At 36.4% G+C, this 121,896-nt stretch overlaps 2 protein-coding genes across 5 annotated transcripts; one reads left to right on the top strand and one right to left on the bottom strand.

Annotated features, from left to right (window-relative positions):
• Positions 1-514: 514 nt before the first annotated feature.
• Positions 515-60,436, bottom strand: ZMYND8 (zinc finger MYND-type containing 8). Of its 4 annotated transcripts, XM_009817306.2 has the most exons (22): positions 60,395-60,436; positions 50,487-50,557; positions 43,633-43,644; positions 35,885-36,033; positions 31,019-31,237; positions 30,017-30,130; positions 28,189-28,281; positions 26,921-27,008; positions 26,232-26,287; positions 25,067-25,144; positions 24,062-24,177; positions 22,475-22,956; positions 20,055-20,195; positions 16,534-16,686; positions 15,174-15,677; positions 13,117-13,491; positions 10,836-11,026; positions 9,691-9,771; positions 8,509-8,587; positions 6,919-7,158; positions 6,592-6,749; positions 515-1,885 (listed from the first exon to the last, which is right to left on the bottom strand). In XM_009817306.2, exons 1-22 carry the CDS (start codon positions 60,406-60,408, stop codon positions 1,784-1,786), a joined length of 3,516 nt encoding a protein of 1,171 aa, XP_009815608.1. In that variant the 5' UTR covers positions 60,409-60,436; the 3' UTR covers positions 515-1,783. The 4 variants fall into 4 exon arrangements, with proteins under 4 accessions (XP_009815608.1, XP_059683343.1, XP_059683344.1 ...); XM_059827360.1 differs by lacking the exon at positions 43,633-43,644; XM_059827361.1 differs by lacking the exons at positions 515-1,885; positions 43,633-43,644 and adding an exon at positions 5,850-6,298.
• A 19,979-nt stretch (positions 60,437-80,415) lies between these two features.
• On the top strand, positions 80,416-105,769 carry LOC104261945 (translocating chain-associated membrane protein 1). Its single transcript, XM_059827419.1, has 12 exons — positions 80,416-80,535; positions 85,501-85,561; positions 88,001-88,119; positions 89,083-89,199; positions 89,290-89,348; positions 90,196-90,280; positions 90,605-90,675; positions 90,760-90,864; positions 92,979-93,122; positions 93,964-94,124; positions 104,316-104,428; positions 105,419-105,769. Exons 1-12 carry the CDS (start codon positions 80,416-80,418, stop codon positions 105,767-105,769), a joined length of 1,506 nt encoding a protein of 501 aa, XP_059683402.1.
• Positions 105,770-121,896: the final 16,127 nt, after the last annotated feature.

Below are 121,896 nucleotides of genomic sequence, written 5' to 3'. Positions count from 1 at the left end.
TCCCCATTTCTAACCCACAAATACACCTAACAAGACTACACATACCTGTCCAACCCCAATCCAACCAACGCATAAATGTTACACAACAAGCAATGGACCTTTGCTGCTGTTAAAATAGAGACAGAATGGATGCTCCTGAGTTTTATACATAAATGGCTTCTTATTTACAGACTGCCAACATGGCTTTGTTTTTTCTCAAATTTGACAGGCTTGGATTCAAAGGTCCCACACTTCTGAGATAGGAGATCCCAAAGTAAGGGAAATTATCTACGATCTGGAGACTGTGCAGAAATGAACATTCATCCAGACTGAAATGAAACTGGAAATCCAGGAACACAGAACATTTTTCTAAAACAGTTTAATAAAAAATTTGTGAAGTTTCTTGAAAAATTGGAGAAACCCAAAGCATATCGTGTGTGTCACCTGTCTTAGTCACAAAGAAACACAATTGTCAAAAAAGATATTTAAGTTTAATACAAATTTTATACAAAGAAAATGTGAAAAAATACTTCCATATGCTAAAAGCAATTATGCTTCACAAATAAGGCCAGCTAGGCTATTTTTGACACAACTGCAATTCACGAATATTCTGTTCTCGCTTTCTTCTAATACTTTTTTCCCGCTAATATGGGTACTAGCTGGAGACTGTACAAACCGCATTCTTTTATAAACAATGGGAGAAATCAACATGACTAAAATGTACAACAGAATGTACTGGAATGATATCATACAATTAATTTTCTCATATACATACATCACCTTTGCTTTGTTCAATGCTTTCGTTTTACACAACATACAAAATGGTACTACAGTATAAGTGTAACAGACAGCATTTTCATGGGTTACTTTCTCTCATACTGTACTGTTTCATGCTTACATAAAAACATAAATTCCATCATATAAATAATACATGCTCTGGCCCAGCGCCAAAAGTCCTTTGCCCATGTTTCCTGATCCATGTTTTTCTCCACACCTAGTTCTTGTTCAAAGTCCTTTTGGAGGATTTCAGAAAAAAAAAAGAAAACTGAACTGTGAAGCATAGGAACAAACTTTACTTTTCTCAATCTTTGATATCATGATCAGAGATCATGCTACAACCAGCTCGTATTACACTTTCCAGCTTTCCTGATATTGGACTGAATGAAATTTTAACTTAATTTTAACCTGTAAACAATATAAATGTTAACAGTCTGGTCATTGTAAAAACAATGTAAATCTTTAAGTACTTCAGGTCCACAGATTGGAAATGTCACAATGTGCCTAATACAATTAACTGGAAAAAGATACCCTTCATTATTTGGTTGCTCAAAGAAATTCTACAAGAGTTTCAAAGTGCAGAAATTTTTTTCAATCCAAATGCAAATCAAGTTGATCAGAGTCTCATGATTATATTATTTGATGCGTTAACTGCAGTTTCCCAAGACCAGTTTTCAGTGTTAGCTTGTGATAAGGCTGTTTTAAACCTTCCTTTTCCAACTTCAAACGCTCTTTATAAGTTAAAGTCAATACAAATATAAAAAGGAGATGGTACTCTAACTTTAATGACATCCACAAATTGTACATTATTTACAAAAGAAGCATAGATTTAATATGGATCTTACCTGTCCTCAGCTTTTCTAAGCCAGCGCTAATGCTTTACATTAATGTAGTGTAGTTAATGCTTTGTACACATATACAAAGCGAAAGTCTGAACCTTTGAGGTTAATCCAAAGAACTGTGTTTATTTTTCACATTTCTATTAGATTTATTTATTCCAACAATTGTATGGACTTCTTGTTAGCAGTTAGACTCTTCGTACTTGGACTGGCATTGTGGTCTGAACATACTGAACTCCAGTTCTCATTGCCACTGTCCCAGCAGAAGGACTTACCACTACAGGAATGGTCTGTGGATTAAAACCAAGAGAAACATATTGTTATGTTAAAGGTCACATAAACATGACCACAGAAATAGAGATTTATTTTCCAGGGAAAATCCAGAACAAGTTCGAATTTTGTGTAAGAATTAATACCTTTATTACCGCAATATTACCTCATTCCAGGGTAGAAAGTAGTGTATTACTTTCCTATAGCCAAGAGTTTTTCTGTACTGTTATTACTACTATATAATTACAGGGACAGGTGGTCCTACAGGTACTGTACACACTCTGTCTGTGCTTGGAGAATTAGGTTTCATAGTTACTACATCCAGTTACATATTTTCCCCAAACTAATACATGGGAAGAGGAAAAAGGGCTAAGAAAATCCTTTGTCATTTGGAAAAGTTTTGACACATCAAACTGGAGTACAAAAATACCCTTGTTTATAAGTATATTCTTGTTACACATTACTTAAATCTTTTTCCCCAAAAGGAACTCCCCCATGCATTCAGTCTACACAGAAGAGAACAAAGAACATCCATTTGAACAAAAAAGTACTTAAGTTAACTTTTGCACAAATCAATAACAAAAACATCAGCATTACTGGGAACTGTCTTATACACCCTGTAAAAATATTACTATAGAATAAACTTTTCACTTCCATGATACAGATCATGATTTATAAATCTTGACAAATGAAGTTTCAGGACATCTCTATAGGTGGTAACTGATTCTACAGATGCAGAGACAAAGGCACAAGAATGTTAAACAACCTGGTCAAGGTCACATCACTCTGGAAGATCTGGAAAAGGATTTATTGAATCTTAAGTCTGTATCTTAACCTTCCTTCAAAAATGTGAGAAGTCTAGAAATGTCTATACCATACAAACTGCAAGTATGTTTTGATACAATTCCAGTGATGCACAACTGGTGATCAAACAAATGCATCCATTTCAGTTCACAATATTTTGTGGAAGAAACAGGAAGAGAGATTTTGAGGAATCTGAAAGGGATGCACAGATCTTCCCCCCAACAGTAGTGTGACATTCCAAAGAGAACATGGAAGAAGAAATACAAGTTCAGTGAAGCCCAGTGTCTCCCCACACTGTTTTAAGAGACCACATTAGTGTCTTCATGGCATTCGACAAAGATTGTGAGTATCCCTACTGAGATGGATTACAGCCTAGAGTGTTTATCAGCTCCTTTGTGACAAAGTCTGTGCCTTCCAGAAGCCTACTCATTCCATTCCCTGGAATGCAAAGATGATGAATTCATATTTTTACATTATTTTAACTGCAGAAAGAATAAAAAACAAACATGGAACCAATTTGCTAAATAAATTCAAGATTACTGCCATTTTGTAATGATTTCAGATGTGTATAGAGGGTTCAATGGAAATGGTACCCAGAAGATACACTGGAAGTTGTTCAGAGGAAGAAACTCCTAGTTGGAAACAAAGTGCAAATTGAACCCTAGAGAAGCCATTATGTACGTCACTGTTAGTACTACAGGTGGGGAAATTAAGGTCGCCACAGTCGCCTTTTACATGTACACACTTACACAAATGAAAAAATTAAGTTTCAGTTCTTACAGTCATCGGGATATGGAATGTGCGAGACTCCTTAAATGTGTTAAGATCATTCCCTGAGAGGTAAATTTTCCACCTCTGCCAGTTTTACACATATGTACATTTTGCATACATATTAAACATGCACTAAGGTTTAAAATTATTTAAATCGCACGTGCAGTAATTAGAATACAGAGGTGTCTGTAGCTGTGCAAGACTAATGCAAATGTGTACAAAATTTTAAACATGCACAAATAAAGGGTGAAACCTTTCAGACGTTCCAATTATGCTTTACATAACTCAATACACTTTGTATTACAGAAAACCAATGAAGGTAACTGCCATTTTTCTGAGTATTACACAAAACCACCTTATGATCTTAACAACCTCTCAGCTATTCACAGAAGAGCCTAACATCTTTGATGTTTGCTATTTGATTTTAAAACACATATAAAACCTTGTTGTTATGGTAATTCAGTCCAAGCAACTTAGGGCCAGTGTTGCAAAGGTGCACAGTGCTCTCAGCTGAGACAAAATGAGTTGAGTCACAATGCTGCTAGGAATGTGAAAAGTCATGATCCCCACTAAGAGCAAGAACATTTGTGTGGAATATAATGGCTATGGCATACTGTATGTACGTGTGCACGTGCCTGTATTTGTAGACATACACACACAGAGGCATGTGTCCTGCAGCGGGGCGGGGGGGGCAGAGGGGGGTGCACACGTGGGTGTGTGTACACAAGGAGACAGACAGAGTAACTTCTATAGCAAATTAGGCCTCACAATCACAGTGTGATTAAGGTACACTGTTAAATTACTATATAGTTACTATTAGAAATTATCTAACTTCAGTCAGAAAATGGACTGAAGTTATCCACACATGGGCGTCTCTGTTGAACCCACCACTGAGACAGAGCATGCCGGTCAGTTACCAGTGCAGTACCAGCATATTTCCTTTTGGTAAGAAGAATGTCAGCTCAGACACCATGCTGACGCTGAAGTGAGCACTGCAGAACACGACCAGCTGAAAGAATGGGATATTATGGTGCATAAAATACAAAAATCCAACTCGCTTCTGTCCCATCTCCTGTGACTGACACTAGGGAATTCAAGTGTCCTTGGTTAAGTCTTTGATAGAAAAAAACAGGTCTGATTCCAATGCTATTTCTCACAATTTCATAATGCTAATGTGCAAGACTGCATGGGAGATACACTACTGATGAATGCATATTTTCTTTCATAGTTAGTGAGATGTCACAGGAATATCAAGCATAGCTCAGAATTAATTAAATCTCTTTAGGATACCATAGACAAAAAGATATTTTAAAGATATTTAAAATGAATTCTATATATTTACATTGATGTTGTGGTCAAGTATATACATGAAACAGACAAATAACTAACATCATAATGTAAAATGCAAGTCTGACTGTCCTCAGTGCCGTTGCTATACTTAATGACAGTTTCTGAATCCTTGTAATAATGAATGATGAAATGAAAGGGTGGAATGTTGCACAGCAAAATAAGACATTTTGCACTGCAAGTTGAGACTATACCAGTGAATTCATATTTTGATAGAACAGCAGACGGAGACAACCCCCCAGAAATACTGAGCAATTTTAATGCCAGGAACAGTACTACTGCAGACTTTAAATGACGATATTGTACTTACAATTGTGGGTTGAGTAGTTGGAATATAGGTGGTGGTCTGCGGTACCTGGACCAGTTTTATAGGCTGGTTGCTTGTCACACCTGTTGCTATCTGCAGAGACAGCACAGGCAACCTCAGTAGAAGTCTCAGCTTTTACAGAAATTCCACCTAGTTGTTATTATAATATGAAATTTATGTTGGATGTTTTGTTTGTGTTAAAAATTTGCATCTTAATGAATTCACAGGTTACTTCTTTGTTAATAGAACAAAATTCAAATTATGAACGTGATCAATGTAAACAGCATGATGTTTCAGGTAGAACATCTATGTGAAAGCAATTCCAGATTTGTATAACTGGAATATTCCCTGGCAAAAGTTTTAGGTAATTGATTTTCTCCCATCCCCTATTTCCCCAGTAATACAAAGGTTGTGCTGCCACAAACAATGCATATGAATGTCAACTGAGCCAGAGTTTAACTAACTTCACCAAAGCATTCAGGTGGAACAGCACATCCTTTTTCCCTCTTCCAATCTGTTTCCCAAGTTACTCCCTTAGATGACATGTCAAGCCCAGAGATCTAAGACCAGACAGTAGCAAAAGTGTCAAGAAATGAACACAGCTCTCTAGTTTACTATGCTTCCCAATTCTATAGGACTATCTCAATGAGACATCATGCTGGAATCACAATACTACAAAATTAGTTTGCTTTTAATATTTTAAAATACAACAAGGCTTCTACTGATGTGGGGGATCATGTGTAAGGGTTTGAAGGATCAGCCCCCCCCCCCCTAAAATTTTTCATTTCATAAATCTTGCAAGGGCAGAAGAAAAACGATGCTGAAATTGCTAATATTCAAGCCCTACCTATAAAGCAGAATCTTCTCTATAAACATTTTCTATATATGCAAAGTCCCTTTTATTAGAGCATTTGCTCATCCTTGCCTACTGAATACTATATCAGAGTAGATGCTATGGAGGATTTCGTAACTGCACACTGCTCCGTTAACTGTAGATCCAGGTGAATTGTTGTATCAGTGTTATGGAACATTGTGGTACCCTAGTGGCAGTCTGTTGTGATAAAGTAAGTTGATTTGAATGCAGGTCTTGAGCTTGGCCTCTGAACCCCCAGGCAAGAAGGGCTTGGAAGTGCTGCAGTCTGTATTGCTTATCAGAAGGCAACTTGTATCGAAAGATCCAGACCAGAAGCTACACTGATGGGTCCTGGAGAGAGAGAGAGAAAGAGGTCCAGTCCCCTTTGGCTGGAAGGATGAGTCAAGCCAACACAAGGTTTTATTGGGAATGAGTGAAGGGGAAAGGGTGTTCCCAGAGGACAGAAGGAGATTTTTTTTTGCCAAGATGAAGGAAAAAAAAACACAACTCCCTATCTCCCCAAATCACACTCTTTGAAATACGCAAATGGTCATAAATTCCTGGCTGATCCAGGGAATTATTTAGGGGTGGGTTTCAGAGGAATCGTACATATTTTTGTTTGAAGTGACCACAAGGATACTCACTGTAACACTCTCTTTGCTTTTATCAGCTGAACCTTCCTTTTCCTTAGGGGTGCTGGCTGTTTCTGTGGGTGTAGGTTGCACACTTGAACTGGGCTGGGATGATTTATTTAATGTTTCTGTGCTAATTTCAGTGTCTGTTTCTTGCTGTGTTGCAGTAGCTAAAATAAAGGAATAAAGAAAAAGTAGCCACTACTCGTGTGTACCAGTCCACAGTCACTCTTCACAGGCACATCTGCACCCATGCAAATGAAGAATATTGAGTCACTGCGTATTCCACCCACCCCAACCTCCTCCCAGCTGTGAACAGGCAACCCAGAGCAAGATTACCTGACTGTGTGCAAGATTTCATATGCTCAGGCCAGTGAGCTTGTTGGCAGGGATAGTCACAGTAGCTAGTATTCCAACAGCAATAAAAAATGGCCTCTTTCTTGCAGTTAGCACACCACTGCTTCTTTTTAGTTTCATCCACTGCTTGCTGCTTTTCCAATTCCAGCTGCTTCTTCACCTCAGCAATCAAACGATCTCGTTCTTGTTCTAGACTCTGCCGCATTTCAGCCATTGTCAGTTCTACTCAAAATGCAAAGGAAGATGAGTTTTGCATTTTCCACCCCCAACACCAAGGTGTGAAACAATAATTTTCATTACTTTAAAGACAACATGAAATTAAAACTAACAATCAAAATATTCCCCGAGTTTGGGCATCTGTTTCATACCTACTCAATAAATTAAAGTCTTCCATCTTCTTTTCTTATTCTGGTACTATGATTTTTACCCTTAACCATTACCTTCCGTTTGTTTAACACCTTAGTTCTAAATGGCCCACAAAGGATCAGAATCCAGGTATACTAGGTACAGCATAAACACAAAAAGGATATATGCAGCTGCATAAGATTGGTGGACAAAGGGTTTAAAGGATTTTTCTTTTATTTCTGAGCACACCTAAACATTCAGTTCTGTGAGTTACAGACGAGTTGTTGCCATACTCATGTAATTCTGAAGAATGCTATAACTGGACTGCAGCAGTGGAAAAAGTGGTCTGACCTGATTTGAAAGGGCAAAATGTTACTAACAAACCAAAGATGTAAGTCTGAATATGGAGTTACTCAGCACTTAATTCACTTCCATTCCAGATGTGCTCTGCAAAGAGAGAGTCAAAAAGTGGACTAGGACATTGTATTACACAGTCCTAAGGCTGTTTGGACTGCATGTAGCTTAAAGGAGACTTGATCACTCAGTTGCAACCTTCTTCCCACAGTCAGTGCATTAAAAAAGATAATTTAAGAAGAATCACATTTCAATCACGGTGCCATTTTCTGCCCATATGGTTTAGTGAATGTAGAGATGAAAATTCCCCTCCTAGGAGGAATATACTTTTATCTGTTTAAGGTAGTATTTTGACTTTATTTCACTGACAGTCTGGCACCAAGATTGAGTCAAGGTTGTCTATTCACTTTAAATAAATAAATGCAGTATATACACCAACAGCTGATCTGAACCAAAATGTCAGCTACAATCTCCAAAGATACCAGAGAAAGCAGGTTCCCCCAGCGGCTATATTAACAGAACCTGGTTCATATGAGAATTAGTACAAAATAATCAGCATAAAATATCTCATGAAGAGGGATTATCCAGTGATGCATAAAATAAAGAGTTATTCTGTCCTATCAAAAGCTCTCTTCAGCCTGAATTTGTCTGAGGGCTGAACACCTGTTGTTTAATATGCACAGATAAAGCAACTTTGTGTACATACTCAAAAGGTCTCCACTAAGATGAGCACAGCACATTTTACAAGGCTTTCTGTCCTTCACTTGAACAATTTGTAGTATCATATGATGAAGGTAATACCTACTACAAGCATTTGGATTTTCTATTTCAGACAAAAAACTGACACACTATTTTGGACTACCATTTTCATACCTAGATTATGCTTCATTTCTGAGAGTTCCTGTTGATGTAACCATTGAAGTTTTTCTATCTCGATCCTCAAACGCCGAATCTAAATATTAAAAATTTTATAGTTAGTAATAATAAACAGGGTGCACTGTATAATACATAATTATTAGACAGAAAAACATGCCCAAAGCAAAGAGCCTGATCACTTACATCAAGGCTCCTTCATATTAACATGTGGACAAGACCATAGTAAACCCCAAACCAAAGTCTGAAGTATTCTAAATATTTGTTTGCTAGATTTGCTTACCATAAAAATGTACAGGATTGTTTGGAAAAAAAAAAGCACTTCTATTCAACTTGCTTTTGCTTGCTCTGAAATCAGTTGAGTCTCAAATTTCTCTGACTGGAATCAAAAACCTATTCCTCAGTTTTGCTTGCATTTATTAGTATGATATTTATTTATTTATCTATTTTAAACTAGATGAGGCTTAGGAAAGCAAGTTTTTCATTCACTCTGGATTGGGAATACAAATATCATTTCTCAAAATGGTGACTTCCTTATTCTGGTTAAGAAAAGCAAACAAACCATCACACTTTCAACACTGAGGTTTATTTGTTCACATCCATATGTAGTTTACACTGCTTAATCTGCCTTTTCCAAGTTTAAAGAAAACACTTAAAAGATACCAAGTACTACCTTTGTAGACAATTAAAAGCAACGTATAGCATTTTTGTAAAAAATGCTAAAATTATTTAAGTATTTTTTAAAAGTATTAAAAACTGCGGTCAAAATCACATAACTGGAATAAGCTACTGCACTACAAGTAAATTCAAATCTTCTTCCTTTGGTGGACAAATACACGCTTTAAAAAAAATGATGCTTTCAAAAAAAGGACTTCATTTCTTTTTAAACAAGGTGACACAAAATTAAATCCTTAACAGAAGCTTTAAGGATTTGGGCTTGATGGCTTACTGTTCTTGCTGCTTATCTCATAGAGCCCATCTGACATTTTTTCAGTGTTTTTCTCTACCATTCTAATCATTACTTCTGAAACAGGATAGAAATTAGGATCTCTACACAGTGTTAATTTATAATATTTTGTAGGTAGAGTTATATGGTACTTCTGTATATAAAACCACTATTTTGCAACTTTCAAAATTAAAATGCAAGCAATATTATTTTATTATTTTTAATCTTACACTAACCTCAGCTATTGTACTTCCAGTAGTATTTTTTGAAAGATCGTTATATATTTCAGTCATTGTTCCTTTGATGGCATCCATCATCTGAAAGACAAAACAAAAGAAAAAAAAATTCTTTCATATATATTTTTCATAGATACCCACTTTCACTTCCTTTCAACCACTCTAATGTGAACTTGTATTACTATCAACAATGCCCCATATCTCTCTATGTATTTATCTGGGTCTACTGTTAGAGGACTATTTAGAAGGTAGAACACAACACTTTTGATCAGGACTGATTTTTGTGTGTCCTAAACTGATGAACTGCTTGACCTTCTACTTTTCCAAGAAATTGCCACTGATATAATTTACTCACAGAAAAATACAACCGTGAGTTTGGGGAAGAAACTCAATGCAAAATAAATAAATAAATAAATAACATTGCTGACCACAACAATCCCACCAAGACCATATGGTTGAGTGAGAACACTGAAAGCTGACAGTCAAGATTAATTCTGGTGCTTTTAATGCCTGGGTACTCAACTTTATTTCCTTATGCAGCATTCAGCTTGATTTTTTAATTTAAAGATCTAAGAGAGTATATGAAAAGCTAATGTCCCATCCCTCACTGTCACTCTTATGATAGAAGTATTACACCACATCTTGTCTTGAACAATGTAGCTTCTGTTTTAATACATGAATATACACTTATGACAAGTTACCATCTGATGAAGCTATACAGTGTTTTAAAACAAAACTACATTTTTGTATATGTATTACTGAACACAAATGAAGAAATATTAATGTTTACTGTAAATATGATGCTGAGGGGATATCTACACCCTTAGGAGAAAACTCAGAAAATGGTCAAAACCACAATACAATGTAGATAAGAAGCAGCAATAGGGGAACATGAGAAGGAAAGGGTCTAAAGTGTCTGAGCAGCTGAAGCCTAGTATATACACACTTGGGCTTGGAATGCCAGAATTCAGACAGCTCTAAAAAGATGGTTCAGCACTTCCATCAAAATCTAGCTGCTCCTACCTAGTAGAATGAATTTGCCACATATGACAACCTGAAAATAAAGTTTTCAGAATTTGAAATGTCCAAAATGTGAAAGTTCACTTCAAAATCAAATTTCAGGAAGACCTTGCTCAAGAACTTACTTTGCTAGTATATTTAGCAATATCTGCAGCCACATCAGCTGAAGCTGTTGCAATTGGCAGGTCTGTATTAACTGAGGAAGAAAGTGTACTTGCAGATCCAGAACTGGTAACCATAGAAATAGGTTGAGTACTTGTAACCAAGGTTATAGTGGATGTAGAAGTGCTCTGGGTGATCTCTTTTTGCTGCACAGCTAAGAAAAGAGAACATACAGCAGATCAATCACATAAAAAATTATTAAAATAAATAGGCAAACTTGTAACTTGAATGTCTAATGTAAATGCATGCACCTAACCATTTCAAAGACTTACATTATTTATACAATGGTGCCATTTAATCAATTAATTATACAGTGCCCAGCCACTGAACTTGTACATAATTTGAAGGCTTAAAGTTAATCAAGCACACGTATCTTTGAAACTTCTTATTTTAAACTGGCCAATGCAAAGGTCTCCCTCAGATCTGTATTCCTCCCATTTTTTCATCCCACTTCCTAGGAATTCACATCCTAACCTATTAATTTGGAGAACTCCCAACTAATACCATATGTATGAGCATAAATTAGACTTTGACATTTTAATTTGCCATAATTTTCAAACATATTATTGAATTTCTTTTCTTTTTGCTTTGAAACAAGGTTTAGTGAGCCACTGTTGAAGAAAGCCTACTTCAGTAGTACTTCCTGGTGTAATTCCTATTCTTTTGTTATTAATGCTACTAATTATTATTAGTGTTGCGACATGTTTAATATACATATATCCACATCAACATTCGCCTTTGGTTGGCTGCAGAGCAAGGAATGCAACACTAGGTTAACTCACTAAAGCAAAGATGTTATTCATAGTGTTAACTCAAACAGGATAAGAAAAGTTCTCTCATTTTTGGTCAATATTTCAAATAATCTTAAACAGTGGGTAATTAGAAAAGTGAGAGTATAAATCAAAATGCAAAACGCCTCACCTTTTCATCCCTAATGACTTATCTGTCCTAAATATTTTTTAAAAAATATTTTTTTAGGACAATACTTTTTGATCTATTTTTAATGATTCATATTATAAAATATGTCTTCATTGTTAATATCCTCAAAACAGGAATTACTGAAATGAAAAAGTTATTCAATTTATCTCTATGTACTATATTTTTGTTTATGCCAATTCAGTATATAAAAAATCTATAGATTTTATAGTGTTCATTTAATATATTTCTGTAATATAATATTTAAGATGGAACATTGCTATGATGTGCTCAATAATGAACATATTGATAAAACAAACTCATAGGCTGAACATTTAAAGTTCAGCCCATATTATTAAGATCTTCTATTAAAGTATGATTCTATTAAAAGTATGACTTCACCAAGTTTCACATTTATTTTTCTCACTGAATATCAAATTTGTGCAGTCTACAAGTAGAAAGATACCACTTCTTCAACACTTCTTAAATTAGTCACAAAAGCAGTTTGGGAAAAGAGAAATATGCCTCTGGTAAATGTCTGTATGTGTCCCATTACCTAAACCTCTCTTCCATATGAAATTACTGGCTTGCCAGCAGTGTTAGCAGAATGGAGAATATCTGTTCACCAGGCAGACCAGTAAACAGTTCAGTTTATTAACTTGAAATTACAAATGAAGCTAGATTTACATAAAGTTGCTGTTCTGTGAAGTGAAGCAATAGAAGCATAGGCTTATATTACCATGTGCCTACTACTAGTGAAACCTCCGGCAAAGGGATGGTAAGAAAACAGTTGTGAAAACATTCTAAAGTGCCATGGCTGTTTGCTCAGTAAACTAGCATCAAAGTCTTGTCAAGAGTTAAGCAACAGGGATTTCAAAGACAAATGTAGCCTGGGTAATTTCATTGTTGTCAAATTATACTCTATGAAAAACTGTACAGATCAGTTTCTTGTCAGATAAAACTGTATCCAATTTGTAGATATTGAGGTGATAGTAGTAATTATGCAAGTGGAATAATTAATGGGTTTAGCATATAATCCAGAAAATCCGTTCACTCTCCCAAATCTGCGATGGCTAAGAATGGCAAAATATTTCCAGATACACGCTCAAACTTTTTGTCATTAAAATAAGGAGACATGACTCTAAATACACACCACAAAGAGGAGGTATGGTGAGTAAGTTGTTGTGTTTTAAAGTCACTTATCAGAGTAGAACCACACTTTGAGATTTGGTTTATATGGAAGAACTCCTGGTTAGGCAGCCTTGGAGCACTGAGATCACTACTGGGGAATTATGGCATCACAGGCACATTGAGTTAGAAAGTGTATACCTTTAACTGCTTGTCTTGTCTGATATCTTGTCCCTTGAGAGGACTGAGGTTGCTGTGACTGAGACTGCTGGCTCTGCTGCTGTTGCTGCTGTCTCTGCACCTTCTGCATGTGCCATTTCTGAGAAGACGTCTGAAATTTATTTGAAGAATTCCACACTACACGCTGCACAGCAGGGGCAGTTTCCTTAGGCAGCAGAGGCCTCTGCTTTTTCACAGGGCTTCCAGTGGCTGCAGATGGAGCACTAACAGTAGAAGAAGCACTAGTAGTTGCTGTCACACCAGCTGGTGGAGTCTGGGCTGCAGAGCGGGTAAGTACTGGAGTTTCTGGTAGAGGCTGGGTGCTTGCACTGGAGGAAGGTGGAGTTTTACCTATAACTAAACAAACAAAAAATGTAATGCCAGCTTTTCAGCAACACATCTGATTCATAATTTTCCATCTAATTTTTGTAAGAGCCATATGCCCCTTCCAGGCTACTTTGAATTATTTTCTTCAACAGGTAATTGATATTCTACAAGTAAACTCATTTCAGTCTAGTTAAAGTTGGTGGTAATTCAGAAGCACTAGCCATTAAGCAAAACTAAACAGAAAGTACAAAACCCAGAAAATCAGCCTGACCTCATTTGGAAGATATGTAAGAAGTTAGCATTTGTTAGGATGTTTCTGGGTTACCACTTACACCTGTCATTCCAATTTCTTTCAGGAAAAAAATACATTCGAAAGGAACAATGACTGAACAGTAACTGAAGGAACAGCATACTAAAAACTTTCTAAACAAAGGTGAACTGGCACTGACAACCAAATACACAGTGTATTTAAGATATCTATGTTTACTCGAAAATCTTCTGAAGTTTATAGTTGACTCTTCCACATATCAGATCAATTTAGGAACTGGATAATTCTTCCAAAGCTGTGGCCAGAAAAAACATATCTGAAAGAGAAGGCTGCTGTATTGACAGGTTTCTGGAAAGGGGGCAAAGATCTTCAGATCTGCATGCACCAGATCTCTTTTCTGGACTAAGGCATTTTAATATCTGATAGCCACAAGTAAAGGGAGGGGCCTTGAAATCATGGACAGGATGCAAATTATGTCTAGAATATATTCATACAGGTCTATATATATGAATATTTAAGTCCACTTTTAATTTCACTCAGAATATGTATTATTCTTTTGCCTCTATATCAAAGTAAAATTTTAGGACTACGTATTATTTCAACAATCACTGGTTTAGGCCACTAGTAATACATGAATCAGTGGTTTTGAAATTCGTAAATCTGCCTTGCTTACTAAATTTTTAAATAAAACTAGAATCAGTCAACATAAACTCCGCAAAATTACAATTCTGTTTTTAGTTTATAAGCCTATTTTCTTGATTAACTCATGGTAACATTTATCCATTAAATTCCACCTTAAGATTCAAAATTCAGAAGCAATAAGTTGTCTTCTAAAGTATGCTTAGTTAAGTGATTGAAAACATTGTTTTAAATAAAATGATTGAGCCAACATGCTATAAAATATAGACAAGAGAAAGTTTATGAAGAAAAAAATACTTGTCAATCCAACCATTTCAATCTGGTTTTCTATTTTGTTTTGTCTAAAGGCTAATATGCAGAACAAGCTTAGCAAAAGCACTTTACTCATTAATTGAGATTGCTTTCCTCTTTTAGCAACACATAGAAACAAGGGACAATACAATTGATTTAGCTGTTCCTTTGATTATTACTGAGAGCATTTACATTGATTTCAATGGGACCTTTTGCAATTTGTATGTTTGATAAGTTCCAACTTCTTCAATACCTGCAATTTTGGGAGGTCTATGGAAATGTAAAGATTCAACTGAAAGTCATAATAGCTGCAAAATAAATTCTCCATTTGTCACAGAACAAATATTATGGATATTCATAGTTCTATGCTGCTGGAAGGAAACTCAATGAAACATATTTTCTTTAAACCAGAAACTGTAATAGGGACTGAAAACTTTTTTCATAGTCACAAAGAATGAAAAATCATTCCTAAAAATTGTTTTAGGAAAGAAGGAAGGAAAGAATTTCATCCTACCATCTTGTTTAGGAGGAGGGTCTTTAGATTCTTTTTTGGATTTCCTTCCTTCACGGCCACAATGATCGTCTCCTAGATCGATGACAAGTTCACTCTCAGAATCAGAGTCCAGTCCTAGATGCACAGTTGGAGAGTCTGTTTCATCTTTACCTTTCAGTTTTTCTTTTGCAGGATGCTGTAAACTTTTTCCCTTTTCAGAAAATTCTTTTTCAGTGTCTGTAATTGCCTTTTCTTTGACTGGGTCATCTGTTTTCTCCACTTCTGGACTTGTGCTTTTAAGTTCCTCTTTGTCTTCATTCTGTGCTGAGGGCTTAGCTTTTTTTTTCAAGCTCAATGATTCTTTGTCACTTCTTGTACCTTCCTTGTCCTCTCCATCTTCTTGATCATTCTTTGATTTCTGATCCTCATCACTATATTCACTGTCACTGGTGTCAGATTTTTCAGAATCTTCAGAGTCACTGTGTTCTACTGCAGTATAAACAGCTTCAGATATTTCATTTATTCCTAATTGTGGGGAGGAAAGTACATTCCACGCTGACATCAGACTGACTGACATTACCAAAAAAAATACTCTAGATACTTGAACAAAGTGTATACATACCATTATCTTAACTGTCAGTCCTTAAGCTATAAACACTTTGCTTAGTGCCCTGTCTCAATACCAAAATGTATAAGAATTACCTTCCACATATTCCAATTCATATTTTTATTTCATTCAGTGGCCCTCTTTTCACTGCTTTTTCCCACTACCTGCAAGCTGTTTTGTTCAGCTTAGGACCAATGCTGGCAAATACAAAGAGGAGTTATTTTTATACACAAGAAACCACCTTAAAATCAGTAACACTATTCACCTGATTAAAGTTACTTACATTCATGTTTGCAGAATCAGTTTTAGACTGTGTAAGTTTGGTGAGCAGAATCTCTTAATTGTTTCAGTGCCTAGAAAGTCTTTAATTAAGTGCTAGACAACACTAATGTTTCTAACATTATTCAGCTCCTGGGTGACTGCATATACTAATTTGTGCAACTGACATAAGTTAGGTAGAATTCTTGAGTTTTTCAATTTACAAAGCAAATATTAATACTATAATTCTGTCAATACTATCTACACCAGAATGGTACAAAACCAGATTAAAAGACGAAACCTTTTTGACAAAAATCATCAGGTCTCACTGTATTTTAAATTAAACTAGTTCAGTGCATTCTACTTGGCTCAAAGAGTTCAAATATCCTCTACTCTTGCTTTAATGCATAAAGTATTTAAGGTTTTACTATTCAACAAACTTCTTTTAAACTCCAATTCAAAATTTCCTCACGCGTATCCTTCAGATGCCCATTGTATTACTTGAGATATACTTACCAAGTTGCGCTTTACAACTCTCTATTGTCTTGTCAAGATTAAGCTGGAACCTACTACGTATCTGTCGTTTTGGTGAAATGAGTTGCACAGGAGTGGTCTGCTGTTGGACTGACTCACTCAACTCTTTCAGATCCATTTCAGCTTTGCTACGATCTAGAAAAACAAAAAGGAACGAAGAAAAATGTTTTACAAAAAGAAAAGAGATCACTATCCAGATAAGACAAATTTTACTAAGGAACAATGCAGACAATCTGAAACATATTTCACTTCTTTTATAATTATGGGCTACATAATAATTCTAAAATTACTTTACTACAAAAAATGGCTACTTCCTCTCTGATACTACATATTTCACATGCAAAACGCATCATCACTTACGTGGATGTTTTCTCCGTCAATGTGAAATTATGAAGAAATCATCATTCAGGTCTGTAAGCTGTCTGACAGCACTTCTAGTAAGCTACTGCTATTATTTACTAGTAATATTCTCACAGAGAAAATTAAACAGGAATAAAAATCCTTATAGTCACCATTTAAAATTCGAAAGTCATACAAATAGAAATAAAAATGTGTATTGTTACACTAGATTTAAATTTAAGATAAAATAATAAATTTTTCAACGTATGTCAGCAAAATCTTGAGTTCTGCTATACACGTAGAGAATTTTCAGTCTGAAACATACAGATCTGTCTGCAAAGAGTACAGACTAAAGTGCTAAAGCTAAAACTGTCTTAGTTGCTAAGTTTCACATTTTTGCTTCAATTTTTCAATTTCTGAGGTTATGTTTCTGTACCATAGTCCTATCTTTACTGTTTGCAAACAGTGCTGACACTTCATTAGTGGTCAGGGCACTAAACCAGTCTGGAGTTAGTTGCTTTTTGGGGGGAGGAGGATGGGGACATGAAGAAGGGGGAAGAAATGGAGAGAAGAATTAGGTTTGGCCAGTTTACCTCCTTGAACTGGCTCATGGTAGGCTCGAAAGAGCCAATGCCATATGCTGAAAAAGGACAGAGGCCATGGAGAAAACAAAAGGCAACACTGGCACAATGTGCATTTGTGCTTCATTTAGAGTTTCATTCCACAGCAGTTAAAGATGTCACAGTATTGCCTTATTTTACTTAAAAAAAAAAAAAAACAACCAAAACCCACATATATTTACAAGATGTTTTTTGTTGATGCACAACTCAGAGAAAAGTGAAATAAATATGAAGGGCTAAGACAATGATTCCTCTGACCAGGCATACTTTACAAGTTTGAACTTAATATCAAGGTACATTCCACATTTAAAATTTAAGAGCCATAGTACATAATGACTCAACTTCAGCAATACACTTGTCTCAGTCAGGCTTGGCCACTCTGTCTCCTATCAGGTTGCAAATAGTCAATATTACAGATAGAGCACATACAGAAGGAACCATTCAAGTATTCATGCAGTTTTTGTTTACTGCTAAAATAGCAGTTCCTCAACTCTTCCTAGAGAGAGGCAGCAACTTGTGTGGTGCAATACCACAAGCCAAATATATCGGCTATTTGGATCATCCTGGCTTCTAATATATATGCATTATAGCATACACAAATTCAGGCTAAGTAACTCTCAATCGTTCTTTCTAGTCCCAGTGTCACCCAATCCACACTAATTCCACAGCAGTAATGGTTATATCAACCTTAGTGCAGAATTTTATTCAAAGCTTTCATAGCCTTAGTTAACTACATGGAAGGACACAAACAGAAGAAAAAAATGGAGAATGGGTAAAGATGAAGTCGAGATGCCGTAACACCTCCCCTACATCTTAATACATGAAAGAAGTCTTGCAGTCTAAATTTCTCTATCTAACCTACAAGGAGGTCTCACTGAAATCTGGATTTCCAATCTGTCTCATTAATGTCAAAATATTAGTAAAAAGAAAACAGAGCCAAAGGTCAGAAAAGCCCATTGTGGAGAAATCTTCAAGTCCTCATTTCCAAAGTTTTTACTTTTTCTCATTACCAATCTGAAAATTTTCACTCCTTACTTGGTCAAACTTGGTCTATCTTTTCTGCCTCTGTTATAGAAGGACAGGTCCCATACTATCTGGAATATGTATTTTTTCCTGGCAATTTGTGTATAGTTTGGTCATTCACACCTTCATTCTTCAATTCAGTCTGCCAATAACAACAGATGGCTCATTTTCGTTATTTTTCCTTCCTTATTGCTTAACTGGAGGACAATCATAGAGTCCTCCTAGTACTCTGCTCAAGGTACATAAGTGTCTTTGTTTTCTGGAGTTTCACTTTTTTTTTTCCTGAGAGAAACCCTGTTCACATTATGTAGGACCATGAGACACAATAAGTCACATCTGAAAAACATAGGATTCACAAATGAATCTATGTCTGGCACAGCTGAGACTATTAAATGAAGAAGCTTTGCCATTTTCATTCCTAGCACCAGAGTATCTTTAGCAAAGGAAACTTCCCTAAAGCTGAAAAAATAACTGATATTCTACTTGAAAGCATACTAGCTGTTCTTCTATGGTATTGCTCATGGACCATAACATCAGATTTTCCAATCCACACTATTTATTCAAAATATTCTATGCTCCAGCTGATATCCCCCATCTGTGGCTCAAACTACTTGCAGCACTACATATTTCTTAACATTTTTCCAAATGCATGGTTCACCTCAGATAAGATGACGAAAAGCTGCAGTGCAGCGGAAGAAATTGTCCACACAGATAGATCAACACACTGAAAAATGTACTTGTGAGCTTGTATCTAGAATCGGAATATCTGCAACTCACTGAAAACACAAATTCAGCATTTGAGCTCAAGACTTCCTGAAGTCTTTGGCTAACACCAAGGGGCAGAATCCTGTTTCTCCATGTAATATCATACGGAAGTAAAAAGTAGTGAGAACTGAATCAGAATACTCACAGGAACAAAGCATGACTGAGGAAACTGATTTACATCCATTTGACCTTCAGAACTATTTTACCAACTTAGTACTTATCTACTCTATCTTTCAAAATTTCAGAACCCCAAACTTTACTTCTAGGGATTTTCAAGACATCTGCTAACTCCCTTCATCTATCTATCTCCCTATAGCGGGATGGTCAGTGAGAAGGTGATATGAAGGTAGCAAGAGAGAAGAAGCCCTAGTAAATCCTAAAGACCACAAGAAAACCTTGCCAGCAATTCACTTGAGAGACTGAAGGGTGAAGAGCAGCAATGTTCTTGTAATTACAACCTTTAGAAACTTACCTACTGTTTAGAAACTTTCATTTGTACAGTTCAGTTAAAAAAAAAAAATCATCCTTTAATTACTTCTTTTCATCAACAAGAACAGCCAGCCACAGGAACTTTCATTTATAAAACAAAAGAAGAACAGCGTATTTGATGAAACAGTAAGTACACACGTGCCTCATTTAAAGCCCTTTGTTCATTTAAAGCCATATACAAGCAAGTTTGTTCATATTATGTTGCATTGACACCACTGTAGTTTATTCAGCTGTAACAGTATTAGATTTTCAAAGGTTAAGACTAACCAAGATTAAGATTCAGAATGCTTCCTGGAGTGGAAGTTCTTTCTTGCTTAGCAGAAATTGGCGTTGATGCTTGAGGAGAGAAAGGTTTGGGGCTGCCTGACAAGCTCCCTGCTTGACCCGTTCTTGTTGGTGCTGGAGAAGCTGAAAAAGTACAAAATTAATAAAGACAGATTTAAAAATAATCACAATAAAGTCATATTCACTGGGACAAAACAGCTTTTAAACCTACACAAGCAGGGAAAGGATTTTTGTTTAATAATTTCAACACTGTGTTATACCTCCATTGTAAGTTACAACTATCCCCTTAATTTTAGTTTAACAAAGAAAAAAATTGTAAGGAAAATAATTTTATTGCAGCTGTATAGTTGGGCCATACGTGTGCTTACCCTCAAAACCACTCTGTTTGCAGTGACAGAAAGTTTCTAGCTTTCAACATTTGGTTATTTTAGATGTTAGCAAATTCTGACACTCTAAATTGCTGTCTATTTTAATTCATGCATGTAAGTAAACATTGAAAACCCCACCTACCCCATTTTCTAGCTACATTAACAGAGAATTAAAAGTACAAATCATAGTAAGTTTAATCAGTGCAGCTGGAGATCAGTAAACAAATGTCTCTGATATTCTCATTTATACAGGGTTTAAGCAAAATCCTATGCTCTGAGCCTTTGAAACATTATTTCATGGAGATTTTAAAAACAAACTTCTGGAAACAGCCAAACAGTCTAGAAAGAGAAGCATTGCGGGCCATTACCTAAAAAAAATAATAAATAAATAAATAAAAAGACTAATTGTTATCAGTAAGAGACTAATTTCTGTCTGTTAAATCTCTGCTTAATGCTCTGAAAACGTCATCCTAAACTCACTACCGGACACTGTTTCTTCCCCAGTGCATCCAGGATCGTCTACATATTTTCAGATTCCTTAATGGTAGCAAAATCTGCTGTTTCAGTAACTGTTTCCAAGTTATTTTCTACACTTCAGTCAAAATACACAACAGAGGCATCCAAATAAAACCATTCTTGTCTAAGGATAGTGCATTCATACTACTTGAATTACTTGTTACAGCAAAGAAGTAATTTAATTTACACTTGAATTGAAACACACAGATTCCAGTAATAGGACAGCTAAGTTTATGTATAAAGTAAATATTACAAAAGTTAGCATTGGTAACAATATACAGGTAGAAATGCCAGGTGGAAAACTGAATATTCTGGTTTAACTGCTGTTAACTAGTCCAATCCAGCATTTCTATGTACTAGGATAGAGGATAGTAAGGCCTGAGGAAGAATTAGAAAAATTCCCCAGAATTGCTATGATAATCAATAATCCAGAGTACCAGGATAACATCTGTCATCTTCTTTCATCTGCCAAAATACCTTTAATGTGACTTTCCACTAATATCTCCACTACTATAAAGAAATAATAACGTTGTATAACAAAAGCTTTATATTTTAAGACATAAACCAGTACCTGTTAGCTACACATTATGTGTAAGAGCTGTACACACATATATACATGATAATTTATGTATAAAATGAATTATGCCTTTTGACATGTTACTCTACTGAAAAATCCAAATATTTTCTTATATTTAAATTCATACAGTTAGTTTGTCATTGCTTTCTTAAGATGGACAAGATCATACCACAAGACACTTTTGTACCCAAAGGTAGTTTCACAGCCTAGCCTTTACTCGCTAAAAAGGGTAAGATTATAATAAATAAATAAATAAATAAATAAATAACAGCATTTTACCTAAAAATTGTAACGGAACATATTGATTTCGTTTTCTACACAAAGACATCCTTTCACCAAAACCAAAGTTTTAAAAGACTCACATTAATTAATATACTGCATCATTTCTTTCAGATAGTGATGAAAAAGCCTGAGATAAAGTAGTTTGCCGGAGTGCCACAAAATTAGCTAGCATTTGGTCTTTGACTATATTATAAGTCTGAGAAGTCCAAATTCAGTATTCTACACTCCTTTTTCTCTATATCCTCTGCCTATAGAACTGTAGTTTTATCATATTTTAGCTACTCAGTTGGGAACACTATAAATTAAGCTCACTGCCTTGAAAAAGAGCTATCAAATTTTAAATAGAATACCTTGTAATCATGACAATTCTAACTCTTTTTGTATTTACTTCCACTCTCCATTCATTTTGATAGTTAGAATTATTTCCTGCTATTTAAACTGAAGGGTTTTGGTCACTTTTCAAGATTATTTATTGCTTCTCAATGTGACAGAAAGGACTGCTATTTCTTATCTGTGATACTGAAAGTTAAACACATCTTTTTTTCTAAAATTTCTTCATAAAAGGAGTCATAATATGGTCCATCTTTAAAAAGTGCATGGAATAAAACTAGTGCATTAACCAAATGCAAAGTCCTGTACCCTCTTCTTTTTGTTTTTACCTGTATTTTTCTCAATAAAGTCCATGGATTCTTCACTGGCACTAAAATGACTGGAAGTTGCTTTTTTCTCTGCATCCTGTTCAACATCAGATCCAGTGTGAACTGATGAGTTTGTACTCATCGGTGACCGTGGCATATCTGTCAATGAAATCCTACGACCAGTACTACTGCTCAGCATAGACTTGCTCATTAGAATCTTGGGCGATGCTGTCATATCAAAGTTCAGTTTGATTTTCTCTTGTTTGTCTGTCTTTGCAGTTCCAGCAGTTGGGTTTGCAGGGTCTAGTAACATTTGGTATTGATTGTTGGGAGTATATGGTGTCCGGAAAGGTGCGTAATTAAATACTCCAAATTTTCTACGGATGTTATCAACATAAACCTCCATTTCTTGCATTGCACTATTGAAGATGCTTTTAGTCTTTTTCACAGAAAAAGGAATTTCTTTAGACATGAGGTAGCAATTATTTATTGGAACCCAGGCCCTATATATAAAACAGAAAAATAAAAGATAATATAACTACATTTCACACTGTGGATTGACATTGGCAACTTTTGTGCACATACTAATTTATTTTAGCCTAATCATAAATGTATGCACACCTCAGATCATTTCAAAGGACCATCTCTACCTTCTTCTTTTAATAGTTCAGTGCCTAATTTGGCAAGTAAATTGCATGTCTTAGATTATCACTCTTATTTTACTCTACCCAGTAACACATAAAACATGAATAAACACTGGTAAAATATGACAAAATATTCCTAATTAAAATAGTCTATGTAACTGTAAGATGACCATAACTAAACAGTCTTTTCATCTGTCATAGTTAGCAGAAAAAAAGAAAAAGCAGGTCAGGAAAAAAAGACTTCACAAGCACATTCTTAAAAACATAATATTCTATTTTACACCCCATGTCAGGGTGCTCAAACTCCTCAATGCCAGGAAAAATTCTATCAACAAGTATTGGACAGATTTTATTTATCACGAGATGAGACTGACTCTAAACCCATGCCTTCCAAGATACCTAAATACCAGGAACTTTGACCTAATTATTTCATAGCCCTATACGTTTTTTTTTTATACAGTACATGTTTTTATAACGGTATAGATTTATATTTTCATGACAAATCAATTCGTATTCATCATGGCTTTTTTCATGCAGAGAGTTCACAAGTACAGAAAACTTAATTCCTTTCAGAGCAAAACTGGCGTTTTCGACATAGATTGTATTTTCTATATTTTTTCTGTATTTTTTTAAATCTACAATTGTGTGTTTATTCCCATAGTGTTTAGACAACAAACAACTTTATTGCCCTCTTCCACCTTTAAGAACTACAGTTCTCTGCAGCACAAAACCGAACACAGGAATGAACTTGCATACTCATTGAGATTATATACGTATTATTCTTACAAACATATGACTTAAAGTCTACAGACATCATGTAAGAAACTAAAACTGTATATGCTACAGTATTACATAGCTTATTAGGCCAAGATTCAAAAGACAGGATCCAAACACTCTAAAAGCACAAAATTACAAGAAGAATTTTGTAAGTACAGCCAAAGGCATCCTTTGGTTAAATTCCCACCTGTCGTGTTGGCCAAAGAAACGGGCATCAACTTGCCCATCTTTATCCCTCAGTGCTTTAGCAGGCCAGAATGGAAAGCCTTTGAGTTTAGCCCAGACCAAAGGGTGGGGATTGCTCTAGAGAAAGAGGCAAAATGCACAGTAAGAAAACACAAGCAGCATTACTGTCAAATCTGATAAACAACATGATTTTTTTTTTTTTAATCATATTACTTAGATTCAATAAAGATCCAACATGCACAAGGCACTTGCCAAATACAGGATTCCATTTTACTATGTACATGATATATACATAATAAATCCTGAGAGGACAAAATAGTAAAATTTAAAAAAACCACAAACCATAAAACCTTAATTATCTCAAACACATCGTAATTGCACTTTTTTATTCATCTATTTTTGATGAGTCCTCTCCAAATATAGCATAAGGTAAGTTAGGCTAGGGCCAATCTTTCATATTCTCTGATTTTCACTGAAGTTCAAGACAGAACTTGATGGATGATACACTTCTACTTAAGAATCTTAAGGAGTCTTCCCAAGTTTGGTGTAGTATTAAACAAAAACAGAAAAATGACAACAGATTAATAGGTCATGAAAGGAAAAATAAAGTTTAAATTCTCAAATCCACACCTGCAGAAAGAGACATTCACATTTCAGAAATCTTACCCTGAGTGCAAGTACCACATGCAAGCACAGATGACCCAGGAGCAGATATCTTTTATTTGAAGATAGAGAAGTTGCAAATTGGTTGCTGACACCCTTTACAGTTATTTCTGACTGAAACAACCCTTTTGTGAAAGCATGCAATCTTACAGCTAAACATCTTGAGATAGCCTGACTCCACAAAGAGCATGATGCGCAAGCACAAGCTACTTGGTAAACTACAGCAGCCTTCCTTGACTCAGTAACCACCACAGGTTTAAAACAATGGGGAGATAACAAGCAACAGTCAAATGAGAACCGCTAGTTTAATGTATTAGCTAGACTACCATGATCCTTAACTTACACAAGGCTCACAAAACCAATTTTCTCGTTTTTGGCAAGCAGCTAAATAACATTCCGGACATACTTCAATTTCATTCATCTGAAAAGAAAAAGCCAACAGTTATCAAAGAGCTTAAACAGAGTCCAAAGTGTCATCACTATTATTATGTTAGCCTGTCTAGTTTGCTAGCATCATTTTTCCACAAACTTGTGGTCATATATCAACATTTAATTGCTGTGAATTCAACACTGTTTTGACAGACACCCATCTTTTTGTACCCATGTAACGTATGCATTCCAGTTAATAAATCAGTCACATTTTTACATCCCTCTTCAGATTGTATGCCACTGTCATTTCCTCCAGTAAAAATAAAATACATCCTTTGTTTGATGTTGTATTTGTTGAGTGATAAAGAATTATTTACCATAATTTCTTCCAATGGCAAAAATATAACCTCAATTTGGCATTTAATTTCATAATTTATGCAGAACCAAAAATAAAATATTTTACTCCTTATGCTCATAAGGAGTAAACATAAACTAGTTTTGTTCTAGTAAGAATTGAAAATTCTCTGAATTTATGTGAATCATGGATACCACTGTGTCAACCCAGGGATAGAGAAAGCACTTCTATAAATATGAAGGATCATATCATCAGATAATTTGTATCAATGAAATATTGTTCAAATAGATTACATGTAGAATAGCAAGTTTTTGTAATACGTAACATTATGGATTGCCACTGAAATAAAATCAGTGCAAATGATCAGTTAAAAAAGCACGCAGTCATTTTTGCATTTATTCAGAGGAATTTCATATTGTTACAGCTAAAGAACCACGAAAAATGCATCTATGAATCAGAAGATGTGGGTCTCTTTCCAACTCCAAATATTCATTTAGAAGATAGGTGTCTTTGCGCAGAATCCATACGTCCACTTTCTTCTCTTCCCTCCCCCCCCAGGTCTTAATTATAGATAGTCTATAACCTAATGGAAGGCACATTGGCAACGCCCTTGCCAAAAATCATTCTGTAGGCCATGGATATGCATATCTAAACATAAGAAAGCCTACAAAAATTATAGTTATGCAATACACACATTAGAAAACACATATTGTTTCACTCACGAATACATTAAACAGAACACTTTAGAAATACAGAACAATTAAGTTAATTGGGGCACACATACCTCATGCTCACAGATTTTGATGATGACTTTTGCTGTTTGTGTCAATTTGTGATTTCCTAAGGAAACAATAAATTTTGCTTTAACCAAGAAAATTGTTATGCTTGAATTATGATAAAATCAACAGTTTTTAGTTTTAAGAGTTAACACTAAAACCAAAAGAGAACATCTAAAGAGACGATGTAAAACACGTATGTATAAACTACATGCTTGCAAAAGCAGAAGGTAGGCATGTTTCTTCTCAACGTAACTTGTAACAATCTTTAAATGTTCCTTTTTGAAGCCTATTGCAGCCTGCCCACCACTGATACACTCTTTCAGCGAGGGACTATCTCCTCAATTAGGTCTCCCATAAAGCGCTGCACAACGCAAACTTGGGGTTGGAGTCAGATCATGGGGGCTGGAATCAGATGATCTTTATGTTCCCTTCCAACCCAAAACATTCTATGATTCTAACTTATTTGAAATTCTTTTAAGGTAGAATGAGCAAGTGACAGCACGAGCTGTATTTGGTCCTACAGTTTTATGTATGCCAGTTGTTACAAAAAAAAAAATCTGTTGTGTTTAGGCACTATGGTCATTAACAGGAAGATACTGTCAGCATTTGCCAACTAGAAGCCTACAAATTGCTCTATGACTTTAACTATTTCAAGGTTTCATATTTGAGGACGTAAGTACATATTAATACTCACCCCCATTGTAAATAATGCAGTTGTGCAAAATCCATTTGGCATCAGCCAAAAATGCTTCAGTGCAACCGTACATTTTCTTCTTAACATTCTTTAAAGAAAAAATTAAGAATTAATCAGGAAACATAAATGAGTAAAGTGACAGCTTCTTCCAGAACGTTGTTTCCTATCAGTCCTACAATTAACAAAACTGACTACTTATTTACTGTAAGACTTATGATTCTAAATACACAAGAATACATCAAATTCAGGGTGTCTTTTGACTGCCCTGAAAATGTATGAACTGCCTAAATTAACTCTAAATAATGAATTATTTAGATCAGCATCTTTAACATTTCCAAAAAAATTGTTCATTTCCTGAAACAGTGTTCCATTCGACGTCTCTTCAGAAAACTGAGTCCTTGATTTCTTCAGCTTACATATTATTACTCCGCAGCATTTTTATTTTTTCATTTTTACAAAACCCAGAAAAAATTATTGGTCATAGTAGATAAGGCAGTATGTTTGGTATTTCACAGTCTACCCACTGGGTAAAGTAATTCGATTAGATAAAATCAGTCACATGGATTTGTTACACCTTTATACCATAAAGACATCAACCTCCACTGTAAGGACATGGAGAATGAAAACTTGCTGTCTCTTCACCAGATCCTAGCAGAACAAAACTCTGCAATGCTTCACTCTTCAGTAAGCAGTGAAGAATGGAGAGCTTCTTCATGATTTGAAACTTTTAAATTATTATTGAACTGAGAATGAAAGTCCCATTATCCACCTCTTGACTGTTTCTTTTTTCTTCCACACCTCAGGTGCAGTGGAGATTACAGTATTTGTTGAATGATCAGTAAAATGAGTCTGGAATGACCCCTGGGTATGCACTCAAATGGTCCAAATTAATGGACCAGTGATCCATGAATAGCTTACAAGCATGATGATCAAATGCAAACTCTGGTTAATGAAGTCTCCCCACAGGATCATTCCTGGAATTAGATGAATTTATACAGGAGGAATTTGCCAAAGTAAGCTCGTCTTTTTCATACCGTTTTTCCTGAGCATTTGTTACTGGTTCAGACAAAATAGTGGACTTGTTCAGTTGACATATGTTTGTTTTTAAGCTGTTACTGAACTGGCATTTATAATAACAAATAAGAAAAAAAGAAAAAAGCATCAAAATAATTTCAAGCAACCTCTCTCCTCCTCCCATGAAACACTCCAGAAATCTTAATGACAGCAGTCAGACGCAAGGAACCTTCCTCCCTTAGCTTCATACAAACCTTCTCTAATGTACAAAGGTCCATTGGATGAAAGATATATTCTGCATAATCTGGGTGTTGATCCAGTGAAACTGGCTTTTGAAATGGCTCTGTCTGTTACAAAAAAAAAAAAAAATTTAAAAAAATCACACTGCTTATTAATACTGAACAGTTTCATCAGTGACACAACACTCATTCTTTTTCTAATACTACTTCCAACTGTGGTGTCACAGAAAATTCTTTAAAGGTAGTTATAAAATTTTGTGAAGTAATAAAGTATTGGCAGAACAAGAGGAACTAAAAGGTCTCATTTAACTTATTTTTCATGTGCTGGAAGTAATGAATTGTAAAAGTTAAGGGGTTTGTAAAATGTACCGGTTTTATTTACAGTAGGAGTTTTTTGTGAGAAGTATCAGATGAGGCTCAACAGATAGTTTTTAGCAGAATAAAGACACTAAATTTCCAATTCATTAGACTCACAAATACTTCTTTTTCAGACTTCCATTAGAATCATAACTTTCAAAACAATGATGGCTTGGTAATGCAAACACATTCAAACTTTTATCAGTGGGACTCTACATTTTATCTGCTAATGCAATTCTTCAAAACAGAACCAATTAAAGTACTCATGTACCAAAACAACAGGTTATTGGTAAAATGCTTAAAGGGCAAAATATCTCAACAGCATTCATTAAACATTAGCTTTCTAACCACATTTTCAAAACATTTTGTGAATTCATTATATAAACACACACTGAGACTTCGCTTCTGAAAAGCAGCACTTCAAGCTTCTAATGGCTCCACCTAATAGGATAGTATTTACCACTCCAGAGTAAAAAAAATTCCAAGACCCAAAATCTGTCAGTACTTAAGAGTAACTTTCCCAGAAATTGTCACTATTGTTTTGTTAAAATACTTATCATAGAGAGATCAGAGTTGCAGAGAGCCCATGATTCTGCACATCTGGTTTTCCCAATGTATTTTACTATAACAATTCAGGCACCGAGACACTCTCCCTGCTCCTCTAACTTACATACAGGGACAAGAAGGCAACAGGAGTTAAGACAACCCTTGGTAATTCATCACATCATATTTTGATTTACTGTTTTCTTCACACATGGGAAAACTAGGCAACGCTTGCAGGTAAAGAACAACTGACTAGAATTGTTGAAACTTAGAAGTAAGAATGAGTGACTGCAATAGCTGAAACTTTGAGGCGTGGCAATTTTGATAATTGAGTCTAATACGACACATGGAGATAGCTACAAGTTGGGAGGAAAACCAATTTTACCTCCGTGATAAAAATTCATAGAACAGCAGCCTCATATTGCATGAAAGTTAATGGCACAGGTTTTCACACACTGAGGAGAATTTCTTCAGCGTTTTAGAAGTATGATACAACTAACTTTTCTGGTAGGAACAATTTCTACTAACAGATAGAAGCTAGGCTTTCAATGGGTATAATGAATAATATAACAGTGTCTGTGCCAAAGGTTCCTGCCCATATATATATACCAATAACTGCATTGTTAAGAGATCATGTCTCCTCACTCCCCTTTTATCTCACTGTCCACTTTTGGTGAGTGAGAAACCACTTCACTACACCTACTGAAACTACGTCCAGAAGTTACATCAAGAAACTACATTTTAAATGCACTCCAAAACAGTATATACAACCTAAACTAATCTGTCTGTACTAGACAGGTGGCAGACAGCACAGAAACTGTCACATACAATCTGATAAAATAAGCTAGGTTCATAATCCACAAAAGGAAGCAAAACCCAGGATTATGACAAACACACGATCCAAGCATTTTTAAAAAAAAAAAAAAAAAAAAATCTTCCTTACCCCTGGCTGTTTCATTTTCTGTAGTGCAAACTTCAGTAAATATGATAGCTGTTCAATGGTGAGCATTGTCATAGCTTTACTCTGTGTTTCTATGCATTCTGCGACTGTGATTTTCTAAAAGTTAAGATTAAAAAATACTTTGTCAGCAAACATTTCTAGGCAAATTCTTCTCCACTGAAACATTCTAGCATTCAAAAGGAAAATAATAACTATCTTATAAGAAACAAACCATATCTGATGATGCAGTGTAAGTAGTTCAGATGCTTGGTTTTGCTTGGTTTTTGTTCTGGGTATGTTAATTAAAGGAAAAAAAAAAAGACAGAAAAAAAAGTGAAAACACCAGAAAATTATCCATCATCTTCCAGATCACGCAAAGTGAATGAGCAAATACATGAAATTCCCAAATACAATGCAGGTTCACAGCAACGTGAATGACTGAGGTGGTCACCTGGGCTCCAATACAATAAGTGATCAAAGAAAAACATGTAATAAACCAATTTGCTTTCATTAAAGAAACTTTGATGCTAAGTATTCTCCTCCCAGGAATCATGGGAGAGGAATGATTAAATTCTTCCTCAGCCCTGCAGAAAAAATAGTAATAAAATACCCACTTGTTTATGTAGACCCTACAGTGCAATTTTTTTCTGCACTGCTGCAGAGCTGATCAGCCCGCTAGAAGAAGCACAAGTTAAACTAGTCAAAACTGCAGAATGATTTCAGAATTAGAGGTGCCTGATGAAGAGATCACTCTTGGAAATGGTGCCTTCTCTAAAGATGGAAACACAAAGGAAGTTGAAGACTCATGGTAAGGCGGTAAACACAATCCAGGTACACAGACAGAAAAAGTGGTGAAGCAGCAATGGATGCCTCCTCTTCTGTACAAATTTTTCTAGTACCTTTACAAGAGGCAATATAGGAATAAACCAGAAACATTTCAGAATGCAAAAAAGCTGCTTATATCTCACAAACAAGAAAGATATCCACTCCTTATATCAAACTAACCTCACATTCTGGACAAAACCAATCCCCCTCTGGTTCCGCTGTCAGTTTCAGACACTTAGCATGATAAACCCGAGGACAGAGCTCACAGCAGAGGACTTGGCCTTCCCGATGACAAACCCAGCAATAGAAATCATTCCGTCCATCCTGTGGTACAACATCAACAGGGTCTGTGGTGAGTGGCTGCTTCATATAGTAAAACGGACCATGTCTTAGTTCTGACTGAAATGTAGGCAAGAAAAACAGGTTTGGTTTCAAAACAAATTTGCATTTTTCAAATAATAATATTCATAATATATAAGCAAACAGCAGTTTACAGAGTTTCATTAACATTTATGCAAGCACAGTATCTTATTCATTGCACAAAGCCTTTCATAAAGAGGTTTACTTCTTATTCAGATGTCAAATGCCAGTTTACACTCAAGACTGAAAATAAATTTTTGTGGCAAGTGAGGGCATCAAGTGCAAGACATGCAATCCAACAAAAGGCAGTAAACACTTATCTTCAAGAAAGAAGTACTGCTATATAGCTTGAATAGCTATGCTATTGCAAGACATGCAATCCAACAAAAGTCAGTAAACACTTTTATCTTCAAGAAAGAAGTATTGCTATAGAAGCTATTAGGTCCTCTAAATTCAAAATTCCATGGGGCTTGCAAGCTAAATATCGAGATATTTAGTGCTGGCTAAACCTCGGAGAACTGAAGAAGTTAGTCCTGGAACAAGAATTTAAACACCATGCAAATCTGTCCTAAGTTGCAGCAGTTCACAACTTTGTACAATGGAGCAAGCCAGTGCTGATGTCGATTAATAAGGCAAACTGTAGAGTAGGACGACAAAGGAGCAAATTCGCATCCTGAACAGCCACCTCTGCTACAGGAGCAGGAACACTGGGAGAGATTTAATCCACCATTTAAATCCATATCAGAATTTAAGACTCACAATCTCCACTGGTTTGACTGCACTAGAAAACAGTGATAACTTTGTAAACTGCATGAATTAATCTTCCACTTGAGCCCCAGACAGCTGAAAGATGACACAGCTGATGCCAAAACACAAGAAGCGAAGAGCCTGGGATGGCTAAAATGGGTCCCCAGATACATAAAGTTGGTTAGAATAGCTTTGAAGAGCCGCTAGCATTTATTGAAAAACTACATTCTGTTTATTAATGACAAGGGAACTTAAGTTTTCTATTTGATATTAATTATATGGGTGGTTTGCTGAGGAGGGCATGGAGGGAAACAATCTTGAGTTTTAAGCAGTTTATTTACTGTGATTTTTTTGTTTGATGTAAAACCATTTGCTCATGACATTACTTATAACTATCCAAATGCTTGTAGTTTGCAGAAACATTCTGTTTGGTTCTCAGGTAAATTTGCATGCATCCTACATCATTTACACATCTGCAAGTTCTTAGAGCTGTCACATGCCCATGTGACTCACAGAACAATGCAAGCATATGCATGTTCCATACCTTTGCAGCATCTTGTACAAAATTAGTCACACAGGGCATAAGTTAATGTCACCTGAAACCACCAACATGCCAGCTTGGATCATGATATTTCTAGATCTCTAAAGTTACAAAAGGACAAGGTCTAATTATTTACATGAATAGAGGACCTTATGGTCAAATTAGATGACGCAGAGGTGACAATCCAGCTGAAGATATTATATCTCAAAAGATACACCAGAAGAGATATCATTTGCAATTATCTAACACTGTATAATATTTTAGGCAAAGACAGGATGTTACCCATAAACATTCCCAAAGCATTCTGCTACCTAAAATTTCACTCGAATTTCTATCAGTTTTGGTGTTTTTCATTTTCTATTCTACAGATGATACAGCTACTAAAAAGATACTTTGTTCCCACCACGAAAATGGGCAAAGTGTTATTTTCTGTACTTTCTCTGTATGTATATTTAATCATAACATGACAAGACTTTCAGAAGGAAGGTTCTATGAGATCCTGTGGAATAAGAGGGACAGCATAAGGCTTTAACTATATTTCAAACATATTACTACTACAATCATTCAAACAGATACAAAGGCATATGGAAACACAGAGTGAAGAAGAAAAAGTTGCAATTTACAATGCAGAAACATGTTTTGTTTGCAGATACATGCACCACAGCTGTGTGACCAAAATCTCAGTAGTGTATACATGGAGATGCAGCTATGGGGCATTTCCTCAACTGAAGATAAAGGAAATTACCAAAGTCAGAATATGTATTAAATTCTTCTGAAGTGAGTAAAATCAGTATATCCACACTAAATTCTTAAGAATCAAAGATACTGCTTTAAGACAAATATAAAACCTATGAAAGTATTCCACAGAAATAAGCTCATAGCATCCAAACTGAACAGAGGTCCATTTTTGCTAGAGCATGAGAGGAATTATTTTCTGTTCAAGGATGCTTATATCTTTTAGACATCTAGACATGATTTTGTCTAAGCCAAGTTTAAGAACAAAAAAAAAAAAGTTCTGAGACTCAAAAAAGACCCAAAATACAAAACTAAAGGACTAAAAAGGAATGATCCAGCTGCAAAGGGCCTTTTCCCTTGTTCTAATCAAAGTAAAATGTTTTAAGAGTTTAAATTTTAACAGTGATGAAAGAAAAGCTTTGTTTTCTCAACTGTTTCACAACTAGCCAATTCAAGATAAAATAGGTGATAGCTTGTTTTAAAGTCTTTATTAAAGTTATTAAGACCCGCAGAATGACACAGAAAACTGAAGAATAAACAACAGAATTGTAGTGCTGTTCTGGGGAGAGAAAGATCACTATTTATATTCAGTTTAAAGTAATATTGAAGCTAGTAGTAAAACAAGCTGACAACTTCCATTACATTATAACTGACCAATTAAGTGTCAGAAGTTCCTGATTTTTAACCTGTTGTAGCTACGTTCTACAATACCATAATTCTTTGCTTGTATTTCAACACTTTAAATACCTGTTGACACAATTCTGAAGATCTGTTACTGCATCCACAACATGCAATACGAAGCTTCATGCAACTATAACTTCAGTAACGGTATCTTGAAATACCCAAATATTACAAAACACTTTGTAATGTAGAATATTAAGTTGGAAGTTTCCAGTGATGTTGTCATACCTCAAAATGTATTTATCAGCCAATCAGAACCACAGCTATCAGCTACATTGTAATGGAAACTTAACCTGAGAGCAAAACGAGTAACTGTATGCTTAGCTCACATCTGTTTAGCAGTAAAAGAAATCTTTAACAACTCCTGCTACCATATAGAGCAACTTTACACCTGATTTAGAAGCAATCATCTTCAGGCATGCCCATTTAAAATTTGACAAGCAAGACAATATTAAATTAAAAACAACTTGTAAAAGCTAAACAAAACCAAACAGATTATATTTTCTTGCTAACTTGCAACAAATACAGTAAAATAAGAAAGTCTGATTGCTTTTCTTCATTAGATATACAACTTTATTCTATCCTGTAATATTTCAGGTCTGAGATACCTGGAAAACAGAAAAGGATTTACCAAGGGGAATGTATCAAGTTCAACAACTGCAATTGTTTTTTCACACAGATTTTTAAACGCATGAATAATAAGTGGAAATTAATACCCTAAGATTCAATTCCACTGTTCGTAAAATTATCTCTACACTGCACAGTTAGAAGCTCAGACTTCAGAGGGGCAACATCTCCCCAGTAAACACCCAGGATGTAGAAGAATTTATACAGCCTGCAGTGAAGCTCAATAAAAGCAAAACTGGCCACATTAAACTAGTGCAAGCATGCCTACACATGCTATTACTAGACCTCCCAATTATCCTTAAATAAAATATGCTTGACACCGTAACACTGTTTTGTAGCAAGGCCTGATTTATTCACAGTCTTTGTTCCAGGACAACTGCAGGGATCAGGAATCTCGTTTTCTTTCTTAACCAGTGCAATTGTACCAGGATAATATTTAATATGGATGCTATTACACCAGGAAAAAGTGCTTTAAACCCTCAGAACTTAGTCCTGTGTTTATATGATCCTGGCAAAAAACACTGGCACAAAAAAGCACTTTCAAAAATACACAAAATTAGATGAGAAATAATTTCAGTACGGCTGAACACTGCTTTCATGTAATCTCTTCCAAGATGATGCAGGTGTTTTACAGCATTTGCTATTCAATACACTTCATATAATTCTTTCACTTGCATCATACAATGAATCAGAAATTGTCAAGGTCTTCTGGAGTCAAATTCTTCTACGAACTACAACAAATGCTATAAATTCAGTATTCAGAAGACACTGAAAATAAGGTTTCAAGCATGAAGACTGTAAAGTATGTGAGTGTGACCCTTTGATTTAACTAGTTTGGTAGGAGTGTACACAGCCCAGCAGTTTAAAGGAAGGGGAAGGAATCTGCAAAGTACCACGGAACAAGCTGGACTTTTGTTACTAATCGGCAGTAGGACTGAAAGCAGATGAGGGACTTCCACTGACATTATGAGATCTTTCTTAATCTAGGGTATCATGCCACTGAAATTTCCTTTTAATGGTTTTAATTAATAACAGCTATTACTGTTGTTGTTATTATATTCCTTCATAATCCTTTTGTTCAAAACTGCATGTATTGGTTATACATCTTACTAGCTTTATGAAATAAAAAAACAGGACACAGGTGGTCTTTCTCATACAGATGTAAAACAAAAATAAAATAACATCCAAATGCAACTTATAATGTAAACTCCTACACCCACTGCATTCAAAAATGAATATCCACTTCTTATGAGTACAAAAAATGGAGCTTCCTAAAGAGGAGAGAGCTCCTGATCAGCTGTCTACATCCTTCATTGTTTCATATTCTAGCATAACAAGACCATGACTTCTCTTACCTGCTCTTTATTATTACTGTTCAATAGACCAGGTTTCTTTTTCTTTTTTATGGGACTTGTTGATGCATCTTGTGGTGAGTGGCCATTAGAAGAATGTGGAGGGCTGGGAAATTTCCTTTTTTGTGCTGTGCGTTCGGCAGAGCCAGGATCTATAACAGATACAAACAATATGGTTGAAGAGTGCATATTTATGAAAAACTTTCAAACAAGGTTATGGTTTGTCATTTACACTCCTTCACTGAACAGAATAAAAATTCCCAATCGACTTTCACCCAGTCACTGACAAAACTGGAAGCACAGACTTGCTAAGCAATGCCACTATTAAGTGAATTCTCAATATAGTAATTTAGATTAACATTAAATATTTTTTTCTTTTCCCACAGCATTCTGGCCATTCATCTCATTTCAGATTTTAGTATCTTTTAAAGTATAACAACAATTATTTCTGTAGTTTAGCAGACTGCTATGCTAATTTATGTCATACACTTCAAAAGCAGAGAAACAACATTAACAGTTCCTGACAGCTTTGCTCATGTAATTCAGGAACGTAAGCAACAGAAGTTAAAACATGGTAAGAAGAGTCAGGCCTCATCATTTATTTCACATATTTAAATATTCTTATTGAAATATATCAATAGAAAAAATGAAATTGTCCTATAGTCTGAAAATAAATATGCTACGTCAAATATTCAGTCATTTGTAGTACCTGCCAAATTGGATTGTAAAAAGATAAAATTAAGATAAGTATCCCAGTCAAGTAGTAACTTTTGACAGCAAGATAGAGCAACAAACAGAAAGTGACATAACTTTTCAGTGCCTCTCACAGTCAGAGCTTTCACATTCAACCAAGCAAATTACAAGAGCAGTTTAGTTAAGTCACAGCTTCCATCTATGCCTGAAGTTACTATCCCAAGTAACAAAGCTGGCAGAAGGGAGCATGTGCTTGTGTCTCAGTTGCTCATGGATTGTCATCTCAGTGTTAACTCATCACGCTAGCAACTCAAGTAGCCCTGGTGGCTCTGAACTGCATTTTTTGAAACAGGCGCAAAATTCTTTAAAAAATTAGAAGGAAATTGAGACATAGCTCTATCAAATGAATATCTGTTACGATGATCTTCATGTCTGCTTCACTCCTCCCATTATGCTAAATTATTTGAATCCCTCAAAGACTTTTAATTCATCTTTTTTTTACTTGGTCACTGGTTTGTGATCATTAGAATATTCAGAGGGATTTATTTACAGCCTTAAAAGAGTTAATACACTTTAAAAAAAAAAAAATCACTGACAAGCTCATCAGAAATATCCTAGGTAAAAATAAGAGAATTTACAACTTCATTTTCTCAGAACAAAATTCAAACTATTCCTAATGAATATGGAATGCTCAGCTCAATTACAAAGAACTTACTGACATTTTTCAAAAGAAACAAGTATGCAATCAGCTGTAATAGACAACCATAGAACAATGAAACGATCTTGACAAAACACAAGTGAAAGTTCAACAGAGTTGGTTCAACATGTTTCACTTTTCCCTTAAGCTTTTAAAGCATGCAACAAAACAAAATGATAGATAAAACCATAGAGATCAAAAGTCATCAATATCATAGAGAAACAACTGAACCCGCCCCAAAGTCATTCCCGTATTTTCAATCCCCTACTCACATATGCTAGTGCAAATGTTTTGTGGCTGCATACTAAACAATTGGGGAATAAAACCTGCCTAAAAAAATAACTTTTTTCTGAGTAATTTTTTTCTATGACCCCATTCACTGCACAGCCACACTAATGCTTGTAATGCATTGAGAGAAGCAGTTATACTAGACAGGAACATGTAGCAAGAAGGAGAAATGCTGCTTTTGGTATTAATGCCACCTTAAAGTTGTTTTTTCAAACAACAGTTTTTGGCAGCCATTTGACAGAAGCCAAACTGCTGCTTGCCATGATCCTATATCCTTTCCCTCCTGGATCTTATTCTTGCCTTTCAGGCCTCAATGGGTGATGGGCTGAGCTGTCTCAGGTTGCCAAGTCACCAAAACCTCACTGAAACACTTCACCTGAAGTCTCCAATGAAAACCAGAGGTACCAGAACAGCAACTGGTAACTGGATCAACTTATCAGAGCGTGTCTGTTGTCAATATATTTACATTAACTATAAAAAGGCTCACGAAAAATACTGGAAGTTCCCCAAATAGAAAAATGCTGAAAACCACAGCACTAGACCATTTCACATAGGCAGCGAAGAAACACCTTTCTCCCACAAATGCCTCCCAATCTGACTTTTAACTATTTATTGAATGAGACAATTTTGCTGAGCTACAACAAAATCATTCCCTGCTCTCAGGGAATGATTTTAACACATTTAAGGAGTCTCGCACACAATATGGCCACTGACACTTTCACATTAGACAGTCTTTCAAGTGAGCTAGTAAAACATGGTTTAACTTAAAACTGTATTCAGAGTAACGCCCTGCCAAATTGAAAAATTACACTGAACCACATTCAAAAGTAAGGTAATTGTCACACGGCACAAATCTTAGAGGGTCTATGGCACAATAAAGAACTGGATTAGATTTCTAAATTATTTCTGTATTTTGTGCAAATGTGGAGGGGAAACAGTAAATAAGGAGAAATAAAAATTGACTGCAATAATGACTTGCACAAATGGAGATAAGATTAACAACCTGTGCACTTTTCTCTAAATAGAAAAAAAGTATTTGGAACAATAGTTAAGCATGGCCTGACTACGAACAAATGACTTTTTTCCGTTGTGAAAAAGGACATACGATACTGATAGAAAAATAGGAGTGATACATAAGATGTCATCTTGATGTTAACCTTGGAATGCTTGCATATCCACTTAAGTTTATTGAAAATAATACATTATTTAGTAGAAAAAGTGAAACAATGTCAAGAAGCCATACAATTATTAACATAGCAAAACATTTTGAAAAAATATGCTCAAAAAACCCATGATGCCCCTAAAACTTACTCATGATGCAAGCTCAAGAAGTGATCTGAAAATATCTTTCTAGACGAAATTGCATTTCAAGAGCATATGCTATTTACATGTATGGAAGAAAATATAAAGATGGAAAAAGTGCAGTGGAAGAACTTTTCTGTGCAAGAAAAGTTGTACTGGTCTACATTAATTTGTGAAAATACCAATCACACTTTTTTCAGACACATGGAAGATGTTATTGTTACCTCATCAGCTGTGAACATTACCATTTTTTTCAGTTCCTGAAGCTTTTAATTTTTTTTCCCCAAATATATAACTGCACAGAAAAAAGACATGGTTTTGACTTCTTTCTATACAATTCTGTGGAAAACGTGGTGCTACATGGTGACTTCTGATTGGCCAAAAGCTTGGTAATATGTTAAGATAACGATTAAGAATCAAGAAAACTATAAATAAATATGAAAAACATATGAAAAAATAGATTGAAGAAGATATAACTGAGGAAAGAGAAATGTAGGAGCATTTGCCCGTTCCGAGTTTTATTTATCTAGAATAGCTGCACCAGGCTAACAACACATGTAATTTCAACAATTCTAGGAAAAGTGACTGCCACTAGAGTTCTGCGGGTGCAGCTATTTCAGCAGTGCTGCCTAGCAGAAATGTAGTGTTGGCTCTCAGAGAAATTTTTCTGTTGACATAAGTTACAAAATTTTGGCAGAATGTAGTTAAGCTGGTTTAAACAAACAGACAAACAAAAACATTTCATGTTTTGAGTTTTCTTTGACACTAAGAAATGGTGGGTTTTTTTCCTTTCCACCCCTCCCCTTTTATACTTGTAGGCAGCATTTAGGACCAGTTATATTCTGACATGCCTAGGCTGGCTTAAACCAAAACAATATGTCTGAGACCATTATTGTTACTCGACTTGTTTCAATTCAAGCAAATCTGCCTCCCACTCCATTTAGGCCAAAATTTAGATTAATTTGACAATACAAAGAATTGCCAGGTAAGGTGTGTCACCTAAATGTGTAGAAAATAAAATGTCTGCCTCCTCCCCTCCTTAAGCAACTGCGACAATAAAAATCCTAATACAGGTACAACTACGCCGACAGAAGACTAGGGATTTTTTTCAGTTTAGCTAATTATGCACAGAAGGTGGCAGAAGAACTCCTTTGGCTGGCATATGCTTCCTATATCCCAGAGAGCCGAGCAAATATAGCTATCCTGGAAGAAACACTGCAGCATCAGTGTCAGCTAAACCAAAACCCACAACTTAACCAAAGTGATCAAACCTAAAACAAAAACAAGGTCTGAATTCTATTTTTTTCATTGAAGTAGAATGGAGCTTATTCAGCATGGGAACTGTTTGCATTCAGAGCAAAACCAGCATCCTACCATATCTTTTCTCATCTTTCTGTCACCACATGGGTCAGAACAGCATGTACAATATAAGTCTTTGTTTCTTTATTATAATTTGCAGTTCTCAACAGAGACTTTCCATACATTTCTAAAGGCAGTCATAAGTAAACTACTCTTCCTGGGGAGTGCTGACCATGCCTCAATCCTTGTTTTCCCAATGCAGAGAGATCTGCAGAATTGTCTCTCCCTACAGCAAACAACATCCTCAAAGTACTTGCAAGGATCTCTGAGCCTGAGTTTCTCTCCAGCAAATAAAGCCCTCACCATAAATCACTGAAGAGACTTAGGCTTTTATTTCCAGACTGTACATATGGAGGCACAGCTTAAACCAGGAGGGTAACAAAAGAGTATAGTTTTCTGCCCTTTGGCTTCCATTTCTTACTCCCAGGCACAAAACTGCGACCACTGGAGCACACCAGTTTCCTTTCAGCTTTTCAGCCTCAGATTGTGGGGGCTTACAAAGAAGCTGCCTGTGACACTGCATATTGCACCTCAGCTCTAAGTATGAAAAAAAGTCAGGTGTAAGGTTCATCACCATTGGCCTGCCCCCATAATGTGATGCTTCTCACTTTCAAATGCTGTTTTTTCATAAACCAACTAATTCAGGGTCAGGAAAAGGGTTAAAACTGTTATGAGCTAAACCAGAACTGAATTACAATTCAGTCACAGCCAAATCCAAACTATACTTCAACAGAAGAGGTACTGATTCAATACCGATTTAACCAAATGATCACACAGACTTATATGCTTAGTGAAGTGCTTTTAAAAAACTACTTACCTAGTGTAATTTTCTTCTGTGGTTCAAGCCTGAGCATACTAGGGATTTTCAAATACACTAGTCAAGACTCATAGACAACATATAAAAACTGACCTGAAATACACCTTTTTTTTTTTTTTTCAATTGGTGAGTTACTGAAATGCACAGAGATTTTCTTGAGGCAATATGAGATGTAACTGGAAAAATTAAGGAATAGACAGGAAAACAGCAATGCACAGGCATTTTCTTTCAGATTTATTTGTGCTAGTGGAATAAGCTGATCTCTTTAACTGTTACTACATGTTGTGAACTTACCAATCTGTGAGGGACCTAATAATATGAAAAATCTTTTAATTTAGTTCAAGTAAAATAAGAATGGTAGCACCTACTTAAATTGTTTGAGTTATAGTTTTCAATTCTAATTGAGATAAAAAATGCTCAAGTTGCATTTTGTGCGAATTTCTTTCAACAGCAGTGACCTCTTTAGCGCACACTGCCTCTTCTTCCTACTTGGCTCTTCCAGCTGTGTTTGTGTAGCTGTGCTGTGAACCAGATCAAGAAATTTATCCCTGTTAAACTAACCTGTCAGAAGGAAAGTTAATTTTTAACCTGGATTGCTTCCCCAATGTAGTTTAACTTAGTATTTATTACTTGAACAAAGTGAAAAAAATCCAAGATGAAAGAACAAAAAAGACCAAATTTAAACTATGCAATAACTTGGTGACTAAGACAGTTACTTAGGAGGTGGATTCAAGTTTCTGTTCCAAAAAAGGAACAGCAAGAATTTGTGTGACCTCTTCTATGTCAAATATTTTCAAAAAGGTGTTTAATGAGCAAGAACGGTCTCACTTTGGAGAGTATTTCACCATACCAGTTCGTCGCCAGTTTGCACATATCCCTGCAATCTCCCTGCTGCTTCTACAAAACTCCTATCACATCCCGAGCAAGTCAACCTGAACCAAACTTTTCAGATAGGCATCAAGTTGTGCACCCACCTTTTCTAACTGAAAAGACTGAGATCACTTGCAGTTAACTCAGTGCTCAGAAGGTTAATAGGAAATTAAATGTTCTATGTACTAAATGAAGGGCATTACAGTAAAATAATAAACAAACATTTCATTGATAAACAAATTGTACTAATGAATTACTTTGTCAAGCAACCTTACTCCACTTATTTCTTGATTCTTGAGTGTGTGATTTTGCTTTCTTAGCATTATTTCAAAATCGTGTTTCCAGTGCAAGTGAAAAAATAGACACCTGAAATAACTTCTTAAATTCTCATTAAGAGCTACCTGGTTTTACAACACTAGGTTATTATTAATTGCTCTGTAATGTTGCCAAGGTTGACATAAGCACCTATGAGTGCTCTCACAAACCATCCACTGGGGAACAACAAGCTAACCTGAGCTTCACCTAAAGTTTAAAATCTTTGTTTCAGTATGCTATCATGTGACTGAAGAATTAGTAACTACTGCTCCCAGGAGACAGACTAAAGCATACTTAAACCCTAAAGCAACTTTATTTCACGCTTTATGACTATTTTAGAAGTCCAGTTCTGTGTGATGGTAATGCAGTTTTTAAGCAGATGAACTATGATAGTGACTTAATACAATTTACCTTATAAAAAAATATAAAAACAAACAAAGAAAAGTATGTTATTATTGTACATCAGGGATCTTATCTTGCTGCAGCATATAGAGCATAGACCACAATCATATTTTCTATGTTCTATACATTGCCAAGTGCTGTACTGTAAGCATTCAATAGCAATGATCCTGTTTTTCTCAATGGAAGCAAGTGCCAACTCAGAAAATGTGTAAAAGATAGATGTTTTTTTCCTTGCTTCTCCCATGATACCCAAATGTAATTCTTCCTGTAAACAAGTAACATCAACCTGCCTTACTGTAAGAACACAGCATAAACTGCTCAGTACTAAAGACTTATTGACAGTGACACCTTACACTTCCTTATGCCCTCCTTTCCATATGTTTTTTTAATTTAAAAACTTGCTAAGCTAAATGCAATCAAAGTAATTCCAGACTAAAACAAAAATGAAATGGCGTATACACGTGTATTTCTAAGTATCTATTATACTTGCATTAGTTTCTCTACCAATAAGGCCTTAATGAGAGCTGAAATCCACAGCAAGTTACACAGATCTAAGTTAAGGCTTCACAGTACCCTTCCACAGATACACTTTCTTCCCTTTTCCTTTCTATAGCACTGTTATTTGTTCACCCAGGAAGCAAGACAGTTTAGATAACTGATACGGCCAAACCCAACAAAAACCTCAAAAATTAACTTCAGCTGAATTGGCATACCAACAAGTCCCGAAGTTGACAGTACCAGTATAAAGGAAAAGGATGGAAATTTGGCATGAAGGAGCATGCGAGCGTGGCAGGTCTGACTTAGATCAGAATATATTGCGTTAGTGTTGCATCCTCAGTGCAATGGACAGCAAGCCAATTAAGAAAAGCCTGAGTACATCAGTCTTACTATACATCATGATTTTCAAATTCAACCTCACAAAAAAGTTAGGCAAACAAAACAAAAGCCTTCCCAAAAAAAGCACAGAAATTACAGGATAAAAGCTTTTTACCATCAGCAAAGAATTACCCTTTTTTTGAGCTGGTGTGGAAGGGAAGAAAAGTTTTACATTTCAAAATAAAGCACAATCAAAAAATTTATCTTTATCTTAACTACATCAAGTTTACCAAACTTTCATGAAGAGTGTTAGTTATTCAAATTCTGTACCTAATTTTCTTATATTTTAAATACATGTTCTATGAAAAATGAGCTGTTATAAAGTGGTAATATCTACTGCTTGTAGAACAAACCTTTTGTGCTCTGGAAATTTTCAGAAAGTGAAAAGAGGGAAACTCAAACACATTTATTTAAATAATAAATAAATTAAAAAAAAAATCAAAAAAGCTTTTCAACATGAGCTGTGATAAAGATGGTAAAATTAGCAGTCATCTTGGTTTTCCAGGAACCAGAAACAGCAATGCATTTTTTCAGTGAAAGCATTATTTTAGTCTTCCAGCAACAGTATTAACTATCAGTAAACTGAGACTTAGTTACACCAATAAAAGTTTTCCGCAATGGAAGCAGGTTCTTGGTATCTCAATGCAAGTGGGTCAAATATGCAAAGTTCTGCATGTTTCCAATTAGAAACCTAGTCAATTGTTCTATGTAAGTTAGACACTCAGCAGAAGTGTTACTTAAACAGAGCCAGCCCAAGGCTACTTCTGTTAACATTAATTCCCAATCCCACGCTATCCTTTCTATTATAACACAAATAGTTCTGACAACATTTGGTGAGCCAGATCAAGGAATTAAATTAGATGAAATGTAACAGAACAAAAGAATAAAAGTTTCTTGAAAGCGGTTTCATGAAGAATTCATTTGATGTCTGTAAGAAACAGCTAGGCTAGCTTAAAAAAGAAGGCAGAATGACAGAAGGTACAAGAATACAAAGGTGACTGAAGACTGCTTAAGCTGTCATTACCCCACAGAAATGTGTAACTATGCCTTTAGAAGGAACAAGAACAAAACCAGAAAACTGATTTCCACCTAGGCTGTCACTTCTGTCTTCTTTCCTCCTCCTCAAAAGTTCTGAATGCATGTACTTTAAATGGTGTTGTGGGAAATCAATGAAGAATTCTGAGAGAAAAAGGAGCAACACTAACTCCACTGTCAGCACCATTACAGTTCGATTTGATAGAACAGGCTTCAAGTAATAATTTATTTGGATTCCAGAAGTGTGAAGTCTCCCAGTTATATTTATTATCCTGGATGGTTGCTAAAAGATTTATGATTTCCCAAATCCCTTACCTGTAATACTATAGAAAGCTTAATTATCTTCAAAACACTTAACAAAATCATGGATAAATCTGTTAGAACTGATACTCAACTCTGAGGCATTTTAATCTTATGCCAGAATTTTGAAATATGATGCAGCTGCAATCAACCACTAAAGCCCTGTTTACATTCCAGAAACTTCAACAGATGCAATTAACTCAATCCAGTTGCTTGATGTAATAAATAACAGAGGTTAGCCATGGTTGTGTAAATCCTGATGAACTCCTATTACATTACAATTTTACACAAGTACAAAAAGACACTGTTACTTTTTTCTCCATTGTAGGACTTCGGAAGATAAAGAAAAAGAAACACTTCCCAACAACTTGCAATATAAGAGATGCAAGCTGTTTATAAGCTAGAGCGTGGCTGTAGGGGGACTTGCTGCCCCAAGGCACTCCCAAAGACCCCCTGTTGATTAAAAAGTAACAAGGGCTCTGCACTACAGGTAGAAGCCTCAGGCTGTACTGCTATTCACTGGAGGATTCTCAAATTACATTTCGCATTGGAGTGAGAATCTCACCGCCATGTGATTAGATACTTGGTATCACTGCACAGAAAGTTGATACACAAGGTATTATTATGAAACTGTTACAAAATATATAATGTATTCTGGAAATTCCATTTTACTAGTCATTTTGCATTTATATTCAAAATATCCAAACCTTTTACCACTGAGAGAAGCCCCTAAGACCAAAGCCTTCAACACAAATCTGCAGCAACGCAAAAGCTGTAAAAGTCAGAATTCTCACTGTTAAGCAGTAGTGTCTCAGTATGTAATTTTATGACAAGCTAAAACCATCTAATGACTAGCTGTCACTGAGGGGGGCAAGTCTACTCCTAGGAATGAAATCTGTCCAACTGCCTAGTAATCTGGTTCAGGGACATAAGCAGGTAGAAAACTACTTCTATACCCAAGTTCTTAACTGACTCAGAAGAGGACTGGCTAAGAGCAAGCACAGATGCAAAGGAAATATAAGGGATGTATGACTGATGGGAAGAAGAGAGTTAAAGAGCTCCTTTTGACTAGTCACTAAACAGGCAATAGTTACAGTACTAGCTGAAACATATGAAACCTACATGGAAGTCCATCTGCCACCACAGCTAACTATTGTTGGCAGGTACGATACACTAGCAGAAAACTAACCTGAGAATTAAAAAAAAAAAATAAAAATTAAATTATTCCAGGTTAATAGGATGAAAATGCCAAGTGGAGAGTTCACTGCTGTCCAAAGAGAACATGTGCAAGTGAGGACAGAACTGCACCAAACAATTAAGTTGGTTATGCTGCTCTGGAACCACAGCCTGGAAATGCTCAAAAATTCCCCAGAAAGCCTTGCAAGCCCTATCTTGAAATAATTAATAAACAAGGTTAAAAAGTAGGCCATAGAGTTGGAACAGTAACATAACAAGATGTTTCTCTCAGACACGTTACTGTATCATATGCAGAGGACAAAATATCATAATAACCTAATCCATGGCCTTTTTCCTTTGCTAAACAGCAATCCTCTGCGACTCCATTTTGTGTTTTTTGACTCCTTTTATTCTCTTTAAGCTCTCATTTCTTATTTCCAGTTCTCAGATGCCTTATGCCTTCTTGTTCTGATCAAGAGTAGTGTATTTTAAAACCTTGTCTTTAGTAAAGCTGCACATGCACAGCTTATAAGCAGATCTAAATTATAACTGCTACAGTAACTCAGGCCTCCTCTTCCCTTCCCCACCTCACCAGATGTCTGTCCCCACAACTTTTTGCAGACAGGCACTTGTGCGTAATAGCAGGGTTAATCAGTTCATGATTCGGGCAAAAACTGATACTACAAAAAATGAGCAATTTTCAGCTAGATCAGCTGCTTGATACAGCTTACTATGCAACAGCATAAGCATCAGTGCCAGCCTATAGAAAAATATAGAAAAATGCAGCTGAAGATGAGCGTGTAGGGCTACATAGCTCTGATCACAGCTATAGACTCATTCTTGCATATCACATTATAAAGCGTAAGTAAGATGTGTCAGCTATGATTTTAAGCTCTAGTTTCATTACAGCCTAACTCTATCTAAATGCTGGCTACCAAAGCTCTATACTTCCTCACCCAATTGGTATATCCCTACCCTCTCTCTTAACACCAGTTCTGGCAGTCTACCAAGGCATTTCAGCACACTAAGCCAGTAGAAAACTATTCATGTTTTATGGTTCAGTTAGTTTCCTGCCAGCTTAGGTATGGAAGGAAGTGGATAAAACTGCTGCATCGAGCAGTTTGACCAGCTTAGGCTGCTTTGAAACCACCACCTTACTTAAACCAATTCAAAGGCTACGTTAACACCCTTGTTGCAGATTAAACAATGCATCTTTCAGCTTAGCTTAAACTGAACTGGAATTGATTTATAGCAATTAAAATTAAACTGCTTATACCAAAACAAAAATGTTCATTAAGAGGTCTGCATCAGGCTAATTGGTTTTAAAGCAATTTACTTTACTTTCCTACAACTTTCTTTAGACACGGCCTCACATGAGCTGTACAAACAAACTGTAGCAGAGAAAGTTAGGTTACAAGCTGGCAGCATATCAGTTTCTCACATGAGCTGTACAAACAAAACTGTAGCAGAGAAAGTTAGGTTACAAACTTGCAGCATATCAGCTTCTCCAGGACAAATGTGAAGCTATGCAATAACACTGATAGAACTCCCACACCGGCTTCTCAGACCATGAAAAAAACCAAACAAGCCAAGAGCAGATGTATGCTTCCCTTAAGGGTTTGTCTATACGGGGTCAATTTCCTCATCTACATCCCTTCTAAAACACACAAAGTAAAATTCTGAACAAGATTAATGTTACAAGAGGAAACATTGTTACCACTATCCTACCAGTTTAGACCCTTACGGAAATATAACAACAGTTTTAAAATTCTGGTTTGACTTTTCTGCTGCAGAAACACTGTACTGAACTAACAGAGAAACTTGTCTCAATCCAAATAACAGAAGTCCAGAAAGATTAATTTTAAGTAGGCCTATAATATGGCCAGCTCTTGTACTAAGCAGAAGACATTTACGATCCTTTTACTTCCTATGCAAAACTACATACTCAACTAGTATAAAGTTCTACCACTAATTCATAGATTAGGTTGGGAATACAACAAAGCAAGATGGCTTATAGGCAAGTCTCAAGAGTTCCTCACAACCCACATCACTTCTTCACTGAAAAAAATATATACCTGTAAGGCTCTGTGGGTGGTTGTTATTCTTGCCCTTAGAATGGTGCTGGCATAGGTTTCATCAACAGACATGTCAAATTTAACAAACCAATTAAAGTATATCAGTATCTAGTTAAATAAATATCAATTCCATTACTATTATTCAATTAATTCAACCTCTTAAGTTTTATCTTTACTATGGTGATATACAAAGGGTGTTCAGATCACTCTCACTGGTGTTTAAAACACTAAGAGTCCTACTGTGTCCAGACCAGTGACTTCCACACAATGACAACTTGGGCCAGTGTAAACTAGCACTGTGGTGACCCTGCCTTTGTTTTCCAAACCACTCTCCTTTCAATCACTACCAAAGCTTGCCTACGAGCTCGTTCAGGGAGTTGTATCAACAGTAAACTCACTCAGTATAAAAACACGAGTCTTTCTGCCAGGTTAGCTCCCTTTGAATTGACCTATTTGAATTGATCAGAGCCCACAAAGCAAAAGGAGCTGCAAGATCACATGGCTGAAAAGGTTGGGAGATGAAAGACTGACCCTTTCAATAACTGTGAGTATTAAATCAGCTCACTGTCCTGGGAAATGTCATCTTAACTCTACAAAAAAAAAGTAAAAAGTTTCCTGTGAGCTTAATCCCTTAAACAGTACACCTTGAGGTCAGACCACTACTAGAACTAACGTAAGGAAATTGCAACTTTTTGTATGGACCATACACCTGTTTCTGGGCTGAGTAAAGCAACAGCACTAAAATGCAGACTTCTACATAAATAGGTATCAGACTCATAAACGACTTTTAGACATTGGTTATGTCAGAGTGACATGACTAATAGTTTAGCCCACTTGATACAAGTGAAATTCTTGTTAGTACTAATATGTGGGCCAAAGTCTTTCCAAGGAGAAATGAAAGTGAGATTTCATAGGCAGCTAAATGCATCTAATAACCCCTTCGTCTCTTATATCAAGTTCTCATGCTCATCAAACTCTTTTACAAACAAACTGGTCACTACAACAGCAGAAAAATGTTGCAGTTTTTAAGTTAGAAAGTTCAAGTGGCTGGGATCTGACAAGCACCGTAAAGGAAGTAAGCAGTGGGAGTGCAAAGCTGGGAGCTTACCCCATTCAGTAGCAATCATTAAAGCAACAAAAAATAGTTTACTTTCTGCTGGCTTAGAAAACCGAAATACAGAGATAAGTAAACATCGAAAACAGTCCAGTGGTACAGACTGACATGCAAGACCAGAAGCAGAGAAGGGAGAAAAGGACAGGGAGAAGGAGCAAAAGGAGCAAGTGAATCTCTTCTGAGCTGTCAGATCATATGTACTACCTCATCTAACCATACCATGATAACCGAAACAAGAAATTTACTGTCCATTAGTACAAATAAGACCTAAATGCAATTTTATAACCATGTTATCTACCCAAGCTACCTTATCAAAAGACAAAGGAATGCAGATGATCTGTGCCACACTTGCAAGACAATTACATCTGCACATTCGGAGTTAACTAGACTTATGACCCCTGTAGTAGAAATGTGAAGACTAAGTGGATATGTGCCAAAATTTAAAAAGGATGGTAGTAACCATTGCTGCCATTTTACAGAAATGGCTTTCAAGTAAACTGAGCTGCAAAGTCCACTGCAAGTACAAAAGGAGATGGACAGGCAGCTGGCAGTCAATTACAATGAACTGGAGTAAACCATTACGTGAAAGTATTCTGATTGAAGGGCATTTCTGTCCCCCCACTCCAAATGACAGTGGGAATATTTACATTGATATACAGGTGGTTACATATTTGGCTTGCTTTATACTGAGAAATAACATCATTTGCCTGTAGTAACTCACTCATAGGGAAAACTCCAGAAACCAAAATGACAGAAATTCTCAGTCACATGAAATTCCACCACCAAGTTTAATTCATGTCAGGGATAGATAAGTAAATGTCCATGAAATACATACTGCTCAGGGGACCAATTTTTGTGGAAACAGAAATGTTACTCCTCTTCTTTATTCTTAGGAAAATTAGGATTCGTTACTGGAGGAAATACTACCTTATTATTATTACTACTACTACTTCTACTATATTTTCCTACATTGCAAATCTAAAAGTACTTTAAAGGAAGCCATGATAAGTGAGATGATAAAGAGGCTGATGATTTTTCATCATTTAACTTAAGTTAGTTATTCATAAACCAGCAATAACAAGGGGGGGGGGGGGGGGGGGTGTTTGACATGAAAACCAAGCAAAAATGAAAACACTTTCTAACATACAATAGTTATTGTAAAAAATACAATGAGTCTTGAGTCTTCACTCAAGAGCCGCTTCATGTTAGATTACACAGTTTCACTATCCTGGTTTACAAATATTGGTATGTCATAGAACATGGATGAAATATTCCTTCTTACTCACCTTTGGATCGAGTGGAGATATCCATCCCCTCCACCACCTCCTGCTCTGCCTTTATTTCCTCTTCAGCCAAGCTGCAGGATTCAAAAAAGTAAATTAGAATAGTATAGATTTTATTATTCCCATGTCTAACTTCATGTATAAAAGTTCAACGTAACACTGTCAAATACAACTATATTAGAATTTTTGATTAAATGAAAGGTTTGCTGTTTGCCAGCGTATACATTGACCAAAACATGTAGAGAAACAATCCAGGTACACATGTATGCTGCATGTTAGCAATTACAAAGGTAACATTTTCATACTAATGAAAGCCTTGTAACATGTACTGAAAATTATGTCACTGTATCTATAAATTGTATGTGACAGACAAACAGGAATTCTGTTCCTTGTAAGCTCCTAATCTAAGGCCTCTATAAACTGTGCGGACAGATGCCTGCTAACATTTAAACACTCACCAGCATCAGTGAACAGATTAGCTGAAGTAACAGATTTAGCAACACAGAACAGCTTGCAAAATTAGAAGGTAACATGCAATTGTAAAAAATATTAAATAAATAATTTCAAGGATTGTGAAACTAGACTATATAACAGAAAACTGAGTATTTATAATTTATTTGCAATACAATTCCACCAATTATTAAGTATAATAAAGACTAAATGGAACAGACTTGTTACTACTATTCAATCTTACACAGACAGTTTTAATTCACTCCAGGCAGGATTAAATGATTAAGTAGATGACAAACTGTATCTGACTTGCTGATACTCTACTTTTTTATAGTGATGCCATTCAAGAAAATAACTCAATGAATTTGGCTAGTTAAGTCACTTTGGGGAAGGAAGGTGGAAAGGAGAGGAAAAAAGAACTAGAATTAATATTAAGTTACACACCATTTTTGGAGATATGACTATCGTAGATGAAAGAGAAAACAAAACATATGATGTTGAAGCAAACCCAAATTCAAAATGATAGACAAATGAGATTATGGTGTCTGAAGCAGGTATCAGAGTTGTCCGTTAATATCACCAGAGTACAACAGCCAAGTAGGATGTAGATCTTTTCCTCTGTAGTGACAACTTACTATCTAGTCTGTTAATGTAAGTTGTTGCTGATACCAGTTTACACTGATATGGCAGACTGTGAACTACTGCTGCTATGGAGTGGACTGAGATTCCATTCAGCCATCCCAGCTCTAGGGACAGCTATTTCTACCACAGAGGCTAAGAGGACAGCTAGAGACCTTTGCTTTAGCCACTGTGGTTAAATCTGCCTCAGACAGCTAATCAGAACTCAGAAACAACACTGAGGACTTGGTTACATTTATATCAGAGAAACTCTTCAGCCTGACAAACAGTTTGTATTAGCAGGAGTTTTGTTACTGGTATAAGTTAAAACAGCTTCCTAAACAAATTAAAACTTACCAGCAGAAGGACTTTAGTCTGGTATTTGTCAAAACTACGTTTAATCAACTATCAGTTACCAGGGGGTTGGGTTGCAATTCCTTTCACACTTCTAAACAGGACAGTTACGTCAGCAAAAATTTTAAATACAAATTAACCAAGCTCAATGTATGGAAGACCCAAAGCTGAGAAGATCCATGAACTCCAGAAATCATTATTCTTTACTTGTCATTTGTATATAGCAATAATTTACAAATTAAGCTCTTTAAAGTCATAAAACACTGAAGAGAAGTTCTATTCTACCAGCATCCAATCTCCCAGCTCATGGACTATGCTGTTAATTTCAGTAGCAAGGAAAGGCACCCATGTGACCAGAATTATGGTAAATGTGTAGCACAGTTGACTGTAGCACAATGCTTCTCAGATTTATTTTGCATGGGCAGATTAAATGCATAACATGGTTGACCGTACTACAGTGCTCACCAATTTACTATGCATGGGCAGATCAATTATACTGCACATTTTTTATACCCTTTCCCAGAGGGCCTCCAGCAAAGAGGAGCTGGCAGTGTGTTGCAGACACCAAAACATTTCATGCACCACTTGCCTCTACCCATTCTCTTTCCTAAGCAATGGGAAGGGATGGGCTCACGGGATGGGGTCGTTGTTCTCTTCCCATGTTGCATTGTTTTTTTCTTCCCCTCCCCCCTTATAAAATCCTATTTCAATATCACCAAATCGTAACAAAAAAACGTATTTTTAAAACTTCATGTATATATGATTACTAACGCACACAGGTAAATATGTAATAATACACACTAATTCTGTCAAGAATGAAGTAATCTGGCAGCACACATTACCTGATTTTAAAATACAGATCCAGTTTCAGCCACAGACTAGGACATACAAGTCTTTACGACACTCAGGTTGAAGTCTTAAGATCATTTTACGAAGGTTGCTACTAAAAGTAATGGTTTCCCCAATCCCTAACCTCATGTTCCAGAAATCATGTTCATTTTAAGTGAATCAGTTCTGTGATCCAGCTCACTGTGCAGCTGGATCTGCAGAAAAGAGGAAATGGGAGTGTACCATATGTGGGGAAGGGGGGGGAAGAGTAATATCTTTTTAGCAGCGGCTCACATTTAAGTTACATTAAGGCAATCATAACATTCCAAACTCATTCAAACCTATCGGCTGCCATTTTGCTTAAATCACAACCTCAGGGGAACATGATACAACAAGAAAGATAGGGTAGTTGCTACAAGTCAGTATCAAAAAGACACAGAGTTGAGAAAGGGGTGTGACAGATCCACACAGCAACACTAGCAGGAACTAGTAGTAGTAGCAGCACGAACTCTTCCAACATCCCTGACCAAAGTAGCAGGGGAAGTTACAGAGCTGACTGAAGATGCTCTGCACCTGTGGGCCCAAACCTAGCACTGCAGGGGTGTTACAGGTCAGGACTCCTACGTATTAGTTACAGCGTAACTTCAGCTAATGAGTTTAATTTGGGAAATTCAGCCAGTTCCCTCCATCACCTTTTTAAGTGTTCTTTCAATAGATACATAGAGACAAGAAATACATTCTTCATAAGCAGTTCATAAGCAGTTCCAAGACGAACAAAGTATCTTGACTTGACACATCTCTGATAAATCACACAAAAGATGCCTGAAGACAGCCTTCCCAAAGATTTGAAGTGTAAATGAACAGTCAAAAATGCATTCACCACTTGACAGAAAGGTTCTTCATTTTTCTTAGCAATGGAGGTGCATATATCTTATACACACATACGTGCACTGTGCATCACCCACAACTAAAACAAAATTCAGAAATTATCTACTATACTATGAAAACTGAGCCTTAGAGGAACAGATTGCATCTCCATATTCTTTACTATAATTAATCTCGCTCCATCTTTTAAGGGCACAAACATTTAAGTATGTAAGAAAATCACCGAGATTGTTCTGAAAAAAATCAAAACGTTGGGGGGGAGCAGTTAAATAAGCGTATTAGACATAGCTATAAAAGACACTTAAAATTCACAGCTCTTCAGAAGCATCTCCCATTGGGTTTTTTGCTGTAATGTATTATGACTTGCACAACATGACATTCTTTGAATGGTGGCAGTGATGATTGTAGTGGTAATCTTTAAGACTCAAGTTTGTAAATACATGCTAGCAATTCACAGCAAGTTTACAGCAACTTTTCTAAAGCTGACAGATCTTTTCACCTTTGCACCTTCTAGCAATATAAGCAATAGTCTGAAAATGCTTTATAAAGCACAGACTTGCAAATGCAGAAATTTCATTAGCAAAAGATTTCAAACTAAATAATTCAAGAAAAACAGGTCCTTAATGACAGGTACCTTACTATTACCCACAACAAAATAAAAAGAAAATTACAACCAGCAGCAAAATAATTATAAACAAGCATCTAGTTCTATGGAAACAGTAACTGTGTGATCAAGTAGACTATTCTAGACAATTTTATTTTGAGAATTCACTTTTGCAGGGCTTAGAGTTGTTATTTCAGATAGCATGCATTACTATCATGCATGTGTACTATGAATGTGATGCACTGAGGTTGCGGATCAGAAATGATACTGGTGTATACTCAATTAAGTACCCAGATGAATACAATAAATACCTTCTGTCATTCTGAAAGGTACTCTTATTTCTTCATTAAGATGAATGAACACAGAGGAACATATTTTAAGAACACAACTGAAATTTAAGCTTTGCCAGTTTCACTGTCAATTGACTAGAACACCAATTAATCATTTAAAACTTCTCTAGTCTCATTGACAAAACTTACAAAAAAAAAGAAAGAAGAAATTGTTTTCTAAAATGTTAAACTAATTTGTTTCACACAAATTATTTCAACGTGTCTGAATGAGGGGAGAAGGGGTGGAGGTTACTCCTTTGGGGATAATTGGGGACAGAAAGAAAAAAAAATAAGGATTGCAAACACAAGATTTACTGATACTTGGGTAAAAATGCAAAAAGAACTTAGCTGCCTAATTTTTAAATATGTTCTCTATTAAACTGAAAAGAGGGTGGGGTTTTTTTATATGAAATTCAGTTTTTCAAATTTCAGATCAGTAAATAAAATACTGAATTTTCTGTTTAGGAAAATCATTCCTGTACTAGTAGTAGTACTTACCTGAAAAAATGTACATATGCAAAAATATTTAAAGCTGCTCTAACCTATATTAACTACAAAGAGCAATTAAAAGTTGCAGATGAACTACTGCACCTTGACATTTAACCAAGAAAAACTGACAGATATGGAAAACCACTCAAAACAGCTAATGCCCACATACACAATCTAGATCTACATTAGGGAATAAACACATTAATTTAAAATCAAGAACTATATATTTATGGAATTCATTTTTCCTTCTAATTAACAGAAAATAAAACAAAAAAGCCCTGATTTAAGTCTATAAGCACTAAAACTGAATTTCATCCTGAAGATAATTCCTGCCTTTCCTATATCACATTTGTGAGTAGCAATTCTAAATAATGATTTCAAAAAACTGCATTCAATAAAAACTTGAAAAAAATATTTGCATGCCATTGCTGAATAAATAGCAGCTTTGTATAAGCACTCACCTATAACAGTCTCTTACTCATCGGTAGCTATGCTATTTATGCAGGATTCTTAAAATGGCGTCTGACAGCACTGCACTGCCTCATTCCTGTACTGTAGCTAAAATGGTAGCAGTTTATTCAATAACAGTATCTCTTATTTAAACAGCAGTGCTATATTTGAAGCAAGCATCTAAATATCAGAAATGGTAAAGTATGACAAAAGGACACCTGACATCCAAATGTTTAACTACAAAGGCACAAGATAGGGAGTTTTGTGAAGTCACAGGTTACTAAGGAAATCACTCAGTTTTAGATTCACTCTCCAGTTTTAGCGCCTCATATTTTACGTTTCCTTTTGCAGAATTCCCTGCAAAATGCTTAATTTGTATTAAGCAATTAACATACACAAAATGCTTGTTCAGGTATCTATATACAGCAATGTTTAAGCTAGTTACCTCTGATAACAAGCAAAGTAAATATATATATTTAATTTAAAGAACATTTAGGTTCTTTTTAAAACCTTATTCTTATTCAGTGTGCGTTCAAAATAGCTTTATGAAAAAGAAAAATCAGGGGAGGGAGGGAGATCCTTGGTGTCATATCGTCGTCTTTAAGACAATAAACTATAGAGCTGAGGCCCAAGCAAGGCAACCAGAATAGCTATAAATTTCAGATGCTAAAAACATAATTTGAGAACAATCATGTTTGAAAGTAAAGGTTTATACTGGCTAAATTATGGATGTTAACATCCTGCTACAGCATGGGTTTAATCTCACAGTATGAAACACAGATGCTATGACAATTGGCAATAAAGGGTTAACATAAGAATGACAGACAACTTCTATCAAATAAATAGAACTCAGTTCCTATGTAGCTATTTCTAAATTAGACTTTAACCCATGAATACATGACATGTTTATTAATAAATATATTTAAAATACTTTCTAACTACAATTTAAAGGGCCAAGCTTGATGGCCTACTATGACAGTTTCCAGTCTCTGGATTGCAGACCCCTCAAAGCCAGTGTACTACTACTAAGGGGTTTGCAGACAATAACTAAGTAAATCAAACCTAGTCTAACAGGCTTAAATTCACTATAATGAATGGGATTCATGTGCCCACGGGAAAAATATTAGGGATCCACAAACAAGCAAATTTGAAAATTGCTGTCTACTACATTCTACATGGGCAAAGGTTATGTTCAACTTCCAAGATATTTAGGAGATCCAAATTAATATCCTGAATTCCAGACAGAGGAGAGCTTTTACTGAGATTTATCACCCTTCAACCAATTATGCTGGAGTGGCACCATTACTATGGAAAACTGACCATTACCTATCACTTTTCAGCTACTGGATCCACATGGCCAATACACTTGAAAACAAAGCAAAAAAAAAAACAAAACCCCAAAAACAAACAAAAAACCCCCAAACAAACAAAACTGATATCACAAAATGGAAGACAGCTCAGGAAGACGAGCCAATCGAAGTTTGTGGACACTGATATAAAGGGCTAAATTTGTAACATAATCTACCTATTTACGATTTTTGAGCATGAAGTTCCTTTTATTACATGCTTCCTTAGTAGCAAGGTAGGTTTTCCCCTACATTTCAATACTCCTGCCTGATGTGAGGGGGGGAATGTCACATTTGGATTGGTTTATACTCTGCATTTTTTTCATTCTCAGTATGTTAAGTAGTGTCATTTGTTTAAAGAAATCACTCAGTTTTTCCCAAGAACTATTTAGCTTCCAACTAAAACAGTTTACCTGCAAAGAATGAGACAGGCATGTAGCTTTTAAAAAGCTACTGTTTTCATCATAATTTATAATCCAGATCGCTCCTTTGTTTTTCCCCCACTGCATTCTTTGTCCAGCTAATTACAAAAGTAACTGGATGTTGGCACTAAATAATAATGGCTAATCATATTCATCCTGGGCAATTCAAATTACCCTCTAGTAGCCAGAAAACTTAAAGTGCAATTATACGATTAACTGCTAGTTACATTAGAATAATGGCCATTTGCTACAAGCTGAATAAACCTCAGCTGCGTTGCTTCATACATGTCCTGTCTAATTGTGATATTAACAAGATCCCGTCCTGTAAAATCTTGGGTAGAAAGAATACGTGCTTTTTCCCCGCGTCTATCACTTAAACAAAACCCCACATTCCATCTGTCCTGAACAGTAGAAAAAACGGCACAGAGTGCTTCTTATGCAATCTATGAAAGTGAGTGATAACATCATACCTTGACAAAGCACCAAAAATATATGAAATTCTTCAGCTTGGCTGAATTTGCTTTACTTAGATGGAACAAAGATGGTAGAAATTTCCAGAAGGCCTTTCTCAGTCTTGCCACTGCAATTGTCAATCTTTAACCTACCCTTTGCTTCTATTGGCTCAAGTACTCCATGGAGCAGTGCGATTGGGCTGATCTGTAAAACAACACTGCTGTCTCTACCTTGCCTCAGACATCTTGCTGCAATGCAGACATTTATTTTTTGTGAACTATAAAAGAATTATATTTGAGTGATTAAAAATAGTGAACTTTAACAGACTCACGATGCTATGTTTCATTACATGTACAAGGGCAGCTTATACAAATATGCTTCACTGTCAGCAGTGTGTCTGGAGGTGCAGATTTGAAACAGATCCTAGTTTAACAAAACCTGTGGGAGCCATTTTAATACAAGCTTTCTGATTGCAGATCACTTACTCCTGCTTCCTCATATTAAGCAAATATTATGTTGTGCACTATTTAAGACTGAAAGTAAACTGCTAATGTGTATAAACTACTGCTAGGAAAATTATGTCCAAATGTAATTTCTGGTTTTAGCAACTGAAGAACAAAAACCAGAATAACTTCTTAGCTGTGTTAGCACTTTTATATATGCTGAAAAATATATTAAAATTGCATACAAAAATGCTATCACATGAAACTCAGTGGCATAACCCAGCAGTGTTTCAGGTTGCAAACTGAACTAGACATTCTTATAATCTAATCCTTGGGGGGGGGGGGGAGCTGTTAAGCACAGCGAGATATTCGAAGTAAGATACTCATACTGGCAAACAAATAACCAGAGGTAAATTGCTGTTACAGAATGTTATCAAACAGATGACAACCTTCTATAAAAGTTAGCATGTAACTGTGCCTCGGTGCAGTCGTTTGCAAAGCTAGCTTAGCTCTAAGTTCTCTCCTAAACTCATGAATGTGTGTGGACTGTTAAGTGCAAAAATTATATTAAAAGCACAAAAGAGCATCCTTCCTCTGCTTTTGTAACAATACTGGTGATCACTGAAAGAGAGCTTGTTAAAACAAGCATGCAAGCGCTACAATTAAAATCTTAATAAAGGGCACAAAATGTTCTAAATTAGTTATAAATCAAGCAAGTTTATCTGAGATTATAGTTTGTATAGTATCAGAAACATAGGCTCATTAAGCATAAGTTACTTTACTTCATAAGGTCACTTCATTGCTGAGTACTAACGCTTTCATCACACCTCAAAAGCCTAAGGAACAACGAAAATGCGCTTTACCCTACATGGTAATTAATGATCTATGAACAAACAGCAAGCAGAATATTTTTCACTGGCCTCAGGTAAACAGGAAGTATAAGCTTCAAACTTTAGAGGCAAATTATCAAAAAAATAGTGCATTCAAATTGGAACAGTTTACACGTACAAGTCCCTTAAAATGGACGCTAAGCAAATCTGATTTTTCATATGACTAACCACTAACATTACTTCATCTACTGGACTAACTGACCCAGTAAAAACAAAATGTTTGGTAAACTATTAAAAATGTTCAGAGAGTAACATGCTGCTTACTTACCAACTGTTCAAGCACCCATCTCATTTTTCCAGTTAAGAAGATACAACAGGCTGGCAGATTTGGGAATTGATCAAAAAGGAATTTCTTGAAATAATTGCGTAGCATTAAACCAAAAGTTTTAAAAAAAAAAAAAAAGAAAAAAACAAGAACGAACAACCTGTACTACTGTCATGAACCACACATGATTTTATATCCTCTGGACTCCACAACACAGAACTGTGGCTGATACAGTGTAAAACAAAAAGGCACAGATAAAAGGTACATTAGTTTATTTGAACTATGTAAAACAAGAAAGCTAACAGTTCAAAAACATTTTCCACAAAGAATCAGATTTGTAAACAGATGTACTGCTGCATTTTATTGAGCAGCAACCAATTTCCAAAATCTGCAGCATAAAAACTCCCTTTTAAAGGAACAAAATATTAACCATACATTGTCCCTCAGAAAGAGAAACACGTTGTATTAATTACTCCTGCAAGAAAAAAGGTTCAATAATCATTTTAAGTTAAGATAAGCTGCATAAAAAACATGATGCAACAGCACACCACCACCTAGGCCCAATATCTACAATCTGCCATTAGCACTTTTTGCTGATGTCTAGGTTTTTAAAAATCCCATATTTTCTCAGAGATAACTTATCTTAGCTATTCCATTCACTGTTTAGAAAGGTAAACTTGCCTGTTCTTCTGTCTGCCATTATCCCTGCTTGACTCCCTGTAGGGCAGTTAAATGCATCTGCTCCCTAGCTTCCATTTTCTCTTCAGCAGGCATGTGACACAACAGACAATAGTGCTGGCAAACTGCTCAGAGAGAGAAAGCTTCTTTGGAATACCAGGATCTTGATAAACTCTAAAAACACCATCCTCCTGTGAAGAAGTAGGTATGCCAAGGTTTTGCCAGTCTGCAAAATAAAGCTGTGGCTAATGGCTACTAACCATGTGACCCAAGAAAGCAAATTTAAACAGTTCCAACTTAATAAAGTGCTGTGGTGTGAGTTTTGCACAACAAAACACAGAGAATCACACTCTCAACCCACAACTCATAGGTCTTAGAGAAAAAAAAATGTAAAAAGTAAGGCTTACCTCTGTGGATGCATTGTTAACACAGTGTTATGTCAATACTTATAAAACATGGAGGACAGGCTCTCAGTACTCAGGCAGAAAGGGCTTGGCACTTCAGCTTGATGATCTGTCTTCCTAATAAAAGCTAATCCCGGATTGGCTACTTTGGTAAATCTGAATGTAAAGCTTCAGGGGATTGGCTGAAACACTTCCTGAGCGATTATCTTTGTGCAGCTCTGGCAAGCAGGAGCCATCCTGTGCATAGAGAAGACAGGCTAAGCTAGGCCCGTTTCAGCAAAAGAAACTTGAAAAGAAGCCCCAAATGTGCCCTCCCCGTATGAAATACACAGATTTCCAAGCAGAGGGAAGCGATCGCAGACTGCCTGCCTGAGCAAATGTGTCTCAACATGCCACTACTGAAGGCATTTGGGTATTTTAAACCTGCAGGAGGAAGAGTTCACCCAGGTCACAAAAGCTATTCTTTAGAAACAAAAAGCTAAATTCACTTTGCTGCTGGTTCTGTAATGTGTTGCACGGAGAAAGGAAGGCCACGGGAAGAGAGCAAAACATACCGAAAGTGAACGTGCACAGGAGGGACTGAAATTAATAACTGAAAATTCTGACAGAATTCTCCTATTCCAGAATTTAAGTGTATCAACACCTACCGTAGCAACCATATACTGACAGTGTGATTTCTTTAGCTACTATGATAAGCCGAGCCTTAAATAGGAAAAACTTCATGTCTCATTTCCACAAAAACTATTATACAACTGAAATTGCATTGTCACAGAGGGTTGCTGCCATTCAGTGCATGCCCTCCCTGTTTATAAAAATGCTTCAGAGCATAACCAGAAATACCAGTATCACCCCAGATACTGTACTCTCCAACTCCCCCCCCCCCCCCCCCGCCCCCCACCTTTCGGCCTGCTCAGGCTGTCTGTTACACAAAAATCTGACTTCCGTATTAGTCGGCTGCAGCTGCAGTTTCCTGTCTATTAACCCTGTAGGACTTGGTACTTTTTAAGATACAATAAAGGCCCTGAACAGACGTAGATTTCTCTACGTGGCAGGTTATCTGTCTGCTTTCACAAAAACATTACGATAGCTTTTCAGATGTTTTTGCTTCACCTTTTATCTTTTACTAAAATTCTGCAAATGAAACAAAATGAGAAAATGGCAGGTAAGCAAGCAGTTTGATCTTGGGCCAATTCCCAAGCATTCGATTCAAAAATGTGATTCAGTTCTCTTCCCTAATGCAGTGAAAGTGGGAGGATTTATCACCATGCCAGGAAGGAAGAAAGTCTTAACTCCAGATGAAGATTTTAAAGGCCAAATCTTTAGAAAGGCCCCAACAAGCCTTTACATTTTTGTTCAAAATTTTGCATCTCTATTAGGTAGCTCAGCATTATCATTCTGTAGCCACCAACAAATTACAATGGAAACCATACATGAAAAGGTGATTCTGAAGCATATCACATATTATCAAAGGATTATTTATTTAAAAAAAAAAAGAAAACAAATGGAGTGTTAAAGGGAGAGGCTTAGTATTAAAACAGTAATTATTAAATAATGAGCTAAAATAACAAAAGCAAAACAAACATTCTTCCAATACAGCATGCAAGATCTAGGATTGTGCAAAACCCGTTATAGAAAACCCTCTCCCATAAATCAAGGCCAACTGCAAACAGAATATGCACTTCACTCTACCTTTCCTGAAGTGGTAATGATCCCAGAAACAATCACCACAAATAAAACTAATGCCCTCCCTTAGCTCCAACCAGCACCTTTCGTGATATAGCTACTTTACCACACAAACCTCTTTGCTTGAGAGCCGACATGACTCATAACTATGCAACTCAGTAAAATTAATAATCCTACTCTGCATCGTCCCATACTGCATTCAGATTATTTCTTGAGATAGCATTATCACAGGAAAACTGCCAAACCATCCTATCACTGTGCTTACATTTTTGTGTTCCTGGGTTTTAGGCTGCAACAGCGGATTAACAGCCCAGAGTATAAATTCTCATCTCATAAGTAATTCTGGAGTCCCTGCTGGAAGCATTTTCCCTTTTTAGCTTTGGCAACGTTTTTCAGGGCAGGGAGCAGGAAGGCTCATGGATTACACTGGCAGTTTGTTCTGTTTCAGGAATGTAGCAGAAACTAGAGAGAGTGCTGCTATAAAGGGAACTGTACAGCCCACTACAGCAGCAAGAACACACTGGACATTCAAGTGCATGTTTGCATCCGTTTTAACAGTTCAAACCATTCAAGATAAGTTTCTCTTTAATTACATACCTAAAGGCCTGTCCCACTCAGAGATATCACCCCCAACAAAAAAAAAATCCAAATTTTGATTCTCCATGCAGTACATGGGAGGATTGTCAGTCATTAACATTTATGCTCATTGTTTGACTGCTCTGCTCTAATATTATTCTATTTAAAAAAAAAAAAAAATCTAATCCCTATGAAGTACAGCAAAGGAACAAAACTAAATACACTGAATTTGTCAATGCTTTGTGCTAACCAAGACCCGACTCTGGGAATGCAGTAATGGTGATGGTGACTCGGAACACTGCCAAACTGACACACTTGGACTTCTCAGAGACAATCAACATGCACCAGATAGATGGAAGCAGAAGCAGCCTTAGAAAAGGCCTAAGGTCCTATTCTCTTGATTCAAGGAAATGGTGGCCCAAATGCAAAAGAAAAATTTACAAACCTTCAGTCATTAGCAAGAACAAAAACCTAGAAAGCATAACAGACAGAACATAACATTTGTATTCAGCTGAATACTCTGCTAAAATAGACAAAAGAATTCTGTGAGGAATCAGAAAGGAAAAACTTGAAATACCTTTCTCTTTATTTTCTTGTCCATAGACATATTTTGCAACAGGAAGTACAAGTCTGGTATAACGACACACAGGTACATCTGGAAAATTCAGAAGATTTTGTCTGTAAAATCACAATGATTGCATGTCCTACTGCAGCTTGACCAATTCTTTTATATAGGAGCGGTGAATTTTTTGGAGGGGGAAGGGAAAGAAAGGTAAAGAAAACAAAGAAGGGAGACAGGGGAAGTTAAAAGCTTTGTTACAGCAGAAGAGAGGGCGGAGAGATTAGATTAGCTAGTATTTGTCCTTTTCAAGGCTTTGGAGATGTTTACGGGAAAACAGGGCTGTAAAGCAGGAAAAAAAAAGGCTAAAGAGAGAAACCAAAGGAAAGATGGAAAGCACGAATTCACTCAAAAGGAAATTAAAAGACAACAGTGTTAGAAGTGCAACCTACTGTAGCTAGAGTTCTTTGCAAAGAACTGTGCCCATTGTGCAGAACCTCCAGAAAGCGCACACTTCAAGAACCACAGTGTTGTAAGGGACTATAATTCTTAATATATATTGAAAGCCTCAAAATTGAGGAAATACCAGTAAGGAAGAGATTTGTCTGTATGACAGGAACAGAGGTTTTGATACGTACCCCTATAGGGGGTGCATCATCACTGACAGAGAGGGAACAGTAGGTGTTGGACAAAAGATGGGGCTTTAAAAATAACAGTTTGAACAGATACACAAAAGGAAAGGGGGAATGTCATATTTCCAATGGTAATAATAAATTAAAAAAAAAAAAAAAACGGGGAAAGAAGTTCAATTAAGGTCTTGTAGCTTGGTCTTGGATTTCCAAATCATTGACTCACAACCCTAATTCCAGGAATAAGAACATGAAACATTGTAATTCAGTGTCTTCCCTTTTAAGAGTTTTTTCCACCTTTTCCCCTTTATCCTGAATCTGCCAAAGTATCAGTAACTGCTTAAGGACGAGAAGATAAGACTGCCATCTGATACAGAATCCAACAATAAATGTCTGTAAAGGTAGTTCCTGAATTTTTAAAAGCAGGCTGGATGCTAAAATTAGTGACCTGCCTAAGAAGGTTGGTAATTTTGTAAATTATCAGAAACTACTGGAGAATGTGTTGATGCCCAGTAGGTAGATGATTTGCCCATAAGCTTAAAAGGCTTTGTGGCCTGATACATGCATGCATCTGCCCTTCTGAGCAATCTTTTGGTTTACATTACTTGTTCTGGATCACAATGGTCACTCACTGTCTGCAAATTAAAAAGCTGGGTTTGTTTGTAACATACACTGAATATCTGGTGCGTTATGAAAGTTTCTCTTGACAGCCATTTTTAGTATGCTGTGCAACTGCCTCATGTGCATTTCCTTCTAAAGGAAATCTCTATTCGTGTTCAATCATCTGCCAAAAATACCTGGGGAAAACAAGAGCACCCTTGAGCCCTTTCCTTTAGCAGCTGTAGCTTTTTAAAAAAGGTGCTACAGCCTATGTTATCTTAAGGCATAAGCCCATATATTTCATCCCTTTCACCCCCAGTTTGAACCAGTCTCTCCAAGATTTAACAGCTGGGAGCTGGGCTGTTGGATATCCTGTATAAAACAGGATTTTCATTATTATAGATTTAAATTATATGTTCTATATTAAAAGCCTAACAGATATAATTTATTTCATGTTTCATATTCAGCCAAATACTTTTTCAGTTACCCAGAAAGCAGCTGTGAGACATATGCAGATATACTGCATGTCAGACCTAAAGCATATCCAACATGCAGTTGAACTGCACCTGTGTAGCAAGTGGATTTATCATGCCTACTCTGTGATAACACAGTAATGAGTCCAACTCACTGCACGTGCAAGGTCTGTGGCTATGGGAATGTAGATACCCTGCATGAGAACTAGGCACAAAATACTGAGTGTGTGTTTCACCAAGGGATTCTAATGCCCAAGTGTGAGACACCCTGCATATAGCAGTTGTTCTGACATCAAGGTCCTTCCCAAGAAAATGGAAGAAAGTCACTACTGTTAAGGAAGAATTATTTAGGACCAGGTCTGGATGATGCTAAACTTTAGTCCTATTACTGTGGTTTCTTTCTCTCTTCAGATTTTTTCACATTCAGGAATCACTTGGTTAACAGTAATGAGATACATGACTTTTTTTGTTGTTTTGTTTGTTTGGTATTTTTAATAAAAGCTGGTTATCTCACAGAAGACTCCACCAGCTAAACCTCATACCAAATATGTAAAGTGATGGAATTACAAACATACTGTTACTACAGTGATTCTTCCTCTCTCCTAAGCTTATATCTTATCACAACCCACTGCAGATTTAGACTATATCACATTTAGACTATATCCTGCCCCTCCACACACTGAATTTGCAGTTTTAAAGCTTCAGCTTTAAGGCTCTGCATATTCACACCTTTCTTCTCCCTACCTGCTATTCCAATTGCTATATTAATCTCATCTTTGTGGTTTGCCTCTCACCAGCAAAAAGTCATTCTTTCTTTTTCCACCACAAATGTGCAGTAAAATAAATTTCACAAAGGCTTAACCCATAGTTTTACCAACTTTTTTTTTTAACCAGGCATACTATCTTACTCATCTCACCATTCCTTCCAGCTACAGCACTCAGCTCAGTCACACTTCTAGCAGAACTGTCTGTATGGTTACACAGAGAACAGGATCAGGGAATGAAATATTTACTATGTTAACTTTAACCCAGGAAAGGACTACAATTCACAATAGTTCACAACACTGCTGCAATAACAATTATAGTGGCATGACTGAGAGAGCAGGAGTGAGCAGCTCAAGATAATGTAAACAATCGCTACCACTAAAAGAAATTTTTATGAAACTACATGATCAAGTACTGCATCCATATTTTCACTGGATTTGTGTTATTAACTAAGTTTTCTTCATGCCCAAATGACACTGTAGATCTATCCTTGTCTCTTCAACCTTATGAAAAGGCAGGAAGAAAGCAAGCCTTTGAAATATAATCATGTGTCTGAAAAAAGCAACACATTTTCCAGCTGTGGCTTTGTCTTCTGAAGACAGGTGAAAGACTTGCCCATAATTAGCACATATTTCACTCACACTAACTAACATCTGCATAAACTGCTGAATTCATTTTAGCACCTTTAGAGATTATTATTTTACATGCACTGTTGGACTTCCAGACAATGTTTACTAAGCCCTCCTTATCAGGTGACAGAAATGAGGACACTCCTGAGCTAATGCCACTGTAAAGTTGTTTCCAAAAGGGAGGCTTACTGTAAAGAAATCTAGACCCACATCAAAAAACATAGTTCTGTAAGGGCTGAAAAAGTCATGCTGTATTTATTCTACTTCCCAATAACATAATAAAATCCAAGTGTGTGTTAATTAGGTACACAAATAAGTCTTAACTATGTGACTAGTCTGCAAGCTTTTTTTATTAAATGAACTTCAATACTTTTTTTAAAAACCACAATATCCTCATATGACATTAGAGTGGACAGATGTCAGAATTTAGGGGTTTAAATAGTGAAGTTGTATGCAACATTTCAACCACTTAAGGAGCAAGAGAACAAAAGTATAGGGGAAATAAACATATTTCTGTGTTGAAGCTACTATAGGTCCAAAAAGAACTCAAGCTCAAATGGCAATCTACCCTTTTATAAAGCATTACTTTGATTTCTTGGGTAATAGTCCTGCTTAAACATATGTTGGAATATAACATTTCAGGCACTACAATGCATACTGAAAATAAGTTGTGATGTTGCTCTGCATTTCAGAGTGTCATTAGTAATTCAGGAAATACCAAGGTATTTTGCAGAGGAGGAGAAAGAATTCTGCAAATGTTTCTTAAGCAACTCTATGCAACATCCATTCACAGGCTGAGGATAAAATTAGCACTATGACCCTTGTTTTACTATCTTTCTCTCAATCTCTCAGCTGTATTTCTCTTAAAATCACTCAGATTTCAGTGCTGCAATTTGCACATGCTTAATCTCTTCTGTGCATTCAGATAACTGCTTGTTCTTTCAAGGGGGGTAAGAATGTTTTGGGAAAACAATCAATCCTGGACATTAGCACTGTGCAAACATTTTAACACAGCAGAAGAACCTGATTCAGGAAAAAAAAAAAGATTTGCGAGTTGTTATAATTCTAATTTGCAGTGCATTTTTCTTCATCTTTATATGATGGCAGAAAAATACTTAAAATACAAAAGGAAAAACTATACCAACAATTCCAACTTTATGATGCAAATCATGACCTAACTAAAGCCTCACAAAAGAGATACTTGCAACTTACCCCACCAAAATAATCTAAAGTGCAGGGCGATCAGCAGAAAACTTGAAATACAGTTGTCTGTATAATTTAAAATACAAAAAAACGGTCCTATGTAACTCATGTATAATAATTAAAAATTCTCTTTAACATTGCTTCTATTAGCAAAGATTTGTAAAGCAAATGCTCTAACAGGGAATTTCTAAATAAGAATTTCTTTGAAAGGTAAGGTTGTCATTCCTGCTTGTTCTTCAGAATTTTTTTTTTAATTAAAAAAGTCATCTACATACATTTTTGCATGATTTTTTTCTTCATGTTAAAATATGATGAAAGTTTCCGTAATTATCCAACGTTTAAATATTTCTATTTTGTATAGTTTTTATAAGCACTTGAAAGCAATGTAAATTATTTACAGGAAAAACAAGTTCTGGTGCAGAAAAAACAGGCATGTCCTGTAACAAATTTCAAACCTGCAAGCTGTTCCGTATTTGTTGTCAAAGGACAGTTTCTAAGACTGAAGCCCTAGATTAAACAACTCTGTAGCTTTGTATATAGTGTATATGAACTGTTCTTCACCTACTTTTGCATGTTATCTATTGAAATGAGATCCTGATCTTGATTTGGATGTTTCTGTAGGATAGATACTTAAAAATACATACATAATAAGGACATTTTCCCCAGACGTTTAGTAAAGAATTAAAAAATTATCTATTTCTACTCACTTGGAAACGTTCCAATAAAATACCCCTACTACATCAAATGACCAAAAGCTGTTTTTTTTACTTTCTATGTGGAAAGGAATGGTAATAATGTCACAGATTTGGCGGTTTTTTCCTGACGCAGTTCTCTACCTTCGGTAGAAGCGCAGCATCCCCTAGCGTTCAGTTATACCATTACACGGGGAAAAAATGCCGGCAAATGATCGATCACTCCTATCTAGAAAATGCTCTTCAGAACAGGTTTTGCCATAGGATTCAATATTCATTTTCACGTCGAGATTTCAGCAGAGAGAATTCACTGATCTGCCTGATAACCATCAAAAAAATCTGACGGTGAAGTTTTCCTCGAGGGACACAGATATCTCTCCACTGCAGCAGCATGAAGAGAAGCCATCAAAGAGCGTGTTTAAAGCTATATACCGGTTCGTGTCAACACCAAGACTATGGATGAGCCATCCTATACTGACGTGCATGGCTCTTATATCAGCAGTCACCATTCTGGGCCTCCAGAAGAACCCTAGATGCTTTCATAGTGAGGTAACCATGTCACAATCTGTCCTGCGCTTTGAGGGAAAAGAAGAGCTCCCATGCCTCTCATTATGCTAGGGCATAATCTTCCTCTAGCCAAATCAAATGCCTAAAGTATAAACTGAATTCTAGGAAGAGAAACGAGCAAATGCAAAGCATTTGAAATCACTGCTAAGTCTTAGTCCAGACACGGTTTTGCTATATAACTTACAGTTAAGTATCTAGTACTATGTAAACAAACATTCGTCAACATGGATAAAAAGACAAAGGCTGGAAGTAAAGCGGTTCTTGCACGGTGCAGCAGCAACAGAAAATATTGAGGCAATTGGGACTCCTCTGCTAGAGCGCATAAGGCAACCACCACCAGAGGACACTCACATAACCCCAAGAAATAGACATTCAAAAGAGCTCATACCCATGACAACACTTTCTGGAGAAAAGGCAGGCATATGGGCCCTCAGAACACACCTCTAATTTCATAACAAATTATGACCAGATTTTTTTAAAGTTCTGTCAACACTCGATGACATTCAGAACTAGTAGTCTTGCACAAAGCACATGTGATTTTTTGAGCTTTGATATGTCAGATTTAAATTCAGTTTTGCTATAAAGCTAACTGAAAATCAGGCAGATGTGTCTGAGCTTTTGGATCTACACTTTTATTTACGTTAAAAGTGAGCAGTTGCAACCAGAATGTCATTCATTCTGAACAGAATATATTCCCATATATCTTAGAAAATTGAAAAAAAAAATATTTCTTTCAAGTGGTATGACAATCACACTATTACAGTCTTACAAGTTAGTCAAGAAGGGACATAATGGCCTAGTTCAGAGTATCGTGTTCTCTGCAGTAACCCAACAGACTTAGAGATCTAATTTACCTAAAAATGCCATGCACAGTGTGCCTTGAGCTTAGAGATGGGACAATTTCCAGTCACAAACACATTTTTCTTTACCTCTGGCTGGTTTTCTTGACATCTTTTTAAGATTTTTTTTTTTTTTCCTGATGGTGGGAGGAAGCCATCTCACCTTGATAACATTGAGCATATAAACCAAATATAAAATTCATCCTCCTCTGGATGGTATGATGACACTGTTTTGCCAGCTAAACTGATAGAAAAGAACTGTACTACAGTTTTAATCAACCTTTCTAAGAAAGATGTAGTGCTTTATGAATAAACCTCTCCACCTGTCAGCAACGTAAGAGAGCTGCTAAGTTTTGAAATTAAAAAGCCAAAGGACTTTACTTAGTCCTGTTCCCCCAAATCTTCCTATGTCAACAGAATAATTCAGACAACTAGAGAGACATCTAGCAATATTGTAGATGTCCTAGAATATCCCATGTGGTCTCTAGCTTCTACCTCCCAAGGCCAAGAGTCTCTCATAAGTCCCGTGTCATATGTGTCAGCCCCATGAAGACATCTCAGATCCCAGACGGCACTTAAAATTACACTAGACGCCTCTATTTAGGAAGCTAAATCCCACCCTTTGAAAAATTCTTGGACAATATAACATAGTTGGGGTGCTGGTTAATAGCTACCTGGAACATCAAGGAATCAAGTCTTTCACTCGCTCTGAAGAGATGCTATGCTTTTATCACACAGGCTATAGAGAACAGTCAGAATTAATATATCCAGGCAGACAGACAAAAATTTACGGGATTCATTACTATCTCACCTGGCTTAAACTACTACAGCTGGTTTGTGAAGTTCTATACAATGCTGCTTCTTACAGAGAGATGTCTTTATTGATGCCTCATTAATCTCATTAGTAAAATAGTTTGATGTGGTACCATATAACAGGAAGGAACAGTATTTTTCAGAACAGACTAATCCTATGAACATAAGCAAAGGAAAAAAGAAAGATAAAGCAGATGTGGAGCATTTCTCCATGACTAAAACCCTTATAAAATTCCTCACAAAATTCTAACATATATACAGTGGAAGCCATGATGAACACATCTTGTACCATACTCCACTAATTAATACATTTAAAAATACACACATCACTAAATCACAGAAACATAAAATAAAGTCACCTAGCAGTACATACAATAATTTTTCCTCTTATGATCCCAAGCATGCACCCTACATTATTCCAGCCACTAAAACATGGTAAGCTACACCTTTCACTGTTTCGTACATGCACATGGTCAGGAAACATTTCTTCCCAACGTTAGTACCTCACTGGCTGTTTGACAGAGTAAGCGATTAAGCTGGGAGAAGCGACTCTGGTAATAGACTTTGTGGGAAAAAAGAAAGCAACAGAACAGAAATAAGGTTAACTTTACACTGTTCAGTCTTGCTCTCTGATATTGCTACAGTGGCAAGAGATCTGGTTTTGGACAGAAAAGTGAAGAACATAGACGCTTTGGTATTTTTTCCATATTTGCTTTTGTGAGTTTAGGCTATACAAGTTCTAAATATAAGAACACTAATTCTCTATAGTTTCTACTTACTAATTTTCAATTTTTCTTTAATGCTTAATTGGTGTAACCGTTGCACAGAAGAGAGATGATGCTATTATTTATGGAAAGTAAGAACAGATGCTTATACAGAATATATTACTGGTCAACAGCTGTGACGGAATATTCCCTGTTATAGGATAAAAGCTAACAAGGGGAAAAAAGAAAAGAAAAAAAAAGTTCCTGAAAGGATATCAGGGTTTCTGTGCATCTGGCACTTAGCTATTAATATCTGTGCTGCCCAGGCTCGACTGGCAAATTGTGTATGTGTGACCTCAGCCTCATAGTTTGCAATAGTCTCACAGAAACTTTCAATTTGCAATATGAATAGTAGTAAGTCATGACAATAAATCCAGGCTAAAAAAAATTTCTCCTCTCAATTCCCTTCTAAAGTTTGTGGTTTATTGCACTTTTAGGAATGATAAAGGTCAACAATGGATTAAATTTTTTTTTTATTGTTTTATCCCATTTTAGGAGACTTGCTACTAGGTGATTCAACATCTAAGCAATACCAGTGTAATATGTTGACACACTACTACAGAGACACTAGCTCAGCAGATTTCCAAGAAAGTATAATATATATTTATAAATATTGACTTAGGTAGAACAATCCTTAGAATGCTAAAAAAATTAAGGGAGTTTATCCACCCAGATAAAAGATAAAGAAACATCAGATTAAAAAAAAAAAATGTTTATTTTCAGTTTCAATTATTTCTAGTCATTAGTTTTTCCTTGACAGACTACTTAACGTATTAATGCATGAATGAAATATTAGTCTTTGCATTGCAGGGTCATCTATTTAAATGTCACTTTAATAGCTTATTACATAAAACCCTAGGGTGAAATCCAGGCCCTATTATCTCTGTGAGTCCAGAGGACATTCATCTGTTTTTTCAATATGGAAATTATAGTCTTTCAAGGACAATAAAATTTTTTCGAGGCAAATTAAAATTATTTATATATCTAAGCCCTTCTGGTGTCTATTGAGTAAGTTGTGAACAATAACAGTTAATAGAAATGTTGACAGGAATATTGAAAGGAACTGGAAGAGTTTTTCTAACTGCAGTCTCATTTTATTTTTCATTAGTCTGTTTTCTTGTATTACTGTTACTACTTTGCAACTATCAATACTTTGTTTTTTATGCAAAACACTTTACAAAAGCATTACTCTGCCCATTTAATAAATGGTAAAAACATGGAAGGAAGAATATATTACTTTCCCCCCTGTAAACAACAAGGTGAATTCAGTATTATGACCTGAGTGATCGGCTTGGAATATAAAAGAAGGGAATATTGGGTTGAAGAAAAAGGTGTGCATTCTCTCTTCCTTTTGAGTGTAAACACCCAAAAGCCTCTGGAAATTGTCCAGTATTTCTTCAGCTGATTTCTGTTTTCATGATTCCTTGGTGAATCATAAGATGCAGGAAAAAGGCCTTAAAAACCAAGCCTTTTCACTCTTTAGTTAAACTATACGCTACCTTCAAGCCAAAATAAAAAAGTTAGACTATATCAGTTATTAGAAGTTAATGGGCTTGAGAGGGATCTGGGATAGAACCAGGACTTCAGTTTCAAGGTGTGTACTGTAACAAGTAATGTATGTTGCTTCTGCATAGTGCTATTAGCACTGGAGCAAGCAGACATGTACTTTATAGGCACAAAAATAATACTGCACCAAGATGGGACAAGGGCTTCTTTGGAAATAAGGCTAATAGTAGGGAGTTCAGCAGCCTAAATCATTCTAGAAACCCTGTCCATTAGCTTGCCTGTGATTTGTAACAACATAGCTTGACAAACCAGGTTGGATGGTGCTTATTTGTGATACACACATATTTTGCTGCCAAAGTTTTAATTTAGGTCTTAATACAAACTAACACATGTTTTTTTGTTCTGTTAAAAACCCCACAGGCTCTCATAGTCTTCAGTGTGGCAAAGGTAAACAGAGATGACTACTAATAAATGGTAACGTCTCATTGTTCTCATTATAGTAGATTTATAAAGGCCTGGCTGAACATCATTACTGGCTTTCCTTCTTTTTTTGTGTGGATCGGATTGCACTGGAGTTTTTTAAAGACCAGAATGGATAAAGTCATGAGCAACCTGGTCTAACCTCATAACTTGATCATGCTTTGGGAAGGAGGTTGACCTAGAGACTTCCTGAGGCCCCTTTCAGCCTGAATGTGTCTATGATTTGCAAAATAGTATATATTTTTATTTCTCTACTAATGCAGTCTAAAACTTTCTTAAAGCTCAGGTAAAGTAAGCCTGGAACACAGGTGTTTTTTTTCTAGCTATGAAGCAAAAGAATAGTTCTAACCCGTGCTTTCATTCCTACTTATGTTTTGGTGGCACTTTTTAGTTATTCAGAAAGAATGTGATACAATAAAGAATTCACTTTATCTGGGGAGGGAAAACATATATAGGAAAAAAGTTATTCACAAATGAATACCAATTATTGGATCACTGTGCAATCTCCATATATCGTATTGGTATTTATTCCAGACTCTCAACCTGCCTCTAGTACAGATGTATATACTGCATTTGAAGATATTATGCTTATTCTTCCTTTATTAACCAGTTATTTAAAAATTAGCAAAATAAGTATAAAGTGCAACTTTTTGTTTGGTTGGTTTACTGCTATATTATTGACCCATCAGTGAGGAAAAGCAAATGGTTATTATGAGGATAGACTCACACCAATGATAATAAATACTTTTACAAAATAAAATGCAGATGTGAAGTGTTTTCTGGAAACATTTTATGAATTTTTTAGCTAAAATTTTCCCTAAAATAGTTTTGTTTGAAATTAAATCTGCCCCAGACATGGCCAAAAACGTAAAAGCCTAAAAAACTAAGTCATCGATTTATTATCATTATCCAAGCTGTAGAAAAAGCACGTATTACTCTGACAATATAATAGAAGTGTTATATAGACAATATAAATAGAAGTGTTTATATTTGCTAGTTTCTGGAATGTAATTTCTGAGATAACACTTTTAAATATAAATGTTAAATATAATGGTTTTAATCAGTTGGTGATCTTGAAAGCTGTTCTTTGAAGAACTGCGTATCCAGAGATACAAACTCCATTCCAAAAGGGAAATATACGTTACAATAGAAACAACACATAAATGCACAAAGATGTATGTGGAAATAGGTGATTAAAGATTTATATTGTATATATCAGTCGATCAAATGATTACCATTTAAACAAGGTAAATATAAATGTTGTAAAACAATGTAGGTTTAGTGCCAAGCAGACATATATGAAATGCACAAGACATGAAAACAGGGGTTTACAAGCAATATAAACCAACATACAGGTTTGTGGGGTTTTTTTTAATGTATGTTAAAGTGGATTCTAGTCAGACAAGAATTTGTCAGTGTCTGGAGAATCTACTTACTACATTAAATAGCAAAATCCTTTCAATCTCTCCATTATTGTTCAACTTATGTGGACCTCTAAAATACCTTAGAAAGAACAGCCCACCTAATACCAACAAACAGAGGCTTTCAGCATAAATATGAAAAATTCAAGCATTTAGACATCAAAAACGTCTTCATGCCATGCTACAATAGTAAGATAACATTTTACTGGATTTATAAATAGCAATTTTTAACTCAAAGCTTTTACTGAAACACGTTTTTCTTGTGATCTGAAAGCTAATTCCAACACTACCTCTTTTTAACTGTACAGTCAATGCAGTACTAGAAAATAAACCAGAAAATAATTTTATATTAAAACTATAATCTGGCTCTTCTAAATAACCATTCCCCAAACCAGTCATTCTACTTCTAATTCATGACCCCTCCTTCCCTTCTAGAAAACATTTCATGCCATGACAAAAAAAAATGAGCTGCATTTGATTTTCTAAATACAGTCTTACAAACTAGTTTGCAATCACTTCATCACCTAACAGACACCCTTCAAAACAAAGAAGTGGTACTAGACTGCAACTGGATTTTCAGCCTGAAAGGAGGAACCAGTCTCAGAATGAAACAAAAGGTTTCATAAAACTGTAGAGATGTAGGAGATTGCATTCAATGGGTGATCTCTTAAGAATGCACTACTGCTTTAATGTATGCAGCAGTTGTTCCACCTGCTCTGCAAGTAGAATATTTATTTGCTTAATAGTTTCTAAATAAGAACTGCAATCAGTCACCACAGAAATTGCACATCATTACATAACAGCCAGTAATTGCTTACCAGATGCAGACATTGAACTGGATTTCTACTTTTGTTTTTCACAAAACAGCAAGATAGTTTTTCACTCTTACATGCTACACATGCTACCTAAAATCTAGTACCTGTTTCTTGCCTGCCTTAAGGCTCTACAATTATCATTCAATTACATATTATAGTAAAATTACTTCAACTGATGTTTAATTGTAAAAGGTTTTTTGATGTATGGTTCCCATTGAGAATTTTAATTATAGGGCAGAGGCACAAATCCATATCTGCTTCACTTCCCCTGTCCCAATTATATGACCTACCCTGTATGTTCTTAACAGTTTTCTTTTTTTTCAGAGATAGTAAAGTGTCAAGAAATAGGTAGATTGTTCTCAAACTGTAACACAGAATCTTCAGAATTCACTATTGTACATTTGATGCTACAAATGTTATCCCCTTTTTGCACAGTTCCATTTTTGTAAAACTTTTGAAACGCTTTTACACAAAGACTAAATCCCGAGTTTTAATTCTTACAAAATAGAAGCCTGCTTTGCAGTGGTTTGTGAAGAGGAAAGAGATGCAAGAAATACCATATAGAAACATATCAATCATTCATCTAGAGTCCTGTCTGCACAAATGACTGGACCATATACTTTAGAGGAAGGCCTAAAACTATTTCTTGGTATGAAAAATTCTAGTATGACAGAAAAACTCCCTTCTTAGCTCATCTGATAATTCCTTTATTCCCAAACGGACAATGATTAATAGGCTCTTGCAATTTTAATCTCAGTTACTATTGTTTAACAAGAAGTTGTTGTTGGGGGGGTTGTTTTGTTTGGGTTTTTTATACATATATTTTATTGCTACTGGATCTTACTTTGCTTGTCATTAAATGCCAGTTGTTTAATCTGTTGCATTTAAGTTTTGCCTTTAGGTAAAGAATAAATGAAAATATCTGATGTATGTACCTTGCACTTTGTTTTACTTCATATCTGTCATTATCCTTCTCAAATTAAAGTAGAACCGTTTATGCCCCATAAACTGGAATTCCATTAGCTTTAGGAAGATTATGCTAGGCATTTTGCCTGTGCAGAAAGAGAATATTTTACAAACGTAAACACTGGAAATCCCAATCTTTTTGTACTTTGCCTTGTAAAACCTGTATCTTAAGAACAGACAGACAGCAAAACAGGCCCAAACACCTCAATCCCTTACCCTCAAGTATTCCTGGGCCCAGAACAAATCAAGGAAGATCATCCTCACTTTGGTCACACCCAGATGATACTTCCTTCACTGCTGCCATATGACTGTAGCCAAAGACTGCAGAGAGAAATCACCTATACATTCTAACCTGTAAGTGAAGCAGAATGCAAAGCAAGAACCTCTGGCAGTTCAAAATTTGCCTACAGGTTTGCCTGACAGTCCATCATTCCCATGGCTGTTTGCCCCAATCTGACTTTTATAATGCTTTACTGTATGCATGTCCCTCTTCTCTTCTGTTTTTCCCAGTTTATTCTTTCCTAAGTAATCTCTCTTCCCCATCCCGAAGTCCCAAAAGAACACAATGAACGTGTTTTGATGCCATGGCACTGCTTAGGGAGTATCGCTCTTCCTCACAGTGAACCTATCTTTTCCACTTGATCCTAAATTGTTAGATAGAGTCTCTATATTATTCTGTGTTTAAACAATGCCCAATAAAAGAATAAATAAATAGATAATCCCCATCTTGGATGTCTTTTAACACACAAATCATATAGCCAATTTGGATGTATTTGCCTTGTGATTTTTAAACTGGGTTTACTTACCCCATGACAATGACTGGATCTTTTTTTTCTCTGATTTTACTTGAATTCTGAATTAGCTCATCTTGTTTAACTGAAGCACAAAATAAAGGAGTCATTCTTAGCTACTTCTGTGTGGTCAAGCAGATCTCCAGTTGATTTCTACCATTCTGCAAAAGACATAAATTTCATTTTGCTTTCTAGATAGTAGAACAACAAATCAACAAAATTTAATAGCAGACTAAGTATTAAATCCTATGCAGTTGTTTTCAACCTAGATTGCTGGTGGGTCATAACTTTTCTGTTTAATTCTTTGACTAAATACTTAAAATGATAAACCAACAGAAAACTGGAAATCTTTTCTTAACTGGAGAATATGTTTTTTTGTTTAATTTACTTTTTTACCAGAAAAAGCAACTATGAAAATAAGAATAGCTATGTTTGCTAAGCTTGTTTGTTTAATAGGACAACGGAAATGACACAGGGGGTTCTATGTGAAATGGGCCCACATATAACACAAATACTGTGGAATCAAAGAGATAAAAAAACCCCTTGGGTCTTTAATACTGGGAGTGAGAGCTTAAATAACATAAAAAAGCTTAAATAACATAGACACAGAATTGTAAACCAGGCAGGAAAGTAGGTGGCCAGAAAAATAAGTGGGTTTTTCCTATATAGGTCCATCCAGTTATCTTAGTTTTTAAACATCAGATAATCTAAATTCTGAAGAGAAACATGAGAAAACTAAGTAAGTATAAGTAATAGAAGTATAGGGTTTCACTGATCTCTTTTTATACACATGAATACTGCTTTAAGAAAGAAGTTTACTTACTTTCCAAAGAGAGAGTTCAGCACACTAGAGATTGATGAAAAAAATTATACACATAGTAAGCAAAAGGGGATGCTTCAGTTCACTACCTTAACATGATGCTGTCATCAACTGCCAGAGGAGGAAAAACAGAACCTGACCACTGGGTTCTGAAGAGTAAAACTGTGGTCTGCAACATCATACCTTTTTTTTTTCCCCCTTGTCTCCTACACACAATGTTTTACTGCAAAAATAGGTTCAAGCCTTTTGTCAATTGAAATAATCAGTTTAGACAACTGTGATCTCCTCTTGAGCATACAGTGTATGTCTATACTAAAAATTTAAGCAAGTATATATAGAAGAGCAGAAGTCCCTGAATATCTCTTGAAGCATGCACTTAAACACTAGTTTACTCTTCCTATAAATCATCATATTTGATTGTCTCATTGTATCTCATGGTCTAAATCTTCAAGTCTTATAGCTAGCAAATCTGGCTCAAGATTAATTTTGCTAAGATAGTGCAATGACTAGATTAATTATGAATCTTAAATCTAAGTAATGTATTAAATCTTACCTTGTCCTAAAGAAAACATGCATCTATGTAAGCGAGTAACAAATCATAGAAGTTATCTGCTCCTAAATTGCTTAAGTTTTGTTTCAAAATAAAAACTCAATGTTATTTGTTTGGAACTTAAGCAAGTATAAGAGCTGAAGTTTACACTGAAAGTAAAATTATTTACAAAGCTACAAATGTAGAAGATATACAGACATAGAACAATTCTTAAAGCCCTACACTACGGATCTTCTAGAGAACCATATTCCCAGCCAATAAAAAATCTAAACGAGCTTGTTCACTCTCATATGGTACAGAAAGAATGGTATAAATTGTATCAGATTAGTATATTTTGGATTACAAAATGACATTCCAGTTCCTGTTTCTTGGTTTCCATTTCTATTCAGCATTAGTTGCCCCTTTCTTTAACGTTTTCCAAGAAGAAACAAAACTGTTTTGAATCACAATTAATTCTCAGGCAGGATTATTTTTGTAACTTCAAAAAAAGAGAAGAGAAACAGTAATTATGCTAAACAATTATGAAATTCTTTCAATTGTATTGTTTCTTTTTCACAAAAAAACCCAGACATGATTTGTAAACAACTTACTATAAGTATTTTATTTTTAATTCCTCTTTTCAGCTGAGAAAAAGAACATGCATAGCAGTTGCTTCCCAAATTAATGTCCCAAATAGCACCTGTGCTCTGCAGCAAGTCTTAATTTCAAATGTAAAATACAGTTCCTGAATATATTAGCTTGAAACTCAAAATAAGGGTGGGAAAAGGAGTACGAGCATAGCCAAACTCAACAACTAAGCAAAATGTTTAACAGAAAGCAAATACAGTCATATTAAAAAATAGCTTCAGTGAGCATTAAATATTTAATAATCAACAGGCAACAAAACTAGTTCGCAGCTGAACTGGATTTTAGGTCCTGTTTGACAGCTGGACGCAGGCAGATCCTCTCCTCACTGGAATCAGCTGAGGCCAGGCCCAGCACAGCAGGGGAGACACTCGGTTGCCAGATGGAGCCCAATTTTTATTTTCTCTTCCAAACCTGCTCTCTGCGATGCCATGCCACCCTCTGGCCTTCACCCTTTCCTTCATTGACCTTTTTTTGATAAATTGGTATGGTTTTCCCCCTGAATTCCAGCTAGAGCCAGCAGATAGCTAAATGTCCACATTTTTAGGACTTTAAAGCACTCTAAATCCCCTTTCTCTCCATTTTAAAGGGAAAAAAAGAAAACGGGAGTTCCTCAACAACTTTTCCGCTTTTGTCTAGCTGTAGGTGAGGGAGCACGACTCAACTCTAGAAGGGGATGATGAGGAGCCACTTCCCACCACCTAGACGGGCCGCAGTCCTGGGACTCCTCAGGGGAGCAGACCAACGTGCCTCGTAGGCTTTAGGAGAACAGAGCTACCTGGCCGCCACCGGAGCTGCGGCGAGCACAACCTCCACAGCGGCCGGGTCGGGCCAGACCGAACCAAGAGTGCCCGCTCCACTGAGCCTGTGCCGGCGGGAACCCCCTCAGCACCCAGCCCGCCTCCAGCACGAACCAAACCCCACCCACTAAGGTCCACGGCGGCCTTCTGAGTAAGCCCCACCCACCCGCATATGGGATTGGCAGGGGCCCATGTCACTCATATCGGACTCAGTCTCCCGCCGCAAGGGCTCAATTGCCTCCGAAGCACCGCCTCCTTAGAAACCGCTCTTCCAGGCCGTCTAACGATTAGTTAACCAGGACTGCCAATCGTAAAGCCTCTTAAGTTTGATTGGCCGAAACTCGGGAGGGGGTGAGCCTTTTGGGCCGGCGGTGTTTTCTGTGAGTGAGGTGAAGGCTGTTGAGGAGCAGGTAGAGGTGTCACTCTCCTCAGTGGGGCTGCCCAGGAACTGTCACCGCTATGGGGCTCCGCAGGAAAAATAAGAGGCCGGCGGTGCTAAGCCACGAGTTCGTCATTCAGAACCATGCGGATACCGCGTCCTGCCTGGTGGTGGGCCTCTTGCTGGTGCTTATGTTTGAGGTACTGGGTGGGGCGAGGGCGCGGGTGGTTGCCGAGCCCAGCAGCACCTGGTCCTGCTGTGGGCAGCCGCGGCGCCCTTGGCTTCCCGCTCTGGAGCTTCCCCAGTACATCCCTCCTGTTCGTTTTAACCTCGCTGCCAAGCGGCTCTGCCCCATCCGCTCCGGCTCTGTCTGCCTTTTCCCTTCTTCCCTGCAGGGTTATGTCCCTGTTTCTTCTCTACCCTGAGGCCTAACTCCGTGACACCCTGCCTGGACACCCACCGCTCCATGTCTCGGTTTCCTTCGAGTGCAGCAAGTTTTATTTCTCCCTGTCATGCCGCAGCTCACATACTCCTCAGTGCCTTCTCCACTGAGTTGTCTTTGCCAGCTCCTGCTCTCACTATGCAACATTCTCTCTTATCCTCTTGTCAGATTGCTGCTCTCTTCTCGTCTCATCTGGTTTTCTTTCATTTCTGCATATGTTTCATTCCTAGCACCCTCCCGTAAGCTCCCTTTTACTCAGTTCCGCTCTCCTGAGCTATAAATCTCCTCAAGCCCCCCTGTTTAAAGCAGAGTCGTTTTACGTTTCTTTGTTGTGTCTGTTTACTTTTCTCCCCCCCCCCCCCCCCCCCTTCAAAAGTCCACGTGTTAAAGCAGTTAGGAACGCTGTTATAAAGAGGATTTCAGTCTCTGTTGTTTTAAACATGCTTAACCAGATGGTAGCTAAAAACTGCTAGTTACCCTTTTGCGCCACTGCTCAGTCTATTGCTGTCGTTGGCTCAGCTTCCTAGTGATAGATAATATGAAGAAAAATGTGAGATTAGACAGTCTCAGCCTAACTTCTGAATTCCTCTTTGCCTTTGTACTTGAAAGTTATCATAAAGTTTATTTCCATGTGCAAGCTGCTTATTAGTTTCTGAGGTGATGGATTAGGCACCTCTCTTAGGCATCTTTTTCCCACTTTTGGGACAAAAGCCTGGTGTGTGTGTGTTGTTACATGAATATTTTATGTTGGTGTTGAGTATGGGATAAGGCTTGGTAAATAAGAGTTTAAATTCTGGATAGACAACTTAAATACTTTACTGAAATATTTCAACATTTTCCATCAGTTGGATAAGATTAAAAATCAGATAATTTACAATTAAAAGTACTGTTAAATTCTGGGATAAAATACTTACGTGTAGATATTCTGTCCTTTTTTTCATATATATCTTGACCCACTTCTGAAAACATTGAGGATATGGGACAAAAATAAAGTAGAGAAAGCAATTGTGATGGTCGGATAATTGCCTTCTAAATGGTGGACACATGCAGTGTTGAGGTATAGTAAGTTGTGTCATCTATGGAGGAATATATCCTAAAAGTTAATACATCAAATGCAGAACTCAATCTTGGGGTAAAAAAATACCCAGGGGCTTCACAACTCAGGTGGTAAAAGCTTTAAGAAAGAAAGTAAATGTCTGCACCTGGGATAAAGTAAACCCAGTTTGGGATCCCAAATGGAACTTTTTATGTATCTTCATACGTGGTACTTTTAAACAGATATCATTCTGTGTCTTTTTGCTGTTTAAAAAAAAAAGTATGTTTTCTGGAGTTCCATCTAGTTACACCCAAGAATAATTAGCAAATTATCTCATTCCTAGTCAGCATAATTCTAAAAGTTCAAATGCAGACTAGACTCTAGTGTAGCTTGTGATATGCTTTTATTGTGCCTCTTTGAATATATACTATTATACTTATTGTATAATTTAAATATCCACATCTCCTTTTTAATGTAAAAATTACTTTTTTGATTGAGACACCTTTCATTTATTATGCAGAGGAACAGTGGTGCTATGTAACAGGTAAACCTCTGTATTACACCTCTGCCTTATTCACTGCAGAAAAGTATATTGGAGTTATTTGAATGAGATTTCTATTTCTGTTGTTTACTGTCTAGGTGTTATACCATCTTGATAATGGACAATCCAGTCTGCCAAACAGACAGAACTACTGATGTGTTTCCAGTAAATTTTGGTGACATTTATCATGATTCTATATTGAGTGCTTTGTAAGTGTTACTGAACTTGCCTACACAGCTGTTATGTCTATTTTCTTTTGGTCTTGATTTCCTCTCTGTATTAAAGTGAAATTATTTTTAGGTTTTAAGTTTGAAGCACTGAAGGGCAACTTTTTTTTTAATCAGTGCTTTTCACAGCTTTTTATGCTTACTGTGATTTCAGATGCATCTGTTAATGACAGATTTTCAAATCTATCCCATGGTACCATAAGTTATACAGTAATAAAATAAAGAATGTGTAAATGAAACTTTCCACAGTTGACTATTTATTGAATTATTTGCTTGGGCTTACATAGTACTATAGCGAATACAGGGTTTTCTTTTCTAGGTGGCATTCAATTGCCCGTATCAGTGAGACCATCTGAAAACCAATAAGTATGTTAAAATTACAAATGAGCATTAGAATATCATAAATTCAATTGTGAGAATTTCTTTAAGGGGAATTCTTACATGCAAGGTTGTTTATCCACCTTAATTGTACTTTTCCATACCTTAACTTTGCTGCTTATTGTGAGGTCTATAGATGTGTGTAGGGAGATTCACTCTGATTATCACATACTGAAAAGTGGCAGCTAAATTTTGGTGTGTTAACTGTTATTTTTTTTTTCTTCTTCCTTCTCCAAGAATATTTACAGTCTTTTATGTGCCCAATCCTACTCCATTTCTTGACAACAAAGTGGGTCTTGTCTTCTAAAGAAACCTTTCTTTTAGTATTTATGGTTCTTTTTAAGCTTTTAGTATCATCTCAGAGTTTCATACAATTTCTTTCTTCCTAGAACAATTTACATCATCTTTGTATCTGTGGCTATCTTGCCACAGAATACCACTTAAACAGGGCTCCCATACTTCCAGCAAAGTGAAACACTTGTAGTATTATGTTGTGTGTTTCATGGACAAACAGAAAAGCTAACTTGCTGGGCTCTAGCAAAGATTCTTACCACTCTTTTCTCTCAAAGAGCGTAAAAAAAAAGCTTATTGTCAGGAAAGCTCCCTACTGAAGGGGTCTGCTTGAAGTTATATGGTGCTGTCTGAATGCCCTTCTACAAGGGAGACTGTTGCTGTGGGTCCTGAGTGATGACTTGCTGAAAGCAAGCATGTTTGGTTTAGTTAGGTGCTGATGACATTGATACCTATGTAAAAATCTGTATTTTCCCTGTCTTTCCAGGAGCAGTTGGCAATGAATTCTTCACCCTCTCATACCATGAACATTTTAAGTTGGTATTGATGCTCTGGCTGCTTATTCACCTCATCAAGCACTCAAAAGAACTTCTATAGCTGAGAAGTGCAGTATATCAGGAAATTCATCTGTGTTAAAATTAATAGGGTGTTCTCCTCCCTCCTGTTTTGCTGGGTCAGTTTTAAATTGTATAATTTTCCTGTCCAATTCACCGCATCACTACTTCTGATGGCACAAGTGTGGGACAGAGACAAGAAGCAACTGGTAGTGAAGAGAAAGGATTGCTCCTTTTGATGGTAGTGCTGGCTTACAAAAAGTTAAATTGTTCATAGAACTGCAGCGTCTGAAAGTCAATTTTGTACGCCAGAAAAATGGGCACTTTCATTTTCCTTAATGAGACTTCCTCTTAAAAGCACTCTTCAGTATTATGACTCCTCTACTGCTTAATTTCACAGGTGCACTCTCGGTGTACTGAAGCAATCTGCCTTCCCCTCCTTTTTCTTGTTGCAGAGGAACTTCTTTTGCATTGTTGTGCCTCTTGCTTACTTTGTAGCTGGGTAAATTAATGCTTGTTTCATATGCTCCTGAATGTTTTTAGTTACACTTTCACAAATTAAATGGTGTAACATCTGAGGAAAATAGCTTTCTTTTTTTAGTTTGTATTTCTTTGTTTTAAGTCATAGCTATGAAGATCAGTTTAAGAGAAAGCATGAAAGATACAAGAATGGTTTTTTTTTTACATCCGCTTTCAGATTATGCCTGTTGTACTTCTCTGATTTATGAACTAGATAACCGAGTGCTTGCAAACATAATACATGTACTTGCTATTGGCAGTGTTATAATTCCATATTTCCATAATTCCATATTGCTTTTTTCTTTTTTTTGCTGCAAAGGAACCAGGTTTGGGGTTTCTTTCCCACTTATATCACTGTTATAGCTTACCACTCTTTCAGTTACATCAGGACAACTGTTTGTTTTTGAAGTTGTGCAAATCAGATAATAAAATGTTTTCAGCTTAAACTAAGCAAACATATTTACCTCTTACTGTTTGGTTGTAGGGTCATACAGTAATCCACATCATAAACAGTTCCATTGTTACAGTTAAGGGCTGAATATACTGCAGCATGGGAATGGGAAGACATTTTGAAGAGGTAGGGATGGCTGAAAGTGAGATGTTTTTGTTTGTTTGTTTTTAAAAAAAAACAAACTAGTTTTGCTACTGGAGAGAAAGTAACATAAAAGTATACCATTGGTTACTTTGATTGTACTGTAATTTTTAGAAAATGCTTCATTTATCATACAAGAAATTGATGAATCTTATAATTCTACTAAGATGTTTTGAATACTCTGTATGGACACTTAGCCAGAACATTGCTTTTTCACTATCTTGCAAAGTTAGGTGAAACTTTCCATCTGATTTAATTCAGGGCGTCTTTTAACTTTTGAAATAAATGAAAGCCATTTACACTTCTAAACACTTTAAAATGTTATTTAGTAGAACAGTGAGTAATTTGATCCTTAGCTAAAAGGACATAATTCAAGTCCTGACCCTATACAGCAAATGTAAAAGGATTTGCAACAAGGTGAGCCTCCACATTTGTGGGAGATGAATAACACTTTTGGGACCTCTTTGATTTAAATCATGTGTGGGAGAGTGTTTGTTGATGGCATAATCTTCTAGTTTTGGGTGTTTATAGTCCAGCTTGTTTGAAAAATCTGATACTTTTTTCTTGTTTCTTTTTGAATTTCAGGTCCCAGCCAAGTACGCCATCATCTTTATTGCTGTGCAGTACAATGTCACCTATACCACTGGTGAGATTAAATCAAATCTATTTTTTTTCTTGTAATGTAAGAGCTCAGCTATTAAAAATTACTCTTTTTTCCCCTCAAGACTTCAATTCACTTTTATAATATAGTAGAACTCTCATATTTGTCTGTCTGCTTTGGATTTGCTAATACTATATTCACTAAAACATTCTAGTGTTTCCTCTGTTGCTTGTGAATAATACTGGGTTATTTTTCCCATAGTTAACACTGCTACTGATTTGCATTTTAATGTGAAAAGCATGCATTCTTTCCAGTTTTTGATAGAATCAACAGGAGTTATCAAGTAACAGAATATTTTGGTAAACTTATATATGTTGCTTATTAATGTTTTCTTATGTCATTACCAATGGATTTGTTGTTTATATTTAAAAAATATCACATTATTATTCTCAAGTAACTGATGTTGCTGATTCAATCAGGCTTTTAAATAACACAGGGAGAAAGTACTGATTCTTTTTTTCCCAAAAAATATTTTGTTTTTTAAATCTTTTGTGCCTGCTGTACTATATACAAGAGTGGTAAGCAGCTAGTGGAATTTCCTTATTTGGTAACTTAATCTTTCTTAATAGTATTGATAACTTCGAATTCTTTCCAGGAATTAATTTGCACAATGTCTTGGAAAAAATGGGTACTGTGGTAGAATTATTCCAGATTGGGAACTAAGATCCAGAGAAATTAGCAAAACCTACGACTTTTGTTCTAATCTCGACTTCCAAACTTGAGACCTCTGTGCTGCAACTGTTTCAAATAATGTAGCACTCTGACTGCATTTAATGTGTTCAAAATAATGCATTGATCAACCTTGCTGGCAGTAATGAATATATATAATTTTTTGCAGATGATTCCTGAGATGTTTAATGTTGAACACTTGATGTGTACAGAGTCAGTGGACTTTTACTGATATTTGAGCAGCATCAAGTATAAATCTCCTATAGCGGAGACAAAAGGAAAATCTATGTGTCAGTTACCAAGATGCCTGTCATGTGACTTCTTCATAGTGTTTGGTGCATGCATGTGTGTGTATGTATATATACATACATACAGTGGCATGAACAAGGTATAGCTTCCTTTAGTTTTAATAGGAGGTGTGGGTCAGTTCTGCACAAGCAATTTTGAGGTCTCAACTCTGGCCCTCTGAAAACAATGAATATATTACTAGTGAAGGCCCATTTTGAAAAACAGTGCTAGGGACCAGGCAGAAAGAGCATTTGCTATGCAATTACTTGTTCATTGATTATATGACCAGCTGCTTTCAAACACAGAAATAGGACATCTTAGTTATATGAATGTCCTGTGCATTAGGACCTTAATGTACTATTCATATTAAAGGAAGCAGTAATCGCTTTCTTGACACCTTCTAGCCTAGTTTCTTCTAGGAAAAAAAAGCTGTTTGTCTGTGTTTCTGTTGTTTTGCATTTGGACAACACAAACAGACTTTGACAAAGGCTAGAAGTCTTAAAGATAACAAAATTCTTTGATGTTTATGAAAAGTGGTGGCTATATATATGAGACATCCAAATTAATGCCCTCTCAAGTGAAAGCAGAGAAATGTAAATGTTAGGCATGCTAGCCTGTAAATCAGGATAAGCATGGCTCTTGATTAGTTGTAGTACAAGTTCTTTCTTTTCCATTGCAGTGTCTCAGATGCATGAAGAAAAGTGAGGTTGTTGTAATGGGTGTTTGTGGGCCAAAGGAGAGACATCCCTACAAAATAAGGCTTCCTTAGGTCTACAAGCTTTTAAAAATTTCATTTGTAAGTTCTCCCATGCTTAAACATGGTAAATACAAACATTTGAAGTATTTTTGTAACAGTGAGAATGTTAGGGGTTGGGGGTTTTTTGTTTCTGTTTTTGTTTGGGTTTTTTTGTCCTCAATTTTGTTTTTTGATTTATAGGAACACATTACTAATTCTGGGGAAGTTGTTACTTACCAATGTGTTGAACCACTAGGGATACTATCCTCACTATATAGTTTCTTTTTTCCTACATATAGTCATGCTTCTTAAGATGGAATCTCATTTGGTGTCTACCAAAGTATAGAGGATAGAGTGTTGGTGTGTTGTGGGTTTATGTTTGGGGGTTTTTTTCCTTTTTCTCTTTTTCTTTCTTTCTTTTTTTTCTTTTTTGATGGCCCAGGTAGAAGAAATGGATTGAAGCTACAGCTCAGTGTATACTGCTCTCAATAGTGCATTCTAGGCTTATAATTATATCATTGTATTGAAAGAAAAGAAGATCCAAGTTATCTAATTGGGCATAAAAAGTAATTTTCAAAAACATAAAACTTATAACTAGTATCCTGTATCAATTTAACATAACTTCCGAAAACAATGGTCACTTTGTTGTTGAAAGGGCAATGCTGCCCTTTCTCAGTTGCACAAAGTAGTCCTTCATGGGAATGTAATAATACACCTTTTCTTTTTTTTAGGTGACAACAGTGAGCAATTTCATTTTTATGACTATGGTCCAAAAGACATTGCCACAATCTTCTTCTACATGCTTGTAGCTATTAATCTGCATGCTGTAATCCAGCAGTACATATTAGATGTAAGTTTATTACTGGGATATAATTTACTTTAATAAACATGTTATTTTTAGCCATCAGTTGCTTACAGTTTTTCTTCAAGGTAAGTGTAAGCCATCGTACAAGGAACAGTTTAGCATTTAGAAGCTGTATTATGATCAATCCTTTTGTTCTTTGACTAAAATGCAAATAGACTTTGGTTTAGTGGTGGACTTGGTAGTGTTATGGTAAGGGTTGGACTTGATCTTAAGGGTCTTTTCCAACCTAAATGAATCTGTGATATTTTTATAGTGATATTTCCTCAATTTATTAATGGTATAAACTGCTAAATCTTTATTTCAATCAATATAACTTATATTGTTCTGTAAAAACAGACATTAAATGTTCATGCCCTACTCAAAATATCTTTGAATGAGGTCTGCTGCGTTAGATTCATAAGATACATTCAGAAGATCAAAAATGAAAATTACTGCCGTGGTAGATTTCTGTTTGTCAGTTGAGCTTTGCCTCAAAGAAGGAGCTTAAACTTCATTGTGTGCTCTTTTACACCAACTCAGCTGCAAAGTAAAATGAATTTGTTAAAGCCATTGTGAAGACCATCTATTATTGAATGGTCTTGGAATGTGTTCACAAATAGGTCATCTGAGCCACAGAAGCTCAAATGGTTTTTAAGTGTGCAAAGAGATTTGAAAAATTTAGCAATATGACTGTGATTATGGGGGGGAAAAAAAAGTTGTATGAATACATCTGCTGAATATTTTCCATGTGAACTTTACCATAGCGGCAAATCTTATTGAAGCTAATTGTTATACGAAGTGCTGATCGAGGTCTTAAATGGTGGGAGCTACGTATTTTGACTTAGGAATGGGAGATTTGGGAAGGGGAAAAAAAAAATTGGAAAAAAAAAACCTCAGGAGTGAACACCAACTCCCAAATAGCTATCTTGTTTTAGAAATTACATTTATTGATCTGCTTTTTGTTTCTAGAAAATTAATAGACGTCTGCATTTGTCAAAAACAAAGCACAGCAAATTCAATGAATCGGGACAGCTGGCATTTTTCTACTTGTTTTCATTTGTATGGGGAGCAAGTATTTTGAATGCAGTAAGTAAGTCACTCTATTTGCTGTTTTTAATTAAAAAATAGACTTAAAGTATTAAGAAGGTCCTTAAATCAATGGCCTTTTTTCTTTAGGAAGAATTCATGATGAACCCAACCTTACTCTGGAATGATTATCCCCATTCTCGTATGCTGTAAGTGTTCTATTTTCAATTTGAAAAAATCTGGTACTTCTAATCACTGAATATTTAACCACCACAAATTTTAGGGAACCACTGATAAGGTAGTGACATTGGTACCTTATAAGAGTGACAACTAGATGAAAATACTTTCTTCTGTTTGAAAACTGCCAGCTGTTTTATCCAAAGGTAGTTTTTGATTAATTGAACATCTATCCAAGAGACACTTAGATGTGTTCTTACCTTTCTTTAACTTAATCATGGTAGCTGAGTTAAAGTGTTTGCAAGATAGGATGTATAATAGGACTGCTGAACTCTTTCACACTAAAGAAACATGTTTTTTGGAGACTGAATTTTCAAATTAGAGGGGATTTATAGCTTGATTTTTTTCTTTTTCTTTTGTTTAATTAAGATGACTTATAAAATTGTGTTGTTTGTCTGGTCCCCTCCCCCCATTTTTTTTTTTTCCCCAGCGTGTGTGATAGAGGGAAGGGGGATAATACACTTTTTTTAGGAAGGGAGTTCCACTGCTCACAGGATAAACTGTTTCTGTGTGTTGGGTTTATTGGTGTTTTTTCTTTCCTACTGTCTCAAAAGGTGATTCAGAACTTGCTATCAAGAAGATTATGGATGCTAATTCAAAAAACTGACACCACAGAGTTGTTTTGTATTTGCAGTTCTTGTGATTTAGGAATCATAAACTATAATGAGTAAGAATGAATTACTTTAAGGTAACATGAGATACAAGATTTTATTTCATAAGAATGAATTAATTTAAGGTAACATGAGATACAAGATTTTATTCCATTGAAAGCTTGAAAACTCATCATCTTGTGTTTTCTTAACCTGAATTATTGTTTAGTTTTCAGGTAAAATTCTTCTATATTTGCCAGATAGCCTATTGGCTTCATGCACTGCCGAAGCTATACTTCCAAAAGATCCGAAAGGTATGGAGAGAAGTTGTCAGTACAGTTAATTAAATATTAATATGAATAGTTGGAAAGAATAGGTATTTTTGTTTATATTAACTCTATAAATATCTACATAGTCATACTTGTATATTCAGTTATTTATATACTATTTATGTATGTTAATTGCTTGCATTTCCTATCTAATTTAGTCTAGGTGGTCTGTAGTTTTTGATTCAGATAGTCTTTCCAGAAATTCATACAGAAGTGTGAAAAATAATCAAACCTAATGAATGATACGATTTTTCTTTGGGCAATCTAGTTAAGCTGTAACAGCATGTATTATAATTTCTCTAATTTTAGGAAGATATTCCAAGGCAACTATGTTATATTTGCCTTTACATTGCTCATATCTCTGGTGCCTATATATTAAAGTAAGTATTTGCATGTCCATTTTGAATAGATAGATTTATTTTCTTCATAATTTCATTAAAATTTCTAACTTTTCTGTTTTATAGTTTGCAGCATTTGGGGCTAATTCTGATGGTACCTCACTATCTAGTGGAACTCATTTTTCATGCCTCTCGTCTTTTCTACTTCAGTGATGAAAACAAGCAAAAAGGGTAAATCTTGCGTGTATTAATTAAAATTCAGAACGTTGCTTAGTAATTGCATATAAATGAATTTGCATGTATGTAAAAGTACTCAGGTAGCAAACATCACTTGTTCAATGTCCACCATTACCTGCTTTGAATTCACAAGCAAGTTATTGTCATTAAATAGAGTCAAGGAAGCAAATACACCACTTCATGACCATCATAAGGTTTTGCTGACGCTTTTGCTAAAGTCCCATCTCGGATAGCTATGTATTGGCTTCTGATTCTGTAAGTTGCCTGTTTGCTTAAATGTTCATAAATGTTTGTATGGAGGGACACTTGTTTTCAAAAACAGATAGTTGAAGAAGTAATAAAAGCAGCATTCCCTGTAAGTTCTTGCAGGTCTCTCTCCTTTTGGTAAGGTGAGAAAGAAAATACAACAGAGAAGGTAATGTCTCAAAACGTGTAGTTGATAAGATGTCTTCGATTACACATATCTTGAGTAAGATTCTCAACTATTCTGAGAATTAATGGGTATAAAAGTAATGCATTTGAGAGTGGAAGGAGATGAGGAACTGAGATACTAACTGTAAGGCATGCTAGGAAGGATTGGATACATTTCACTATTTGAATGCGAAGGCTTTTGGAGGTTCCAGTTTAATAAAGCAGCCTTGTCCCGTTCATGTGTTCTTGTCTCTTTTTTCTTACTTTTCTGAGTGACTGCCCAGCTGGAAGAGAACACCTTGCTTTCTTTCGTGCAATCCCTTGTATATAGGCAGTGTCCCTTGAGGCAGTGTAATGCTGTTGCTCTTTCTGGTCTTTCCACAAGATTCATTTGTGTTGCTCCATAAAGCTAACATTTTAAATAGGTATGCTGAATGTTCTTTGCAAAAAATCAGTGTTTACTGATGCATATAGGGAAAGTTAGCTTATCTTTCACTTGTATATCATATTTAATTGTGAGGCTTTTGGAGCTATGAGCTTACCTGCTTTTCATTATATGTCATCCAAAAGCATGAAGGCTAAATATACTGATTAGGAGAACATATTTTCCTGACTCTAATGGTCAGATAAGCAACTATGTCTTTCTTTGGCTGGAAAACAGTTATCCCATGTGCAATATTACCACAGTTTAAATAACTGGAAAGGAAAATTGGTTTTCATAGCTGATGAATTGCAGAAGTATTTGGGGAATTTTATTTCTATTGTATGTAGGACTTATAATGTAAACTGTAGAAACAACACAATGTCAAATACTAGGTGTTTTTCCTAGCTCAGAACTTACTGTTTCTTCATACAGTTCTACATCCAGACATTGTAGCTTTTCTCAAAATCTTTTTTTGGAGGATGGTGTGAAGAGAGTTGCTTTTTAAGCAGTCTTGCTTGTACTGTGAGAGATCTGAAGTCCGTTGTCTTTAAGTTTGAAATCAATTAAGTTTGATTTTTATTTTTTTTAATAATGGAAATTTTGGGAAGATACTTTTTTCCACAGTGGTAGTGTCTTTTTTTATCCATTCATCAGTCACATGATAGGAAGTCTTTTTCTTTTAGAAATCTTTATGTAATGGCAGTAATAATACCAATTTTCTAAATTAATTGTTGTCAGCTTAATAAAACTGTTCTTCAGGGGGTTTTTTTGCCACATCCTATAGCAAAAACTTCAAGATGCTGAAAATCTGCAGGATGGCATCTTTATCTGTTAGCTATAAAGTGAAATAACTGTCATTTGTTACTTATTAGCTATCTGATTACCTTCCCTTCTTGTCCTATAAACGTCTGGCTGTTAGAAATTACATATATTGTCTTGATCTTCAAACTGTTTAATAGATTTATATTATACCTTTAGCATCAGTTTTCTGGCTTTATAGCATCACCATTACTTATAAATGGCTTGCAGCATGAATGCCAACTTGAGATGTATCTTTTTACTTCATTGTGCTTTCTAGTCAAAAGATTGTGTAATGAGGCAGGACTGAATGGTTGCAGATGACCAAGTTTTTCTGTAATTATTGGTCCCCTCCATGGACATTTCCCTATTATTGCTGAGAGAATTTTAATGAAAAGTTCCTTGTACATTGGACTTGTTGAAAAGAAATGGGCTAAAAGGAGAAAGCACATTAATTTCATTATTTTGTTTTCAGATTTACCATTTGGGCTTTACTTTTCGTAATGGTGCGTCTTTTGACCCTAACTTTATCAGTCCTCACATTTGGATTTGGTCTGGCAAGAGTAGAGAATCCAGGTTTTGCCATAGCAGATGGAAACTTCAATGTACTCCCTGTGAGGTATAACAAGGCTAGTAGACATTCATGCTTGTATAATGTGGCATTTCAAAATATCTTTTAATAAAACAATCCAGGATGATAATGTGTTTTGAAGAATTTCCCTGGGTGATGTTTTCCTCTTGAGTATTTAAGGAAAGGGAGATTTTGTTCTCTTTTCTATCTTCTTTTCACAAAAGTAGTAGAACAGAATTTATGGGGAAGGTGTGTGGGGGGGGAATAAACACTTTTTTTTAATTAATTGTTGATAATTATCCAAAAAGCCTGGGATAATCATCTCTTTAAGCTTTTTTTTTCCCTATGTATATACTGGACATAGTATCATTTGGCAATATTAATAATAAAATTTTTTAAAATAATTATGTTTGGTGCCTTTCTAAATTTGTTTTGTATATCTTTTTATTCTTTCTTATTAATTTTCAAATTTTATTACTTTTTCAGCATAAGCTCATCGCTCTAACATTTACCCTTATAACTTAATGCCTGTAATCAAGTGTGTGGGAGGGATTTTGAATCTACATGATTTCTCATTCATAGATTGCTTAGCAGAAGGGACTCAATGGCACAATTTCCTATCAGCTATTGAAAGCTGTGGTTGTAACTCCTTGATAAACATGATTGCTTCTAGAAATATACTTACATACTATTTTCGTTCACTTCTTGTGTGACACATCTTGTCTTGGGTAAAGCCTTCTGATACATCTGGTTTCCCATGGTATGAAGATTTTAATTGTTTCGATAGTAGACTTTTGGAGAAAAAATAAAATGGGTACAGATTTGCAGTCTGTTAATGGTTAACTGAAACTTTTTATCTAACTGTCTCCAAAATCTCAAATCTTATTAGGATTGGCTGCCTGGGTGCTGTTTGTCTAACACAGGCCTGGATGATGTGGAAATTTATAATTTTTCAGCTGAAGAAATGGAGAGAACATGTTAAGAACCAGATTCCAAAGAAAAAAATAACTAACACAAAGAACAAACGAACAAAAAGGGAACCAAACAGAGGTCAGTGGTGTAATTTTTTAACTTGTTTCTAGGCCAAATGTTTTTATACGAGATGTATCATCTTGTATCTTTCCTTTCTGTAAAAGAGCAAAACCATCTATCTTTTGACATGCAGAGAGTATAGATAATACTATAGCTTCTTCAAACCTTAGAACATGTTCTTCTCTAATTCCATAGTGCTAACAGGACAGCACATGGAGTGCTAACTGTATTAAGTGTTAGCCCTGGGTAATCTTCAGGATTATTCACTGAACTCTATGTTAATCTAAATGCAAGGAATATTTAATGAAACTGGGCTTAATGACTCCAGGGTATTCTTCCCATTTTAAATCATTGTTTTACAATGCTGCTAATTTTTTTTTATTTAATATCAGAAAAAAAAAGTATCATCCAAAATCCCTACTGTATTTCATAAATCCTGCTTCTGTTATGTTTCAGGCCATTAAAATTAAGTTTGTTCTTCTGTGTAAAAACACATCATGTATAGCATGTCAAACCCACTGAAAAAGGACTCCAAAGGAGCATCATAGTAGCTGGCAAAGGACAACTAATGGAGAAAGGCTTTTAATTAAATGACGTTGTATAATTTCCCAATTCCAATGTTATATCAATAAAATGAGTTAAATGGGAGTTATGAAGATTCGGTAGAGTGAAATTTCATATTCCTGTTAGCATATATCTAAAACACTGGGTAGAGTTATGGATGAAAGATTGGGGATCACTTCTGAGATTTAGGTAGAGCTTTGAAAAATGCAGTTTCTTGGCAATTTTACCACAGGCTGGTGCTCTTTCTGAAGTTGGCCTTTATGTATTAGTTTCTACTAAGAGGGGTTGAAGCTCTTCATATTCAGAGATTACTAGCTGAGTCAGCATTAGTTGAAACCAATTGGAAGATTCTAGACCATGATGGTGCTCATAACAACATTGTATTTCTTTATCATTCCAGAGCAGCCTTTCTGCTCTGAATGTAGTTGCAGATGCTTTTTTCTTTTTCCTTTCTCCAGTCTTGCAGATCCTTCTCTACTTTCCAGATAAATAACTTCATTGTTTTTCTTTATTGTTTTATGAAATTAGTGCAATTCTTAAGTTCCCAAGGTGATTACAGTTTGGAATAGCAGAAGTGATACTGTAGTTTGACTTCATGTTTGCTTCAATTGGGTAAAACAGAGAATAGCACAGGCATTATACCTCTCTGATTGCATATGTGGAAAGATGTTGCACCTTGTTTATCTTATTTCTAATTACAAAAGTATTCACACTTGTAGACATATTCTGAAGGAGAGCTTGGGTTCTGCTGAAGCCAGTAGTTTAGTTGCAGGCAGTAGCCATCAGTAATTTCTTTAGTCTTGAAGGTAAATAGATTCCTCTTATCTTCCAGCTCTTAAGATGAGAATTCAGACTCGCTTGCAGTTAATATGTCTGTACAGTGGTTAGGCATGATTTGCATAGGATCCCAACAGTATAGGAAAAGAATATATATTTGAGCTTGTTAGGTGTGGAGAGTTACGTAGCCAAAATGATAAAGTTCAGATTTAATAGGTAAAAGAAGGACTAGAAGTTAAGTGTACCATAAATCCTTCATATACTGCTTTGTTCCATCTGTCCTGTTGCAGCTTCTCTTCATGCTGTGGCCTGATCTTCTTAAGATAATGACAGATGAAGCTAGTAAGCGTGAAATGGCAAACTGTCTAGGATAGCACATACCTTACTGGTGCAATACTAAGAATGCTGTATAATAGGAAAAAAAAAAAATCCTAAGGAATCAGTAAACATTTTAAGAAATAAGGGAGAACTACTAAACTGAGATCCTGGTTAAACTAAGATGTCACAGAAGAAGGGACATTGATTAATACTTATATTTTGCGTAATTACTGATTAACTAAGAATGGTCAATTGGCACTCTGAAGAGAGCTTACCAACAGGGCCCAACAAGTTTCTGTGCTGACATATTCATAAATAAACAAAATCTATGAATAAAACAAAATTATTCTGAATTTTACAACAGAGTTACAGAAAGATCTTGCAAACATGGAATAAGCAAAAAATGGCAAATTCCTAATTTGCAATACAATTCCTAAATTTCTAAACTACTCAAAATAACACATATTATGGAGGGAGGGAAAAGGAAACATAGTTTATACATATGCAACAATGGACTTCAAACTAGCATTTGTCTCATGAAAGACTTGAAATCAATGTTTTTTTCCCTGCAAACATCAGGTCAATTCCTTGTTGCAATAAAAACAAAAACCCCAAAACTCCTCAGCTAGAATGTACTATCCATTGTATAAATCTGTGTCTGTATCTACATCCCAAGAATTGTATGCCATGTTGATGACCCCATCTGAAAAGACTTAGACTATTGCCAGAAAGATACAGAAAAAGATGATGGTAAGGGGAGACACTAAATACCAGCTGGCTCAAAAAATGTCTGATAGGAGACACTATAGAGTTCTAAGTGATTTTGTGCAGGTAAATAGCAAATTACTGTTTGCTAGTTCTCATAACATAAGAATAGACAATTTTAATGTAGTAGCATGTTTGAAACAAACACAAGAAGGATATAAAATACAGAGAATTTGTAGAAGTAATTTCTGCAAAAGTATGGATTGAGACTTAATTCCTGGGGTTCAGTCTGTCAGTGGCTAATAAAACAATGGTGTAAATGCAAGTTAGACCTCAGGAAGAAATTGTGTTGGTAGGTTGCCCTATTTCTAATGCTCCTCATGAAGCATCTGTCACTCTTGGAGACAGGACACTAGACTTAGAAGCAACTTTTGTCTGATTCCTGTTCATATCAACTTTGTACAGTCAAAGTTCTTAAATGTTTTATGTACCTGAGTCCAAGTTAATTTCAACTGAAGCAAATACTTAAGCTTTTTGGATTTTTTTTTTTTTATTTTCCTGGTCTAGTTTCTATATTTTTTCATGTGAAGCAAAATTGTATTTGTTTACTGTACTTGAATTTAAAATTAATGCTAACTTTGTCAATGGAGCAGCAAAATTAGAAGATGGAGCATTGCCAAGAACAAGATCAAAACTAGTATGAGAATACAAGCTAGTATCAGAAGACAACATTTGACAGAAGACTGATTTAAAAAAATTGACACTGCAGAGCTATTATTTGGATGTCTTACTATTTGAATGGACACTATCAGGTTATATTTTTAAAATATTTTTGTTAATAACCTTACATTTATTACAAGATAGTCTTTGATCTACCTTAATCCAGTAGTCATCTCCAAATTTCACTTAGCTTTAACAATGAAAACAGATGAATCTCTTTGAACTTCTGGTTCTGTGATCAGAAGTTACTACATTTCTGTAATATTTCCATTACAGATACTTCGGAAGGCTGTCTAAATCTAAGTTATCTGTCTATTCATTTGTTTTTACAAAATCAAAATTCTGTACCAAAAAGATCTTACCATGTCTGTCTAGTTCCTCACCCTCTTCCCTCCCCAAAAATTTTTTTATCCATCTTACATGGGGTAAGAAGTATATCTGAAGTAGCCTGGTAAAAAAGCAAAAGTGTTCTATACCTGATTTCTCCTTAAAAATTACGGATTTAGAGAGAGGGCAAATTCAGACAGGACATCACTAACCTTTCAGTATAAAGGTGAGACTAATCTTTACTAAAGATGCAAGTTATGTGCCTTGGGAAAAATGCTAGATTGCCTGTTGGATTGTGCAGTGGATTGTACTGTCTTGTATGGATGGGGCAGTGGGAAGAAAAGTAGCCGATTAATCTGTAGTATAATCTTAGTTCTTTAGAAATAAAAGACAAAACTTCCAAATATTTCTAAAGAGCCAGTATTTCATGCTTGCAATCACGTGCCGGATTTTTTTTTCCTCAACTGTTTTTTTTTTTTTCCTTTAATTTATAACTGACATGTCTTAAACTTCTGAGTCTACTCAGATGTTCAAGGGAGGTGCTCAAACAATATTGCAATGAATTTTTCACCAAGCATAACCTAAAGGCTTTTTTTCTTAATCGGTAGATGATAATTTATTTTAGTCTGACTCAAGGGTTTTATGTCTATGGAAGTATTAATTTGCTCCTTATGTGAACACTTTATCTGGATATGATTTTAATATTAATATGATTGTATTATAAAAAGATTAATGGTATTTTTGTAAGTAACCCTCATAGATCTGAGGCTGGTATCTCAATGTTGGAAAAGTTTCATGAACTCACTTTCTTATTTGCCATAACTTTCTCTCTGTGTAAATAGATTGTAGGAATATTATATTAATTCACGTAAGCCTGTAACTTTCTACTGAAAATGTTTACCATGGAAGTAGAATCTATTTGCTAATGTTTTTAATGAAATTATATAATAATGAATGCCTCGTTCGGTAAAAGTATCGTCTTTTGAGCAGTTTGGGTGATATTTGTTTAGCCTTCAAGTCTTTCTCAGCATGCTGCTCACAAGACGATGTTTTCTTTGGTGTATACTGCAACTGTAAGCTTACAGTCCCTGTAGATTTCAATTTGTGCACAGCTAAGTTACCAGGCTTTCAAAAGTGAATCCAGGTAGCGGTTTAGGTGCCGGTATCTAATTATAGGCACATAAAACTAGACAATTTTGAACTTAAAAGATTTTCTTTTCTTTCAGTATTATCAGAAAGTATGTTCCTAATACTGCCACTTGAATAAAGTGATTACACTCTTGAATATTCTTATCGCATGTCTCTCGTGATGGCCATATCAAAGAAGCTTGATCTTTTTTCTTTACAGATATTTTATTTAATTTATTATTTTAAAAATACAAACACAATGCAAGTATATGTATAGCTACTATTGTATTCCTTGTACACATATATTTGATGTAAGAATCTCCTTACAACATGATTAATTTTTTTTCAATTGAACATCATTGCCTATATATTAAATATTTGGATACATACTTACAGTAACACCAAATGCATTAAATTAGTTCTAGGCTTGTTATTATGAAGATGTTTCAGAAAACTGATTGCAACAAAAAGTCTGTTTTAATTTATTTAAAACACTGTTCCTGCAAATTTCAGTGTAATTACTTTACAGATGTGAAGATAGTTCCACTGAATTGACAAGTAAAGAAAATGAGCAGATTGGCATAACAACTAGTTCATTAACAAAAAAGCAAGTGTATATGCTTTTAGAAGTGAATTAAGGCAGTGATTCTTATGATTTTTGTTTGTTTTTCATTGGCTTGCTTATTAGCGTTGGCTGTGAAAGCTGAAATGTGAAGTAGTTGTTAAATCAGATGATGATGAAGGTCATATTTTTTCTTTCTGGTTGAGTGGGAATGAGGAGTCAGGAAAGTAGAACTCAGGTGAAAACAATTTCACAGGAGTACTTGCTTAGATGTATTTTAAGCAACTTCTTCCTTTTTTAACTTTACAAGACTAAGAGGATTCTGAGCTTATCTCTGCAACTACTTTTTAAACTCCTTTTACAGTGTTTAAATTAAAATTTCTTGGTTTGTTCCATGGTTAGAAAAAAAAGTGCCACATTCAGGGATTGTTTCATGTGTTAAGCACAATATTTAATAGGGAATGTGTGAGGCATAGGTCATCAACTATGAATTCCCAAGTGCTTCACAACTTCTTTCAAATTGCAGCTTTCAGAAACATTGCCAAAAATGTCTAATACTTTGAGATTACTTTTCTGTAACCAAATACTTAAACCAATTCTAAACCTCTCATGTCATAGCAAGATCTGAGGTCAATCCAGGCATCTTGTTATGAAGTCAATAAAACAAAATGCACAGTAGAATTTTCATACAGAAGTGCTTAGCCGAATGAGACATAATTAAAGCTAAATCTAAGCCAAGGGTAGCAAGAGTACTGCAAAGTCATGTTTATGTCACAGGGGATCTTCAAAAGTCTTAGAAACACAGGTACAAAGTGCCATGAAACAGACAAGTCAGAAGGCCTATGCTTGAGGTCTAGGGTAAAGATTGTGGCATGTTAGGGTTGTGTTTGGTGGGGTTTGTTTTGTGGATTTTTTGTTGTTGTTGTTTGGGTGGGATTTTTTGTTGTTTTATTTTAATATAGCTTTGTCTCTTTTGAGAAGTAAGCTGATTGTATTTCTCACTTTTTTCAATATTATGAATGTCACATGAAGTAATAATCAAATTAGAGACTGATTTCTTCCTGTTTCAACCATGTAGCCTTTGCTGAAGTTGCATAAAATCTGTCAGCACAGATGTTGAGGCATGTTCCTTAGTGATGTAATATTGTAATGAATGATCCTATTAAGCTCTTCTTAAATTTATTTTAAGACTTTAATTTATGTGAATCATAAGACTTTCAGAGCAACTGTATGTTGTATCTTGTCACAATCGAATTGTAAACTTACTTCATATGTCAGAGGTCCTTTACAAGTAGTCATGTGCACATCAAAATATAAAATATTATTATGCATCTCCTTTGGGAAACCAAAATTAGGTTCTCTTACTTTTAACCTTCCTTTCCTCCTAGTGGGTATCTAAGAGTTGTTTTATTGCCTGATTATTCCTTTAAAGATAAAAGGAAGGGCATCTTTTAGGCAGTGCAGAAAAGCTTATGTTACAAATCTGTATGTCCAGACAACATCATGCAGGATGTTGTCTGGGAGCTGGAGTTTTAAACAAGTTCTGAAAAATGCTAGATTTTCTAAATGCTCAGTCTTGTTGAATGCTATCTAACTCTGTAAATAATTAGTTTCGCTATTTTGTTGATAAATGAATTGGGATGAAGGAGGCAATGTTTCATCTATGTTTGTTTCTTATTGTTAAAATGGGGTGCTGCATCTACTTAAATTGAAAGCACATATGTACTGCCTTTCTTAAATCATATGAATGTTGACTTTTACCAGAAAAAAATTCTAGTAGTTAAAGAAATAGGTAAAACAACACTCATATTGTAAATTGTGAAATTTTAGATGCTTAGCTTTAAGCCTCAGTAGCTGGAACTGAGCTTATCAATTTACTGACGGTGAGCAAGAGAGAAATGTTTACAAACTAATATTGTTGTAACGTTTCTTTTGTTACAATTATCCCGTAAAATTCTTATATACAGTTACTCTCTCAGTGGAACCAGCAACATACTCCAAATTACATTAACTAATGTATGACTGCCTGATTGCAACAGATACACTTAAGATGTATTTTCTTTTCAGTTATTTGATTTGTCTGTCCTTTTTCTGGTTAAACAGTTAGTGTTGAAATGTATTGTTTTTTAAAAATGCATTATGAAAAATGAATTCACATAAATATAATTTAATCATTGTAGAAGCTGAAATTATGGTTTAGTGAAAGGTTGCTGAAAATATCATGAAGTACTTTGCTGAAACACTAGTTTGTTTTACGTGTTTTGTTTTATACTGTTTTACATGAGGATTTGTTGACTCTTTAATGTATACTCAATAATCCATAGCAGAAGAGCCATGTTTTCAGTGTATGTAAAGTTCTGATTATTCACTTGATAAGATATTGCTAAAGAAAACTTTCTCCATTTAAACAAAAATATATATTGTTCTCTAATGATTTATTTCTGATGCATCTCATTTTACTCTATTTTTTATTTCCTTTTTTGCCATTAAATAACCTGTTTTATTATTATTATGCTAAACCTGTTACTCTTGATAGTCTGGTCAGTTAGACAGATTAGCCACACAAACCGGATTGCTAGTCTAGGAAGAAGGTATGTATGTACTTTGGATTTATTTTAAAAAAATAAAAATCAAAATATACTCTAGTTCTTCAGCACTTTTACCCATTTCATATCAGTGTTGCTTTTCTTTGCTTCTTAGTCAATGCCAGAACAACTTTTCTTTTCAGTCCCTGTGAAGTCCATATGGTAATTTCAGAGTCTTTTGTACACCAGATATTCTCACCAACTCCAGTCAAGCAGTCTGCAATCAATCTGCCGCAAACTATTACTTAGTGTACAGAAAAAAAAAAAAGTTAAAGCAAGTTAAAATTCTGTGATCATCAAAAAGTGCCAGTTCAGCCCCGGAAAACCTGGTGGTAATGTGACAAACCTTAGTTCTGCTTAATCTAGTTAAATATAAAATAAATAAAGCTTTTTTGGAATATAAAAAAATCCAATGCCAAAGATTTGTGGGGGGAGGAATGGATTTTACGTTTGGGGGAGTAAAGAAGGTTGTTCTCTTTTGTGTTGTCTGTTTCTAATTTGGGAAGGGAAGAAGGGATGGAAAGCTACTTCTGTCCGGAGTATTATTGGAAAAGTGTCATAGCCTAGAACTGATGTGTGGGGTGGTTTTTTTGTTTGCTGTTTTTTTTTTAATGGGGATGTTGTTACTATTTCCTTGTAAAACATATTTTAAAAAATTCCTATCAATAGATGGAATGGAAAGAAATCTAAGCTCATGTAAAATTTCTTATAAAGAGTGCTTGTTGATCATAGTGCCTTTTTTTTTTTAATATCTCTAAGCAGAGAACAATTAAATGGGCTGAAGAAATGGGATGCTAGGCGACACCAAGTTGGGCGGGAGTGTTGATCTGCTCGAGGGTAGGAAGGCTCTGCAGAGGGGTCTGGACAGGCTGGATCGATGGGCCAAGGCCAATTATGAGGTTCAACAGGGCCAAGTGCCGGGTCCTGCACTTGGGTCACAACAACCTCATGCAACGCTACAGGCTTGGGGACGAGTGGCTGGAAAGCTCTCCTGCAGAAAAGGACCTGGGGGTGTTGATCGACAGCCGGCTGAATATGAGCCAGCAGTGTGCCCAGGTGGCCAAGAAGGCCAACGGCATCCTGGCCTGTATCAGAAACAGTGTGGCCAGCAGGAACAGGGAGGTGATCGTGCCTCTGTACTCGGCGCTGGTGAGGCCGCACCTCGAATGCTGTGTTCAGTTTTGGGCCCCTCACTACAAGAAAGACATTGAGGTGCTGGAGCGTGTCCAGAGAAGGGCGACGAAGCTGGTGAGGGGTCTGGAGCACAAGTCTGATGAGGAGCGGCTGAGGGAGCTGGGGTTGTTCAGCCTGGAGAAGAGGAGGCTGAGGGGAGACCTTATCGCTCTCTACAGTTACCTGAAAGGGGGTTGTAGAGCGGTGGGTGTTGGTCTCTTCTCCCAAGTGACAGGACAAGAGGAAATGGGCTCAAGTTGTGCCAGTGGAGGTTCAGGCCGGATATTAGGAAAAACTTCACTGAAAGGGTTATCAGACAATGGAATGGGCTGTCCAGGGAGGTGGTTGAGTCACCATCCCTGGAGGTATTTGAAAGACGTGTGGATGAGGCGCTTTGGGACATGGTTTAGTGGTGGACTTAGCAGGGTTAGGTTTACGGTTGGACTTGATGATCTTAAAGTTCTTTTCCAATCTAAATGATTCTATGTTTCTCTTGCACTAATTGTCCAAACAGAAATTGATCTTGGAAAATTCAGGAGACGAATCAGTTATGTAAAGAGATGCCCATGTGGAAGAGAAAACATTTTTTGGAGAAGAATAGATGATGAAAAATGATGACTTGAGTTATCACAATAAAAGTGAATGGCAGTATCCAAAAAGTGAGCTATGGGTCACGTTTCCCTACGTCTGTGCTTCCATTGGCCTTTTTTGACTGAGAAAATGTTGGGATCAGATTGGGTTTAATTAGTATGTTACATAAATTCAGTTTAAAGTCAAGTATGTCTCCTGTTCGTATCTTTGGCCAAATTTTTAATACATTTAGGCTTCTAAAGAGTGCTTTACAAGGAATATGTACCAGCAGGTGGAGCAAATAGATAAAAATATTAAATGTTCTACAACTACATTTACTATGATCAGCTTTTAAGACAAGTACAAAAATTTTGGAGGGGTCTTGGTAATTTTTGTAGAGCATCACATATCAATGAAAAATGAAAGCACTTTATCACTGTATCCTTCATTTTACAAAGTTAGAGCTAACTTTGAAGTTATCTGTTTATAATTGCTATAACAGAAACCAAAGGTTAAAAGCAAAAAAAAAGATGCACAATACTTGTACTCTTGACACTTGAAGTTCTGTATCAGTCTTGAGTCTAAGGTGTCATAGATGTAAGTGTAATTTGAAGACCTTATTGTCTAAATGAAGGAAATACGAATAATGTGCAGTTTGCCCAAATAAAAAACCCACAACATAACCAAACTCCAGTGTTACTGCTGCCTCTCATTAACCTATTCCTCCCTGCATACCTCCTCTGTTTTTTGCCCTGATAAATGCTCTGTTATAACTCATAGTGGAAGAAGAGAACAACCTGCAGAAAAAGATTACCTGGAATGGAAGAAGTGGAATCATTCAACAGCAGACCTCACGCTTTCAGGAAATGCAACAGGACCTCATCCCTCTTAAGGTACCCTGACAACATGAACTCTTCTCTGTTGTGGGAATCTCTCTCTACCAGTTGGCTAAATCTGAGTTCATAAGTACAAACAGACGTTTGTAAGTGGTAAGTTCTTGTGTAGTGTAACTGCAAGGTAAAATCTAAGGTGGAGCTTGTTTTTCCAGAACTTGATGTATTTGAATTTCTTTTACCTCTGGACTTTTTTTGTTTGTAATGCTCGTTTCAGAGGTAACTGGAGGCTCATGTTGTACCAGTAACTTGCTCATAGGTGCCCAACACTAGTTTGGCATTTTTTTTTTTTTATTTGGGAATTACTGGAAGTTGTACTTAATGGGTTTACTTGTCTATCCATCTTAAATACTAATTGTGGCTATGGTCCTGTAATGAGCTCTGTATGAATAGCTTGGCAGGACTTAAGTCCATGCATTTTCATCACTTAACACTTCATAAATTTTCAAAATAAAAAGAGCACTTTTATATGGCTGCTTTATGAGTACCTAAAACTGAGGTGTACTGTGTTCTGCACACACCCTGTTTTAGCCTGTGAAGTTCTAAAAAAGTTTATTATAAATAGTATATATTATAAATAGCAAACCGTGGCATGGGAAGGTTGTATCCTGTAAGTCTGCAGTCCTTCGTATCCTTGCCTTGCCTTTCTACCGATGGCAAGTGAACTGCTATTGTGAGTTTGTTTGAAAACCATCTTTGACACGTACTTGGAGAGTAACTGAAGCTATTTATGTTCTTTCTTTTATCCCAACCTGTTTCAATTTCAATTAAACATTCACTTTAGTATACTTTTTTTTAATTGAAATGGAAAAAAGGGTGCTTGGTGTAGCAAATGCTCCACAAACATTGTTCAGCTGCAACTTTCACCTCAGTGTTGCAATTGAATGCCATGTGCAGGGCTGGAACTTTATTCTATTCTAATCCTTCATGCATATAAACCGCTCATTATTCAATACTGTATTGGTGTGACTCTCCGTGGACCACTCACAGCTGCAGTGCTGGATACCGGGCACGGCGAGTGCCAGCCTCGCGTTTAACCGACGGGCCTCTGTGAGCGGCACGGCTGGGCACACTGCAGGGGGGCCTGGCACGGGGAGCTTCCCACGGGACCGCTTCCTCGACCCCATTTGGGACTGCCTTTCTGGGGACAGCGCTGGAAACCAGCGGCGATACCGACGACCAGTGGCCAGGCTGAGCCCCCGCCGGCCGCCAGCCACCGGGCCGCGGCGGGGAAAACGGGCAGCGCCCCAGGCCGCCCGGATTGGGCGGCGGCCGCAGGGGCCGCTGGGAGCGGTGGCTCAGAAAACGGTCGGGCCTAAGCGGGTACTACAAGTACCGTGATGCCCCGCGCGGACGGGGCGGATCCCATGAGCGCCCGCGCGGGGCCGTACTACAGGTCCCACAATGCCTTGCGCCGCCCGGTGGCTCCTCTCGGGGAGGCTGGTTCCTATTTAAATCTAGGCAGCGAGGAAAATGGCGGCCAGAGCCTGAGTGTGGGGGAGACGGGGAGAAGGAGACGTAGCTGAGCTTTGGCTCCTTTCCCAGGTGAGTGGGGTTTGGAGGGAGGGAGTAACGAGTGGAGGGAGGAGAGTTCTAGTTCTTGTTCCCCTGCTTCTAGCGCTGGGGTGGGACTGGGATGGGGGAGGGAGGGCTGCCCCTTGCCGCGGAAGGGAGCAGCTTGGGGCTGGCCCTGAGGGGCGGCTCTCCTCTCTCCCTCTCGCCCCCCTCCCCGATATGGATGTGTCTCCCGGAGGGGAGGAGGAAGGGGAGCGTAGACGGGTTGTGTGTGAGGAGTAATCCCAGGGCTGGGGATGCGGGGATTCCCAGGACAGCGTGTAAATGCTTTTACCTCTTTCTAACCATTGTAACTTTAGTGCTGAGTGTAGTTAGAAAGGGGCATTCCTGAGGCAGTGGTGGGGGACTACTGTGTTGAGCTGAAGGCTTCCCGTATCGCTGTGTGATGCATATCTAAGTAGGGTGAGTTTGGGTGGAGGTTCCTCATGTAACAGTGAGAGACTTGGGGCTGCTTTGGATTTGTCTTTAAAATCGTCTGACCCTCAATTTCTCAGCCTGAGCAGAGGGTGTGTGGGGGTGAAATACCTGGGCTAGAATGGCCCCATCTGCCATTCATCTGGGTTTATCTGATACTGAGGCAGTTCCAAAGACCTTGTTATCTGCATTCTCCTTCTGATGATCCTGTAGCCTCGGTAAGTTTCAGAGGTGACTTCTCTTGTCTCTTGTAACAAGGAAGGGGGTGAGAAATACTGCAAATAAAAGGTTGATTTCCATGCCTCTTATCCATTTCTGCCTCGTAGCTGCAATGAAACTGTGCTGTTGAGGGATGGAGATGAGATTTTTTTTTTTTTTTTTCTTCCCCTGAGGTCACATACCACTGTAGGTGTTAATGATTCTGGGGTATAAATGGGGTGAATATGGGTGGGGGTGTCTGAGGCTGACATAATTCCCAGAGTCCTCTTTGTTTGGTTCTAAAGTTGGTTCTGTTTGTGGTTTCTGCTCCTACTCTTAAGCACAGTCAGGTTTTCTGTTAAGAAAAGCTTCCCACTTTGTCAGGTCACCCAGTAAACACAGTTTTAAAGCGGTCTCTTTTATTCAGGCAGTATTTCGTTCCTCTTTAACCTGTTAAGAAAAAATATCTGATTCTGCCTTTAGTATTTTCTGTTAACTTTTAGATAAAAGATTTATGTTGGATTCTTTTTGGAATAACAAGACAAAACTGAAGCAAATCTGGAAGTGTGAGAGACAGTAATGTCTAGCTATATAATATCTATAATACAGTTAAAACAACTTAAAATTCTGTCATCACTATTGTAAAAATAAATATTTTCTTGTGGAGTATTTCCGTCTTACAATGAGCTGCTACGCATGAGACAAAGATGTGTGTGTTCTAAATATACATACAAGATCGCTTCATAATAACAAATAATATCTGAGTGAAAGCCCCAGCATAAGAGCTTGGGTTATAAGGAAACAGACGAAATTGCAGGTGGTTGGGGGTTTTTTTGTGTGCTTTTTTATTTTTTTTTTAACTAGACTGTGCATGATAACATACAGTAATTGTATTTACTGTTAGCAGTTGTTGTAATGGGCTGTTTAACTGTTGTTCAGAATTTCATTCAACTCTGTTACTACTACCATTTTTTATTTTATTAATATCAATGGATTTGCTGCTGTGATATGAAGCTAGAGGTTGGGGGATAGGGGAAGCGATAGCAGACAGAATAAATCCAGTAGTCAGCCTCGCTTTAAGTACCTCTCCTGATGACAGTGTGCTGTTTCCAGTCTGCTTTTATTTGGCATATGAGTTGCGTGGGTTTTCTGTGTGTGTGTTTGTGGTTTTTTTTAATTCTTCATCTGAAACCCTTGTTCATCTTGGCTTTGGATTTATTAACTTGGAAGTTTGCATTGTCTGCTTATCAATTTTTTTGCATAGTGTCACTGAGACTAATGTATAGTTGAGACAAAATGCAGAGCAGGAAGGAGAAGGAAATCTGTTTTACAATAGAATATTATCTTTTGATCAGGGGCTTTTTTTCATTAATAATGGACAAGAAATCACAGTCAAAACCTTTAAGACTTATGTTACAGTTGCATAGAAAAGGGTGTGTTTTGTTGGTGCTTTGTTTTTTTTTTAAGAACCCTGAGAAAGAAAGCGTGTCTTGGTTATATTTGTCTGCAAAATCAAGCCATTGGTAGCATGTAAAATGATATTGGACACTACAGTCTGACACTGGAGGTTGCTTCAACTCCTGCATTTAAATGAGCCTCCCTTGAAGAGGTGATCTTGAATGACTGTACAATACAGGATATTCTGCATTATGTTCATGGAAGCTTTTTGACTACGAGTATTTAGAAATATTTTTAATATTATTTTGACTTGTTTTTATACTAAAAAACAGGGGGGGGGGGGGAGGGGAGGAATAGTATTCTTTATGCCAAGTATATGAGAGGGTGGTGAAGAATACCTAAACCTGAATGCTGGGGCAGCATGCCCGTGTGCTTTTTTTCTCTGGCTAGATCTATTGATGTTTCTAAATCTAGTGTATTAGGGAAGAGGCAATTGTGAAAGAATTTAACTGCTACTGATTTAAATCTGCTATAGGATATATTTCCACTCTGATTTTATATACTGCATTTAGTTAAGAGAAGGTTCATCAAATTCTTTTACCCTGTGTAAATGGAGGTATACTTCAGATGGTCCCTATTACTTTAATAATGTCTTTAACTGTCAACTAAAAATAAAAGTCACCAATTATCAATAAGCTGATTGTCTTTGAAGTGGAACAAAATTAACTTGCTTCCAAACTCAATCTCTTGAGGGATTTTTAGTCCTTCAAGTGCAGTGTGTGGAATTACTGTTGGTGAGGTTTTATGCTTTTTGATGTAGATACAGATTTTTCTTTTATGTTGTCTAGAGCCAGCCCTATTTCTGACATTGTACAGAGGTAAGAAAAAGGCAGTTGCTTAAGAGAGCATGCTAGTGAAATGAGAGGGAGAAGAGAGCAAGGGGGCCACCATTGGTTTTACGTCTCATTTTGCTTATACCCTGGGAAGTCAGGCTTGTTACTGCTGATGATAAGCTTAGGATATAGTGTAAGTCGCTTACTTAGGTTGTGACTGCTTTTGTGATATACTAGAAGCATGGACATGATAAGGTCAGCTCTAGAGGTATCTATCTACCTTTAAGTATTCCCTGACTTTGTGTGTGTGTGGTGTTGTGTTGTTTTGGTGGTGTCCCCATGCCCCCCCCCACTTTGTCACCTTCACTGTTAAATGTGAGCCTGTTCAGGTCAGGTGTAGTTAAACTGTTTGTCAAATGTTCTTTGTTAGGTTATGGATCGTTTCCCTATTGGAAATTTTATTTTAAAGGCCTTGTTACAATCGAGTTATTTTCTTGAAGATTACAAACGTGGGTACTGTCATGACTTCAAGTCATAAAACCATCATAACTGCATTTTATGGACGAGATTGTTCTAGAAATCTGAAAACACTGTAAAAGTTCTCCAAAAAATGTTGTAATTGTTAGGTCAGGGCAAGCAATTTTTCATCAAACTTGTTACACATGTGGCTAAACTACATAGCAGTTCTGTGCTGATTTATCAAGTGCACCTGAAAATGGGGGAGGAGGGAGAAGAGGAAGGCTGCAGAATGATATAACTGTTATACTGCTAGCCATAATGACTAGCACCTGCATTAGCCTTGGCTGAGTATGAGATTTTGTCACAAAGCCTGAACCTTTTACTTTTTCCACACTTCCATGCATGTCAAGATGTGCCAGAGCCATGGAATGAGATAATCTAGTATTACAGGTATACCCAGAAGGCCTTTTTTAGAGGCACATTTTCAAGGTAGGTTTGTGTATATAGTTGCATGGAATATTCTGCATGTGACTTCTGAGTTATGAAGAATTCTTTTCCTCTGGTTCTCTGCTGCATGGAAGTGAGAAAATGAGTTGTCTGCTTTTTCAAAGGCAACACCAAAAGAGGTTGCATGGCTAAAAGTGTTGTCAATATATAATGCATTTCTCTTGGGTAGTTGTAGCCTAACACTCGCCCTGCCCTTGTCAGTGGTAGGAGGGGGACTGAGTAGAATAGGGCAGAAAGAAAAGGCAGAAGTACCTTTTATCTCCCTGATTTAGCATGAAACCTGCTCTTTGGGATTTACTTTGTTTGCCTAGAATCTCTGCAGGGCTACATGTGTGCTTTTTCTTGTGAACTTCTAGGTGAGGTGGAATAGAACGAGATACAGTGATTGTGATTCTAGTAGGTTTCTCTGAGCAAACACAAATGGTAAAAATGAAATTTTTCTGGAGTATTTTATCATTAGGCCATACAAACATGTTTTTTGAATGACACTACAAAAATCAAAGAATTAGGAATGGGTTGTGTTCCCTTCAACAAATACAGTTCTTAAATTGTTTCTAATGGAAATCCTTTCTAATGTTGTCTTCAGCTTTACTCTAGTTAGAAATACATGCAGAAGAGCAGTTAGTGGATGTGAGAAAGGGAAGAAAAAGTGATTCTAAGGGAAACCACTCAGACTAGAAAAAAGTCAAGCTAAAATCTGTTGTCTAACGACTATTTGCTGGTTGTCTTTGCTGAAGAAAACAACTGGCAGTTTAAGTGTTTGCCTGCCACTTTTCAGCGTACCAGTGTAGAATAAAGCAGATCAGTCTGTTCAAAACAATTGTCAAAAAAACTTTCTTGAGAGCTTATCCAGTTCATTTGATGTTAAGCATTTCTTCTCAATGCCAGTGTTTGTCTGGGTCATATGTGCAACAGAACTGTAATGCACTACCTTTTTTCCTAAGGCAGCTGTAGCACAAAACTGTTAATTCATGTATTGCACTCCTTCCAAGTGTCTTAGAATACCCCGTCATCTTCATAGTTGATCACAAGCTAGACAAGACTTCAGTGTCACCATGCTGTGTCTAGGGAAGCATCTCTCTTCCCATTACTGAACCAAGTTGCAGGTATAGTTGTAATGATATGCAATGCTGTATTAAATTAGTCTTTTCTTAGAGGTAAGAGGAGATCATCTTTATATGACTATAGGTGTGCTAAATGTCCTTCCTTCTCTATGCTCATTAACAGGTAATTTTGAACTTTAAAGGAAAAATATCTCTGTATTCCAGATCATATAGTGTGCTTTTATAAACAGCTTGGAGTATCAAATGCTTGTTGTCTTTACCTAGTGAAGAGGGAGTATAAGAGCTTTAAGGCAAAGGATCTGTCATAATGCTTAACATGAAACTTTTAAAAGTGATTATTAGTGGCTTTTCTTCACAGTGAAACTTAACGTTAAATATGTTGGCTGTATCATAACTTTAACTCAATGCTTTCAGGTAATGCATTAAAATACAAACTGTGCTGTCCTTTCTAGGCTTTCATATTAAGTTATGCAACATCATCCTTGAGGAGGAGTTGGTGGAGATTTAAAAAACAAATTACACCACACCCGCCCCCTCCCCCCCCCCAATTCTCGAGTCTTTTAAAACCAATATGGAGGTTTTAAGCTCTTGTTTTTCTAGAACCCTGAACTTTAATAACTGTTGTGACAAACTTGAGAATTACTCTGTGTGTGTGTGTATATTTTTTTTAAAGCTATAACTTGCTGATAATGTTACCAGTCTACCAGATGATGCAATATTGAAATCTGTTAGCAATGAGCTGCATAGTAAAATCAAGCAGACTGTTTCTTATCCCATGTTTTTCTGAACTGCACAAAGTGAGTAGGTAAATATATATACTTGTTCCGCAAGAACAATGCAAAGCTGGCTCACTAGCACCAGCTTCTGCAAAACTACTGTTGTAGTTCTCTTATGCTTTGTTTTGGAGACTCATCTTTTTATTAAAGACTTAAAAGAACAAGGGCATAATCTTGGGAGAAATGTAAAAAATAGTTGAAGTGTTTCTGATGTTTCACTTTGCTGAAGAATGACTAAGCAATGGAAGCTTACAGTAGTGATATACATTTTTGCTCATCTGAAAGCCTCTGAATTTTTGTTTTTTTAAGTCTTAAGCAGGTCTGTTACTGCTCTGAGCTCTAGACAGAGCACAAGATATGAGGTGTTGTAGCATAGTAAGACTAAGCAGCTATTTCTACCTTACATTGGCAAACGAGCAATAAGCTCTAAAGGTGCTATTTTACCATTTACTTTATATGTAAATGAGAGAAATGTAAATTAAATCTTGAGGACAAAATCTCTGGCATAGAGATGAGCTGCTTTCTTGACTGGCATAAGCAGTAGTTCACTTCTTTCTTTTAGGCCTCTTATTGTTCGTTTTTAAAAGACTTAAATATTGCTGTAGGTCTAGAAAGGAACCTTTCTAGACTGCATGGGTTTAATGTTTTGTTGTTAGTTCCCATTGGCCAAGTATTGATGAGCTGAGTCATTTACATATAGATAATGGTGTGAAGTCAAATCCAACTTCCAGTGCTGATCTAGCATTAAAAGGTTGGTTATAAAATCACTTATGAACCAACTTGCTCAAAGTGCATCAGTCAGCTTCTGGTTAACTCTTATATGAATGATCCTGGAAATCATAAATGTCTTTCAAATGCTTCCTTACTTAGCATGAATCTGAGGAAATTATTCTTCTGGGAAGTCTCTAATAAAATGCAGTTAGAAGTTGTTATACATGCACACCTAAGAATAGAAAATACAACAATTTGGTTGTGTTGCTCTACATACTTCATTTTCTCTGTGGTTACCTTATGTCTGATAACAGAATGCCCTGCCTCACTGAAACATCCCGAAGTGACCAAACAGGTAATGGAGCGGGGAGTGGGTTGGGTGGCTTTTGTTGCTGTATCTAATAATGGAAGGGGTTAATCAGAAGGCAGAAGTAAGCAATTTTCTTAGGAGAAAAAAAAGTGAAACATGTGTTCTCTACTCCATCATTTTGAGGAAACTTTTTATTGTTCAGAACAGTCAATCTAGAGGACTGTTTTGTGTTCTTTCTCCACCAGTCTGAAGAACTAAAACCTAAAGCAAAGGTATCATTCCCCAGTTTTTGCCTTGGGCACTCAAATTGCAATTCTAACACCTCACTGATCACCCTTTGGAGTGTATTAACATCTTAACATTGCTGGTTTTGTCAAATATCTGAGTTGTGTTTTCCTCACATTCTCTGGAGCCTAGTGAGTCCCAGGAAAAGGGGAACTTCTGTGCTGCATGCTTTTTGCTACTGTATGTGTGTGAGTGGGTAGCAGCTAGTGTATCTACTTGGATAAACTTTTCTAAAACTTCTTAGACAACTGTTGAGAGTGTACACATGTGCGTGCGCACACACAAACATACAGTATGTGGAAGCAGTGTATGTTTCTTGAAAGCTTATGGAAGAGGTAGTAAAGGTTCAGAAAATAATTTCTTCCTTTTATTCACAGTGGTGCCTTTAAAATAGTTATCCATTCTTAGCAGCTTACATCTTAAGGAGATGATTTAAAAGAAAAATTTGCAACTTCTTTTTTGCCAGTGACTTGGATAGACTTCTCAGACCTCTTCCCCTATAATAATATTTTTCCTCGTAAAGGCTGGGCTAAAGAGGTTAGATGGAAATAGGGAATTATGGCTCGTGTTGCACTTCTGTTTGTGCTATGTCCATCTTTGATGCTGCAGTGAACTAAAGCAGACATAGCAGCATCTTTTGTTGTAGTACTCTCTTGGTTTTATCTTCTGTGGTAGCCTTTTGGTGTTCAGGGTGGGGATTTCGGGCTTAATGGACAGACCTCAGCATATGGCCTACTAAAGGATCACACTTTAGGTGATGCTGTTAGGTGTGCATGGATTTTTAATCGTTTTAACCAGTACTTACAGAATACCATTTGCTGGGCTCAGTTATAACTATTAAGTGCGATAAGAGAGAATCTTTTTGTCTTAACTACTTAAGAAGGAAGTTTAAAAATATTTTCTCTAAGTCATACTCTGCTGTACTTCTCATTTAAGCATAATTTTGTAGTAGCCTTTTAAACAAGAAAATCTAAAAGAACAAATGGATTCAACATATTTTAAAGTTATCTTATTCAGTTGCCTACCAGTTTGGTGCCCCTTTAAGAGGAAGGCAGTTCTTTTCATCAATGCACAGAAAAGTGAAAAAAGAAAACATCTGTGCTGGCTGGAGTAGCTTTTGAAGACTTTTATATTACACCTGTGGGTTTTCTCTTGAAGCCCCTAATCTCTTGGTGATGCATGTTCATAGCTCATAAACAAGACTTGTGGAGGTGAGGTGTAGAACCAGTGCTAGCAAACTTGCCAGACTTGTATTGGCTGTGTTGGAGATCACAAGAAGGTAGTAGGGATGATGAGTGGGATCCAGTGACATGTAAAATGAGTGGAGATTTTGGGAAATCAAAGGAGAGCCATCACTTGATAGGGACAGGGTAGCTTGCAATTGTCATCCACTGTATTTTCTGTTCAAATGTGCAGCTACAAGGTAGTTTTATCCTGAACTGCTTCGTCTTTTCTTGCCCATCTGTCTGTAACTGGACCTCGAATGACCTCTATCAGGAGATTAATAGGTAGTATGATAATATTTCAGATTGGCCAAGCAATGCTTTTGGTATACGAGCAAAGTTATTTCCTTTCCCCAGCTCCCCCCGCCCCCCCCCAATCTTAGCACTGCTTTATGTCGATGAAACTTTTGCTTAAACTAAGGATTCTGTCTAGGCAGAAGTGTGAGGTTGTTTGAGCTGTACATTTTTAAAAACCTTTTTACAGCAGTGGAAATTTCCAGGCTTCACCCCCCCCACTTCCCCCCCCACCCCCAAAAAAAAAAAGTTCTGGTCTAATAACTGCTTTGCAAGAAGAGAGAAATATGAAAAAGAACCGCAGACATTCTGGATGTCAGCCTGTGAAATTTTCCACTATTTCTTTTAATAACATGTAGGCATGCTTATATTGCTGGAATTTCAGAAGTCTTATTCTGACTGAAACTTCAAGCTACTTGGTGAGCAAATGCTCCCTGAAAATGAATTGTCAGGGAAAAAAAGTTCTCATTTGATAGGGACAGGATAGCTTGTGTTGTCATCCACTGTATTTTCTGTTCAAATGTACAGCTACAAGGTAGCTTTATCCTGAACTGCTTCGTCTTCTCTTACACATCTGTCTGTAGCTGGACATAAGAACATGCATAAACAGTTCCCATGCTGGATATCAACTGTTGATTATATTAATCTTGCCTTCAATTTCTTGTTTTACAGTTTGTGTTAACTGTTACTATTACTAGATGACAACTGTCAGGTGATGATCCATCTTTTCTTGCTTCTGATAGTAATTCTAGACTAATATTTCCATTAAGGACTATGTTGCTAAACTAGAAATATTATCGTATCTTTGATATATCCTGTTCTAATCATATTCTTTTGTAAAACAGTTAACTTTAAAACCTATTTATTCATTATTTATAAAATTATTGTAGCTTCAGCTACATTGGTGAAAATCAGAGTGAAGGGGGTCTACAGGTTCAACCTCATTTGTCTACCTTGAAGCTCTTTTCTATTTAAGTTCTTCTTGTTTACCAAAAGGCTCCCTGACCTTTCTCCAAGATCTAGAGGACTCTGTACTTTGAATGTGCCTTGTCTTTCTGTCACTACAGATATTTATTGTTGACTTCTGCTCTTTTGTGTTGGGGCCTAAAGAATCCTTTATATAATGGGTTGAGAGGTTTCTTTGCTTAAATGCTGGGGTGGGAGCTAAGATGGTATATTGTGCAAAAAGCAAGCAACATCACACCAAACTGACTTCTTTCCAGTATTAATTGAAAACATAAAACCAGACCCCTTTAAATGCATTCCCGTGGAATGCTGTCTTTCCAAGGCAGTGTGGTACACTTCCACAGCTGCTCAAGCCAAATCAGGGCTATTGTGCTTCCTTTCTGTTACCTCTCTTCCCCTTGCTCTGGGACTGAGGCCCTTGCAGTCAGCAAACAGATTTAATTCAAAATTATCTATTCCTTCTCTCCTACCAACAAAAAACCCTGAACCCCAAAACCAATCAAAACCACCCAGACAACTGGCTGTCAGCTTACCCCTAGTTGCACAAACACCAGTACGAGTGCAAGGGAATGGGTGGGGTGGGACTAGAGCAGCCAACAGTCATATCAAAATTTAAACTGGATGGAGTTCCTGTAAGTCTATTCCTGAAACAAATGTGTTACAGAAGAGAGACTCAAGTGGTACCTGGGTGTAGGAGAGATTCAGCACCCTTTGTCTACCCTGGGGCTGTAACTAGAAAGAGTTGGTGGAGTTACTAATGATGTATTATTACTGGTAGCTCCTTACCTGTTGTATCCGCATTGGAAAACTAATTGCACTTAACGTCAATAGGGATTAAGTACATAGTTTTCAGAACAGGACTCAATATGATGTTGAGAAACATGCAAACATTTAATGCATTTTTGTTACTAGGGTAGCACATATACATATTGCTGAGCAGAATAACCTACTGAAAGGGGTAAGTACTGCAATAATTCTATTTTGGGGTAGAATTAAATCTATCAAATGGATAACTTCTGTAGAGACTCAGAAGATCAGCAACCCCATGCTATTGCGTCTAGGGTTGAAGGATTTTTAACAGGACTGTAGGACTACAATATATTAGCACTTGTTATGAAAAACTTTTTTGTTTGTTTCTCCTATGCTGTTATAATTAGTGATCCTTCATGGGTGGTAAGAGACTTAATGGTTTCTAGGTAGAGGTTAAGGACTAAGAACAGTGAAGGTCTTCAATAGCTGGTGATACATGTTTCTAAATCAACTTGCAGGGTAGAGCGACATACTTGCCAGCATTTATAGGATCAGTGCTTAATAATCTGTAGTGTCACATAGTTCTAGCTTTCACTTCCACAAAATCAAGGTTAGACTTTTTTGTCTGAAGATTTTTTTTTATATGGAGATGAAAACAAAAGGAGGAGAGAAGACAGTACAGAACAAGTTTTGTGTACAGCTATGTGTTATTTTATACCAGGAGTGCCTTTCATGTCTAGGTCTAGATAGTTTCCAAAGTTAACTTGTGCAGCTAGGACAAAATAAACAACTATGTGCAAAGCTGAAGACAAATTACTGTACTCTGATAGAAGTATGTTCACTGTAGGAAGCTATTGCTAAATAGAAGCATATTCAATGTTTGTGTGAACACTTGTTCAAAAGGAATCTGTCAGTGCCTGTATGCAGATTGATAGAACACAGGTCAATTTAGAATATAGCCATCTTACCTGCAACTTCACAGAAGTGATGAGAAGTGGGAAGAGTGGCACATAACAGTAATTGACAGGATCATCAATCTCAGATAATACTTTTTTGAGCTGAGATGGCAGTGTTTCCAGACCTCCAAAAGCAACCAACACAGCTGAACCCTTTTGATTGGTAATTGCACTATAATACACAATTGCCAAAATAATTGATGTTTTTTTGGATTTAGGGCCCTGTTGAATGTCTGCTTAGTATTGTCTGGGAACTTTTTTCCTGTTTTCTGTCTACCTTTAGGTTACAGTTAGGGATGCAGGAGCTCCTCGGCCAGGTTTCAGGGCAGGTACTTGACTGAGTGAATTAACTATGGACCAGACTCTTTAGAGTGGAGTGTCCAAAAGCCTGTTTCAAAGTGTATGACTTCACTTCTAACTGGAATTAACTCTTAGGTGACACACAGATTCCACTGGTGTGGAGGTTCAACAAATGTTTTCCTTTATGATAAGGGCAAACCCATGAAGTGAGCTGACTTTATCAGAGGCAGAGCAGTCCTAACTCTTGTTTTGAATTAGAATACACTAATGTTTTACCTATAATAGTTTGTTGATGTTCAAGAGATTCTGTGAAACTTATGTGATTGGCCTTTTCTGCTGGTTTGAGTTTAAGAAAAAGATGGATCTTGAAACTGCAGTTTAGTTTTAAAGTAAACTTTAATGTCTGACTGCTAAGTTGTTATAATTAACTGTCTTAATCTGTTCATTAATCCTTTGTCTTTAAACAGAAATGGTTCTACTGAGCATTTCTGTTAACTAGCACTTTTCAGTTCTAGATGTTTCATTTTTATTGACATTTCGGTAATGATTCACCTTTTTCTTCCTCTTTCAGAGCTCACAAGAACTAGTAGCATGCTATGTAGAGAAAAACCCTTTGGGGCAACACTATTCCTTAGTTCCAAGTTGTTTGAAAGTTTATTCAGGGTGATGAGGTTGCACAGATGAGACTGAGAATATTCTGGCATGCAAAAATAATCCATTGTGCTCGCATTTTGCATTAAGTTTGACACAGCAGGGCTCCATAAAGTTTATTTCTATTAGAGAATCTGAGAAAAGACAACAAACTTTCTTAGTTATGTGCTATGGCAAGGTTTCTTCACTAGACTCATTTCCTGGACCAAGGACTGCTCTCTGGATTAATGCAATGAATAGCTTCAGCTTTTAGTAGTGCATTATTTTAGGGTACTTTATTTAACTCTGCACTGTGTGGACTGGTATAGCCTCAGTCACTTGTATTCATACAGAGTATCCAGTGTCCACCACAGCACAAGAGGTTTTTGAAGTAAATCTAAAAATAAAAATCTAGTAACTTCCTCCTTAAATATTGAGACACTAATACGGGGTAGATATACTTATTATGGATCTGTTGCACCAGATTGGTGGTGTCAGCTGAGGATGTACCACATTTGTGGTGGTGTTACTATGGCAACTGCCTTCTAAGAGCTGTCTCAAGGTCACTCATCAGTTGTAGCCTGGAGTGCTTGCTGCTTAAGCAAAATATCTATGCCAAACAATTCGGGAAATGATCATTCTGCTTTGAGAAAGCAACAATAGGGATGCAAAGCAGTATTTTATTTTTGGGTTGAGGGGAAGGAGCTACTCTTAAATTACGCTGTATATTCATCTGTCAGATATTTGAAAACTCTTAGAATCTCTGAGGGGCAGATTTTAGTTGAAATGTAAATCATAAGTAATCTAGTATCAATGATGTGAAAATTGTCTCATTTAAAAGCAAAGTAAAACAAAAAATAGAACCTGTGGAAGCTGAAGAACTTGAACAGAAATTGGTGACCAAGTTTATGGTGCAAAAATGATTGCATACATTGGTGAAAACTTATGCAGAGTTGAGAATTCAGAGCTTCTTATACTTCAGGGCTTCTTTTATGAGACATCCAGATGCATTCTCGCATCTAGATCCTTGTGGATGTAGTTAGAGAATGTCAAATACACTTAGCAGCATTTTCAGTCTAATGCATGGTGATTCAGAGATAAGACTAGAGAAGGGGTTGTTCATGAAGTTGATCTTATGTCTGAGGTTACAAGAGATTCTATTATACTACATGCATAAAATTGAATCCACTGACTAAAACTTGATTAGAATGACAAAGTGCTGTTTCCTTGGTTTGGATAGTTACCTGACTAGTAAAAAGCTACCATGTTTTATGTGGCTTTTTGTTTGTTTGGTTTTTGTTTTTGGATTTAAACTTGCTTTTCCTCTTGCATCATTTAATGGACTAAAATAGTAGTATGATAGCAACAATAGCAGCCATTAGATTAGCAGTTGATATTATGGCTGACTATATCTCAAACTTCTTTCACAATGTGGTACGCTTTTGTTTTGAGAACTTAATGTATTCAGATGGCAATTTAATACCTCCTTTTGCTTTTTAGGCTGAACAGACCAAGTTCCTCTAGCTTCCTCTCAAAAACATGTATTAGCTGGTCTCCCCCACAGACCTGTTGTGTTTTAACTTCTAATTAGTTTGTAGGTTTCAGTAAAACTCTTATTTCTCAAGTGTGTGATTTGGATATCTCATACGAAGAAATATTTTACAGACCTGTCCCCAGAATAATTTCTGTTAACATCTCTGAAGCTGTGGGCCAGGAGTCACTTCCTATAGCGTGATCTAGATTTGGTGCCATTCTCTAGAATTGGATTTGGAGATGTCTACTTTTAAATAAACATAACCAAGACTTAAGTATTGTCTTGGAGACCTTTAAGAGGTGGGATTGGTTGGAATTTTTGTAGAAGCAGGTTTAATAGTAGTTGTCCACAGAACCCAAGGAGTTCTATTCTTGGAGTACTACTAATACTACACAGAAATAAATCTCTCCAGGGAGACCTTTTAGCAGCCTGCCAGTACCTGAAGCGGCTGACAAGAAAGCTGGAGAGGGACATTTTACCAGGGCATGTAGTGATAGGATGAGGGGTAATGGCTTTAAGCTGAAAGAGGGCAGATTTAGACTAGGTATTAGGAGGAAATTCCTCACCATGAGGGTAGTGAGGCACAGCAATAGGTTGCGCGGAGAAGCTGTGGATGCCCCAACCCTGGAAGTGTTCGAGGCCAGGTTGGAGAGGGCTTTGAGCAACCTGGTCTGGTGGAAGGTGTCCCTGCCCATGGCAGGGGGAGTTGTAACCAGATGATCTTTAAGGTCCCTTCCAACCCAAACCATTCTATGATTGTATGAAATAGTAGGTGAGCTGGTACTTCTATTTATAGATTAACAGGATATACAGATATTTAGGGAGGGAATGAAAACATAAGAGCTAATGATATCAGGTTAGTCATCCAGTTTCTTTCCACTCTCAGTAAAACAAGCTTAGACCGTAGTAAGAGGGTGGAAAAAAGTTGTACATTCAAACTGTTGGTAAAATGAGTTAAGAAAATTCTCTACCTTATTAAAGTTGGTCTTTAGGAGACATTCATGTTAAGTGTCTTGTATCTTTTTCTCCAAAGTAAGCAGCCTGTTCAAATTTTAACACACATTATAGCATGAAAATACTAGTGTATCTATTGCTATAGTGTGAGGCCATAGCAAGAGAAGAACAATTTTCACTTGTGCCACAGAACAGATGTTTCCAGAGCATGATACACAAGTCATTTCCACATGGTATGAAGTAGTGGCATACACAAGCACTTCCTTGTCTACGAAATAGTCTTACACAGGCAACTAAGAAATTGCACGTGGGGAAGTATTTACCGAAAGAGAATTTGAGCCACAGGGCTGGTATCTGCATCACTAATTACTAGGGATATGCTTGCAGTCTGAGGTACAGGCTTATCACCCCAAAGCTGTCAGTGCGATCCCCTAGCTGTGCCACCACAGGATGGCTATCTTGTTGCACTAGGCTGTGAGCCTGTGCTGAGCTCCATGGTAAGTTTATCCAGATTGTAAACTAAACTCTTGCTGAATGGAACATCTTGGCTACACTGCTGGTAAAAGGTAACTTCAAAGTTACCTAAGGCATATTCATGCAAATTTCATTAAAAGAAACCATTGCAGAGCAGATATCATTATTATCTGTTAAAGAGAAGAATCAGATTTGTATTTCACTTTATGTGCACTCAAGAGGGTTTTCCGAAAATGAACAGGCTAGACTTGTGGGTCAGCCTTACACCTGTGTTTTTCATGGTATTTTACAGTATATTATTCCTATTTAAGAACTGTCCAAGAGTTCACGAGAAACAGTCTGTTCTTCCAGAGCTGTTACAGATTTCTTGAGGATGTAGCTAGTTGATATCTTTTAACAAAAGCAGGTGAGCTAAGATCCTAGACCGTGGCAATGTTTTATTCCAAGTATATGTAGTGACTGTAAGCAAAATAGACTCAAGCTGAGCTACGCTAATTGCCTCAGCTGCTTTAAAAGTTTTTTCTTTGCAGTAGCAAGGCTGTTTCAACTTTCTAATGTAATATTTTGAACAAAAGGTTGGATACTTTCCTGTAGTCATACTCACTCCCCTGGAAGTTTCTTCTATTACTGAGCCTTGCGATTTAGCAATTCCAATCCAGTCTAGACTTGTTTTTTCTGGAGTAATAAAAAACTTGCAAATCTTCCAGGCTTTTCTTCCTCCCCAAATAAAGTTAGCAAGGCACTTCACCACAGATTGATTCATTTAGAAAAGATTTTAATGTACTGTTATTGTTAAAAACATCAAAAAACTCCACTGTGACAGCAAAAAACCTGTGCATGAAGTGGAATGTTTCTCT

This window comes from Gavia stellata, chromosome 20 (genome assembly GCF_030936135.1).
Source record: "Gavia stellata isolate bGavSte3 chromosome 20, bGavSte3.hap2, whole genome shotgun sequence".
Classification (NCBI taxonomy): domain Eukaryota; kingdom Metazoa; phylum Chordata; class Aves; order Gaviiformes; family Gaviidae; genus Gavia; species Gavia stellata.
The sequence above is the reverse complement of the archived record's forward strand: the minus strand, read 5'-3'. Positions and strand labels throughout refer to the sequence as shown.

Bases quoted from the DNA above. Each gene is read 5' to 3' on its own strand.
- ZMYND8 (XM_009817306.2), bottom strand. The intron at 26,288-26,920 runs GTGAGTATTAAT...TTGTTTCCTTAG, and splicing joins CTGCATTATTTACAATGGGG to GAAATCACAAATTGACACAA. The intron at 11,027-13,116 runs GTATACACTTTC...CTCTTTTCTTAG, and splicing joins GACAAGACAAGCAGTTAAAG to CTGTGCAGCAAAAAGAGATC.
- LOC104261945 (XM_059827419.1), top strand. From the start codon at position 80,416: ATGGGGCTCCGCAGGAAAAATAAGAGGCCGGCGGTGCTAAGCCACGAG. The intron at 89,349-90,195 runs GTAAGTGTTCTA...ATTATTGTTTAG, and splicing joins TATCCCCATTCTCGTATGCT to TTTTCAGGTAAAATTCTTCT. The intron at 90,281-90,604 runs GTATGGAGAGAA...CTCTAATTTTAG, and splicing joins ACTTCCAAAAGATCCGAAAG to GAAGATATTCCAAGGCAACT.